The sequence below is a fragment of the Miniopterus natalensis genome, chromosome 4 (assembly GCF_054644295.1).
Source record: "Miniopterus natalensis isolate mMinNat1 chromosome 4, mMinNat1.hap1, whole genome shotgun sequence".
Lineage (NCBI taxonomy): Eukaryota > Metazoa > Chordata > Mammalia > Chiroptera > Miniopteridae > Miniopterus > Miniopterus natalensis.
Genome location: NC_142084.1, coordinates 5,658,052 through 5,780,792, shown reverse-complemented (window position 1 = coordinate 5,780,792; position 122,741 = coordinate 5,658,052). Strand labels below are relative to the sequence as shown.

The following is a 122,741-nucleotide window of genomic DNA, read 5'->3' as shown; positions in this document are numbered from 1 at the left end:
CGGCCCCGGGCCTCCCCCGGCCCGGCGCCCAGGGTGGCACGTGGCGGCCGCGCGGCCTACGGAGCCCCGAGAGCGCTCAGGCCCCCACCCCCCGGCGCCGCGGGGCGCCCGCGCTCCGCCCCCGCACGACCCTCGAGGCCGCCGCACTCCGACGAGGCCCCAGGGCTCCGTCCCAATCATGTCAGCGCGCGAACCCCGGCCGCCCACAGACCTCACACGCGACGCTGCTCCGACGCGAAAGGCCGCGCGCGCCTGCGCCCGCGCTCTTATAGGGCCGATGACGCCATTCCGGGGGCGGGGCCTGCGTGCCGCTCCCTCCGCCCCGCCCCCTCCCTCCTTCCGGCGGCTGCCGGCTTTTCCCCGCCTCCCGGGGCCGCCCCGCCGCTGGGAGGCTCTGGTGGCTCCCGAGTGGGGCGCGGGGCGTGTGGGGAGCCCGAGAGCTCCCGCGAGATCCGGAAGCCCCACGCTCCGGTGTGGGCCGGCGGCTCCCCGTGCTCCGGGGGGTTTCGTAGGAACGCGGGTGGGGCGGTTCGCGAGCTCGCCTTCGGGCGGTGAGGCCACGCGGGACGGGCAGCCGCGTCCCTGTGGGCCCGGCGTGGGGGGCTCCCCCCGCAGTGCGGGCGCCGCACGGGCACGGGCTCGGTCCACGGGCAGCCGCGTCCCTGTGGGCCGGGCGTGGGGGGCTCCCCCCGCAGTGCGGGCGCCGCACGGGCTCGGTCCACGGGCTGGCGCGGCCCTGAGCGCGGCGTCGGCGCCGGTTGGGGCGCAGAGGCCGGGCCCCGGGGACGGGCTGCGGACGCGGGGACGCGCGGGCGGTGTTTGCCCTTGACGAGGGTTCCTGCCCACCTCCGCCCAGCCTGTGGGTCGGCTCCCGCCCCTGAGAGAGCCCCTCTGCGGAGCAGCGCCCCCTTCTCTGGGCCTCCGCGCCTGGCGGGGACCGGGGGTCTCCCGTTGCTGCTGCCGCGCCCGCGCCCGCCTGGGGCTCGCTGCCGCTCCAGCCCCGGGGCTCCCCGTTTGCTCCCTCCCGCCTCCCTGGCCCATCACCCTGGGTTCCGTGTGACCCCGTCTCCCCCTTTGTACCGTGTAGAGCGCGGTGCCACCGGCCCCCTCCGGCGCTCTCAGCCCCCTGAGGCTCTGGCTTCCCGCAGCTGCCCCACGGTTTGGCTGAAATAAGCTCACAGGATTCACGGGTCTGAGCGAGCCCGGGCCTCGGTGCTCCCACCTGTCATTCCGCGGGCGCCGACCTCCAAACGCGGGGCTGGGCCTGCCTGCAGGAGTGCGGCTTCTCACCGGGGACACCCTGCGCCCAGCGCGCCCAGGGTCCCCAGGGTCCCCAGCGCGCCCAGCGCCCCCAGGGTCCCCAGCGCCCCCAGGGTCCCCAGCGCCCCCAGCGCCCCCAGGGTCCCCAGCGCCCCCAGGGTCCCCAGGGTCCCCAGGGTCCCCAGCGCCCCCAGGGTCCCCAGCGCCCCCAGCGCCCCCAGGGTCCCCAGTGCCCCCAGCGTCCCCAGTGCCCCCAGCGTCCCCAGTACCCCCAGGGTCCCCAGTGTCCCCAGTGCCCCCAGGGTCCCCAGCGCCCCCAGCGCCCCCAGGGTCCCCAGTGCCCCCAGCGTCCCCAGTGCCCCCAGCATCCCCAGCGTCCCCAGTACCCCCAGGGTCCCCAGTGTCCCCAGTGCCCCCAGGGTCCCCAGCGCCCCCAGCGCCCCCAGGGTCCCCAGTGCCCCCAGCGTCCCCAGTGCCCCCAGCATCCCCAGTGTCCCCAGTGCCCCCAGGGTCCCCAGCGCCCCCAGCGCCCCCAGGGTCCCCAGCATCCCCAGCGTCCCCAGCGCCCCCAGTACCCCCAGGGTCCCCAGCGCCCCCAGCGCCCCCAGCGTCCCTTCCTCTCTCTGGCCTGCAGAGGGTGCCCCTCCCCTGCGTCTCTGGGCCTTCTCCAGGGTTCAGCGCGCTCTCTAAGGACAGCAGCCACCTGGGGATAGGGCCGCCCCCAAACCTCATGCGACCTGATTCCTTAGAGGCCTCTCCAGAGCCAGCCTGGGTTCTGGGTCAGGAGGTCAGCAGGCGGATTGAGGTGGGTCGGACGCAGAGCCTGCCGGTGACACCAACGTACTGAGCAACCCGAGAGTTTAAGACGGATGCTTGCATTTGGGTTACCGGCCAAAACATCGCCCAGTGAGAGCGAGACAGCCCGAGGTCTGCGTGTCTCCTCGCATCCTGAATGACCTCCCACCTGTTTTCTTTTTTAAAATTGAGGTGTCCTTGACATACGATGTCATATTAGGTTCAGGTGTACAACATGATTGATATTTTACATATTGTGAAATGATCACCACACTAACTCTCGTTAAGCTCAGTTCCACACAGTTACAATTTTTTTTTCTTCTGTGGACAAAAAGTGGCCAAATGCTAACCTGACAAGTTCAGGGGAGGCCTGCGTGGGGGCCTTGAGGGACCTAAAGTAACCCCAAAGGATGGCCTGAAATGAAAACATTTTTAACTAAAATCAGTTTCTGGTGCATAGTCACGTCCTAGGGCATTTTTCCCCCTAATAAAGGACTGCCTTTGCATCTAGGAGAACATACCTGATTAACATGCCTTTGCAAAAACAAAGTAATTTCCCTTTTCCTGACCCCTCAAAGCACAGAGCTGAGGCCACAAATGCCGTCATTGTCATTGTCACCATGTTAATTGTTGGCTGTTAACTATCCTGCACCCACCTAAGTAAAAGAAGTGTGTGTCTATCATTTTACTTTTTATCCAACCCCAGAGGTTTCCCTGACTCCCTAATCTATCACCAGTGGATTTCAGGTAACACACTTACATCTCTTTATTTTTTTTAAATATATCTTTATTGATTTCAGAGAAAGGAAAGGAGAGGGAGAGAGAGACAGAAACATCAATGATGAGAGAGTCATTGATCGAGCCCACAGCCCGGGCATGTGCCCCGACCGGGAATCGAACCCCTATCGCCTGGATCCTAGGTCTACGCTCAACCGCTGAGCCACGCCCGGCCGGGCACATCTCCCCTTTTGACTGTAATGTATAAAACAAGGTGTAAAACTGCCATTCGCCGGAGCATTATGTCAGTCGCATTAGCTCACTCCTTTGAGATTCTGCTTCCCAGGAATTCTGCTTCCCAGTTTGACTCAAATAAACTCACAAAAATTCTTCACAGGTTTGAGTGTTTTTTGTATTGACACTTTTAAGAATATTTTAAAGATCTCAAATATACAATATACACTATTATTTACTATAGTTTCCATGCTGCACATCGCATACCCGTGACTGACTTATAACTGGAAGTTTGGACATTTTGACTCCTGTTCCCCCGCCCCCCCACCAATCTGTCTCCATCTGAGAGCTTACTTTGCAACTTTTCTGTAAACATAACACTATTTTAAAGCCTAATAAAAAGCATTCATAACTTTCCAATCTGTTATATTTTCATTATAAGCAATGCTTTAGTGACGGTTTCTGTCTACTCTTAATGTGAAATTTGTGGCTAAGATGGCCATAAATTTGTGGGGATTTGAGATCAAACCTAATGAATTTGTCCACTGTGAAGCTAAATCTTTGAGACTTAGAATACACAGGAGAGATAATGTGGAATAATAAATAGAAGAATTAAATATTGATTGTAAATAAACGTTGGCTTAAGGATTTTAAATGTAGCGTGCAAGGTAAAGCTGTTAGAACTGATCAAATGAAGGCTGGACAGCATTTCAATTCTGCATTTGATACATGAACTGAAGCAGATGAACCCGAATCCGAGAGAATGGCCTGGAACCTGCATTGATCTCCGGGCCCGGAGGAGGAGCTGGTCCCATCACCGAACCGGGGAGAGTGGCAGGAGCTGAAGAAGGCGCCGGCCCGGCTGGGGCCCCGCACCCACGGGGTGGCGCACAGGAGCCGCGTGCCAGGTCTGCAGCCTCGCCCCGCGCCCCGTCTGACCTCGGAGGTGAAGAGTCTGCCGCTCCGCACCCCTCACCCATCTCCTGAGCATGGCTCTGGCCCAAGCTAACCTGCCGCTGTTCAGGGAACAGGATGGAACCGTGGCCCTAGCTCAGGAAGTTGTCACAATACAGGTCAGCGCCGTAAATAAATTGCGTGGTGCGGTCATCAAGTGCTATGGAGAAAAAACGCGAGGAAGGGGACTGGAAGTATTTGGGGCTAGGAATTGAAATTTTAAGTGTTCAAGGAAGGGCTCGGTGAGAAGGTGCCATTAGGTCAAAGACTTGGAGAAGGTGAGAGGTGAGGGTGAAATATGCTGATACCTGGAAGGAGAATATTCTAAGCACCCTGCATCCCAAGGGGCCCCTCACCTGCTGCGCTAGACAGTTTTTTCCAGCTCCCCGTGGTCCCCATCCCCTGCCCCCTCCCTTGAGTGGCAGAATGACGTGCTGTCACTCTGAGATGACACTGCAAAGGGCTCTGCCTTGTGTCTGCGACCGTCTTGCCTTTTCGAATCGCTTGCTTTGGTGAAGCAAGTTGCTCTACAGGAGAGGCCTCTGGGGCTGCGGCCTTCAGCCCAGCAGCCCAGGAGGAACTGAGTCCTGCCAGCGGCGAGGCAGTGAGCTTGGAGCGGGGCCTGAGAGGACCAAGCCCCCCTGTTGATGGCAGCCTGTGGGAGGCCCTGCACCAGAGAGCCCAGCTCGGCCACACCTGGATGTGAGCTGCAGAGAGTGTGTGAGACAATATTGTTAAAATCAGTAAATTCCGGGATAATTTGTCACTTGGCATCTGTAACTCATGCACTGGCCACATTCAAGGAACAAGCATGGGACGAGTCTGGCTGGAGTGAGGTAAGCAAGTAGGAAGTGAAGCTAGAAAGGAAATAGGCTACTTAGGGCCTTTTGGTGGTTGTGCAGTTTTTAGGGGTTTTAGGAGTAAGCTCGGCAGCCACTGGAGAGTTTTGAGTAGAGGAGTGACAAGATCTGACTTTCAAAGCTCTGCAGAGAGGAGACCTGGAGAGTGGTGGGTTAGGGTTAGTGCAAGGACACAGGTAAGAGAATGGGGCTGGCTTATTGGGACCTGTGGAGGAAACAAATGATCAATTCTGGATATGTTTTTGTGTGGAGCAGACTGTATTTGATGGCGGATTGGCTATAGGATATAACAGAGGGACACAGGATATGGGGAAATGACCCCAAGGTCTTTGGTTATTTGCTGAGACAGGATGAGTGTAGGAGCAGCAGGTTGGGGGCCGGAGGTCAGGAGCACAGTGCTGTTCACAGTGTTTGAGACACTTGTTAGACGTCCAGATAGAATTGCTAAACTGTGAATTCAGTATGAGTGTGGGGTCCTAGGGACGGGTCTGGGCTGGAGAAACACGTGTGGCAGCTGTCAAACTGGCACTCAAGCCATAACGTTGCCTGCTCCTGCCAAGGGACCCATATAGACAGAAAACAGGGCCAAACCTGAGCACTCAGGCGCGCGACACTTATCTACCAGGAAAAACAGCGTGAGGTTAGGTGAGGCCGGAGGGAAGCAACGGACTGTGTCCCGGGAGTCAAGAGGGAGTGACCACTGTTCATAGTACAAGTGAGAGGCTGGGGTTGTGACCGTGAGTGACCGTGGGTTCAGCGATGGAGAACATCTGGGACCCTGTTAAGGACAGTTTCAGAGAGACTGCGAGGAGGAGAATTGGAAATCCTGGATTTGGATAACTCACTTGAGGAGTTATGCTCTGAAGAGGATGAGAAATGGGCGGTATCCGAAGGGGGGTGAGACCAAGAGTGGATTATTTCTGCGCGTGGGAGAATGTAAAGCATGTTGTATTCTGCTGAGAAAAATCCAGCGGAAATGGAGAAATTGATGATGCTCGAAGATTGGTGAGGTGCTTGGTTGTGAGGTGGGATCTTGTGTACAAAGTAGGAGCTGGCCTGAGAGGTTCAGCAGTTCACCTGTAGAAGTAGCAGGAGACGGGTCTAGAGGCTGGCAGGTGAGGACATCCTGAACTTTTCACTGTTTTCTTCTATTGATCCCCCCACCCCCAGCCCAGAGCAATAGAAAGTAAATTCATCAACCGAGAGTGAGGGTGAGGAAGGAGTGCTGGATATTTGAGAAGAGAGGAGAAGGTAGAGTTAGGAGATGGTGCGAGTGGACTGGGAGGGAGGGGAAGAGAGAGAAAAACATTGATGTGAGAGACACACTGACTGGTTGCCTCCTGCATGTGCCCTGACCAGGCGCAGGGAGCAAACCCAAAGCCCAGGTACATGCCCTTGACTGGGAATCAATCCCAAGACCCTTTCATGCTCAGGCCAATGCTCTAACAGCTGAGCCACACTGGCCAGGGCTAGACATTAAAATAATTTGAAAATTTAATGATCATTTGCTAAAATTCTCTTTACCTGTGTTTCTTTATTTTCCCCTATAATGTTTTATGATTTGCCATGTCCACTTTGGCTTAGTTGGTTGGAGCACCAAAAGGTCACAGGTTCAATTCCTGGCCAGGGCACATACCCAGATTGCAGGTTCCATCCCAGGTCGAGATGCATACAGGAGGCAATCGATCCATGTTTCTCTCCCATCGATGTTTCTCTCTCCCCCCGCCCTTCAGCTCTCTAAAATCAATTTTAAAAATGTTTTATGATTTACTCTAATACTCAGATCCAAAATTCCTCTGATCCACCATCTACAAAGATTTAAATATATTAGTGAACGATAAGCTTATGTTTATATAAAACAACGGAATAAAAATTAGAAGTACCTGATTTCAGGAGGCCACTAGGTGGCGGTGTTACCCTAGTACTTAGGTCTGTTTAAAGCCCTGAGGTTTAAAATTAAATACACTCCTTCATTATTGTGCATGAACGTTTTGTAAATGAGTGTGTGGATAGTAACATGAAAATGCATATATAATGGCTGTATCAACCTACCTCCTGGACTCCACTTTATATGATAAATATCTGTAGTCAACATTGAAAACCTGAGATTCATCTAGAAAGGAACAACCTTCCCCAGAGGCAGATTTGAAGAATAAAATCGGAATACCACAGACCTTTATATATGCCAACTTGATGGGTAGGTTTTTAAAATACTAAATTATTCAAGTAGACATTTAACTCATTTCCTGATATGAGAGGTGCTTAAGTTGATACTTTTAATGTGGGTGCATCAAGGCACATGGAGTCTGGGGAAATGCAGCATTTCTGCCCAGTCTACCCCAGGACAAGGGTGTCTTCCTGTTGTCCTGGGGCAGCGACTAGTGAGCTAGTGTCCAGCAGGGAGGCTGGTAGGATAAAGTAAAAAAAAAAAATTCTGGGAAATTACACACATTGTTCAAAAGGAAAAATGAACTGCAAGTTCATATATTTAAAGCAAAAAAGACAAATGGTTTTTCACCTTGGGCACATCTTACCTCTGTCTTTGCCAGAGTTTTAAATTGAGTTTTTGTTTTTCTCCTGTGAGAATATATTTCAAATTTTATAATGAAAATCATTTCACAGAGAAAATTTAATGGCAAACTTTGGAACTGACTCCTGTTAGTCAATAGTTATAATTGGAATAGATTTTCACTGCCTCGAATCTCAGACTGGGAGGCTTACATTCATGAGACAGTAAGGACTGTACCGATCAATTTCTATTTGATCCTCGAAGAACTGACAGGACTTATAACTCTCTCTGAAAAATTTAAGCTTGAGCTGAATCTAGAAGTAACATTATTTTAAAGCCAAAAATAAAAGACTTCAAATGGTATATAAGAATACTCCAATTTAATATGTGAGATATTTTAGTAATTATTTCTTAGTTTTATCCAAGTAAACATATAGAAAACCAATAGAATTAGAACGAGAGAAATGGCTTTTGCGTTTCTCTGATTTAAAACCCTTCCATTTGTATGCTAATTTATGTAAATGAGTATGTCCTAGAAATCTGGAGAGTCCTGAAAGAAATCCCTGAAATCCAGTCAGTTTGATTAAAGCACTGAGAACATTTGGACACTCGCCATCCTTTAGGGCACTGGACTAATGACCTAGCAGGTCTAAGGAGGGAAATTATTTGAAATGAGCAGACACAAAAGGGGTCTGAAAAGGACAGTTACTCGTTATGATCACCTCGAGGGTGTGATACCGACACTAGCTAACGTTTATAGGGCACTTTTCTGCTCGTTAGTGAGCACACTTTGCCCTCGCCACAGTTGGGTGAGGATTCCTGCTGTCTCCATTTCACAGATGAGCAAGTTGAAGCCCAGAGAAATAACGTGATTAACCTAAGGAGAGGCCTGGGACTGGCCCAGAGTCCGCGCTCAACTGGAAGGAAGACGGAGCACAGGAGGCGAAAGACAAATGCAGCTCTGGGCTCAGTTCTCAAGTCCTTGCCTGTGCTTCCTATGGACCCGGGGAGGTTCTCCCCTTTCCAAACCCGCTTCATCTGTAGGGGGGGCTGGCCGTGTCTCCCTCCAGGGGCTGCTGTTAGGAAATTTATAAGGCTACCCAGTACATGGAAAGTGGTCTATAAAGGTTAGGTGGGGTTTTTTGTTTGTTTTTTGGTGGAGTTTCTTATTTTTATTTTTGGTCTTACATTTATAAATTATTTTGCTAATTTTAATTCTTTTAGGAATTTGTTGTTATTTAAAGTTTGAATTTGTTTCTTATTATTTAGAAGAAAGACATAGAGTTGTAAGTCTTTGCATGATTGGGGAAATATATATCTTTATTAATTAAATTTATTGATTTGTAAAAATTTATACTTTTCCTAACACTTACATGTAGGAAATGTGCAATGTTAAAACTATTATTCTTTACCTTTTTTCTTCCCCAGTTATGTACTGCTCGATCAATTTATTCATTCAACAAGTATTTACTGAGCACCTATTCCGTGTCAGGGGCTAGGCGGAGGGCACATAATGAAAGAAAACAGACACGTGCTCCTGCGTTCAAGAGGCTTACCTGAGACTTGACTTGGGTGATAAACACGAGACAGTGTACAGATGATGTGCTGTGGGACTGTGCACATGAAACCTGTATCATTTTATTAACCTATGTCACCCAATAGATTCAATTAAACAGTTATTTCTCCTAAAACTTTCAAAATGATCTATTAAAATTAAAAGAAAAAAATCAAATTTTAGCCCAGCCAGCGTGGCTGGGGTGGTTGGGGCGTCGCCTTGTACATCAGAGGGCTGGGGCTTGGTCCCTGTCAGGAGCGTGTGGAGGCAGCCGATCGATGTTTCTCTCACATGGATGCTTCTCTCTCTCTCCCTTCCTCTGCCTAAGCATGTCCTTGGGTAAGGATTTTAAAAAATCAAATAAAAAAATTCCAAAGTTTATATTAAAAAGAGAAGCTTATTTGAGTAAGAGAAGACCACAGATATAATGAAATCAGTAAGTTATGTAGTTAGTTACAAGACCATAGGTGTTATGGTAAAAAAATAGATCGGGGTCAGGGGAAGCAGGGGTGCAGGGGAGGGGAGGGGGCTTTTCATACCGGGTTATTGGGGTTGGACTTTTTAAAGATGACATTTGAGCACAGAACCAAATATGCTGCAGGAGTTAGTGATGTGGACGTTTGAGGGAGGTCCCACTGGGGCTCTGAGGGTCAGCAAGGCCCGGTCCCCCTGTCGCCCCAGGAGGGGGAGGGGAACCGAGGTCCTGAAGTCCATGGACATCGAGCCCTGAGCTCTGGCTGAGGCCTTGTAAGAGAAGAATCCGCTAACCTGATGTGTGCAGAGGGTTCTTTGGGGGCGACTGACAGTAGATTATAGGGGACCGGATGGAAGCCCTGGTCTCCAGGGCAACCAGGATGCTCTCAGAACAGCTGGCAGCATGGAGGGGGGAGCGGGGCTGGCTTTGGATGGAAGGCAGGAGGGAGCCAGCAGCGTTTGTTGACGCGCTGAATGTGGGGTGTGCTGATGAAGGGAGTGACAGTCAATACAAACATATTTTTTTTTTAAAAAAGAGTGAGAGTGACACAGATTTGCAGGCTCCGCCCATACTCAGGGCAAGATCACACCGGGCGTAGCTCAGGGATGGACCCGGTGGCTCCGGAGGAAGGTCACAGTCTGCCCCGGGCCCCCTCCCGCTGCAGCCCCGAGCCCCTGGCTCACTCAGCCTCCACCCTGCTGGCGTCCCTACTGTTGCCGTGGGACCTGGGATATGTTTATATTCAGGACCCTTCACTCCCTCGCTTCCCAAGGTGGCCATGGCAATGAAGGTAAGCTGAGGGGTGGCACCTGCCTGCACTGGATGGACCGCATCCAGCTCGGCTTCGGCGGGCAGCCTCCAGCGCCCTCCCCGGCTGGACAGTCAGCAGCCCTGCAGGTCGGAGGCGGCCGCCTGGCCCCACGTCCCTTTGGATCCGGGGGCCTGTTCTCAGTGATTTCTGCTGGAAGTCACTTTTCTGTGCTCTGTGCTGCTGTTTATGGTATGCGTTGTGGCTTTTGGAACTTAAATTATTGCACCTCCTGTGCCAGTGGCTCTCACACTTTTGGGTCTCAGCATCTCTTTATAACAATTATTGAGGACCCCAAAGGGCTTTTGTTTATAAGGGTTATATCTGTCAATATTTACTGCATTAGAAATTTAAATTAAGGAATTAAAAATATTAAGTAATTTAAAATAAGAGCAAACTCATAATAATATTACAGTTTTAATGAAAAATAACTATGTTTTCCAAAACAAAACAAAATTAGTGAGAGGCATGGCATTGTGTTACATTTTTGCCACTCTCATTAATGTTTGGCTTAATAGAAGACGGCTGGATTCTGATATCTATTTTTGTATTCAAGCTTTTTTTATATGTTGTTTTTGTTTAAGTATATAAAGAAAATCTGACCTCACAGAGATATTTTGGGCAAAGGGAAGTGTATACTTATGGCCTTTTCAGATCGCTGTGGCTATTTTTCTTTGATACTATACTAAAACTTGGCAAGTGGTATTTTCTTAGAGGATATCTGAATGTGAATCTGAAATGTATCAGTGAACTCTTCTTATTCTGAGACATTAACAACTGTTAGTTCATCTTGCCCTGAGAACGGATCTGTTCACATCATAACAATTATACCATGTGTGACTGTTTTGCAGCCCCATGCCTTGGTCCTTGGGAAATATGGGCTCGCTGAGTTATGAAGATGTTCCTCGTGTTGACACATTTCATCATATAATACCTGAAAATCATATTTGTCAATGTCACCTTCAATCTCCTCAGAAAGAGAACTTAAGTGCCCATCGGCTGTGAAGCTCCTGGTAGCAGGTACAAGTTCTACAGAATTCTAATTTTACCCCAAAAGCTCAAATTTTATCTTTGGCAATAAATACTGTCAGTTGTTTGTTTCCAAGTGACACTCTCACTTTGTTCATTTTCCAAAAAATGCCTGGCAGTTACTCAAGTCTGAATGACCATTGTCCTCTGTCATTCTTTCAAGTAAAAATGACATTCCACAAATAAGGTAGCCAGTTTTTTTAGTTTAAATAAATTGCGTAAGAATTAAAAAAATATAAAGCAGCTCATTCAATTTGCAACTCAAACAATTGACCAAGTGCTTTTTCTTGAGGCACCTGCCCACATCAGTCGGTAGCAGAAGTGTTCTCGGCACACTTCACATTTGGTCACAGAGAATGCGATCAGGGCAGGCGCTCAGGGGGTTCTGATGGTACCAGTCTTACCGGTGGAGCTGACCTTTTTCATGAGTGTGTGAGGGTAAGGAATCACCAACTACCAGTGCCGGTCAGTGCTCCTGCGTGGCCCCCTATTGCTGTCACAAAATAAGAGAAACTATCACAACAGTGGTTGACCTTGCAGATCCCTGAAGGGGATATGGGTCGGCCCACAGACGATGCTTCGAGAACCAGTGCACTGCAGTGCTCACTACGGCTCCGATGGGGAGTCTTACCTATCAGTTATCTCCTGGGTAATATCCAATAGCTGATGCTAACGTCGCCTGTGGCTTAGGTCTCTTGCCTCTGTGATCTCCCCACCAGATTGGACACTGCTGGTCGTGAACATTTAGCCTTATTTTAAATAAGTCATTGGTGCTTTGTTATAAGGGGAGTACACGGCCCTGGTTGGTGTGGCTCAGTTGGTTGGACTGTCATCCTGTACACCAAAAGGGGCAGGTTTGAGTTCCGGTCAGGGCACGTACCAGGGGTTGCAGGTTTGGTCCCCAGTCAGGGTGCGTAAGGGAGGCAACCAATCGATGATTCTGTCTCACATTGATGTTTCTCCCTCTCTCTCCCTCCCTCCTTCTCTCTAAGATCAATAAAAAATAAATAAAATAAAATAATAAAAAAGTAGCCCATGCACTTGGAAATACAAATTCAACTGTTTCTTTCCGGTCCTGCACTCTAGTCCCGTTTATCCCAGGCAGAGCCACTTGCCATTTCCCTCCAGCTGTGTGGGTTCCCTCTGCACTTCCAGTTGGCCTTTACCTGGCTTTTGGGGTTTCTCCGCTGTAAGCAGCATCTCTCGGCCCCCACAGGGGGGATGAGGCGCTTACATGGTGGCTCCTCACGTAGGCTCTCGGGCATCTTCCTAACTTCTGAGCATGCGTTTATATTTTTATCTTTGTATCTAGCTCTGTTTGTTATACCTGTGGCTTTATACCTTGTATTTAAACATAGATTTCTGCTGAATTTACCACAGGCCAAAAGCAGCCAGAGTGTTTCCCAAAGAGAAGTGAGGGGGTGGGGGGAGCTGCTCAGGCCCAACCTGTGCCTGTGCCAAAGTTGCCACCAGTAGGTGGCCCCTGCCCCGGGGGCAGACTGTGGGGGACAGGAGGGTACAAGGTGGCAATAACTGATAAAAGGGGAAAGGCAGTTGGCAATGGTCACATTTGACCTTTTCTGTTGACAAATGGGGGATTAGAGCCCCAAAAGTAAAAGTGACCTACCCACGTTACTCCGTTAAGAACAGATACTGTTATTCCAGTTGTACCAAGGAGGCCCCTGCAATTAACTGGGGTAGAAACAACATGTTTTATCAAGCTGATCATAGGCAGGAGTGAGGATTTGTTAGCAGTATATTTTCATAGCTTTTTTTTTTTTTTAAATGATAATCTTTAGGTTCTTCTAAGTTTGTCAAGTTATTCATTTGAAAGTGAAGTGAACTTTATTTTTTGATAGTATATGTTTTGTGTGCCTTCACAAATTCTTTTTGCCTTGAGGGACATAAATTAAGTTCTGAAAAGATGCACAAAACCCTAAGAGTATACAGAATTTCAACCTTGCATTTCTGTTTAAAGTGGTTGAAACTGAAAAAATTCAGATTCAGAATATTATTTACCAAATAGAGAAAAGAAAGCCAGTCTTCTGTGGTCCAACTGCATAAATTATGCATACACTTAAGAGGAGGTCTGGTTTCCATCTCAGCCATCGATTGGAAACAGCACCTCTTGGCATCGGGATGTAGACAGAAGGCACTTCCCGCACGCAGCCGATTCCCGCACGCAGCCCATTCCCGCACCAGCCGATTCCCGCACGCAGCCGATTCCCGCACCGCCGATTCTCGCACCGCCGAGGAGCCACTGGCTGGAGACGGTTTACGGGACGCGCCAGGGTCCTGGGCGCTGGGGCGGCGCCCATCCCCTCCGGCCCCGTCGGGTTTCCGCCTGGTGCCCAGCGGGGTCGCAGGGTCCTGGAGGCGCTGCGCTGCGGGCGCTTACCGTCTGGCGCTGGCCGGGCGTCCTCCACCGGGTCGCCGAGCCAGTGAAGAGTCTGACGGACCCGGCGCGTGAACGTCCTTCTGCCCGCCTCCTGCGCGCTCGGAGTCCTCTGCTCCGAGGGGCTCTGCGGGCGGCGGCGAGGGCACGGCCGGCTCGGCCGCAGCGACGTGTCCATCTTCAGATTTGCAGCGGCGCAGCGACGTGTCCATCTTCCTACCCGCAGCGGCCGGGAATGGACTGAGCCGTGGTCAGCCGCGGAGATTACCGTGGCTGCAATGGGAAGGCGCCGGGGGCCGGTGAACTGCCACACACTGATGGGCACGCCTGCCAAGACTGCCGGCCCCACAGAGCGCGCCTTACACGCACGTAGGACAGCGACCGCAAGAGCCCTCGGGCGCTGCGCGGGCGGTGGCCCGACGGCTCTCAGCCCCCTGGGCCGCAGGGGGCGCTCACCGCAGAGCCCGCGCCACCCGGCAGCGCCCAGACGCCCGGCGGCTGCTCGCGCTCAGCTCCAGGGAGCCGGGAGGCACCCGCGTCCTGCCGACGCGCCGATGGCCTATCCCGCACCAGCACCCTCTGCCCTTCCAGGACTGCGGCTGTTTGCAGATGGGTGTGTGTGAGTGCGTGCGTGGGGTGTGTGCATGCGTGGGGTGTGGTGCGTAAGTGGGGTGTGTGCGTGGGGTGGGTGCGTGCATGGGGGGTGCATGGTGCATGCGTGGGTTGTGCGTGCGGGGGTGCGTGCAGAGGGGGTGGTGTGTCTGTGGGGTGTGCACGCGTGGGGTGTGGTGCATGCGTGGGGGTGCGTGGTGAGTGCATGCGTGGGGGTGGTGCGTGCGTGGGTGCTTGGGGTGTGGTGCGTGTGTGGGGTGTGCGTGCGTGGGGGGTGCGTGGGGATGCGCGCGTGGGGGCTGGGAGAAGGCAGCGGGAACGCTGCAGGTGGAGCCGGGCGCCGCACTCTGACAGGAGCGAGCTGAGCGCCCTCCGCAGTGAGACCCCCTGGGACGGAACGCGGAGCCCGCGCCTCCTCGTTAGGAGCTTTGGCCAGAACGTGTCTCCGGCGCAGGGCTGGTATCTGCGAAGTAGGAGATGCTGTCACTAGAAGCCGGGGCACTGACGGGCAGTCACCCGTTGAGCGGGATACTAGGTGGCGTATGTACATAGAAACGGGAGGGGGCACTGTTCCAGATGGGGGCGCTCTGTGCCAGGCACGCGTGCCCAGAGCCACGGCGCACGGGGGGGGGGGGGTGTGGACCTGAGAGCGTCCGACGCCGGACAGGGGAGGGGCTGGAATAGAGGAGAGACCGCTTGTGGGCAGCGCAGGAGAGTCCGTCCCCCCCCCTTCCCCCCCCCCCCCCCCCCGCAGGGCCGTTCGCTAGGTTTTTAATAAAAGACAAGTGAGCGCTCGGGGCTCTGGAGGAAGGAGCCCGGTGGGAGCAGGCGGCTCGGGCCGGGCGCCCCCTGTCCCCCGATCTGCGGGGAGACCCCGCGGGGCTCGCCTCTCTCATGGAGGGTCCCCAGAGGAACTGCTCACGTCTATTAGAACTGAAAAGCATCGAGTGGAAGGAATTGTGAAAGGTTATGTGATTAAAAGCAAACGTCCCTCTTCTTCCTTGAAGCTTCCCGCCCCCGTCCGTCCGTCCGTCCGCGCTGCATCAGCGGGCTCCGCGCTCCAGCCGCCTCCCGCCCGGTGCCCGCGGGCGCGGCCGGTGCCCACCTGGGCCCTGAAACCTCCAGGCCCGACTCCCCGTTTTCTCACCGCAGTTTATTGTCCATGTGCGGGTCCATGCTGCCACCAGAATTATATCCAGGCGTGTTTTTAATTTTAAACAACTCAGAGAGAAAAACGTTCCCAGGAGTTTTCATTCAATGTGAACGCCGGGACAGGGTGGCTGCAGGCGCCCAAATACCCCCCCCCCCCCCCCCCCCCCCCCCCCCCCGGCAGGGCCGCGCCGCAGCAGAGCCGGAGGAGCTCCGCGCAAAGCTGCTTTCATCACGCCGCTCAGCCGCTGCTCTGGGCTGTGTCGCACCCACGGCCAGCTGGGGGTAGGGCGCAGGGTCGTCTGTCCGCTGGAGCCCCGATGTCCCCGGGTATGCCGAGGGCCGGAGTCCCCGGGACGCCTCCCTGCTCTAGGCAGCATGGCCCCGTGCTGCCCATGAGCACATCTTGGTAGGGCCTGTTCTTTTCTCTTCTTTCATTAAACAGGAATGTGTTTAACGTTTACCTCAAAGGGTGAGCTGTTCAGTTGACTCAGTTTACCTGGACGAAATCATGCCATGAGCAGTTCAGAGTTTAAATGCCCATCTTGTCCTTGAGACATAAGTGTATCAGCTCTGTGATCTCCTTTTTCCTTTTATCGGTAGACATGTCAGCCTGAAAACACGGCACTGTCCGTAGCTGCCGGGCCGCCTCTGGCTGTGTCTGACCCTCGGCCAGTTTCTGAGCCGGGCTGTGTGCGTCCTCCCAGCGCGCCAGCCCCGTGGGTGCTGCTGGAGAAAGGCGGCAGGAGCCTGAAGGCCGAGTTTACCACGTTCCTCCAAATGACTTTGACTTTGCAGCCAGGGGTCTTAAAAACCAATTCTTGCACCAATTCTTTCTGCTAACAGCTTTTTTGTTTAAAAACATGTGTATCATTTGGGCACATACAACTTTAAGAAACATTTAACTAGTAATTACAATGTAAATTTAAAAATTGATAGCAAGTGGAAGGATCTTAAAATTTGCTATCTAATTAGTGAATAGTTGATACAGTTTCACACATAACAATGCAAATATTTGGTCCATAGGTTTTCCTTGAATATCTTTTTTTTCCTAATCATACTTTTGATAACATTTTATAAAGGCTTTTGCAACCATGGCAGGGAATTTATTTACTACTTACTTTTTTTTATGTGTAGCGTACATTTAAAAATTAAGTAAATCTAAACACAGGAAATACATATGGCATTCTTTCCTTTCTTGAATACTTTGCTATTTATACAGTCATTTGAAATTTAAGTGTAAATATATTTTAAGAACTGTGCCTGGTTCATCTTTGTACTTCATCTAATTTAGTAGATGACCCATAAATGTAGGGTGTTCTATTGTCTCCCATGGGAGTGATGTAGGAAATATTCTACAGAAATGGGACTCTGCCCTGCTCAACTTTTCTGCCTTGTATGAAAAGTATCATTGCAAATATCAGATAGCAATCCTATATTAATTTGCTTTTGTTATAAATCTCTACATTATACAATTTCATTTTGAACAATCTAAAAATGTAGTTTTTCTATAATTTTAAGTGTCAATAACTTAACATATCATCTAGTTTTCATTGAATAGGTTTTGTTTTGAGGAACATTTTAAAAAAAAGTTATTCCCCTTTAAATGTCAGTCTGTGTCTGGAGAGAACCCACCTCTCCCATTCTGTGCTGGTGTCTGCAGGACCCGGGAGGAGAGTGGAGAGCTGGTGATTGCAGCTCACAGCAGGGGACATGGCTGTCAGCGATCTGCCTCCAGACCCCGACAGCCCCTCGCTTTAGAGGACTCAGTGCACGCTCCATTATTCTCTGCTGCTTTGGAGCACTCGGTGTGTTTCTGGTCACCACCGATGGCTTTGCGGCAGCGTGAGCATTGCGTTAGGACAGAGGAGTAAGCAGTTTTTATATAAACGCACTAGACACTGTTTGGAAAACCACTTTTTTCCTCATAGCAGTTACTTTTTTGGATACAGATGAAGCTCATTCCTAATTTTTCCACTCTGATCACACACAAACTGTAACTTACAGCTCTTTCTAAATACTTTGGTGGGTTTGTGTTTCAGCAAGTGTTTTTCATGGGTGTCAGGCCTTTGGCATTTTATGCTGCATTGTGACATTTATTTTGCTTGTTGTTTCGTAGGACACTTTCTAGAATCAAAGAGTAAGAAAACATCGTACAGGCAAACCGTCTAAAAACCTACAGGGACAATCTTAGCTGATGTATAAAAGGGTAACTGTTTGTGGGGAATGGAGCAGTTCTGCGTTTGGGTTTATACGCCTGCTGGTTGCCGCTGACCTCCACGGAGCGCACAGCGGCCCCAGGGAGCCCGGCTCCGGAGGAAGGCCGCGGCCCCGCGGCCGGGGACAGGCTCTTTGTCTTTCTGACTGTCTGCACGCCGGCACATGGAGGCAGCTTGGCTCTACCTTCTTGCAGAGGTATATTTTTAAACAGCCTTTTGGTAGCTTCCGGAAGCTTTGGGAAGGTGCGTGGAGGCCAAGTGTCCGGGCCCTACCTCGCCTTCTGCAGCTCTTGCCGCAGCCAGGCCGGCAGGGGCTGCCCGAGTTTGTGCAGCAGCTTGGAGAGCTCCACGTTGTGGTCTCGGTAGTAGCTGGACAGGAAGGCTCTGCTCTGGGGGGCGGAGGGGGGAAAGCGCAGTCTGTTTACAGTTCATCACAGCAAACGCCACAAACCCTGACGGGTTCAAGCCTGCGCACACATCTCCATTCCTGGATTGGCACCTGCGCTGTTTATTTATCACAAAATAAACCCAGGGACTCTGTTCCTCAAAACACACACCCTACGCACACACGCTCTTTCACTGGGGGAGGAGCTTTTGGAGTAAATGCGTGGCTGATTTGCGTGTGCAGAATTAAATGTTAGAATAACTAGACCGAGTTCCTAGATATATAACTTAACAACGGACAATTTACTAGTCTGCTCTGTGAACACCATCCCGTCTTGGAGAAAGAGCCTGGCAGATCTGTACTGTTAAATACGCCTCGGTCATCATTGATTTCCATTTATATTTTGAGTCCTTTGGAGGACTCTTAAGGCACTTAAAAATCCTGACCTCAGAAACCGTGTGTGGGGAGCCTTACAAATGCTCCGGCCATCAGGTAACTGTGACCCGGCCTGTTGGTCCTACTTGAGCCAGGGAAGGAAGAGCATGCCTTGGAAGCTGTCCTGACTTCAGTGAAGAAGAACATTTTCCTAATGAAACTGTCAGAAACGGGAAAGGCCGTGGTGTGGCCTTCGGTGGGGTTTCCGTGGGGTGGTCGGGAATGTGAGGGGCGGCACTGCCTCTGTGCCTGTACCTCCCGCGTTATATCGCCCTGAGATTGTTAGTTGAGTTTGTCCTTCGTAAAGCTTTATTCATTCCCTGTGCTCTTACTTTTAAGTGGCATAGGGAAAGTCTCTTCCTGTGTAATAATTTCATGTGACATGGGGGTTCTGTGGGAATCGTGGTCTCTGGCACTAGACTGAGCATGGGAGCTGCCTTCCTGGGATGAGGGAGGACCTGCCCTTTGTATGGCTGTGTGTCTGTCTGTCTCGTCTGCCTGATCTGCTCTGTTCCAGCCTGTCAGCCTGGCTGGCACGCTCAGGCCAGACAAAGGCGGACACAAGTTATGTCACCCATCTGGGAGCCCGATCGTTTTGTGACCTCTGCTCCAGCCAGACCTGGAGTCCAGGGAGGAGCTGGCTCTTGGGGGACAGTCTGAATTTCCGACGGTCCCCTCCCATTCTCCCTGAGCAGCTCACGCAAATTATTCCCCTTGTGACTGAGCCCTGCTGCCAGCTGGCTGCTGATGGTCCCACATCCCAACACTGCAGCCTGGAGCGCGCTGGGCTCCGTTTCTTCTACCCATCCCCTGGAGTTTGGCACAAGCCTCCTGAGACTGAGGACCAGCTCAGCTGCCTCAGTTTACCGGCTTGTGGGCACCATTTTCAAACCTGGCAAAGGTTTCAGCGACCCCGTCACAGTGCAAAGCTTAGCACACTGGTGGTTACTGTCAGGCAGCCACACACTACTTCGGAGAGGCCCAGTGAGAAAGAGGGAAATCTTTTGGTCCTATTTTCAGTTTCCGCTTGATATGTTCCTTGGTTTTGTTAACATTTTCTCGTGCTAACATTTCCTTTTGGAATGAGATGCTGCCTTCTTTGTTCTGACTCAAAATGGAAAGTCCTGCAGCTTTTCTATATTCCTGCCCGACAGGTGAGACGTTACTGGAAATATCAAAACAGGCAGCCTGGCTGTGCTAAAATCCAAACGTCGCTTTTAATTTTTAGGAAGGCTGAATTTGGACTTTAACCACCTTTCTAAGAAACTAGATGTATTATCATTTAGGATTTTGCTAACTGAGTTTGCATTTTAAGTTCTCAACTTACATCAGGGTCCATTGGGGGGTATTTCCTTCCTTTGCTCTTTCCAAGGCATTTTGTTTTACCTTCTTCCAGTAACTGGCACCAGAATCCTTTATGAGAATCAAACCTAGAAAAGAACCCAAAAAAATGTATTTTTCAGGCAACGCATAAGACGTCATGACCCCACAGATGAATATTATTGCTCAGTGTTAATCTGCAACCAGGGAAACTGGCCTGGTTTTGACTCCATCGCTCTGCTGCAAGTCTCCTGGCAGAGTCTCAGTCCATCTGTCACATCTGCGGGTTGGCCAGATCCCTAGCAGAAAAGTTGTCAGCAGAAGGCCTCCTATTAATAGAAATTAATAAGCCTACCTCCTGCAACTGGAAGGAAAAGCTTTCATCAATTTCAAGCCCATTCTTTCCCTTTCCGGGGTTTAAAAGGACAAGCCAGGCTTCACCCACACCTCTGGACTGCCAGTCCTTGGGCCGTACAGTCGCGGGGTCATGGGAGAGAAGGGCTGTGGCGCGACACGGGGTAACTAATTTTAGGGTTCTCCAGCAAGAATCCACCGAACTCTCTTCCAGCTATTTTCTTACTTTGCTACCAGCTCTGTAGGAAAGCAACAGCGCCTATAAATTTAGATTTTCATGCAATAATTTTATAATCACAATAATAGCACACATTGAATTTACATTTTAGTTCACTAAAATATTTCCTTTACCTCTCTGTCATCTGCGCTTTCATTATAACCCCTTGGTGACCTGGAGTGAAGGCTTCTCCCCATTTTATGGCACTTAGCATAGTATGTGGCCCTGTGAGTGTTCGCCAAATGATGGTTGAATAGAAACAAAAGAGAAGCAACTGTTTGTCACATCTAATTTTTTACAGCTTTTTCAGGTATAGTTTTCCCATCATAACACTCACCCTTCTAAGTGTGCAATTCAGTGATTTGTAGGAAATTCAACCACCACACTGTGCAACCACCACAGTCCAGGTGTGGAGCATTCCCCACCCCCCATCCCTCGGGGCCCACGGCAGTCAGTGCTGATGTCCCCCATCCCTCGGGGCCCACGGCAGTCAGTCCTGATCCCCGCCCCCATCCCTCAGGGCCCACGGCAGTCAGTCCTGATCCCCCCTCCCCCCCATCCCTCAGGGCCCATGGCAGTCAGTCCTGATCCCCCCTCCCCCCCCATCCCTCAGGGCCCACGGCAGTCAGTCCTGATGCCCCCGTGCCTCAGGGCCCACGGCAGTCAGTCCTGATGCCCCCGTGCCTCAGGGCCCACAGCAGTCAGTGCTGATGTCCCCCGTGCCTCAGGGCCCACGGCAGTCAGTCCTGATGTCCCCCATCCCTCGGGGCCCACGGCAGTCAGTCCTGATCCCCCCCTGTCCCTCAGGGCCCACGGCAGTCATTGCTGATGTCCCCGTCCCTCAGGGCCCATGGAAGTCAGTCCTGATCGCCCCCCCCCGTCCCTCAGGGCCCACAGCAGTCAGTCCTGATGCCCCCGTCCCTCAGGGCCCACAGCAGTCAGTCCTGATCGCCCCCAGTCCCTCAGGGCCCACGGCAGTCAGTGCCACGGCCCCTCCGCAGGTGGCCGCCCCCTCTCCTCCCGACTCCGTCCTTCCCGGGCTCTCCCTTTCTTTTCTTTCTGCGCTGGGGAGGGTCCGCCAGATTCTGTTAGTCCCTCTACCAGGTGAAGGACACGTGGGTGGGTTCCAGTCTGGGGCTGTTGTGACGAATTCCGCTGTGGACACGTCCGTGGACGGTTCATATCTCTTGGGATGGGTTCCTAGGGGGCACTGGAGTGTCCACGAATGTCTGTTCAATTTTTAAAAATCGGTAAAACTGCTTCTCCAGAGCGGCCACGTGCCACGCCTCAGGTCAGCAAGAGGAGGGTCCAGCGTCTCCACTTTCTTGCCAACCTTCGGGACTGCCTATGAGTGACAGCCACTGTGTGTGTCAGTGAGTGTGGCTCCTCTGCAAAGCAGTGTGACTGCACGTCTACGACGCACAGCGACAGTGTGGAGAGGGCGTCTTTCTACAGCCGAGCTGAGGACAACTTAAGGAGCCCCCTTGAAGGCTCCAGTGTCTAAAGGAGGCGCTTCCTGCTGGCGTCCTGCTCACCAGCGAGATGCACAGTGCTGGCACCTCAGGCCTGAACACCTGGCGCCGCTGGAAGAGCTTAACGGGCCGGCGGTGCGGCTGTGCAGGGTCAGTCCTGCCTCCTGCGTTTGGCTTCTCTGTGCCGTTTCTTCCCTGAGAAATGGAGCGAGCGGGGCCCATCACACGGGGTTGTTATGAAGCAATAATGCAAAATGCTTATGACACGGGAGTGTTTTCCGATTCTGAAATGTCACAGCCACTTTTGAGGGAAAGGCACCGTCTGAAATGGGAGCAGATGACTTTCTTCTCTGTCACCTCTTGGCATTCGAGGCTCTTCCCCAGGTGGCCTGGCGAAGCGGAGGCCTCGGCTGCCTCGGTGCCACCCCTGCCAGGAAGGGTTAAGTCAGCGCCGTTCCACCCGCTCGTCTGGAGCGCTCGGGGAGAGCTCCTGGGCTGCCCCGACTTGGCCGCCGGGCAGCCGGTCAGGCAGGGCACAAGTCCTCTGATGCCAAAGCTGCTTCAGCTCCTTCTCAGCGAAGCCCCATCCTCGCAACAAAACAAGTGCAACCTCTATTTAACTCTGGCCTTCAATCCCTTATTGCCCACTTATTGATGGTTTCAGTCAGTTAGTATTAAAAATCCATGCAGTCCAGTCTGGTGCACTCATGCTAACAAACATGTTGGCTGGCAGAGAAATAAAGGCGAGAGGCTCAGGCATTTCTCTAACTGGTGTTTCTGCCCCTCCTGCCGAGCCACTGGGGGCTGGTAGAACCGTGAATGGATGTGTTCACGGGAAGATCTAAAGTTTATATTTTCATTTTAGCTAATATAAATTAGCATAATTCCATGCTAACCGTCATTTTCCCTGATTTCTCTCAAATATCAGTCAGCTTTAAACCACTCGGTCACACAAACTGTGAAGACCAAAATAACGCCGGTACATCCGTCCTGTTTATAATCTAGGGATGAAGGTTATTTGAACAAGAATTGTAAAGTGTTAACTTACTTAACTGAAAAAGTTGCCATTTATGCTGTTTAAAGCTTATCCTGCTTATTTCAAATCACAACCGCACTCATTAAGAAAATCGTATTTTTTTACACATTTGATGTGTCATCTGAGTCCATGACGATGGTGTAAGTTGTTTTAAGACATCACCCACTGCCCGGTGCCCCAGCAACCCCGCGAGTCTTCACCACCTTCCGTAGTGACTGCGGAAAGGGATCCAATCATATTCTTGACAATGGAAACTTAGTGCCACTTCTTGAAAACAGTTTGAAGTTGGAGGTTCCACGTTAAAGGCCGTCAGCTCATCGATCTCTGAGACTGGACCCCTCTTCCACACAGGCCGTGTGGTCAGCCTCTGGGCAGACGTGGCCTCGCTCACGTGTTCTCCTGTGTGCCCAGAGCTGGCGTCCTGTGGTTGGTGGAGGATTCCTACCTGTCTGCAGTTCACTGCATTCTTAGAGGGCTTTAGATGATTTTTTTTAAGTACCAAAGAGACAGGCTTCTCTATCAGTAGCAGGAAAAACATGAAGTGATAGGTGCCACTCCGGAGAGCATGCATTTGTACCCCCATCGCCCCCACATGCCCGAGGCACCGGAGAGCTGCTCAGTGCACCTGCTGCCACTAGTGACCCACAGCAGGGGGCACAGCGAAGGGGCACTCAGACCCGTTTAGGCCGACAGCAGTGACATGAAATTCCAAATATTCCACAGCAGGTGCCCTGCTGCTCTTTACAAGGTGCCTCAGGCCCGCCGATGACCGATGAGACAACGAACGAGAAGCTGCGTGGCGCGGCACATCACCTCTACGGCGGCGGGCGGCGAGCGGGCAGCCCCTGACCAGAGGCTGCGCCTCCGGAGGCCACACGTCCCTAATCTGCTGCTGGTCTCCCTGAGCTGCCAGGCTAGGGCGTCGTGTGGCGGGTAAGCCTCGCCAGACGCACCCCAGGCGCAGAGGGAGCCGGGTTCTGCGCCCCCGGCACACGGCGTGGGTATTACTCCCCTCCCCTCCCCACGCCTCTCTCCCCACGAGGAGGACAGGGCCAGGCTCACAGCCAAGCTGGGTGCCGAGGGACAAAGAAACACCGGGCGTGCAGGTGGGGGACCTTCCATAGAAAAGGGAGCGTGTCTGTCGGACACTCCACTGCTCTTGGAAACACAATGCACAAACCCAAGATAGGCCAACTTGGAAACAGAAAACTGTAGAGAAGAAAAGCTTTCTCTTCTGGGAGGTACTTAGGAAGATATGAAGCGGAGAGCGGGCTTGAGTTTCTAAATGCAAACTGAAGCCACTCGGCTCTCGTCACAGTCAAGCTGGGAGTCAGGTGCCTCTGGCTGGCGTCCGCGGGCGCACTTGACCCGAGGCCTCAGCTCCCGCAGTGCCGTGGGGTAGACCTCACGGGCCGGCAGGCTAATCGCGCCAGCACAGGAGCCGCCTCTCAGGAAGGAAGCTCGGGACTCGAGCTCCACCTGCTCCCCGGTCAGCGGAACCGAACGTCCCTCTCCCACGTGTCCCCGCACGTGATTCCTGCCAGACGTAAGCAGCTCTGGGTGTTTTCCTGCTGATGTTTCACTAGGGGCTGCAGAAAGGGGGATGGATCCTGCCTAAATGCTACAAAATAAGGGCACCACGGAGAGAGAGCATCAGCCAATCTGTAGACTGAGTTTTATATTGATAAACACAACGGAAGAATTCCACAATACAGCCCTTTCCAGTTTCTTTAAGGTGCAGTCCATGGCTCTACAATTAAATATATAGATATTGCTGTGAGAGTTGGGTCATGGCCCATCCAGCTCAGTATCTGCAAGTTGCTCCAGGCCAGTGACATAGGAACAAACACGGCCCTCATCAGTGTGACGGCCAACCGCTCGCTGTTCATGGACACAGTGAGACGCAGGACTTATCTGACACGCCCGGTGAGGCCCCGAGTCAGGGCTGCGGTCAGCAGGGGGCACACGTTTAAAAGGACACCCTCCCGCACCTGCACAGCCCCTCGGGGATGCATCTCCTTCAGTGCCGGTGCCTGGCTCACCGCACCCCGGCCCCTGCCTAGGTGGAGTCTTAAGGAAATCAGAGGGAACCAGGGAGAGAAAACCAAACAGGGCTGAGGCTTCTGAAGGAGAGGGGACAAGTCAGACCTCCAGGGGGAGGTCACACAGGGAGACACGTCTGCCTCCGGGTAGCAGCAGCGCGCCTCCCTCCGCCCGCGCCCCCCGCCTCCCTCTGCCCGGGCCCCCCTCCTCCCTCTGCCCGCGCCTCCCGCCTCCCTCTGCCCGCGCCTCCCGCCTCCCTCTGCCCGGGCCCCCCCTCCTCCCTCTGCCCGCGCCTCCCGCCTCCCTCTGCCCGGGCCCCCCTCCTCCCTCTGCCCGCGCCTCCCGCCTCCCTCTGCCCGCGCCTCCCGCCTCCCTCTGCCCGGGCCCCCCTCCTCCCTCTGCCCGCGCCTCCCGCCTCCCTCTGCCCGGGCCCCCCTCCTCCCTCTGCCCGCGTCTCCCTCCTCCCTCTGCCCGCGCCTCCCGCCTCCCTCTGCCCGCGTCTCCCTCCTCCCTCTGCCCGCGTCTCCCTCCTCCCTCTGCCCGCGCCTCCCGCCTCCCTCTGCCCGGGCCCCCCTCCTCCCTCTGCCCGCGCCTCCCGCCTCCCTCTGCCCGGGCCCCCCTCCTCCCTCTGCCCGCGTCTCCCTCCTCCCTCTGCCCGCGCCTCCCGCCTCCCTCTGCCCGCGTCTCCCTCCTCCCTCTGCCCGCGTCTCCCTCCTCCCTCTGCCCGCGTCTCCCGCCTCCCTCTGCCCGCGCCTCCTGCCTCCCTCTGCCCGCGCCTGGCCTTGGGGGCCACCCCTGCGGCCTGAACCTGCGGAAAGGAGAGAGGAGCCAGCGCACCAACGCTGGGGAGTCACCTGGGCAGACCTGCAGGAAGGCCCAGTGCTGTCTGCGAATAGGCTCGGCACCCCCAGCATAAGCAGCCCTTTCGAGGGTCGGGCACCCCCAGAGGGACCTCTCACAGGAATCAGCGGGGCATCTGGGCGCTGCCTTGCCCCCCGTTGAAATGTCGCTCCCCAAGGGGCTGGTGTCAGTCTGAATGAGGCTCGGTGTGTGCGGAGCAGCTGACGCGACATTTGCGTCACCAAACGACGGCTTCTTTAAACCCAGTTCTCTGCTGACACCTCAACGAACTCATCAGAACACAAACTTACGTTAACGCTTCGGAGTAGTTATAATGACGGGAGACGCCCAGAAACTTCTGCACGCCGTCCATCACGGTCGCAGGATCCACTCGCAGCTGCTGCCCGTCGATAATTAGCAACTAGATTACCAAGGGGGGAGAACGGCAGCAGGCACTGAGAAAAGACGCAACGTGCAACGAGGATCCCCGCACCCCGCTTTCCCCGGCGAGCGGCTCGAGCGGAGGGACCCGCACACGCTGTGTGAGACCCAACCGGGCCTCCCCACCGATGGCCTGGACTGGAACGTGCTCCTGCTTTGTAACCCGAGAGCCCTGCAAACACTGTGAGAACCGGGAGCCCTCGAGGGATGGAGACAGCCCGAGGATCATGCCTATAAACCACACGTGGGAGCCCGGACACTGGCCGCCCCTTCTGCGCTGGGCAGGACAGAGACAAGAAAGGTTCGAACAGGGCCTGGCGCGGTGACGCAGGGGACCCATCACTCTCGGGACTCCACCCGAGGGGAGCACCGCCAAGGGCTCGGAAATCTCTAATTCCGTTAGAGGAGAAGGTACAATTCCCAGAGTCCTGCCTGTGGGCAGTGCTTCCTCAGCCGACCAGAGGAAGAGTCTGTGGGGCTCTGGGGCTCTGGCGAGGGAGGGTGGGCCCGCGGTGGAGGGCGCCGGCCTGCCGTGCGGGGGGCTCTCCACCTCCTCGCCATTGTTTCCATTTGGTCTAGAGCCGCGCTGCTCAGCAGACCGTTCGGTGAAGATGGCCGTGCCCACGGGGGGTCCACCAGGTGGCCGCGGAGCCATTGAAATGTGGGCCATGTGGTTGAGGGGCTGAAGTTTTCATTTTCTGCAACTTCAGTATGCGTTCAAACGGCCCCGTGGGGTAGCGGCCGGACAGCGTGCCTGCAGACACACAGGCCCGGCGGGCGTGACTGGACTGCTGTGGGCCCGTCAGTGTCAGCCCTGACTGTGTCATCGAGGTGGATGCCCGGCCAAGGAGAGACGCAAGGAAGCCAGGAACAACGAAGGACTCGTGAAGAATTCAGCAAGGTGGTGCAAGGGAAATAATGGCGATTAATTAAGCAAAACGATATCTGCCTTGTTTGTTAAGAGGCGCCCAAGCTTCCTTCTCGGAATAAGAACCAGGGCTGCTAAAGCTCGTAGCCTCAGGGATGGCGTGAGCTGGAAACAGCAGGGCGATCGAGCCTGAAATACTTAAAAGAGAGAAGCAGCCCTGGCGGGTTTGCTCAGTGGTCAGAGCATTGGCCTGAGGACCCAGCGCCCCAGGTTCAGTTCCCAGTGAAGGGCACGTACTTCAGTTGCAGGCTCGATCCCCTGCCAGTCCGGGCAGGTGCGGGTGGCAACCAGTCGACACGTCTCTCTCACACCCATGTCTCTCTCTCCCTCTCTTCCATGCTCTCTGAAAAGCAATGGAAAAAATATCCTTGGATTAAAAAAGAAAAAGAAAAAGAAAAAGAATTAAACAGCTTTTCTACCTCTGCCTATTTTTTATTCATTGCCTGTCTCATTACATACAAGTAAAGGGTAGAAGCTGGTGCTGTTTTCATGGGTAGAACTTCCCTCTAATCCGGAGGCAGAGCCATCCGCGCAATGCGCCTGTGACAAGCCAGGTTCTTACCGCTCCTACCTGGACGGCGGGGAAGTGCAGGAGCCATCTCTCGATGTGGCTGGCGTACCACCCGGGCACCAAGCACCGTCTCTGCAAGGCCCGCAGCTCGGGGGGCGCATGGGGCCCCGCCGAGATCACCTCGAAGAAGCTGAACCTCAGTGCTGCGGGGTCCTCGTGGGATCGCTGGTGCTACGAGGAAAGGGGGTGATTAAACTTGAGCCACAGGCATTGGTAATCACAAGTCAACCTCTCACAAGTCTCGGGTGAGGGAAGGGCACCTCGCTGGCGTGTTTCACAGGTAAGAGAGGGTGGGGACTTTTCCTGGAGCATCAGGAATGAAAGCTAGGACCCCCAGGAGAGAGCACTTGTGGCAATTCTTGGTGGAGGCTGAATTCTTATTGATAGGATTCCTTAACCAACTTTACGGAGTCCTTTCTTTGGTATATATACTTCATTCTGAAAATAACTCTTGGACATTGTATGAGCTCCCCCTCTGAGCTCATAAGAAAACCATTTATCATGTGAGCAAATGTCACCAAGCCCAGGAACTCACTTCTGCCACAGTCTGCTCCCCTGGGGATGGGATGCACTGTCACAAAAGCCCTGTCCCTTACTGTAAGTGTAGAAACTGCTGGACACCGGACAGGTGCACCGTCTGAAACCCACAGCTTTACCACACACACCTCGCGTTTAGAAGCCGGGGTGATTTTATTGAGTGGTAGCCTTTGTGATGAACCAGGATAATTTACTGTACAGAAAATGCAGAGAGCAGCACCTCAAGCAGGAAAGTTTCCTACGGGCTCAAGAGGGGTCCAGGGGGTTGAGGAAATCGCCCCATAAATATTCAGGGTTCAGGGGCAGCAAACTGGTGCAACAGGCCGCGGGACTTGGCCAAGGCCTGCGTTCTGCCAGGCGGAGCAATTTATTTGTCATATTTAGGACATTTTGTTAGCTTGCAGCCTGGAAACTGCCTTTTTCAGCAAAGTCTCAATTTTTCAGGTGCTAAGTGGTTGCCAGGCTCCAATTTTCTTCTTTCTCTTTGAATCAATTAAGGCTCATTTCTCTCTTCTCCAGATACCTGATGGAAAAGGTAAGTGATGCAACGTCGAATCCGTCAATTTGCAATTTGCTGTTTGTTGTGATTACAAGGTGCCTCCAGGAGTTTGATGCGAGTGGCTGGTGTGCGGTTGTGGGTTTCAGCCTCCTAGACGTCTCCCACCCTGTTAGGCGGCCTGCCATCCATGTGCCAGTCCGAGACCCCGTCTGTCTGCCGGTGGGACCTCGCCTGCCTGGCCCAGCCACAGAGCCTGTCCGGTGTCGTGTTCTTCCTGTTGTGAGCCTGGGGAGCTGGCTTTCCTTCACCAGCAAGCGGGCCCTGTGTGAGAAACTCTGCTCTCTAATATCGTGGATGGTCGGGAATTTACCTGTTTGAAATCCTGCCAGTGAGAAGGAGCAGCCCTGTCTCACCTGGAGGCTGGGAGCCATGCGGGTCACCTTGTTGCCACTCAGGTGCCCAGTTTCAGGTAAGGGGCTTTTGGACACAACACTCCATGTTTATCTGAACCTGATAATTTCCAAGGAAACGGGAGCCTTAGTCTGTTTTTCCACCCTGATAACCCTCTTACACGCACACAGCCCTGCTTTGCGCCAACCAAACACTCCATTTTAATTTCACCTAAATTTCTCCCCTTACAAACCCTCCCGTTCTTTCGGGAGGCGCCCAGTGGTTCGTTGGGTGTTCGGGCTCCCCATCTGCAGTGCCCGGGGTCTTCGTCAGGTGGGCTTTCTCCCTCGGTGGGGTTCTGTCTGTCACTTTGTGTCCTGATTTGTACGCGGGTTATTTACATGTTTCTCCAGTTACACTGAAAGTGGCCTCGTGTGCAATGTCCGTGTTTATTAATTTATCTTCAGGTCGACTCAGAACAGTGCTTCGCACGTGGCAGCCACTAGGACAGCCGGACGCGCAGCATCTGGGAGGCGTTGCCAAGTCACCAAACAGGAAGACGAACGAGGGTCCGAGAGGCCACGGCACCGACTCCGTTAACTCTATGTTCTGACATTTCATTTGCCTGCTTTTTATTGAATCTTTTCCCCTTGGTAATTAAAATATCACTGGGCAGTTTTTTCTTATTGTTTTTAATGATTCATTAAAGCAAAAATGTACAGGACCGGTAAGTGTCGTTATCAGTGTCTGTTAAACTAGTTCAGTGATCATCTCCGCGTGCGGCCCTCCCTGGCGTCGGACCCGGCAGCGGGTCCGAGGAAGGCTCCACGGGCTTAGCTGGCGCGGCCTCCACCTGGAGGGATCCTGGCATTCGCCATGGCTGCTGCCTCTCCATACAAGCAGTGACCGCAGCTCTTTTCGAGTCAGGGTCACTGATGTACAACCCACGGGCTAAACTGGGTTGGCCGCTTGTTGTAAATAAAGTTTTATTGGAACACAGCTAAGCTCATTCAGAGGCCCAACTGCCGCAGAGAACAACCTGCCTCCCTGCCCTTTTCCCGGAAGACCCGTGACTCCTGCCTCTGGGAACAGATTATACTCGGCCACAAAACAGATGATAGCAGCATGACACGTGCTTTAGGTGAAAAGTAAGGATTTTGAATTATTATAACATTTTACTTTTAAAGTGCAGCTATACAGAAGCACAGAATACACCAGCAGGCATCATTTTGTTTGTTGTTTTAACTTCGTTGCATAAATGCATCTTATTCAACAAGTTAATTAAATGGGTACAAAATTAATAAAACCTTAAGGAGAAAGTTAGTTTCTCCACTGACAACAAAGAAAAATTTATTTGCTCTTCTGCCGGTATAAAAACTAGCAAATATTGCCCGGCCGGGTGTGGCTCGGCGGTCGGGCATCAACCTAGGATCCAGGCGATCGGGTTCGATTCCCGGTCAGGGCACATGCCCTGGTTGCAGGCTGCAGCCGATCAATGACTCTCTCATCATTGATGTTTCTGTCTCTCTCTCTCCCTCTCCCTTTCTCTCTGAAATCAATAAAGACATATTTGAAAAAAAACAACCACCTAGCAAATCTTTCTCATTAAAACCCGAGGGGTGACGGCTGCCGCGGACCATCTCCAGTCTGCATCCTTGCTCCCGCTGGGCTCTGTCTGGGTTTCCTTACCTGGTACCAGGAATAGGCCCGGTCCGAGGGGTCGATGAGGATGGTGATGATCTTGGCTTTAGGGACGAGAGCAGCTGCTCTCTTGGGGGCCTCCTCTGAGTGGAAGTAATTGGAACTCTTCTCGAACAGAAGGTCCGTGGTGACGTTGGGCGGGGCTGGGAAGAAATCCATGTACCTGGAAAAGGAACATTTCTCAGAAGACGACTCTGGCTTACACGCAGCCCCTGGTGATGAAGACTTTAAAGGAGTCCCACAGGTTCATTACAAGTTTCCCAAACAAAAGCCTTTTTCTACAAGGCGTTCATCCCACACGGTGACAAGTGAGGGGAGATACACAGAGCGCTAGTCGTGCGCTTGAAGATGCTTTTCTAAATAAATACATTTTCTCGTTTTGCTTCATATCAGGTAAAAAGGTATGGGGGGGCAACAAAGATGTGGACAGAGTGAGCAAACCGCCCTATAATCGTAGGGGGCTCTCACGTTTCCTAAGCCTCACCCTCCACCCCCCCTCCATTTCACAGGCCACCGTGAGGCTGACTGCGGAGACCAGGGAGCTCACAGTTACCGAACAGGGGCCGTCAGCACCGTGCTGTGACTTCTCTCAGTGCGGCGTTTTCTTTCAGGCCGCTCACACGGGAGAGCAGCTGGTGGGACTCGAGTCAGCATGTAGCAGTTTGTCTGGTACAACAAAGCCACGTCTAGAAACTCAGGGCCGCAGAGAAAGCCGCCCGTGTCTTCTGGAAATTGCCTGTGGTGACCTGTCATTGTGGCAGCCTTCCCGGGGAAGGAGATACTCACGAGGTTCTGGAAAATTGGTTCAGCTGATCTGTTCTGGTGTCTTTACTATTTCTGGTTGGTCCCAAATTTCAGGCGACAGGTTCGTTTAGCTGCTCACACTGTTCCGGTGGAGCTAAGGGTCTAGTGGTTTCTCACTCGGTCCAAACTTGTCTCAAACTCGCTTATTCCAAGGAGGCTCCACGGGTCACAGAGAAGGGCAGGTGCTGCCGGATCCAGACAACTTTCATTTTCCAGAACTGTCCACCTCCCTGGCGGCCCTTTACCCTCGGAACAGGGCTGGCCTTGAAAACCGCCTGGGCCAGCCGCTCCGGATCTCGGACCCCCGGTGCTGGTTCCGCAGGGCCCGCTTGCTGCCTCCTGTGGGGCCACGTGTTTCTCGTGGAGCGGCTGGCACTCGGTCCTTGAAAAATGTTCGATGGGCGAACAAGTAAATAGATCGAATTCATTCATATTTCCAGGGTAGAAACAGGTCCATATGTGGAGACTATGAATTCAGGTTATCCAAAGAATTCGTGAAAAACTAGCCGTAGCCAGTTTGGCTCAGAGATTAGAGCATCGGCCAGGGACCGAAGGGCGTCCGGGTTGATTCCCGGTCAAGGACACGCACCTCGGGTGCAGGCTCGATCCCTGGCCCCAGTAGGGGCGCGTAGGGGAAGCAACCAATTGATGTGTCTCTCTCACATCGATGTTTCTCCCCCCCTTCCCCTCCCACTCTCTGAAAAGCAATGGGAAAAATATCCTCTGGTGAGGACAGAAAAGAGAAAAACTGGAGTGGCTGAGCAATTTAAAGGGTAAAAGCGAATGTCTGCCTCAAGCCTTACTGTTGCCATAACACCTCAGCGCTTTTTTACTGAGAAAGTGTGATTTTCCTACACTCCACATTTGCCACTTGGGTTGACCCGAGTATTTCTCAGTGATTTTATTCAAAGCCATCTGAAGACATTTAGAGGCTCTAACGTGAACAGGACCCCAAGGCTGTCATGCACCCCTGCACCCCACCGCACCCCCTGGAATCACAGCAGCTAATCATCAAACCAGCAGACGTGACTTCATGCACAAATCATTTTCTGACATCTTCTGACTATGAATCTTGCTGTTGCATCGACGACGGAGTTTTCTAACTTCCATTGGCCCTGCTTTGCTTGTGCCCTAAGCCTGTGTCGGCTGCCTGTCCTTGAACGCAGCCCTGGTTCTACCTGGTTCTCCAAAAAAGCCGATCCATGTCCAGGAGAACTAACTGCTGGGTGGATTCCATCCCGTGACCTTGGCACCTTGAGGCACAGAACCTCCAACCTGTGGCTCTGGGGCCCTGAGGGGCAGCGGAGGTGCTGGTGGCTCCTGGAGGGAAGGCTGGTCTTAGGGCCAAACCCAGGCGACGTGGAGGGCATCCTGGTTGTCGTCGCTCACAGATTGACACCTGCAGTTACTATTATCTGTCATTTGCACTAATTGCCTTTTATGCGCGTATAATTTGTCAGTCAACAGTGTTTGCAATTGGGGTGTTTTTAGTGACTTATAATTAAAATTTTTAATTGCTCTTCAGCTTTCTGCTTCTCCCTGTCGTCTTTATAAATGGCTTAAGGGATTTTCTTCCCATCGTCGAGGCTCCACACATCCCTGGCGCCTGAACAGCTTTCCTTTTTAATTGGTTATTCTCACAGATACCTTGCGTCTCAGGGAGCCCGGACATCGAGTTCGTCTCCACCCCACAGCAGTCCCAGTGCCTCCTGTCGCCTGAGGCCGACATGCGTGGGCGCCTTCCGGACTGTCACCACCACCGTGGGACGGGACACGGAGGCAGCGTCAGGCAGGGTGCTGAAGAATCCGCAGGGAAGCACGTAACAGCCGGAATGGACGTAAGTGCTCGTAGGTGCTCAGGTGGTGCTCAGCCCATTTCTTTACCTTTCCACCCCCGCGACCCATAAGCGAGCCTGGAGGGTGTTGATACTTACACAGTTGAGGTCATTGAATTGACAGCAGAGGTTAATGTATAAGAGCTCTTTATGCTAAAATTCATGCAAAACACTTAGGCTCATGCTCTGCAGTTATTCTAAGAATCCCGCTCCTCTGTACCTCCTGCCCGGGATCCATACCGTAAACAGCAAGGCCTGGAGATTTACCTAACGATTAACATGCCTGCTACGTCCTTCCCACTACACTGCTGTATTTACATCACTGTATTTTGTGTGTACTTGACATTTTAACTTTTAATTTTAACTGTTTTTCTCAAATGGCTGATACAGTTCTAAGATGAATTCAAAAGCCAGTTCAATTTTGTATATTGTTGATATTTTTTACGGCTTTCATTACTCATGAGATTTGTACCCATTTCTAGTTCTGTCTATTTACCTTTTATACCAAAACAAAATAGAAAATCATGTATATGGACGGTAACATCACTTTAATGAAAAGTGCATGAGGAGAAAAAGCCACAAAAGTGTTTTCTTAACAGTGGAGAGGAACGAAACTCCTAGGTGCTACGGGAGTTTCTCTGACTTCACATCTGTAATTACCATCAAAGATAATTAATGCAAATGGAAATTACATGTGGGCCTCTTGAGGTGACAAGTCCCTGCAACAACTGAAAAAAGTTATGAATAATTTCTGTGATCTTTCATGTAGTCAATCAATTTCTAAGGCGCAGAGGGTAACATTTACTTGTGGCTACAAACTTAAACGTTTATACATGTGAGTGCTCATTTTATACTGTGCACAGTACATATACTTTTAGATTTATACTAATAACCCATCTTACCAATCAATCCCCCTGTGGTAGTTATTTCTATTAAAGAACTGTACCTCCTCAAAGGTTTTGGGGCTGGGGGAGTTACTAAGGATGGAGGGATGCATGACCAGGAACAGATACAAAGCAGTGGTTCCTGCAAAGACAGGAGAGGTTCAGAGATTAATTCAATGAAAACACAGTTTCCTACCATTAGCATTACAAAGTTTAATAAACTAACTACCACAACGCGCCAGACAGGTACACAGAAGTATTCTTCAAATTAAACTGGAGAGCCAGCCCACATTTAAACAGCAGTAGATGCTAAAACTCAGAGCTGGTGTGAGGTGAGCGGAGCATGTGTGAGGTCCTGAGAGCTGGCATTTGACTCCAGCCCAGTCACCGATTTGGGTTGTGACTTTGGCTTCTCTTGGTCTTGGCTTTGTCAGTAAGAAATCACCTGCCTCGCTTAGTTCACAGGCTTCCTCTGAGGATAAAAAGACATATTGTACCTAGAGACACCTTGATATGAGTAAAGCACTATTTGAATGAAAGGTGTCATTATTTAATAGAAGATATGACATTACCAAAGTCAATACTTGGGTTCCCCATAAAGTGCTTCCTGAGGCCTAAGAAAAGTTATTACACTTGAGGCAGAATTTAATCTCTCAACAAGTTTGTTCCAGTTCAAATGAACCTACAGTTATAAAGAGTAGTGGCAAAAACTGTTTAAATTGCTAAATTTGAAAAAATATTGCTGCCCTTTTTAGTGACATAACTTACAGAACTTTTTGAAAGAGAAAGGCATATCCCAGATATCCATATAGATTTGTAACTATGGGGATCAAGAGCGTGAGTTTTAAAAAAGGGAACAATGTCATAGACTGTAGTTAGTGTTCTAGAGCCTAAATTACGAGCTAAAGGGCGCCGCGCAGTTAGCCTGCTGCCGGAGGAAGTGGGGAGGCCGAGCTCAGCTTGCCGAGGAGCTCCTCAGGCGCCTGCAGCAGCGACTGTGCTTACAAGCTGCTGACGCAACTGTTCCTGGCCTACGTGTGCAGCACTCCTGAGAGAGCAGGGTACCCTCCAGGTCCCCCTCTCCGCTGTGATTACGTTATCACCCAGCCGGGATGGGGCTGGACCTGTTCATTGTATTCCAGGCCAATGGCTGGCTCCAGTAGTCAGAGTAGGCTGACCACTTGGGGACATTATTGTTCTGATTTTTCTTAGTAATACTGACATGTCGCCACCTGTTCCGCATTTTGAAGTTTCTTACCTCTCGGATAAGCTTATCTCACACTGTACTTGAATCTGCCATATCACTACAACAGAAGCATTTTATAATCGTCTACAGCAATACTGTCTGAAACAATGAATGAAAGAGGCAGTGTCCTGAGAGGGGAGCTCAGGCAGACGGGGAACTTCTATCTGCCATCGGAGGCGACCGTAGGGACTGAAACACAGTGATCTGGGATATACGAAGTAAAAATGTCTTCACCGTGGTTCCCAGGCCCCAGCCAGCGTCGCACTCACTGGGAGGGCTCGTCAACACACAGGGAGCTGCGCCCTGTCCCAGGGCTTCGGATTCGGCACATGGAAAATCACCGACTTAGCCGAAATGCGGAACAAAATCTAAAACTTATTGGGGGAAAAGTTCCCTTATTTGAAATCCGCAGTGCAGGCAGTCTTTCCAGAGCATGGTCCTTTAGAATCAGGTGTAAGTCTAGGATCGGGAGTTTTATTTCTCACACACCCCAGCTGGGCGAGCTTGGACACACACCATCTAACCTAAGCCTTCGCTGTCCTATCTTTTTAGTGGGGAGGAAAATGCTTGGCGATCAGGGTTTCACGGGGCAGGTGAGCTAACCTCTGCGCAAGCACCTGAAGAGAGCCACATCTGAGTAGTAGTAAGGCTTTCAAAAATAACAACTTATTGAGATACAATTCAGAAATGCATTTAAAAAATAAAGAGAATAAAATCTCCCGAGGATAGAAAGCAATGGCCATTAGAATGTGAGAAAGAGAAAGCAGATTAATTTCTTTCTTACATCAGCTGGAAGCATTCTTTTCTGAATTTATTTTTAAGAATTGTATTAAATCATGTTGTTTGCCCTTAATAGCAGGACCAGCATTAATAAGACAAGTAAAAAAAAATGGAAATGATCTAAATTCTTTGATCTACTTGTTGGTAAAAGGCATGATGTAATTTGTCAGTGGTCAGAAAATTAAGTTGTGTTTTCTGAATTCTATCTTTGCCTATAAGTATTTTTGGGTCTGAATAAACTGTCCTGTGCGTGTATGTGCATGTGTGTGTCATGCGTGTGTGCACGTGTGTATAGAGTCATGGATACACACGTTCAAATAATCATCCAAGAGGTTCAGTTTTTATATTTCTGTTAGTTTTAACATGCCACGTCTCCGCACACCCAGATGACCGAGACGCGTGTGAAACTGCTCAGAAACTCCCGGTTCTCTCTGTAGAGCGAGCGGAGAAGGGAGCTGCCCCTCAGGAGGCGGCGGGGCCTGAATGGCTGTTTTCTGTGAAGCCAGAATCCAAGGGCCCCAGAGAATTTCTCGTGCAGGATACATGAACGTCTGGAATTTTAAAACGTCCACTGCGCTTTATTTTAACACTGATTCTTATAGAAACCAGAAGTTTATGGAAAAAAATGGCACACCAGCCCAAGAAAAGGCGCGAGGGCTTTCTCCTGGGTCTGAGTAAACACCTTTCTCAGCACAGAGGTTTTTTCTGTCTAGGAATCTGCTTGTCAAATGCCTTTCGACTTTTAGACAATAGTGGTCCCTGAAGGAGAGAGTTTGGAAATAAACCGTGATGGCTCGATGGCAGGAAAAGGTGTGTTTCTGGAAGGGAGTTATAATAGTTCTAGACATTCATCGTGTCCATCTGGACTTGAGGACGTCCTGCCAGTCACTTTCTAAAAGCACAGTTTTCATTTGAGAAATATTAATAGCAACGTGTTTCAACTGAGATTCTGGATAGAGGTGACTTGGCCACCACACTGCCTGCTGGATGTTCAAACTGTGTGGCATCTTTTCTCATCTCACTATAAACAACCCCGACAGGCGCGCGAGCACGTTCTCCACCCGAGCAAAGGTGGTCAGAGGAGAAAACGTGTCACTCCCTCGGCAGGGTGGCCAGAGGCCTGAGAACCAGTGAGAACTGGCTGTCTGTCCACCCGCGCGTCACACTGGGGGTGACTGCTGCGCTGCGGGGTCACCATAATGTGAAAGCCTCACCGGTCTTCTGGGGTCCGATGACCAGGAACTTTGGTAGTCGGTCGCAGGTTTTCTCTTTAGACCAAATGTCTCTGTGGCGCTTGTCATCACAAGGATTCTGAGTGGGAGGGGAATGAAAGATGGTTCTTCTTATTGAGTGTCTGTTGTGTGCTAGAGTTTTCCACCCCTGGCCTTAAAAAACCACCCCCGGGAACCAAGCCCTGAAGTGGCATCGTGGGTGCTTTCAAACCGCTCCTTTCCGTCCTGAGGCTGAGTGTCCGCTGAGCAGGCAGGAGGGACACACTTCTGCTGAGAGGCCCCCATAGCTCTGAGCTGCAGCATTTCTTTTTCTGTGGGCAGTTTTGTGCTTGTGTGCATGTGTGCGTGTGCATGTGTGCATGAGAGTGTGCCTGTGTGCGTGTGTGGGCCTGTGTGCATGTGTGTGTGTGGGCATGTGTATGCATGTGAGTGTGCATGTGTGTGCATGTGCATGCATGCATGTGCGAGTGTGTTAAAATCATGAGTTTGTTGGGCAGAGACTGTGCTCCATGCCGACCTAAAAGGAGATCCAAGCTCAGCCTTCAGGGGTAGCTGAACTGTAGAAGGGGTCAGGGTTTATTCTAAGTGACTGCTGCACGTCAGAGGAACACAGATCTGGCCATAATAATACTGTTTGAAGGGACAGCAGATTTCTTTCAGTGGCCTCCAAAGGTCAGTAAATGTGTATCTAAACCTATAACTTTACAGACCATGATGCTAAAAAGCACTACATTTTGGCAAAATGGGAAAATGAGGGTGAACTACGACCTTAGGGACCCGTGCAAGATACATCTAGACCAGTGATTTTCAAACTTTTCCATCTCATGGCACATAAACTAATTACTAAAATTCTGTGGAACACACGAAAGTATTATATTCTGTTGATCTGACAAAAAATAGGTATAATTTTAATTCATTCACACCGGATGGCTATTGTGTTGGCCGTTGTCATTTTTTTATTTGACAGTCTAAGGGAAAAGAGGTCAGTGCCCGACTAAACAGTCAGGTCTTGCATGCTTTAAGGATTCTGCGGCACAGCAGCTGGAAATTGTGGCTGTAGAACATCCTTAATTTAAACTGTAAAGTGCATATTATGTGAAGACTTTGCAGTACCCTTTCCTCCTGGTTTAGAAATGGGTGGACAGGAACGTTCTATTTTACTGTCAGTGCTGGAGACATGTGTAGTTAAACACACCTTCTGCCTATTTACAATAAGCAGCAGGTGTTAAGAGTATCGTGAGGGTATTCTTGTTGGCTGCTGTTCTAGAAAAATAGTGGTTTCAAACCTGTCACCTGAAACCATAATGATTTCAGTTTAAAAATAAGGTTTAAATGGTAGGAAAGTTGCATGTCTTTCCAGTGGCTAACGTTTGGTGATGTTTTGTAGCGGTTAAGATGAAAAAGAGCCCTGCTGGGTGGCTCAGTTGGTTGGAGCGTCACCCCTGGCCCCATGCACCAAAAGGTGGCGGGTGCGATGCCCGGTCAGGGCACATACCCAGGTTACGGGTTAGATCCCCAGTCAGGGCGAATGTGGGAGGCAACTGATCCATGTTTCTCTCTCACATCAATGTTTCTCTCTCTCCCTCCCTCCCTGTTTCCTCCCTTCCTCTGGCTAAGATAAAAAAAGACTAAAAGATTAGAAGATGTGAAAGATGTGTGTTATATGCAGTGATAATTCCACAACCACCTACTTTAACCTACTAAACTGTGTACTTGTGTCTCATTTGGGGTTCTCTGTTCGTGCTCAGGAGTAATTAGCTCAGGTTCAGCACTGAGTGAATTAAACCTGGAGCTCAGAGCTTACTGAAACTCAGTCTGTGGGACTTACTGCGTCTGCCCCCGGCGAGTGTTACTGTCCTGCTCCAGGGGCACTTACGAGAGTGGTTGACAGCACAGCCTCTGAGAAGATGGCCCATAACGGACTCCCACCTGCCACTCACTAGCTGGGTGGCCTTGCTCAAGTGTCTCAGCCATTCTGTGCCTCAGTTTCTCCATCTGTAAAATGGGGATGATTGTACCTACCACATAGGGTAGTTGTGAGGATTAAATGGGTTACGCTGTACAGAACCTAGTCTGACACAGGAAGTACTATGTAGTTATTTCCTAAGATTGCTGCTTTCCCAGATCACGGAGGGGGGGGTTAAGTTCAAAGCGTGTTACTGCAACTCCAGGTGCAGAAGGGCATGTGCTTTGGGACCCTGGTTATCCCTAGAACAGTGTGAAGATCCCATATTTATGTGATATTAAGAGGCTCAAGTAACTTTGCCACGTCCACTCCCGAGTAATACTTTTGAAAGATGCCCGAATCCTGCAGCTGCCGGCTGCCCCGTGGCTCTGTAGGCTGACACCAGTTTGAACTCTCCTCACCTGCCCCTTGAGTGTGTTCAGTCCCTGGAGGTGGGCAGGTGCTCAAGGTGGACGGGCCGGCTGCCTGCCTGCCGCCCACCCTGCTGCCTGTCTTCTCACCCTTCAGTCTGCGCGCCCACCCCTCACCCTCCACCGAGACCGTTACATCCACTCGACCCTGCACGGAGCTTCGGAACTCCGGCATTCCCGCCGGGCGTGGGGACAGGGAACCGGCCACCAGGAAGCAGGAAGCGAAGCCTCAATTCAGGGAGAAGTGGCGTCTCAAACCCACTAACGTTTCCAAGAAGCATGAGCTCCCCGCCCCACACCCCGCGCCTCCACCTTTCAGGTCTGAACGACCCAGGGCTCCGAGGGATCCTCGTGGGGTAGTCACGCCAGTCCCTGAGCCGGTCTCACCTGCCAGAGAGGGTCTCTCTGCTCCGGGAAGATCTCAAAGTACTTGCGGGCCAGCTGCGCGGGGGGCAGAGTCTGCAGCCGCAGGTTGGTCCAGCTCTGCACGAAGTTGGCCAGGTTCACGAAGGTGTACAGCCCCAGCCGGTCATTGCCGTAGTTGGACAGGTGGGTCATGAAAATGCTGATCTGGAAAAGGGAAATGGACGTCAGTGTGCACGCGGTATTTCACCCCCGGGGGCAGAGCCACGGCCTCAATGCTGCTCCTTTTTCACACCCACTCATGACACACTTTTGAATTTCGGACAGACCAAACAGTCTCGTGTTCATACGTGCCAGGGGATGCGCTCTTAGCAAGACCAGATGAGCATTTTCCCTGAGATTTTAATATATTTCACAACAAAACGAATGAATCCAGCTGCCATGTACCCATGCGGGTGCGGGGAGAATGACGTGAATAATTTATCCTGATGGTCACATCCGATGGCCTCATGCATGTGGACTACTCACACTCAGAGACAGGGGATCCCAGGAAGCAGGGACTTTGTAATTTCAGGGTACTTAGTGGGTATGAGCAATCCGCGAACCGTCAGCACAGTGTTAGCTGAACAGAGCTGGTAACGCACAGCGGTGCCCTGCAGCCCCGCCTTGCTCCGACGGGGTGAGAATGGACAGATCTGCGTTCCCCTCGCTCTGGGGGAGGGAAGGGCGCTGTGCTGTCCCCGAGGGCGTGGAGGGAAGCATAGGCCAGCTAGCCAGCCTCTGGCCCCCGAGGGTTAGCCCCAGAGAGGAAGACAGACGGGACTCCAGCTGCCCACGGGCCGTCCGCGTGCGCGCGTCTCCCAAGCAGGGCTGGGCGAGCAAGCTCCTGCCCTGTCCGTGCCTCTCGGGGGCAAGGACACGCTGAGGTCGCTACAGCGGCCATAGGGATGTGTTCGCTGTCCCCGTAAGGAGCAGGCCCACAGCTCTTGTTCCCGGAGTGTGGTTTTTCTCTGCGAGGCCCACTGTAATCCGTTTGTGATAGGAGAGAGAAAGAGGGAGCCAAGGAGAAGTCAAACGTCAGAATGCTCCGTGCCAGACAGTTAGTGACACGGCTCCAAGTCTTCCTGCGAGGAACTCATGTGGGACCAGAGTGAAGCTCAAGGGGTAAGTACACTGACAGATGGGCTTGCGTGAGCAGCCTGACGCCACAGCCCATGTCCTCTCACTGGTCACTCTGGTGCTTCCTTCCGGTCATGCCAGGCAGCCCCGGCCAGGTCTGGGCACAAGGATACTTCGTGCACCATCCGGCCAGCCTGTCAGAATTTCCAATCCATATTTTTACATTTTGAACAAAATGATGCATTCGTTACTGCCTACGTAGTTCGTGAGATCTGATTTCTCTTGTAAATATAAGTGGGCATCATTTGCAAAATATCAGAGCAGAATTTCCTGTGCAGACAGATGCTTTTTATATTTTTAAAGGCTGGGCTCCATTTTTCCCTTTTGGATGCTCTAGGAAGCTGGAAACCAATACGACTTTTCATATCAAGTTTAGTCTGACATACGGACGAGAGCTCTGGGAGGCTGTCTCTAAACTCTGCCTTGACAGTTTCCAGCCTCCACAGGAAACAGCGGGCTCCTGACGCACCCGTTACAGGGAGGCGCCGAGAGCAGCCAGGGCGAGGCCACGCGCGTCCTGTGGGTACAGAGCAGGGGCCTCCGTGCACCACCGTCCCGGGAGCTGCACCACCAGCCTCGCTTCCGCCTGTGAGTGGTCCCAGCAAGTGCTCCAGGGCACCTCAGTAACCAGGAGCCGCTAGGTCTGCTCTTCAGCTTTTAGTTAGGCAGAGGGCCTCCATTTCCAAGGGCAGGATCAAGTTAGCAAAGATCACAAAACCGACAAATAAAACCAGAACGTCAGCTCTCAGTTTAAAATGGGGAATTGTAGTGGGACCAAAATATTAGAATCTGCACAATGAGAGGCTCCTTTCCTGGCAGTCAGGGTACATGGCAGCTGTTCACCCGTCAAGAGATTTATAAAAGTGCATCGCAAATTACTGTCCCAGCTCTTAGGATCAACGCATTCTTTCCTACAGTAGGACTGAGAGTAAAGTGTGATCAGGAAGTTGCTTGCTCAGTTTAGAATCAGAAAAAGACTTAGGTCTGAACTCTTCAGGGCCCCAGGTTCAGACAGCCTGAGGGCCCACCTCCTAAGGACACCTGAACCTCAGAGTCCATCAGTGAAAATCCCTGCGCCCATCAGAGGGTGCTGGCCTGTGACATGGAGCTCTGTGCGGAGAAGGCTTTCTCTCTCCTGGATGGGGCCGACGTCTGTCCTCGGAACCATGAGTATTGAATTCACTTGGTTGACACTTTCTTCTTGACCAATGAGAAGTGCTTGGGTTAACGGCAGAACGCGTCAGGCTGGAGGGCTGGTCTGTGTGAGGAGCCTGTGACCTTCGCTGTGACTGGCTTAACTGAAGCCTCAGAGGTGCTGGGTATGGCAGCCCCTTGATATTACGTGGCCCGTGGGAAGAAAAATTTTAAAATGCATTAACGAAGTCCTGCTTGTATTTTCCTTTTCAACTCAGATGTATTTGAATATATTTAGGAACCAAAGGTTTGTTTCCAGTACACATCCACCTTTTGACAGTAAACAACAAACTCATTCGGTTTCTCAGAAAATGGGCATCTGATCAAGGCCTGGGGGTTAGGGAAGCTTCTGGTGCTATCTTTCAAATCCGCGATCATGAAAATCCGTATGTTTCCTGTGGCTAATGTCTACTTTAATCCCATCACAGTTCCATTCTCATCCTGACCTGAAGAAGGTCACCTGCTAAGTCGCCAGCCTGCACCTGGATCGCTCTTTGTCTTCCACACAAACTGTATCCCAACGTTGAATTCGGGAATGGAGAGTTCACGGGAAGCCGGCCGTCACCCTCGCCTGTCCTGCCCGGCGGCCAGCGCTAAAGAAGGCAGCAGCCTCCCTCGGCGAGGCTGGGGCTGCGTCCAGAAGTGGCTTCCGACCCACATCGCCAGGGATTGCAGGTGGCCGCAAACTGGAGCTGGTGCGGATAAGTCAGCGCGGGTCCCTTGCCTGCCTCATAGTGTCTGACGGCCTGTCACTTATTTATAAATCCCAGCATTTATGGGAAGGTGCTGTCTCCTGAAAGCTCTCTGAATCAGAAAAAAACAGTTTTGTGGGAAGGTTTCTTCTCCCCTTCCCCCCTGTGGATCTCCTCATCAAGACAGACGGAATTGCCAGATTTATTGACAAAGGCCTGAAAAGCAGCAAAGTTGGCTCAACATTCAGGGAGTCTGGGCAGTTAGTTTGGTCCAAATTAGTATCTGAGATTAACACAAGCTTTACTACAAGATTTTTTTTTTTTCAATTAAGGAAATAATTTGGGTTTTAATTAGTGGAATGTATAATATTTCTTGTAAATCTATTGTACATGAATGATCCAATTTTGAATTTCTTCCACATTGTGTGGAACTAATTTGGCCTAGAAAGTTCTAGAATTACAATACCATGAAGAATTGCTTATGTGTCAAAGCAACCATGGGTTGAGTCAAATAGATGATTATCTGTTCGTAGTCCTATTGCTCTATGATGAAAGGAAGTTTAAAACATCGGAGTTTTATAGGTTATAGATTAAGGGGTCTTAAAACTGTTGGTGGAAATGTTAGAATAGCACACATGGGCCGAGTCTGCAGTTCAGAATCAGGCACTGGTTTCAGTCTTTGCCTGTGTGTTACTTGCAGAATTGAGAAAAAAGATCAGAAAGCCATATAAGGTGATCCTGAAGATCCTCTCATTTGTAAGTAATAGATAAGTTAGAAGAACTGGATGATTCCTGCTGCGAAAACCAGAATCACTCACGCGTTTGTGGTATGAGGGGGACTGGCAGCTGCCCCTTCACCTCTCATTAGTTACTTGGAGACCAGCCCGAGGTACTTACTGGGTTGAGGACCAGCGTGAAGAACAGTTCGCCCCCTTGGATGCTCTTGTCCAGCTCTTGGGGGCCTCCGGGGTACTCTTTGTAGAAAATCGTGTGAGTGAAAAGGCCACAGGTTTGTCTTGGGAGAACCTGAAGGGAGAATGAACAGTAAGCAGGGAGTTCCTTCCCACCCGCTGGCGTGTTGAAACCCAGCTTTGTTTTCTCACAGAAGAAGCGCACAAGCTGGCGTCACGATTCAATTATAGGAACATGGGGACGACATGGGTCCAGCAGGGACGCTGGATGGAGACCGCCGAGGAAATGTTCTAAAGCTAGGAGGGGCAGTGAGTTATTTTAGACACGTATCTACTTTAAATCCAGAGTCAGTGCTTTTGTTACAAAACCTGCTATGTTCCAGCATCTTAAGAAATAAAACAAAAAAGAAGAACATGAGACCTAAAAAAACCAGGAGGGGCCTGTGCTGCCTTGTGACTCCTGCAGGAGGAAGTTCCCAGGCTAATCCTTTCCGCCCAATCCCACGCGTGCCTTAGAAAATGACGTCAATCCTTAACTCCGTGCGGTTCTTGGGAAGTGGCCTTTTGAATTAGAGCAAACATTGGAGACTCAAGTCCTCGGCTCTGCTCTGGTGGGAAGGGCCCCTAAGGCTGTGGCCACTGCCCAGATCCCCTCAGGGTCCTGCTGGTCGGTGCCAGAGGTGGGAGAGATACACATTAGGTAACTTTATAAACTGTCAAAATCATAAAAGGCCCCTTAGTATACGTCTTCTTTCCTTCCTTTGTATGTGAAATTTATCATTTGCTTCAATTATGCACGTTTGTGACGAAGACATTTTCCAAGGTCTCACAGCTTCCCTGGTATCGGTGGGGGACAGTTGCCAGCGTGGAGGGAAGCTGGGCAGGGGGCACGGCCTTTGGTGGAATCTTACAGCTCGACTTCTTAACAACCTGTCATTATCCTCTTGAAGTAGCAGAAAGTTAGTGACCAGCCGGTGGCGGGACACACGTCCTACAGAAGCTCACAGGCGGCTGTCTGCTTACTGGCCTAAGCAGATGGGTCTGCATTTTCTGTCTTGATTCTTAAAGCACATTTGGTTCGGTAAGTGCTCTCAAAGTATGACCCATAGAGGACGTCCCACGCTCTGCAACCGTCTGCAGATCTACTGGTTCTTTGTGTTAATTTTAATGTGTATTAAAATAACTTTTAGTCCAGTCCCTGAGGAGTTTTCTTAGAAAATGTACTTCGCAGCTCAACCAACACGTCACACATTGCTGTATAAATTAAAACTGTATATAGTTTATTTAGGTTGGTAGATTTCTAGCCATAGAAGCTCCTTTATCTTGACGAAATCATTAAAAGAAGTTCAGTTTCATCACAGAGCAGTAGCTCTGAGAACGTCTATGTTTAGAAGCACTGCTCGTTCTCATAATGTTATGCACAAAGTCAGTGATAAAAAAACTAGGGGCAAAGGCAGGCAGAGGTAGGCCAGCGGGATTACAAATATTCCCCAGCAGTTCGTGGAAGTGTTGTTGTCTGGGAATTAAAGCGTTATTGAGAATTCATTCATCATCTAATACTTATTCTAAATTCTATGCAAGTCCAGGCTAGTGCTACTGGGTTTTTTGCTTTGTTTTGTTTGTTTTTAATTTATCTTTACTGTTGAAAGTATTACAGTTCCCTCCGCCCCACTGATCCCTCCACCCCTCATCCGCCCCACCCCCAGGCCTTCCTGATACTATTGTCTGTGTCCCCGGGTTATGCACATAAGCATGTAAGCTCTTTGATTACTCTCTCCCCACCCACTCCCCCACCCCTGCCTTCCCTCTGAGATTCCAGTCTGTTCCATGTTTCTACGTATCTGGATCTATTTTGTTCATCAGTTTATTTGTTCTTTAGATTCCACATATGAGTGAGGTCATGTGGTATTTGTCTTTCTCTGACTGGCTTACTTCTCTTAGCATAATACTCTCTAGGACCCACCATGCTGTCCCAGAGGGTACGAGATCCTTCTTTTTTACAGCTGCGTAGTATTCCATGGTGTGAATGTCCCACAGCTTTGTATCCACTCATCTACTGATGGGCACTTGGGCTGTTTCCAGGTATTAGCTATTGTGAATTGCACAGCTATGAACAAAGGGGTGCATATATTCTATCTGATGAGTGTTTCAGGATTCTTAGGATATATTCCTAGAAGTGGGATCACTGGGTCAAATGGTAGTTCCATTTTTAATTTTTTGAAGAAGCTCCATACTGCTTTCCATACTGGCTGCCCCAGTCTGCATTCCCACCAGCAGTGCACCAGGTTCCTGTTTCTCCACACCCTCGCCAGCACTTGTTGATTTGTTGATGGAGCCATTCTGACAGGTGTGAGGTGGTATCTTATTGTGGTTTTAATTTGCATCTCTGATGATTAGTGACATTGAGCATTTTCTCATATGTCTCTTGGCCATCTGTGTGTCCTCTTTGGAGAAGTGTCTATTCAGGTCCTTTGCCCATTTTTTGATTGGATTGTTGGTCTTCCTTTTGTTAAGTTGTATGAGTTCCTTATATATCTTGAATATTAACCCTTTATCAGATGGGTCATTGGCAAATATGTTCTCCCTTACAGTGGGCTCCCTTTTCATTTTTTTGATGGTTTCTTTTGTTGTACAGAAGCTTTTTAGTTTGATGCAGCCCCATTTGTTTATTTTATCCTTTGTCTCTCTTGCCCTAGGAGATGGGTCGGCAAACATATTGCTACGAGACATGTCTGAGATTTTGCTGCCTATATTTGCTTCTAAGATTTTTATGGTTTTGCCACTTATATTTAAGTCTTTAGTCCATTTTGAGTTTATTCTTGCGTATGGTGTAAATTGGTGGTCTAGTTTCATTTTTTTGCATGAACCTGTCCAATTTTCCCAGCACCATTTATTGAAGAGACTGTCTTTGCTCCACTGTATGCTCTTGCCTCCTTTGTCAAATATTAACTGACCACAATGACGTGGGTCGATTTCTGGGGTCTCTGTTCTGTTCCACTGGTCTATATGTCTGTTTCTGTGCCAGTACGAGGCTGTTTTGATTAGTGGCTTTGTAGTATAACTTGGTATCTGACATTGTGATCCCTCTGACTTTGTTCCTCTTTCTCAAGATTGGGGCAGCTATTTGGGGGTCTTCTTTTGGTCCCATATAAATTTTTGGAGTGTTTGTTCCAGACCTGTGAAATATGTCTTGGTATTTTAATAGGAATTGCATTGAATCTATAGATTGCTTTGGGCCGTATGGGCATTTTAATGATGTTAATTTTTCTAATCGATGAACATGGTATATTCTTCCACTTGTTTATATCTTCCTCTATTTTTTCTGTGTCCTGTAGTTTTCCAATTACAGGTCTTTTAGCTCCTGGGTTAAGTTTATTCCTAAGTATCTTAATTTTTTAGTTGCAATGGTAAATGGGATTGTTTTTTAGTTTCCCTTCTGAGAGTTCATTGCTGGTATATAAAAATGCCATGGATTCTAGGTGTTAATTTCGTATCCTGTTACCTTGCTGAATTCATTTATTAAATCTAGTAGTTTTTTGGTGGAGTTTTTAGGGTTTTCTATGTGCAATATCATGTCATCTGCAAATAACAGTTTTACTTTCTCATTTCCAATTTGGGTGCTTTTTATGTTTTCTTCTTGTCTGATCACTGTGGCTAGGACTTCAGTACTATCATCAATACGAGTGGTGAAAGTGGACATCCCTGTCTTGTTCCTGCTCTTAGAGGAAACAGTTTTAGTTTTTGTCCATTAAGTATGACATTGGCTATAGGTTTGTCATATATGGCCTTTATTATGTTGAGGTATGATCCCTCTATTCCCACTTTGCTGAGAGTTTTTATCAAAACGGGTGTTGGATTTTGTAGAATGCTTTTCCTGCATCTATTGATACGATATGTGATTTTTGCCTTTCAGTTTGTCTGTGTGATGTATCACTTTTATTGATTTGCGAATATAGTAGCAGCCTTGCATCCCTGGAATAAATATCACTTGGTCATGGTGTATCATCTTTTAATTATATTGCTGGATCCGATTTGCTAATACTTTGTTGAGGATTTTAGCATCTATGTTTATCAGGGATATTGGCCTGTAATTCTCTTTCTTTGTAGTGTCTTTATCTGGTTTTGGAATTAGGCTGATGCTGGCTCATAAAACCAGCTTGGAAGTATTCCTTTCTCTTGGATTTTTTGGAATAGTTTGAGGAGGATCAGTGTTAGTTCTTTGAATATTTGGTAAAACTTCCCTGTGAAGCCATCTGGGCCAGGGCTTTAGTGTGCTAACAGCCCTTTGATTACTGCTTCAACTTCATCAGTAGTTATTGGCCTATTCAGATTTTCTGACTCTTCCTGATGGAGTTTGGAAGGTTGTATTTTTCTAGGAATTTGTCCATTTCATCCAGGCTGTCCACCTTGGTGGCATATAGTTGTTCATAGTATTTTCTTACAATCCTTTGTATTTCTGTTGGGTCAGTTGTTATATAACCTCTTTCCTTTCTGATTTTATTTGGGTCCTCTCTCTTTGTTTCTTGATGAGTCTGGCTAAAGGTTCATCAATCTTGTTTATCTTTTCAAAGAACCAGCTCTTGGTTTCATTGATCTTTTTATTGTTTTTTACTCCCTATGTCATTTATTTCTGCTCTGATATTTATTATTTCCTTCCTTCTACTTATTCTGCGCTTTTCTTGTTGTTTCTTTCTAAGTCTTTAAGTTGTTACATGGTTTATTAAAAGTTTTCCTTGTTTTTTGAGGTAAGCCTGTAGCGCTATGAACTTCCTTCTCAGGATTGCTTTCATTGTGTCCCATAGATTTTGGGTGGTTGTTTGTTCATTTTCATTTGTTTCCAGGAAGTTTTTTATTTCTTCCTTGATCTCTTTGGTAACCCATTCATTGTTTAATAACATGCTATTTAGCCTCCATGTGTTTGAATGTTTTTGAGTGTTTTTATTGTAATTGATTTCTTATTTCATGCCACTTTGATCCGAGAAGATGGTTTATATGATTTCAATCTTCTTGAACTTGTAGAGATTTGTTTTGTGTCCTAACATGTGGTCTATCTTTGAGAATGTCCCATGTGCACTTGAGAAGAATGTATATTCTGCAGCTATGGGGTGAAATGTTCTGTGAATGTCAATTAAATCCATCTGATCTAGTGTGCCATTTAGTCACTGTTTATGTGTTGACTTTTTGTCTGGAAGATCTATCCACTGAAGTTGACTTTTTGTCTGGAAGATCTATCCATTGAAGTTAAAGTCCCCTAGTATGACTATATTGCTGTCAATCTCTCTCTTAAAGTCCTCCAGAAGTTTTTTAATAAATTTAGGTGCTCCTATATTGGGTGCATATGTTTATCAGGGTTATATATTCTTGTTGGAATGATCCCTTTAGTATTATGTAGTGACCTTTCTTGTCTCTCATTATGGTCTTCATTATGAAGTCCATTTTGAAAAATAAGAGTATTGCTACCCCAGCTTTTTTTTGCATGGAAAATTTTTTTCCAGTCCTTCACTCTCATCCTGTGTGTCTTTTGTTCTGAGGTGGTTCTCTTGTAGACAGTATATATTTGGGTCATGTTTTCTTATCCACTCAACTACCCTATGTCTTTTTATTGGAGTATTTAATCCATTTACACTTAAGGTTGCCATTTTAATTCCTTATGCCTATGTTTCTTTCTCTATTTCTTCTTATTGTTACAGAAGTCCCTTTTAACATTTCTTGCAATGTTTCTATTTCTACTTCTAATTAAAGCATTCCCTTTAACATTCCCTGCAATGCTGGTTTGGTGATAAACTCACTGGTTTGGCCTTTCTTTGTCTGGGAAGCTTTTATTTCACCATCTATTTTGAATGATAGCCTTGCTGGATAGAGTAGTCTTGGTTTCAGATCCTTATTTTGCATTACCCTGAATACTTCATGCCATTACCTTCTGGCCTGTAGAGTTTCTGATGAGAAGTCAGCTTACTGCCTTATGGGAGCTCCTTTGTAGGTAACAGTTTGCTTTTCTCTTGCTGCCTATAAGATTCTCTCTCTGTCTTGAATTCTTGGTATTTTAATTATGATGTGTCTGGGCGTGGGCCTCTTTGGATTCTTCTTGCTTGGGACTCTCTGTGCCTCCTGAACTTGTGTGACTTTTTCCTTCACCAGGTTTGGGAAGTTTTCTGCCATTATTTCTTCAAACAGGTTCTCTAACTTTTGCTTACTTTCTAGATCTTCTGGCACTCCTATGATGCAAATATTGTTAGGTTTCATGTTGTCCCTTAGCTCCCTTAAACTGTTCTGTTTTTTAATTATTGTTCTTTTTGGATCTCTGATTGAGTGATTTTGTTTACCCTATCTTCAAATTTGCTGATCCGATCTTCAGCTTCTGCTAACCTGCTGTTTATTCCGTCCAATGTATTCTTCATTTCTGCTGTGTCATTCTTCATTTCCTACAGTTTCCCTATCTTTTCTCATCATCCTTACAATCAGTATTCTGAACTCTATATCTGACAGTTTATCTCCATTTCATTTAGCCCTTTTTTTGGAGACTTCTCTTGTTCTTTCATTTGGGATTTGTTTTTTTTGTCTCCTCATTTTGGCTGCCTGTTTGGGTTTGTTTCTATATATTAGGTAAGCCTGCTAGGACTCTCAGTCTTTTTGGAAGGTCTCTGGTGCAGGCTAATGTCAGGTGCTGTTTGTGACTGGCCTTTAATACCTTGTTTGGAGCTATCAACAACCCACGGCTTGAGGTCCCCTCTTTTGGGGCTGGGTGTGTTTGGACAGGACCACGATGTACACCAAAGTCTGCTTTTCCAAGGCTAGGTCCAGAAGCAGATCAGGCAAAGACTCAAAGCACTCTGAGGTCTGCCTCTGCCTGCAGGGTGATTAATCTGATTCTCTTAATGAGTCTCAGGCTGTAGACCACAGCAAGGTGTAAACTCCACAGGGTGGGTTGAGAAGTTTTCCAATGGGTGAGGCAATTGCTTCCCCCTCAGGTAAAAGCTGTCTGGCCTGGGCAGCTTGAGAAAGATATCCTCTGCGGTATGGGGGAATGACTCAGCACAAGAATCCAAATAGCTGGCCTCCAAGCTCCCCCTCCAGAGCCCACAATCCTGGTCTCTCCCTTTACTGCTCCAGTCCACTCCGCCCTCCCTTGCTGGAGCCCAAAGTGAGTGGCTGCACACGAAACTTTGTGCATTGGCCCTTTAAGAAGGTGCCTGTATTTCCAGCCATCTCTCCTTGGCAGGCAGAAATCTCTTTGCTTTTCACAGCCAGATGTTATGTGGGCACCTTTCTCAGGTCTGGTGCTCTGGGATGGTGATCCCAGCTTGGGGTTTAGGCCCCAGAGTCCTCAGTGGAAGCCCCCACAGCTGAGATACCCCCCTGGACCTTCAGTTGCTGCCTATGGGAGCCCAGCCAGCCCTCTCGTGCCTCTGCTCTTCCTACCCGTCTCTATGTGGTCTCCACTTTAGGTCCTTGGTTATGACGGTGCTCTCCAGCTAGTCTTCAGTTGATTATTCAGGGTAGTTTTTCTATATTTTAGTTGCAATTCCAGTTTGGTCCTGGGAGAGTGTCAGTGTAGCTTCCACTCAGTCTCCCACCATCTTGGAATCTCCCTTAGTCCTACGTTTTAAAAGGGCATGACTGTGACTCACGTTTAGGATTCCATTTGAAACGTACAAAGAGATATCTTTGGGACTTGATTGCCTAGCTGATTCCATGCAAAATGGAGAAGAGTAAAGAAGTTTGAGTTATGTCTATTTCTAAAATCATTTGAGTCTGAACACAGGGGAGGAGAAGCTCTAGGCTCTACGCAGCACCTCTCAGGAGGGCCCCTGCTGGTGAGAGCATTAGAGTCCCCAGGAGCCCTGGGTGGTCATGGAGCAGGAGGCATTGGAGTGTGATAGGGTCATATTCCACTGCCTTGCTCTGCACATGATGCCACAGAACACTCCCCACGCTTCTTGGAGCAGCTCTGTGTGTTAGAGAGGAAGGAGTGTGGTTGTTAGGCATTCTTCTGTGGAGCGCCCTCTAGAGCTGGTGCGGGGAGTGTAACAGTATTAAACTCAAACTTCAAGACACAGATGAGCTTCTGGGAAGCTGACAGCTGCTCACAGTTACGAAAGCCACACTCAACATGAATCTTGGCAAATGGGATCTAGAGCCTGGATCTTTTACTTAAGGTCCAAACTTGGAGCAACTGCCCACAAATGCTTCTAGGAGCTTCCAGTAAAGACTACCTGGGAGGCTTCCAGCAGGATGAAAGGGCATCTCCACCCAGGGCATCTCCATTAGACAGAGTAGGTGGTATCGGGATCTGTAGTCTGGGCTTCGAGGTCTCTGGCCCTCCCCAGAGCCACCCTTAACCACCGGGTGAGGGTGGGCAGCCCTGACCTCCAGCAGTGCCTTCTTACAGGAAGATAAAAACCGCCCAGTGGACAATGTGATGGACAGAAGCCCAGGGACTCTGGTTAGGGCCCAAGCACCTTGATGTGCAGGAGGCTTTTCTGTTCCTGGTGGACCTGGAAGAGGTGTTACAGGAACTCAGAGGAGAGAAAAATCCATGTGCTGAGTTAGGTATCGCCACTCTGCACTGGGGGCTTTATGCTTAATTAAGTGTGATAAAGGACTGGACAGTGAGGAGGAAGAGATGGAGAGGGCCAGTGGCAGAGGCAGAACATCGGAGATGGGGAGAGGCTAAATCCCAATTGTTTCCAGGTCCCTGAGGAGCAAGTTAAGGGTGTGGAAGCAGTGGGAGGAACCCAGGGTGGGAAAGCCAAGAGAAATCAGCGTCATACACAGAGTAAAGGGTTGGCACTGTGCGTGGGCGTACTGGGTGGGGGAGACCAAGTAGGATTCGGCTCACAGTTTCCATGTGGACGTCAAGATAGGGAGTAGGCTGCAGGAAAGGAAGGGACATTAGAAATATTATGGAGGAATGGGTGATGGACTGTGGAACCTGAGTGGACATGGGGGTCAGCATGATGTCCACACTGCAGGACTGAGTTAGGGATCGCAGGATCAAGAGCTGGTGTGGAGGGGAGACAGTGAGTTTCATGTAAGGCCTCGGGAGTCTGCTTTGTGAATGAAATTATAAAAATCAACCTTTCCTCATCTCATGCAAAATGTGGGTGTGCTCTAAGCACGGCTGCTGCTCAGCTCCTGGTCCTTCCCTAGCGTCTCTCCCGGAGCTTGTGCTCTGGGTGCGAGAGTCCACCCCACTTCCCTCTGACTGCCTCTCCTCCTGGCTGCTGGACACCTCTCACTCTGAGCTCTCCCCCGAGGCCCATACAGAGACAGAGATGGCCTCCTTGCACTGCTGCAGACCTGGAGCCACAGAACGGGAGATGCTAGAGCCTCTATTCCCTTTATAGTGCAGGTGAGCCGTGTTTCAGGAGACATGGGAAATGAATCGCTCTCGTGGGGCTGTACCCCAGGCCTTGTAAACTATCCCCAGCCAAAGGCCGGCAGCTGGGGCAGAGTGGGAGGAGGGCAGACTGGGATAAAATGGGGCCTCATGTCGCCATCATTCACTACAGTTTTTATCGAGGGAAAAGTCCAGATGGGAGTTGACACAAGTCAAATGTCATTCATTATCCACTCTGTAGTTTTTGCAGACACTGGAAACTGTCTGAAAAGAAGTCAGTTTCAGCTGATTCTGGAGGGTAAACATCTGTTCAAATACTGTGACAGAGAGTGATGGAGCCTCACCGCTGGTGTCCTGCAGGTGGCCCGGCCTAGTCTGTGCGTCCAAACCAGGAGGCCACCCGAACTTTACCTGTATGCTGGATGTTTTGATTTGGGGGAAAAATAGGGTTTAATTACTTACTTTGGGAAGTTTCTCAAAGTATTAGATAATGACATGTCTTAACAAAATATGTTTGTCACCAGCGCAAAAAAAAAAAAAAAAAGCTAAACAAAATACAATAGAAAGAACTGGAGAGAACTGGACAGAGGCCCTGGATGGTGTCGCTCACGTGGCCTCTCATGTGCTCTGAGCTGTGATCTGTGAAGGGTGAGCAGGACCTCACACGCTATCTGCATGCTAGCTGCGTGTTAGCTGCACAATATCTGCACGTTAGCTGCACATTTTCTGTAGCATTTCCTTAGCATTTTAGCAGCAGTGGGGGCAGTGAAAGAGCAGTTTCAGCTGTCCTTGAAGAATGAAAAGGAAGTGGCTTTACTGAAACATCTTTTGCTTAGAAGTGACAGGTGCACTTCCTGCAGCCTGGAGTTTCTGCTGGGGTTGGGCTGCCAACAGTCTCCCCTCCGGGGGCTGGGCCGGGGGCTGGGGGGGGCTGGGCCGGGGGCTGGGGGGGGCTGGGCCGGCCCCACGCCCCCGAGCCACTCACCATGATGCTCCTGTGGATGAAGCCCCTCCGGCGCCGCGCGGGCTTCAGGTGCGGGTACTCCTCGGTGCTGGTCACCTGGATGCCCCAGACCTTCCGCCAGGCCGCGTACAGCTGCCCGTGCACCGGGTAGACGCCCGAGTGGTGCGGGGCCACCGCGTAGCCCGCGTCCGTGGGGATGCCGTGCTCCTGGGGCCAAGCAGATGCTGGTTAGGGCGCGGGAGCCTGAGTCACAACCCCCCTTCTACCCCAGGATGGCCACGGCCATTAGAATGCGTGCGTTTAAGGCCCGCCTTCCTTAACTGTTTGATGAGGTTAAAGTGACAAGTGTTAAGACGTCCAGGCATCGTGCAGCCTGGCTGTGGCCGCCCGCCTGCTGTCTGTGTTCGGGGGCAAGAGCTGCTGGGACAGGGCCCGTGGCTTTTGTGAACGACCTGTGAGAGCCTGCGTCCTGTGCACTTGTCACAGCCCCTGCTCTCCTGTTCTCACTGTTTCAATACGTTCAGTGACAGGTACTCGTTACAACAAAACTCAACATGCCCCACAAAATAGAACCAGCATTTATTAGACGGATGGAACACACCGAGACCCCTGCGCCTGTGACAGAGGATGGACACACCCGGACCCTGCGCCTGTGACAGAGGATGGACACACCCGGACCCTGCACCTGTCACAGAGGATGGAACACACTGAGACCCTGCACCTGTGACAGAGGATGGACACACCCAGACCCTGCACCTGTGACAGAGGATGGACACACCCAGGCCCTGCACCTGTCACAGAGGATGGAACACACTGAGACCCCTGCGCCTGTGACAGAGGATGGACACACCCAGACCCTGCGCCTGTGACAGAGGATGGACACACCCGGACCCTGCGCCTGTGACAGAGGATGGAACACACCAAGACCCTGCACTGTGACACAGGATGGACACACCCGGACCCTGCACCTGTGACAGCAGGTTATTTTGCCTGTTACCTGGTTCCTACCAAGTGGGCGGCCTTTCTGTTGACCCCTCCATATGTGGGCCAGTGACAGGCAATGTGGGACCTTTTATAGAGCGGTTGCCTGTGACATCGCCCCCGGAATGGTCAGCATTTGAACTCCCTGCAGTCAGCTGTGGGGAGGGTGCAGGGAAGGGGTGCGGCCGCGAGGCCCTGTGAGACAGACAGTTGCCTTACACATTTGGGGGCCATTCCTGGGTTTCTGAAGGATGAGCGCCAAAGTTTCCTGCCTTCGTTTTATTTGCACTTTGTAGAAATGACCACACTTACGCAATCATTATACCATTTATAGTTTCACTAGAAATTGTTGCATTTTTACTGGTTTTACCAAACTCGAATTAAAGTAATTATTTTCCAACTAAGAATCATTTGCCAACACATACTTTCTGTTTGCAAGGTCGGCGGTGTTTTCATCTAAATCGGCTTAAGAAGAGGAGGGGCGCGGTGATAATGGACCAGATGGAAGAAGATGAATTTCAGCGGCAGCAATTTAAAGGAAGAAATGAACTTTTTCAAGGGTGCAGGAAGCAGCACGGTGACCCCCGCAGTGAGGGGAGCTGCACCGTAAAACCCCAGGGTCTCCCCGCCCGTAAGCAGAGGCTGAGCGGCGCAGGTGGGCTGCATGCCCGCGGGCGTCGGCCCTGTGCAGGGTCGCAGGGGAGGAAAAGGGGCGACCCGCGCAGAGCTTGCCCTTATTTTGGAATATTTCCAAATATTTGGGAACCGGTGTAAACACATTTTCTTCCTAGCCCTTTGGCCTCCTGACGTGTGTCTGGTGCAGGTGTCAGGGTGGGTGAAACCCCACTTCGGGACAAACCAGGCAGCCAGGGTTGGCCGTAGGTTGGGAGTTAGGTTGGGTACTGGATGCTGACGTTGTGCATGTTAAGGCACGTTCCTGGCGCGGCTCGAAATGAATGTTCTCGTTAGTTTAGGACCCTGGCTTTTCTTTTTTTTCTTCTCAGCTGTGAAATAAAGGGATTGTGCAGGCAGTCACTAAAGTTGAGGTTTAAAATTCTGGGTTTCTTCAACATAATCTTCGTGGTTTTAGAAGTGTTGTTCTAAATATAACTGTACTATTTTAATCCATGATCTAATCTTAAGCTGACACATATAAATTTCCTCCTGTATATTTAAGGGCGTGATAACCTCCTAAAATGGGCCTGGCACATTTACCTAAGTTCGGTTAATATTTTTGTAGGTTTGGCCATGGAGTTTTGTCTGGTGTTCTGCATGGCGATCTTCATTCATCATGCACATTTGTTTGCCTGCTGGTGTGTGAAGGATGGACTACGTGTGTTTAATAGATTTGGTTTAAGATTTTAAAGTCATCTCCATGGGCAGCTGTCAAGTAATAAAGAATCGGCTGGTCTTCAGCATCCCTGTTCTGGGAGGTGAGCCCTCCCTCCCTGGAGTCTCCCGTGATGGGTGTTCCCTGGGACATGGGGCACACCTGAGTTTGCACCGACAGCCAGGCTCAGGATGGGGCTGGGCCATGCCGGGAAGACCAGCCAGTGACAGAGAACTGGGGCCTGAGCCAGTGTATCAGCCAGGGAGGGGACGGTGGCTGAGGACTGAGCTCAGTCGTGTGGCCAGTGATTCAGCAGCCAAGTCTAGGAAATGAAACCCCAACGACAGCCCTGCACACCACGTGCGGGGGGCTTCCCTGGTTAGCGACAGTCTTGTGGGCCCAGGAACCCCAGGAAAGTGATGCTCTTTGTCTCCTTGTTTAGATTTAAAAAACAAACAAACACGGCTACAGTGACAAAGCAACAAGTCTTTGGATAAAGGCATTAGTGAGCTCCTGTGACGCAGGACGGCGTTGCAGGAGCTCATGCACCAGAAGCGCTGCCGCATCGCTGGAGCTACACCTGGAGACGAGCGCAGGGCGCTAACCGGGCAGCAAGGCAAGAGCTTTGTTTTCCTCACGTCCAAAGGCCGTCAAGCCCATGACAATAAAGTGGTCAGCGCCAGCCGGGGACCCGCGGGGCAGGGAGCAGCACACAGTCCTGGGCTGGCTGGTCCTAGGACCGGGCAGGTTACGCGCGTCACCGAGACAATGCGCTCAGGCGCCAGGCGGGGGCATAAAGCCAACGCCCTCACCCAGGCCTGGAGGGTGACAGACACGGCGTGCGCGGGGGCGGCCAAGTGGCCGTTCACGCCCTTTCATTTCATTAACACTGCTCTCTTCCTTACTGAAACAGGTAAAGCAAGGAATCAGAGGTAAACAGGAGCCCTCCCACCATCACGTCCCCCCTCAGGAGACTCGGCGAGCTTATCTGAGGGCAGGCGTTTCTAGAACATGCCCCATCGTCCACCGTCTCTGAAAGAGCTTCACGGCGCAGCACCCGTGTCCCCGACAGGCAGCTGACAGTGCGCATGAAGCAGGAGGTACAGGCCCTTGGTGAACCATGAATTGGATAATGTAACAGTGACAGCAGCGAAAACCCTCCCGGACACCACGTGCCCCCTCCGCCCCCCAACCGCAGTCATCTGAGGAAGTTCAGGGGAATTTGATTTGTAAGCCAAATGCATCAGGAATTCCAGAAACGACAGGTGAGCTAACAGCTCAGCAGCAACACTGGAAAGCGTGACGAAAGCCGTGCAGCTTTCGCGGGCCGGCGCGGCTCAGCGGTTGAGCAACGACCTAGGACCCAGGAGATCGCGGTTCGAATCCCGCTCAGGGCACATGCCCGGGCTGCGGGCTCGATCCCCAGCAGGGGCCGTGCAGGAGGCAGCCGGTCAATGACTCTCACTGATGTTTCTCTCTCTCCCCCTCTCCCTCCCTCTCTCTGAAATCAAAAAAGACATATTTAAAAAAGAAAAAAAAGAAAAGCCACGCAGCTCTCACCTTCCTTTCACCCGTAACCTCCAAGGAAGACTTGTTTGGGGGACGTTGACAGAATTCCTTCCACTCGTCCCTTATATTATATAATTTAATTCAGGTAAATTTCCAGTTAGCAGAGCAGGCCGCTTCCCCTCTCAGAGTTCCCTTCAGAATATTGTGTCGTCCTGTCTTTGCTGAGTTTCTCGCAAGTAAACACACCACGAAAGGGTGCACTTTCTTAAGGACCCTCCAACGCACGATGCGAACACTCGTACTTCCCATGGGCCTGCTTGATGTTTTCAAACTGCTACAGTGTCTTCACGTAAACACATGAAGGACTTTGTAGAAACGAAGAAAAAAAAGAATTTGTGGAGCTTTGATTTTTTTATGCTGTAGCAAAATAATTTAAAATATAATGATCTGAAGACACAATGGAGAAATTGGAGGATTTAGTTTCAGAGTTGAAGTGATGAGTTTTGTATGGGCTTTGGGGTCCTTGAGAGGTTGTAATAAAGCTTGAAACAATTCGGGGACAGGCTCAGATTCCCCAAGTGCCTGCAGACACACTGAATCTTTCTGAAAATAGAGAAGGCTGAATGGAGACTGGCAATCTGGATGTGTGCCTCGTACCAGTTTCAACTGAGCTTTACTCTTCCTGAAAAAACAGGAAAGCTGATAATGATCTTTGTCGCTATGACTGTTGCATGCCCTCTGGTGTCTGTAACAGCCACCTGGGCAGGTAATGCCTGCGGCACTGGCTGCACAAACACAAGAGATTACGTAAGTCATATATACAGCCATCTAAAAGAAAACCTTGTAGAAAGCCAGGATTTAACACTCTGAATTTAAAATATAACTCTTTAGGGAAGGAGTAACATTCCGATTGTGAGATTTTCACAATAGCAACCAATAAAGTATGAATGGGATGCTAATTTTCAGTTACACAAAACATGCTGGTTCCATGAGCTTTGGGGTTTGAGCAGGGACAAAAATCAGTGAACAAAATGAAACAAACAAAATTATATAAAACAGATGCAAAGGAAGCTAAGTCTCAGGGTGGGTTTATTTTCCATAAATTGCTAACTGATGACTCCGATCAGTAAAAGGAAAACAAGGAATATTATCCCACGTTCACAATTTGGGGCCAGGGTCTAAAATACATTAATGATAGAGGAAAAAGCAGAAATACCCACTCTCTCTTCTGCTTCTACATTCTCTGTGAGAGAAAACAACTTTTCAAAATACTTATGATGGCATAAGCATAAGATCAGATGAAAAGACAATAAACTAAATTGTAAACTATAATAAACTAATTTATTTCAGTGTTTTCCAGGCTCAGAAGAGCACATCTTAAGGTAATTTAAAAAGCAAAACATGTGTGCCCCTAGCCAGTTTGGCTCGGTGGTTAGAGCATCGGCCCTGGGACTGAAGGGTCTGGGGTTTGATTCCTGGCCAAGGGCACATACATGGGTTGCAGGTTCGGTCCCCAGCCCCAGTTGGGGCTCACGTGGGAAGCAACCTAATTGATGTTTCTCTCTCACATCGATCTTTCTCCCCCCCTTCCACTCTCTCTGAAAAGCAATGGAAAAATCCTCTGGTGATAATAATAATAATAAAAGTAAAACATGTAGATTTTTAAGGGCACATCCTAAGGCAATTAAGGTAATTAAGATGTGATCCTCTGAGCCTGTTCAGCTTGTTCAGGGGCTTGGTGAGATGCAGAAGCCATATGTGCGCGCCTGCCCGAGAGCCTGCGCCCAGTCGGAGGGCCTCGCTCGCACGTCCCTCTCCTGGGCTCTCACAGGGCTACCTCCCCGCCCTGCTCAGCTCAGGGCAGGTGTCAGACAGCTGGCGCCACTGCCCACGGAAATGACCCAAACCAGCCAACCTCCGCCTGCAGAAACCACAGCAGAGGCTCTTGCCCACGCTTCCCCGTCGCGCTCTGTCCCCACCCACGCGGGTGCCGGCCACGGCCCCCGCCGGGTGTGGCGAGCTCTCTCCTCTGGGGAACGGCTAGCTTGTCAATGGCGCTTGTCTCCTCCTCTGTTGGCCTCACCGTGCCTGAACCATGATAAAACCTACATTTTAAAACATTAATGATAAAACCTTAACATCTGGAAGAAATATTTATTCACATTTTCACCTAACACACACTGAGATGGCAACTACCACTCTGGACACGCTTATCCGGAGAAGACCTCCCCGCGTGAAACTGGGTTGCAATGCCTCCGCTACGACTGACTTTCCGAGCACAATTCAAGTCCCTTCTAAATCCTGAGGTTGGTTGATTATGCCCAGGGAGACCCCACAATGTTGACCAGGCAGCCGCGGCACTGACCCCGCAGAGTCGCGCTGTGCAGCTGGAGCCAGCGCTGGCGCTGAGATGGGCCCGTAGCTGCGGAGCAGTTGGGAGGGAGGGTGGCCCGGGGGAGGGCAGAGGGAGGGCAGGAGTGAGGACCATTTCAGTATAGTAGCAACAGGATTTTTTTTTAGAGGGAATTTCTTTCTTTTTTTTTTTTTAAATATATCTTTATTGATTGCAGAGAGAGGAAAGGAGAGGGAGAGACAGAGACAGAAACATCAATGATAAGAGAGTCATTGATTGAGCCCGCAACCGGGCCTGTGCCCTGACCGGGAATCGAACCCCGATCGCCTGGATCCTAGGTCGACGCTCAACCGCTGAGCCACGGCCAGCCGGGCGCAACAGGATTTTTAAGTTGAATAGTAGCCCTGCTTATCCATCCCGGAGTCTTCTCGCCTCCCCAAGGCCCTCCAGCACTCTCTCTACGAAGCCAGGCCAGGCTTCACCCCCTGCTGCCCCGTGCCACCGGCACAGCCCGCCCCGCCCAGCACAATGCCTGGCGCAGTCCCTCCGACCTCCGCCAGGGCTGCTCCAGAAGACGCCGCCCTCCCTGCTCCCTGATTTCATCCGTTTGTGCCAGGGCCCCTGGAATCACGCCTTGTTCCCAATGTCAATACAATGAACATCGAGTGTGCCTTTTTGTAAAGTGCTTCAGTGAAGTGAGGATAATGGAACCAATTCATTCTCCGCCGCCAAGCAAACCAATTAAACGATTACCACGTGTTCCTTAAGCCAGCAAGTCCTTCGATATATTCCAAATTACATTTTGATACTGTAATCTTTATTTCCATATTAGAGATGTTAATGTGCTCACTAAACTAAAAAGTCACATAATTGGCAATAGGCATTTCAGCTAATGCAAATTAGCAGGTTCTGCTGAACTTGGAAAAGCGGGGAAAGGACACTATTTGGAAGACTGATGACAAGGCTATAAAAAAAGTACAGCCCTAGGCAAGATTTCCCATGCTTGGACCCGAACGCTGCCCCACTAGCACTAATTTTAATAGTATCGCCCTTAACAGTGTTAATATCACTGACACTGGCTATGAGTTCTATGATGAAAATTTCTATTAATTATCATTAAAAATTAAACTACCGTAATTTGCCAAAATTTAGATCCAATTCTTCAATTGAGAGCATATACACTGATGATTTTCTGAGGTTTAAATGCAAATGCTATTTCACTTTTCTAATAGGATTTTGTCCGATTTTTAAAACTGTACAGCAGATTCTCAAACTGTGTTGCAGAGCAAGTCTTAATGGTACACGTAGTCCTTGCCTCAGAAATGGTACCTTTCAAAACCGTCCCGTTGAAATTTCGATTTAATCCCTGAATTAGCCCATATTAGGGAACTAAAAATATTTTCTAAACCACCTCTGAAGCCGCGCTTCCTGTTGTAATCATCAGATGCAGCTTTGCTTAAAGGATTTGCATGGCCTTCCGTAATGAGCTCCTGGACGGAGCTTTCAGAGCTAAATGAGCAGGGACCCGAAATCCCCTGGCGAGGCGGGCACCCGCCTCCAGCAGGGCAGCAGACCCGCTGTTGCAAAGGGCAGCGTGCGCTCCGGGGGGTGATGGAGAGGCCCAAGCAAAGGGGCTCGACATGACGGCCCTCTCTTCTTAGTCGGACAGGTATTTAAATGTCCTCAAGCTAGGCCACCCAGCTGAATGTTGAGCTCTGCCCGTCACCTCCCGTCTTGTTTGACCCGACTCCCAGGGCAGCCCACCGCGTCCTTGTCTGTCCTTCCAGCTCCCTCCCTGGGAAACCCTCCTGCCGACAGCATTTTCTAATCCAGAGCCTCCAGGCTGGGGAGAGAAGGCGCTGTGCCCAGTGGCTATGAGGGTTTTCCTCCAAGTCCACTGCCTTCCCCGTGGAGGCCTCAGGCCTTGGGCCCATGAAGGTCTCCTCCCTGCTCTCCCCCCTCAGCCCCTCTCACGCCAGTTCTTCCTGACGCCTAACTCAGGTTCTTATTTCCTAAGGTCCGACGTCCACAGGACAGTTTCCTGGCCACTCCCGATGCCCACGTTTCTGAGCTGGGGCGTTACATCTGTACAGCTGGCACTAGGCCAGGCTCACCGCGTCTGGCTGGAGAATTGTTTATGTGAGCATCCGGCCTCCCAGGCAGCAGGAGGCTCCTGGACAGGGGCCACGTGTCGTGAGCTCTGACCCTAATGCCAGCAACACTCTGGTGAGTGTCTTGTGAAGTCCCCCTCAGATGTGAGCCCTGGTGCCTCAGCCATGGTGACGAGCACCCAGAGTGGACTCAGGATCGCAGATGACAGCTGCAGTACCGAGTCGCCCGACGGCCACACAAGGACACCTGCCAAGAGGTGTGACGTGCCCCAGCCTCCAGGAGGCCCTCGGCACAAACAGCGGCCGTTCCCGTCAAAAGTTCACTGTGGTGCAAAGGGAGGTACTTACTAAGGCGAACTTCTTGTTGAGAATCATCTGCTCCACCAGCGAGGACTCGTTGTGGAAGAGGTGGGGCTGCATGTGGCTCCACATGTGCGGGAACCACCAGAACTCGGCCACGGACCCCAGCAGGCGGTCGTCGCCTTTGTCTTCCTCCTCCGTCCCTGGGGGGCAATTAATTCCCGTTACACTGGTTCTCTGTCGTCTATTGATCTATATCTATCATCTATCTATCTAATCTATCATCTATATCTATCTATCTATCTATCTATCTATCTATCTATCTATCTATCTACCTATCTATCATCTATCTATCTATCTATCTATCTATCTATCTATCTATCTATCTATCATTTATCTATCATCTATCTATCTATCTATCTATCTATCTATCTATCTATCTATCTATCTATCTATCTATCTATCTATCTCTATCATCTATCATCAATTATCTTCATCATCTATCTATCACCTACGAGTCAGTTTATCATCGATCTAATTCTATACTCCTAGATACATATTTGGAAGACACCATTCCTATGGTCTTAGATATATAAGACTTTGAACATAAAATGTAGCACAACAAATCTATTACTTGGGAACAAGGGACAAGTTCTTTTTAAAAGTTTTTAAACAGGAGACCTGGACACCGCGTGCTGGGAATACAGAACCGTTCAAGGGCATGAGAACCCTTAGCTTGCAGCATCTTTGTGTGACTTGTGCTTTGCAAAGTGGGGGAGGAACAGGAGTAGGGGAGCGAGTGGCAGAGCCCCAGCAGAGCGTGTCACAACTGTCACAGCAAAGCAATGCCACCATTTATCCGGGATGCTCCCAATGTCTGAACAGAAGCTACTCAGAAACAGTGAAAACCAAGGGAGGTGAAGGAGACTGAAGAGGGAGCATGGGAATCATTACGGGGGAGAGATCTAGGCAGGGGCAGGATGGGAGTGAAGGGAGGTGCTGAGGACAGTCCCAGGGGGCCCTGGTGGCAGCCCTGTCCCCATGCCTGTCCTTCCTCTCTGGTCCTTGGAAGCTGGCTTCCCATCAGGAAAATCCTGGTTCCTTGAGAGTCCCCGACTTTATTCCTCTGGCTTCCACGCTTGGGGTGCTTGCCTGGCTTCCCCACGCAGGTCCGCTGAGGGTGGGGACTTGCCCAGAGGACTACCCTGCACCAGGGGCTGGGCTGAGAGTGGGAACTTGCCCAGAGGACTACCCTGCACCAGGGGCTGGGCTGAGAGTGGGAACTTGCCCAGAGGACTACCCCGCACCAGGGGCTGGGCTCAGGGTGGGAACTTGCCCAGAGGACTACCCTGCACCAGGGGCTGGGCTGAGAGTGGGAACTTGCCCAGAGGACTATCCTGCACCAGGGGCTGGGCTCAGGGTGGGAACTTGCCCAGAGGACTACCCCGCACCAGGGGCTGGGCTCAGGGTGGGAACTTGCCCAGAGCCCCGACCCCACGCTAGGGGTTGGGCTGAGGGTGGGGACTTGCCCAGAGGACTACCCTGCACCAGGGGCTGAGCTCAGGGTGCAGAGCCCCTACCCTGCACCAGGGGCTGGGGTGTCTTCTTGGACCTCCAGGCACCTTTCCTCACTCAGGCACGAGAGTGCAGGTGGGTCACCACCATCCTGGGGTGTCACAGGTGGTAACGATCGTCACAAACTCCTGCAGCCCCTCTTCAATCTCAGGCACACTGACTCTAGCAGGCACTGGAGCAGGAGATTCTCTAGGTCTCATGTCCTGTGTGGGGACATGTCCTCCTGCACCTTCAGTAGCCCAGCTGATGGCGCTGGTCTCAGGCGGAGGGGACCATGGCTGTGCCCCGCATGCTGGCTCCCTGGGCTCCTCTAATTTCCTGGGAGAGGGAGGGTGGAGCCCACCGGCAGGGGAGGAACTCGTCCTGTGACTACTGGGCAATGACCTTGACTCAGCAGGGCAGGGGCGGGACAGGGCCACAGGCAGTCTCCTTTATGCTGAGGAACAGGAGAGGGGCGCAGAGTGACTGCAGGACAGTCCTTCAGCCCGAAATGTCGCCTTTCCCTGCTCACGCGCTCTGCCTCCAGGAAGGAGCTTCTCTCTCGGTAAAGGGAGTCTCTAAACCTACTGTTTCCCCTTCATCACGCACTCACGTCACCACAGCGCAGGGACAGGCACAGCCGTGGAGTCTCGACATTCTTATTTATTTGATTTATTTACTTTGTTAACCCTCACCTGACCATATTTTCCCATTGATTTTAGAGAGAATGGAAGGGAGGGAGATTGAAACACAGATGTGGGTGACACATCGATTGGTTGCCTCCCACATGCCCCCCGACAGGGCCCGGGATCAAACCTACAACCAGATACGTGCCCTTGACTGGGAATCGAACCCTGGGCCCTTCTGTGCGCTGGCCAACGCTCTAACCGCGGAGCCACACAGGCCAGGGCGAGTCTTGATGTTTGTAGACAGTGTGTAGGTTCCCTCACTTGCGGGTAAGGCATGGATCCCGTAAGTGTTGGGACTGAGGTAGGAGGAAGGGTGTCGGTCACCCTGACACACGCGGGACTCTCACTGCCCGTTTCCCCCTCCCCGCCCACCTCCCCACGCCTGTGCTCCTGTCGCTCCCGTCGCCCGGAGTTCTGGGTTGTGTTTTCCCCGCTGTGATACTGTAGGGGGAGGGTCTCACCTGAGTGTTATGGGGCAGAGGGGACTGTAGTTAAGAACCGGCAAGCCATTATATTCACTGATAGGCCTGATTAATGGTCACCACGGACCGTTCCTGGGGCTTTGGGTGGTTACCTTACAGCTCAGGGAAGCCTTCTAGAGGGGATTCAAAGGACAGGAAAAGGGGTCAGCGCTCTAGACTCTGATGAGCCCGACCGATCATGGCAGGGTTTGGGTCCTGCTACTTCTCAGGTGCCAAATAAGGTGGCCAAGGAAGCATTTGCCACATGTGACTGGTGGTGCTTAACCCATGTTTTTTGGACATGAGGATGATGTCATTTGTTTTCCCTGCGATTAAACATCTCTACTCGTATCTAAGATAGTCCCCTCCTGCGCGTCCCCAGGACTCCATCTCCGTTAGGATCACAGCCAGTTCCTCGTTGCAGGTTTACTTCCCACACTGAGAATGGGCAGGAGTCGCCTGGGGGTTCCCAGTACCCAGTTCATTCCTGAGCGCCCCCAGGGGAGTGAACTGAGGCCTCCCAGGGACGGGGAGTCGCCCTCCTGCTGCTTGTCACTCCTGTGCCTGTGCCCGGAACTCCCGTCTCCCCGCCTCTCCTTGCTCGTCTCCGTGAAGTTTGGGGACCTGACAGTCCCACAGGGCTCCGGGAGACGGCTCAGGCGTCCGTCCTTCCTGAAAGCAGGTGAAATCGGCTACTGAAATATTCCTGCACTGGAGTCACACAGGACTTAGGCCGATGAGGGCCTCCCTCGGAGGGGCTGGCGTAGGTCCACAGTGGGCATAACCGCATTCTCCTTTCCTCTTTATAACTCTCCCTGTCGCATTGTCTTTCATCCAACTTTGGGGATGTTTCACATCAGAATTAATTATGCTGAGAAAAAGTGTGTATTGCTAATTACTTTAAACATTATGATAAAAAGGGTGTGCAGAAAAGGGACCCCGTGTGCACTGCTGGCGGGGACGCAGATGGGTGCAGCCACTGTTGTCTCAAAAATTAAAAATGGAGCTGCCTTATGACCCAGTGATTCCACATCTGGCAATATATCCTAAGAATCCTGAAACTAATCAGAAAGAATATGTGCACCCCTATGTTCATAGCAGCGCAATTTACAATAGCTAAGATCTGGACACAGCCCAAGTGCCCCTCAGTAGACGAGTGGATAAAAAAGCTGTGGGACATTCACACCATGGAATACTACGCAGCTGTAAAAAAGGAGGATCCCTTACCCTTTGCGACAGTATGGATGGAACTGGAGAAAATTACGCTAAGTGAAATAAGCCAGGCAGAGAGAGACAAACATCACATGATCTCACTCATTTGTGGAATCAAATCAACAAGATAAACTAACAAAACAGAAACAGACTCATCGATAGAGAGCCGGCGGACAGCTCTGGAGCGGGGGGACATAAGTGGGGGAGAGAGGGATTGAGCAAAAAAGAAAAGAAAGGAGAGAGAACTCATGGACATGGATGACAGTGTGGGATTGCGGGGGCAGAGAGGGGATAAATGGTGTTGGGAAACATAAAGCAAAATAATTTTTTTTTAAAAAGCAGTTGCACCATCACTGTGGTGGCTGGGGTGTCCTGGCCTTGGCCACCTCTGAGCCCCCACTTTGCCCACCTTCATGAGAACAGAGAGGAACCAGGGGTCAGACTCATCCATTTTAAGAGTCATTGCTAAGTTGTTACAAAACTACACCGAAATATCATAAAGTTATTGCGCATTATTTTTACTATCTAGTTAAATAAATGGTCCCTTCAGTATTTTATCTGCAGTTTTCCCCACTCTGCTATTTTACGAGAAGCCTCACTGCCTGAGATGTTACCTTCTGTCAAGCATTTTGTTCCATGTTTTGCAGTGTCATCGACTTAATTCTCGCTACAACCCTATGAGGTTAGGGACACGGCTAACTCCGTTTACAGACCAGGAAGCTGACGTGTGGGCGGGGGAAGTGATGTATCGAAGGTCACCGAGGATACCGGGCAGGACCCCAATTCCAACCCAGAGCAAGCAACTCCAAGTTCAGGGCCCCCTGCTCTCGTTCACTCACCAAGGTAGTTTGGAAATGGTATCAGCACTTACTAACAGGGCTGCTCTCACGCACTGCATTAACCTGAGATGTAACTGGGATTTACAAACACTGTTGGTTCTCCGCGACTTGGGGTAATATACGAACCTAGAGAACCTACCGACAAGGAGAGGGAAACTTTGCCAGTCGGCTCTAGCCTAGGATTTTAATTATACATCTTTTCTAAGCCGTGGGCTCAGATGGACCTGAAGCTGAGCCTCGTTTTGACATTTAACCAGCGGCAGGACCTTGGGCCCCTCTAAGGTTCTATGTTCTTATCTAGAAGTAAAGGTAACATATTCTTTAACTCCTAGGATTCAATGAAAATGCACATGAAAAAGTGCTTATCTAAATACTAAAAGGGCACTGTAGTTCTAATTTCCTCCCTCTCTATTATTTCTCACGAAACGCACAACCGCTTCAAAAACCAAAGTCAGACAAGACGAAACCCTCTCCTGAAATAAAGTCTCTCCTCAAACAGCAGTGGCTGTTCTCCTCCGTGCCAAGACCGAATAAAATAGAATTTTTACTAGAAGAAGGAATTACTCATTTAGAAAGGGCAACACCGTAATTCAAGCTTTACGGTATCTGCTTTTGGAAAGATTCAGAGCATTACATTTTATACCTGTTCCCACTGAGATGCGATTTGACTGGTTTGAGACAACCCCAGTCTCATGCCTGTGGCAGCCTCGTGTCACATACAGATGACAAGGCCCGTTCGCGCCGTGGCCTTGGCTTCCTCCGTGCTCTGTGCTGTGTGCTCCAGCTTGGGGAGGACACGGGCGCGGGGGGAGAGGGGGAGGCGCCCCAGTAAAAAAGGAGACGCCCCTTTCAGAGACAAGAAGGCAGGCGAGCCACTGGCCGGTCCCCTTCATCCAGCGTCGCTACTGGGCAAAAGCACTGAGTTACTAGGAAGTGTTTGCTTGTATTTCCATTATGTTTGGGAAAGAAACTTTTTAATTATTCTTAATATTTTGAATGATTTCCTTTCACAACACAACATAGTCAAATTTTATTCTCTGACCCTGTTCTCCACAAATACTGAAATGCAGGTGTTTGACTCTCACGCAGTCATTTGTCCGCCGATTCATTTTTTTCAGCGGGCGCTGCGCGGTGGCTGGGTCACGGAGGCAGGGCCTTCACGGGGCGCTCATTTTACGGAGGGAAGAGAAAAACACACATAATGTACAGACAAAGCTTACCGAACTTTGGGCTTATTATTCTTTATGACAAACTCTTAGCAATCTGGGAATAGAAGGAAGCTTCCTGAAGCTCATAGTCTCTACAGAACAGTCTATTAAAAAGGGTCTCCCAGAGAACAGGAACAAATCTACTGAGAGATCTTCCCCTGAGGTCGGGGACAAGACATGAGGGTAACCACTTTTATTTAATATTGCCCTGGGGATACAAGGGAGGGCAATAGGTGAGGGAAAGAAACAAAATTCATTAGGCTCAGAAAGGAAGAAATCAGATTTTCACTATTCAAAAATTACATGATTGTATCAGCAGAAAATCCAAAAGACTCCACAGAAAAACTGTAGAATCAATAAGTCGGTGTAGCAAGGTTGCTGGATACGAGATCAATACACAAAATCAGGTGTATTTTTATAGACCAACAACAAAGAAATGGAAAATATAGACACCAGTTACTACTGCAACAAAAAACCCACCAAGGAATAAATTTAAATCTTGACTTTGATCTTACACACACAAACATCAATTTCAGATGGAACACAGATTTATACATTTTAGGAACGTAGGAACGTATTTCCATAATCTTGTGGTATGTCACAAGATTTAAAAAGACACAAAGAGTTGACCATCAAGGGAAAAAAGATAAATTGGACCACATGAGAGTATTTTTGTTCATCAAAAAACACCATTAGGAGAGTGAAAAGACAATTCACACAGTAGGAGAAAGTATTTGCAACACATATAACTGACAAAGGACTCATTAAAAATATAAAGAATTTCTAAAAATCACTAGTAAAAGCAGACAACCCAATAGAAACACACCCATGTATTTCACAAAACAGGATATCAAATGGCCAAGAAACAGATGAGAGAAGCTCCATTTCACTACTCATCAGAGAAAAGCACATTAAAACCAGCATGTGACACCTCTGACTGTCCCCGTGAAGGCTGAGGCGAACAAGACAAACACTGATACTGGGAGCGTAACGTGGCACAGCCGCTTTGGAGAACTGTCTGCCTTTTCTACTCAGGCTGATCGCAAGTGTGCCCTCTAACCAGCAGCTCTGCTCCCGGTTGATAACCCACAGAGAAGCACACTGACGTCCTCTGAAGGACGGGTACAAAGACCTTAACACCACCGTTCAAAACAAGCCACAGACGGGAGACACCCGCCCGTCAGCAGTGGCACGGAGTGCAATAAGGACATTTCCATGCATTCAAACAGTGCAACACCACGAAGCAAAGACAAAGAGAGAATCTCAGCTGCACACAGTAATATCCGTGACGCCAGCTTCATGTTGAGCAGCGCTAGCTGCGGAGAGAAAAGTCCCTGTATGTTAACCTCTTCTACACAGGCCTCAGCACCGGGCAGGTGAATTTTTGAAATTAGAAGTCGGAATGCAGACGGGCGCAGCCACTGTGGAAAACAGCAAGGCGTTTCCTCAAAAAATTAAAAATGGAGCTGCCTTTTGACCCAGTGATCCTGCTTCTGGGAATATATCCTAAGAATCCTGAAACACTCATCAGAAAGAATACATGCACCCCCCTATGTTCACAGCAGCACAGTTTACAATAGCTGAGATCTGGTGCCCAGGTGCCCATCTGCAGATGAGTGGATAAAAAGCTGTGGGACATTCACACCATGGACACTACGCAGCTGTAAAAAAGATCCCTTACCCTCTGAGACGGCATGGAGGGACCCGGAGAGTATTATGCCAAGTGAAATAAGCCAGGCAGAGAAAGACAAGTATTACATGATCTCACTCATAGGTGGAATTTAATGAACAAAATAAACTGATGAAAATAGATCCAGAGACATAGAAGCATAGAGCAGACTGAGGGATCTCAGGGAAGGCGGGGTGGGTGGGTGGAGCGAGATTAACCTAAGACCTCCCGTGCATATATGCACAACCACGGACACAGGCCATAGTGCTATAGGCCTACGGGGGGCTGGGGTGGGTGGAGGGATCAATGGGAAAAGCGGACATCTGAAATACTTTCAACAATAAAGATAAATTAGAAAAGGAAGCCAGGCAGGGCTGTCTCTGCAGGAGGCTAGTGCCCCTGGGGGGGACCTGGTAGCTTTTGCTTCCGTGACCTGCATGCTGGTCACACGTTGTGTGCACTTGGTGAAAATTCACTGAACACTCACTATTTATGCAGTTTATAAAGGTAAATTGCAGCCAGTGGGAAGGAAAGCCGTTAGAGAATACCAAGGGGAATCGAGTTGCAAACCACGGACGTTTTGTAAAGGTTGAAAATCACCTGCTAGGTGGAACTGAATGACGGGAAAAGATACAGTTGGGGCGGGACCGAGGGGCGTGGGAAGGGGGGGAGACAGGGGGGCCAGTTTTAAGCAGAGTCCGAGAGCCCTTGAAAGGAACCGTTACTCCCCCCTTTCTTACCTGTGTGGTAAAATTTCCCTGAAAATCCCAGGTTGAATGTAAAATTTGTAATTTGTGCACGTAAAAGGCTCTGAGTTTCAAGCAGGGCCTGAAAGACATAATTTTTAGACATGTCTCAGGTGGGGAAGGGCATTGAGCTTTCAAAGATATCTTCCTTCTGCATTCGAAGGGTGAACCTCTTTATACAGCAGAGAACTCAGGATGGAAAGGAAAGGACTTTCCTTATCACTTAAAGGGGAGATGCTCTCGAGATTACATAAAACCCACGAACAGACTTACCCTTCAGCCCGCAATAAATCAGCAGAAAGTGTCGGCCAGGAGCAGGACGTAAAACGAAACGTTTATTCTGCATGTATCAAAGGAACTAGTAGCTAGGACATAAAACATATCTCCTTTCACCCCTCAGGACTTAGACCACCCACTGTCAAAAGAAGGGTGCCCTCCCTAAGGGACACACGCAGGGAACTGGGAGAAGCACACTGTAGCTCTCAGGTGAATCTCCCGGCTTCAAAATTCAAGGCCTTTAAAGCAGAGAAACAAACAAGTATAAAAGCACACCTCAGACGCATGAAGCTATTCGCAGTCAGTTTTAATGGCCATACCCTGTATTTATGATGCTATGAGCAGTATTTAATAGACCTGTTCTCGTCTCATTGTTATTTAAATTCCTATTCTTATATGCCTTCTCTCTCCCTCTCCCCTCCCTTTCTCCCCCCCTCTCTCTGTCTCTCACACAGCAACCCCCACCCTAGATGAGTGCCCACCTCACTGAAGCAGAAAGCTGCACTGAAAGGCAGGCATATCGAGATCTGAGCCTAAACTTCTTTTACACGTAAGGACACGGGAGAAATGACCCCCCACTTCACAGCGCAGTCCGAACAGGTCCCACGTCGCCTCCCTCCAGACCAGGGGCTCTTTGCTCTGCACGCCCGGCCTGCGCCTCCACAGCGCCGCTGGCCCACATCAAAGTCTGGTTTTCTTAGCAGAGCTGACCCCGGGGGCCCGGCCCTGTCATGGTCACGGGCTCCCTCTTTTTGGGGGGTAAACAGACACGCAGGTCTTTATTCGGAGATTGTCCCATGACTGCGCAACTTGTCTGTGAACGCAGCCACTATGCCTGTTGGACAAAAGCAGAGGACAGCTACTGAATCTGACATAAGTCCATCTGGCCAGTGGTAAGTTCTTGAGATTTAGGTGCCTAAGAATTTTTTTATCACCTCTCTGTTGGCACGGCCGCCCCCTCTGTGTCCATGACTGACCCATGTCACAGGTGGGTCCCAAGGGCACTCAGAGATGGAGCACGGGATGGCTGGTGTTTCCACACCCCTGAGGAGGCGAAAGGGTGACCTGGTGGCAGTCATTGGAGACAGGTACGGGGACGGTTAGGGTTAGGGTTTTCAAATCTGAGTCTATATGTTTTTTTTCACTCTACAAAGTGGAAAAAATTTGCATTAGAAGATCTAGTTGAAGGCAAAAAAGATCTAATTTGAAGAAACTGAGCTCTGAGAACTGAGCGAAATGGGAGCTTTTATATATTTTTGGATTTTCTCCAACTTTCTTTAACAGAGTGAGTGTATCAGTAAGTCGAAGAGACAGAAATGAAAACCATGTAAGTTTCACATGCAGACTCACGCTCGTCCGTGCCACATGCCACGTGCCGTGTCCTTTGGGGGCCGCTGGTGGTGGTTTTCATTCCCTCCCTGCGCCCCCTGGGTGCATTCCGACCCCAGTTATCTCTGGTAAGTCACCAGGAGGAGCTGCGAGCCCCACGAAAGCCGGGGAGACTTTTTAATGTTGAGTGTGGGTTTTTGAGAGGCTGGCAAAAATTCAGTGTTTCAGCCCAGACTTTAGAGTTAGCATTTCCTTCATCGGCCGCACACAACTTCAGACACAGCTGGGTGCTGGGAGGTAGCGCTGGTGGGTGTCACCCATGCCTGTGTCACTTGGTCCTTGCTTTATTTAGACTTTATGTCCCGCCATCCTGCTTCCTACCCCAGCTCAGGATGTGCTTGTCTTCCTGCCGGTCCCGAGGCCCCGGGGTGTCCTCGCTCCCGGCCTGCAGTCCTGGCTCTTGATGGGGGTCTCCCAGCCCTCGGGGCTTCCTCCTCACCTGCCTCAGCCTCTGCTTCAACACCATCTCCCTGGAGAGGCTCCTCTCACCACCCTCTTTTAAATAAATCTCTCCGTATTTGGTTTCCTTTTTTAATCACAGAGTTTATTAGCATTACTATGGGTGTATATTTATTTATAATCATCATTTAACTCCCCCATTAGAATCATTCATTTTACATTGTGACTTGGGACCATTCCCAGTAGCTTTGATAATCAATCCTAGGCTTGATTAAATTTTGAGTTATAGTTAGTAATTTGACTCTCAAACTTGGAAAATATGCCATTCTTTCTTTTCTCTCTTTTTTTTTTTTTTGAGGTCATTTGTTTTTGTAGATGGGAGCCCTCCCCCATAGGGCCCCATCTGCTCAGTCCCCTATTGGGGCCACACACACACACACAGCATTTAAAATGGAAGAAACTTGGGCCACTGATGAAAGTGTGGCATTTACACATCCCCTCATCTACACTATCAGGCGGAGACTGAGGCCGCACAGCCTGCGAGTTAGGCCTTAACGTTCTCTGCTGTGACGGACTCCACAAGCAGGACGGACTTTCACGTTCACACTGAATGTGACTTCTGTCCTGGGCCACGCTGGCTGGCAGATGGCTCTTATGTAATCCCCGCAGAGCTGGCAGGAGGTGACGCAGATACGTGAGCCCCTCCTTGCATCAGGAAGAGGGTGTCGGGGGCAGGTGGGCGGTGTCTGAATGACTAACCTCAAAATGTTAGGCGTGCTGGCAAAATCTGTGAAAGTGAGGGTTTCTAGGGAAACACGCCTGAAAGGATGGGGTCTCGTCAATGAATTGAGGAAAATCTTTGAAAAGATCTCACTACGTTGTTTGAATCTTAGTCTTTATTTCATAAGACAGTGCAGAGAAATTTCCTCAACTATTGATAAATTAAAAGCAGGTCACACAGCTAGAACAAATATTCCAAAAATTTATATGGAACCAAAAAAGACTCTGAATAGCCACAGCTATCTCGAGAAAGAAGAACAGAGTGGGAGGGATCACAGTACCAGATATCAAGTTATATTACAAAGCCACTGTAATCAAAAGAGTCTGGGACTGGCACAGAACAGACATATCGATCAGTGGAACAGAACAGAGACCCCAGAAATAGTCCCACACCATTATGGTCAGTTAATATTTGACAAAAGGAGGCAAGAACGTACAATGGAGTAAAGACAGTCTCTTCAATAAGTGGTGCTGGGAAAATTGGACAGATACATGCAAAAAAATGAGACTAGATCACTAACTTACTCTATACACAAGAATAAACTCAAAATGGATAAAAGACTTAAATGTAAGTCATGAAACCATCAGAATGCAGACTGGGGCAGCCACTGTGGAAAACAGTATGGAGTTTCCTCAAAAAATTAGAAATGGAGCTGCTGTTTGACCCAGTGATTCCACTTCTAGGAATATACCCTAAGAATCCTGAAACACTCATCAGAAAGAATATGTGCACCCCTATGTTTATAGCAGCACAGTTTACAATAGCTAAGGTCTGGGAACAGCCCCAGTGCCCATCAGTAGATGAGTGGATAAAAGCTGTGGGACATTCACACCATGGACACTACGCAGCTGTAAAGAAGAAGAATCTCGTACCCTTTGGGACAGTGTGGAGGGACCTGGAGAGTGCTATGCTGAGAAATAAGCCAGGCAGAGAAAGACAGGTATCACATGATCTCACTCATATGTGGAATCTAAAGAACTTAATAAACTGAATGAAACAGATTCAGTGTCAGAAGCATGGATCACACTGACGAATCTCAGAGGGAGGGTGGGGTGGGGGGGTGGGGAGAGAGTAACCAAAGAATCCACCTGCGTCTATGCACAACCCAAGGACACAGACAAGTGTGGTGAGGGACTGCGGAGGGGAGTGGGTGCGGGGGGGAAGGGGTTAATAGGGAAAAAGGGGACATCTGCAATATTTTGAACAATAAAAAAACAAAACAGGCCAAGCTTTAGGAATGAGACTTGATTTCAAGGTGCTGAAATGGAAACATGAGGTACCTTGTGTGAGGGACCGAGGACTTGTACGCAGGAAGAAGCTATGAGACTGTCACAGACTTTTTCAGAAATGGCCACAGTACAGAAGTGTGTTTCTAAGAAAATGAAATGCCCACGCGCCATCGCATTCCAGTTAAATGACAGGACTTTCCTACAAAGAGAGGGGTGTGGGACAGGCGAAATTCGCTACTGAAATACTGAAGCATGTCAGGTAATGTGAGTAGAACCACGGCCTGGTGTCTCCGTGGTGCTCCGTCGTCGATGTTCTTGGCAAATGCCCAGGGAACCAAGAAAAGCCGGCCCGTGGCTGGAGTCCAGGGGCGACTGGGAGGCGGACGGAGGAAACTCTTCATTTCCTGGCTTTGTGTTCGCGTTTTCTCGTGAGGCTACATTATATATCTGCGTCTTTACCACCAAAGTTTTTAAAGTGGGCAAAGCACAGAAACAGAACAATACAAAACACCACCTTTAGCAAAAACTAGGCGTGACCAGCACGGGCGAGGGAGGAAGCCTGGATCGGCAACACGACCAGCACCGAGTCGCAGGCTTCCCCACGTGGCTCTGTCCCTGGGTCACAGCGTCAACTTACCCTTTCAGGGCTGGTGACTGCACTGGGCTACACACCAGGGCTTTCCTCTGTGGATCTGTCTAGACTCTATGTGAATTCCGAATGTGTCTGGGCAGTTCTGAGGCTTGTCTGAGCTCTTCTACTAGACAGTTTTTTCTTTTTTTTTTAAAAAAAATTCTATTTGAAAATATATCTTTATTGATTTTAGAGAGAGGAAGGGAGAGGGGGAGAGAGAGAGAGAAACATCAACAATGAGAGAGTCATTGATCGGCGGGTGCCTCCTGCACGCCTCCTACTGGGGATGGAGCCCGCAACCCGGGCACGTACCCTGACTGGGAATCGAACCCCGATCTCCTGGATCCTAGGCTGATGTGCAACTGCTGAGCCATGCCGGCCAGGCCCCCCACCTCCTTTTTTTTTTGAGTTTTCTTGATGTGGCGCATTTCTGAGAGCTAGAAGCATTATTTTGGACTTTGATATAGTTAGCTACTGTCAACGAAGATTTCAGAAAATACGAAGTCTTAATTATGCAGCAGATCTAGAGCGAACTTCACTCTGTGTCAAGACGCAGTCATTAGTCCTTCCAGCCTGAAAGAATGTAAAATGGGCTTTCTACGAAGAGTTGGTAAGAGAGGAAATTCCTATGGAACCAAATGAAAAAGAGCATATTTTCACCCTCGCTGTAGTGAGCACTGAGTTTATCTTCTCAAGTTAAAAGTGAGCTTGTATGCTTTACCGGAATGAGGTTTTTTTTTATTATATCAGGATAATGATAATTTACTTTTATAACTTAATGTAATGGCTCTTGAAAAAGCTGACATACCACAGAAGTGGGTCTGCTCGCATTTCCCAAAGATTTTTGTCAGTGCTTAAGGTTCCCCAGAGATTCAGAAACCAGGAGCAAGGAGAGCATGCTGGTCGGCCTCTGGACCTACAGACTGTGGCACAAAAAGTGGTGTTTGGGCCACAAGTACAACTCAAAACTGGCATGTCGTCTACATCACTGTCTCCGGAGATGGACAGCAGTTGAGTGAAGCAGACTGAATGGTCAGAATGAAAAGAAGAGAGTAGGACCAGAGTCAGACGGGGTCGGACAGTGGCTTTGGGAGATGTCTGAGCTGGGTCCCAGCTCCCCTTTTATACAATGATGCCTTCTTCATGAGATGTTGCGCAGAACAGTGGAAGCGATCCATAGAGGCTTGAGATCAGTCAACTTAGAACAGGTGACAGTCCTCAGAATGTCCCTTCCTTCTACCCTTTCCTGATAAATGCTCTACGCAGCAGAGGCCAGCATGCCTGGGGGGCAGTGGTGCAAGGAAGGGGCGCAGCAAGTAGCTCTCAGCACAGGGCACTTGTAGTCCATTCTCATGAAGGTGAACATTCATTGAGCAATAGGACTTAATGTTTGCCAGCTCTGCTCAACATGGACGATCTTATTTAACCTATGCAACAGCTCACTGTTGTTGAATTATCTCAGTCTATTCAACAGTTTATTAAATTAGCTATGATTTAACTCACTTTTTTTGGAAGAAACTGAGGCACAGAGAGGTTAAATAAATTGAGAATTCAAAAACTGAATTTTAATTTATTTTTAAAAAGTCCTTTGCAAAAGGACTATGATTGTGGGATTATGTGTTCACAGTACTAAGTCCATGTTCACTTTGAGAGAATGCACTGCAAACATTAGTGGTCTGTAACAGGCACATGAAGAAAGGCTCTCGTGCCGCCGGACGACAGTTACGTGGTTCTCTTGCATCCCTATGCTTATCATGAGCAGATGCACTGCCTGCCTTTGCTTTGTACTGTTTTTTCAAGGTGTGCGTAGAGCAAACAGCCTTGTCAGGTGGAGATAGTGTCTTCCTTCAGAGCAAAGAGCAAACTTACTTTCCAGTATGAAAATGACCACATCTACCTCCGGGGCAAAGGTCATGCAGGCTTACTACCCATTATAAAAGATGCGAGTTCCCTAAGATTAGGGACCCACAATGTGTGCGGGTGGGTATCAGTCACTTGGAACTCCTCACGTCACCCTGTAGGAACTGGGACTTGGAGAACCAGCTCCAATGTGGATGCCCAGGCTATTGCTGTGAGTGATAAGGTACCTTCCGTCGGCATCCCTGAAACTGGGGCAAGCTGACTTGTTAGCTTGCAAGTGGGGTGAAATCTCAGATCCTTTATAGTTCTTGACAAGTAGCAGAGAAAAAGATCTCTGCCGACAGTCAAAGATCCAGTTTAGTACTATTATCCAAAGCAGCCGCAGAGAATAGAGGTGGCACAGGCAGTCATCCCACAAGCTGTGCTCTGATGGACCAGAGAGGCCCTGAGATGGGGACCTGAGTGTGCATGCTAAAAACAAGAGCGCAGAGCAAGCATATGGCTGGAAGCCTGGGAACTAGTCCACATACATGGCCGTAAACAGCTTTCTAAGACAAGAGCACTGTGCTGCACACCGCTTATAGGTTTGCTCCTGGCTCAAAAATGAGCATCAGTACTAGGTTCACAAAAGCTGGGAAACTCTTCTGGGATTCAACACTGTGGGGAGTTCTTTTGTGTCTGCATTTCCAGTAAGTCATTGGGCTGGTTTGCAACTTTATGAAACTATTACATCTGGCACATTGAGTGGAGAAAGGAGGATTAACTTACCGTGAGGTACAATTAACAGTTAATAAATTAAAACAGCATCAGTAAGTAAAGGTGTAGCTTAATGGGGATTCAGCAAAGAAGCATTTTCCTTTTTTAAATGTACTTAGTTCACACAGTTCATCCTCTGGGGGGCAGGAAGTAGTGAGGCCATGGCAGCCCTTACCTCTGGCTCTTGCTAAATCTGTCTGAAAACAAGAAATCAGTACACCTGTAACAAATCCCTCCTGTACATGTGAAAGACCTTGTCGTTCCTACATTTTAATTTAGAAATAAGCCAATTTATTTATGTAAAAATTAAGCAGCACACTTTACAACTCAATGTGCTTTACTATCTACAGATAACACACACACACAATCTACCACTTGCACTGAACACGTCACTTAAAGAACACACTGCGTTTTACACGAGCATGACGATGCCGTGACTGAGAGCAATGGACGCCTGAGAGCAAGACACCTTCTGTAAGATGCGTGATAGTGTGCAGATCAAAGGAAACCAACCCGTGGGTACCCAACTCATGCCAGCCACGCCCTCCTTTAGCTTTCGTGAGGCGGGCACTATGCTCACCCCTGGTTTAAAGATGAGAAGATGAGCGAAGACACTTATGTGAATATGAGATTTGAGCAAAGCCCCTTATGTTTTCACTTTACATCTGTTCTTTGAGCAGTACAAAAAGATACTTCCAGGAAGGCACACTTAGTGATGAGCCTGGGTTCATTTTTGGTCTTTCAAAGGGGTCACTTTTTTTTTGCAATAAAATAAACTCAATTAATCTTCCATAGAGCAAAATAATGCATGGCCTCAGTAACTATTCATATGACACCATGAAAACACAAATGACCCATTCTAATTTTTTTTCCATTTTAATTTCATTAAATAACTAATCCACCAGCCATTACTGAGAGAGCCCATGTTTGTTCCTCCAAGGCAGGGACAGTGAAGGACATTTAAAAAGTTGCCATGTAATCTAATCACAAAGAGCTTCTCCAATGGAGAAGCACATGTGAGATACCAGGCGGAGGGCAGCTCCTGATCCACAACTTCAGGTGAGATCTCTGAGTTAATTTAGGAATAGGAGGTTCCCTAAAGATAGGGAATGATACCCAACTGGTGTGGCTCTGCGGTTGAGCCTCGACCTAGGATCCAGGAGATTGAGGTTCAGTGTCGGGTCAGGGCACAGGCCCGGGTTGCGGGCTCGATCCCCAGCAGGGGGCTGCAGGAGGCAGCGGATCCATGACTCTCAGATTGAGGTTTTCATCTCTCTCTCCCCCTTCCTTCCTCTCTCTGAAATCAATAAAGACATATTAAAAAAAAGAAAAGAAAAAGGACAGAGAATGAGCTAAAGGATGCATTCGGCGCCCAGCCGCTCCCGTGACCTCTAAACAGAAGTGGGCGGCGCCCTGAGAGGTGAGCGCCGGGCCGGCCCCGCGCCCACTGCCTTTTCCCGGCTGATCTCGCCGGGCGCCAGGCTGCCAGCCCCGTCGCTGCACCGGGACTCCCCGTGTACTTTCTGCACTTGGCTGTTCCCTGAACGCTGGACTCGCAGGCCCCGCCGCCCGCGCACCTCCATGTGGGCATCTAAGACACATGCATCGTAAACTCGACAAGTCCAAAGAGAACTCTTGATTTTCCTCGTAATGGTAACTAACACCACGAGATGGGCATTTTGCCACTGAATCCTCAGGCACAGCCATGAGATAGGTGCTATGATGGTCCTGCTTTTACATAAATGGAAACTGAGACTCAGAGACTGGGAAGTATGGCCGAGGCAGGTCAGTGACGAAGATGGGATACACTTTGGTCTATGTCCACAGGGCCCATGCTCACAGCCCCATGTCCCCAACTCAGGGAGCACCCTCTGACGGGCCAGAGTCCTCGGAGCTGCCCCTCATTCCACTCCTTGAAGCCCCCACGCGCCATCCATCAGCAAGGTCCTTCAGCCCCATCTCCAGCATACATCTCAGACCTGCCCCCTTCTCTCCATCTTTCTTACCACCACTGTCCCTCTCCTGATCCACGATGGCCACTTGCCTGGGGTCTCACCTATTGTTTTTCTTTATGGTCCATTCTCCACACAATGGCCCGTATGATTTTTTTTAAAACCTGAGTCTGACCTTATCCCTGCCTTGCCAGAGATCTCCAGTGGCTGCTCCATAAAATTAGAACAGAATCCACAGCCAACCAGACACATGTAACGTGGCCCCTGCTCACCTTTCTGAACTAGGGCTCCTTCCCACCCACCATGCTCAGTCATACTGGCCTCCTGACCACACTGAGCGCGCTCCACGACATTCCTCTACTCGGGACTCTCCCCCAAGTCTGTGTCTCCATCGCAGGTTCATCTCTTCAGGTCCCAGCTCAAATGTTGCACACAAGGGGGTCTCCCTGTCCAGCTTCCTAATCACCACTCCTGGGCCCACCCCCAGCCTTGCCCACCACTGCTCACACCTCTCCTCCCCCTGCCTGAGGTTGTTATTATTTTTAATATGTCTTTATTGATTTCAGAGAGAGGAGGGAGAGGGAGAGAGATGGAAACATCAATGATGAGAGAGTCATTGATCGGCTGCCTCCTGCAAGCACCTACAGGGGATCGAGCCTGAAACCCAGGCATGTGCCCTGACTGGGAATTGAACCATAACCTCCTAGATCCTAGGTCTATGCTCAGCTGCTGACCCACGCCGGCCGGGCCTGAAGTTATTTTATTTGTTCATTTGTTTATTGTCTGTTTCTCTTACCAGAGAGGAAGATGTACAGGCAGGGTCTTGCCCATCTTGGCCACCAAGGTACCACCAGCCTCACAGAATGGCCGGCACATAGTCTAGACAGCAAGAAGCAGTCTTTGAGGGGGTGACTAAAAGTGGTCTCATTTTCTCCTAGCTGATGTCCCCCTAAGGTATTTAGAAGAACTGATTTTAATCATTTAGAGTTCCTTCCAGGGTGCTGCTCAAGTATCCTCACCCAGTGCATGGTACGTGCGCAGTAAAGCACAGCTTACATTTACTGGGCCCCACTGCAAGTAGGCATTTGACACACACTGTCATCCTCACAGGCGACACCATGCTGTGAGCTGGGTGTGGGGCTCACTGTGAAGGTATGGAAACCGACGGTGAGAAATGTGCTAGGGGTACTCAGCCAGAAAGGGGCAGAGCTCAGGTTTGGACCCAGGTGACCTGAGTTTACCTGCCAAGCACTTTTCAGCAGGAATATTGGGTTCCGTTTGGACTGGCAGGGAGAGCAATGGATCAGAGAGGGCATGATAAAGAGCTTCTCATCTATACACATGAGCGCCGAGAGGAAAATGGTTGTGGCTGCACCTGGCGGAGGGTGGAACAGGGGGATCACAGGTTTCTCAGGTGCTGGGGGCTCAGGAGTTTCTCTCCCATGATAAGTCAGCTGTGGGACTGAACACAGTGGCAGGTGGCAGAGAGGAATCCCATGGCCATCACCAAATGTCTATGACGAGCTATGTCACAGGCGGGTGATGCGGGATTCAGGGGCAGTGGAGTCTTGAGTGGTGTCCCTCACCCGAAGAAGCTGCAGTCCGGGGGGCTGCACCTCCCACCCACCCTTCCTTAGCTGTCAGGCAAAGCTATCAGATGTGATACTGTTGTAATTAACTAGTTATTAACAACAGGCAAAGAGTAAGGGGGCAGTCAGACATTGTAGGCCTGTCATTTAGGCAGCTTCACTAGGAAACTACAACTTTATACCCCCCTGAGGTCCAACAAAGGGGAGACAGACACATTCCCAGTAAAGCTGGGGGATTAGGGAAGGTGCTTGCTGTCAATCATACCCGGGGACACAGACGGTTGGCCAGGATGGGCATGGCCACTGCAAGTGCTTGAAGATTTGGGATATTTAATCCCTTGATCAAAGGAACTCACTCTTTTGTTGCTCTTGTGTTTTTACTGCTCTTGGGATCTTGGGACTTGGGTGACTGCACTTGGGGGGTTACCCTGCATTCACCCACAGGGCCCACGGCCATGCAGACCCCATCCATAATGGACTAATGGACTGAAGCTACCCTGATGCTAAACAGGACCCAGCTGCAACATGGAAAGGAAACTCTGGACACTGACTGTGCTTCTAGCTCCACTGAAACTCCAGCCACACTTCTATGACTGGACAAAAGGAAACCCAGGAATTTAACTCCACACAATTAAATCACTTGTTGTCCTGTGTGAGTCTCAGAAAATTCTTTTTCTTGAGAAATCATAAGGACCCCACAGCCAGCAGCACACAGTGGGGAAGAGGACCTCTATCCAATTTAGCTATTTATTTATTTATTTATTTTATTTTTATTTTTTTTAAATATATCTTTATTGATTTCAGAGAGAGGAGAAGAGAGGGAGAGAGAGAGAGATAGAAACATCAATGATGAGAGAGTCATTGACCGGCTGCAGCCTGCAACCCGGGCATGTGCCCTGACCGGGAATCGAACCCTGATCACCTGGATCCTAGGTCGATGCTTGACCACTGAGCCACGCCCGGCCGGGCCAATTTAGCTACTTATACTTTACCAAAAGGTCAAAGCTTTACAGGATAAAAATTACGTATCCAGAATCTCTCCTTTCACTGTGTGAGAAATCAGTATGTGGTGAAACAGATAGAATCTTGTGGCATTTTAAATGGGAAACAAAGATAAATGCAGATCAGTTTAATTTTAAATTTCATTAATAATAAACAACCAGTTGTTTGGGCAATAGAATCTATTCACAATAATAAACAACTATTTTCAAATGATTGTTTTCTGTTTAAAGTAGCAGTTTTACACAAGAAATCTAATACAATTTAGATGCAGCATGATGGCCTTCACATATAGGGTGTCCCAGAAGGTGTATACACACACTTTGAATAATTATAGAGGCAGTTTTTATTAAAATAAATTTCATATTCAAAATTGAACTATCAGCTATTAAAGTATGTATACAATTTTTGGGACATCTTGTACGTACCGAAAATGTCTGATGAATTCTGAAAAACTTAACACCTATGCTTAAAGCTCTCCATGTTTAGTAGCGCTAATTTTCAGTTTTAAAAAATTAAGAGAAAATGGGTTGCACATTTGACATCCAAAAATATCTGAACTTGTTACTTATGAGATCTTTAATTCTTAAAAACTTGTGGGAGTATTTATTTTGATTAAAACAAATTCCCACAACACCAAACAAACAAACACTCCAATAAAAAGTGAGCAAAGCACCTGGCACTTCTCCCAAGAAGACATACAAATGGCCAGAAGATATATGAAGAGATGTTCAACCTCACTAGCAATTAGGGAAATGCAAATCAAAACTACAATGAGATACCACCTCACACCTGTTAGAATGACTATTATCAACAAGACAAGTAATAGCAAGTGTTGGAGAGGCTGTGGAGAAAAGGGAACCCTCATTCACTACTGGTGAGAATGTAAACTCGGTACAGCCACTATGGAAAAGTCTGGCGGTTCCTCAAAAAATTAATAATAAAGCTACCATATGACCCAGCCATCCTTCTTCTGGAAATCTACCCAGAAAACTAAAAAACATTTATTTGCAAAGATATTTCAATAATATGTTCACTGCAACATTATTCATGGTGGCCAAGACATGAAAACAACCAAAGTGGCCCTCAACAGATGATTGGATAAAGAAGGTGTGGTACAGATATACAATGGAACACGACTCAGCCATTTGCCACAGCATGGATGGATCTTGAGAGTATCGTGCTAAGTGAAATAAGTCAAACAGAAAAACTCAAGAACCCTATGATTTCAATCATATGTGGGATATAAAACAAATGAACAAATAAAAGCAAACAAACAAACACTCAGACACAGACAACAGTAGGGTGGAGACCAGAGGCACGGGGGTGGGGGTAATAAAAGGTAAAGGGAGTCTAATATATGGTGTCGGAGGATGATTTTACTTTGGGCAGTGAACACACAATGCAATATATAGATGATGTATCAGAATTGTACGCTTGAAACCTATATAATCTCATTAACCAGTCTCCCCAATAAATTTAATAAATAAATAATAAAAATGTCTTTTGTTTTCATATTTAAATGGACTAAAGTCTTAGATCAGGAATAGTTTTTGAAGATAGATAGTTTCTGGAAAGTAATTAAACAAAATGGTTCCACTCTATTTTTTGGGGGGATCCTGCCATAATCAATCAATCCTTTAGAACAATCCTCATTTTTCTTGATTCAGAAAGAAATCTATTCTCTACGTTGTTGCTCTAGGGCTAAGAGATAGGGAGGCCCACTGATCCCAGTGTGCCCAAGGCTTTCCTGATGTAGCTGAACCTCCTGGGAAGGTGGAGCCGTTGGTTAGCCTCCTGAGAGAGGAGGCAACCTGGGAGCCTTCTGCCAACAGAGCCTTACCTGAACATCCTTGCGGTTCATCCGTGTTCCCTCCTTCCCCACGAAGATGTCGTCAATGTCCACGAGGATGTACCTATCTAAGGACAAGGTGAGCCTCTTCCCGGACAAGAAGGAAACGGCGTCTATGAAGATGAGCTTGTGTAGCCAGAAGTTCAAGTTGTTGCCAAAAAGAACTCGCTGGATGCCGTCGTGCAGGCCCAGGTCATGGACCACCGTGGCGTAGAAAGCACCTTTGGAGGTGGGAGGAGAGGCGTTCTCTGGGGTCTGTACTTTGGCAAATATTACTGGTTGGTATGCGGAGTGATTAATCTGAAACACTGTCCAGTCAGCTCCAGGCAGAGAACCCTTCTGCAGCCTGGAAGGTCTGGTCACGTGGAGCAAGGGGGAGTGGGGGTTAATGCAGCCGCCCCGCAGGGCCAGGCTCCCCAACGCCGAGAGAGGGAGGCCTTTGGGCTGGAAGCTCTGCGGTCCCTTGTCACCCGCCCTGTGGAAGCCAAGGACGCCCACGCTGTACTCTGCACAGTATTTATCTAAAAGGCCGCGCGTCCAGGAGTCCATATTCACATACTTCAAAATATTCTCGTAAATAATGAGACTATATTTGCCTTTTGTTTTTTCTGCAAGTGCCGGGAGATCCCCCTTCCCGGGAGCGAGTTCAGTGTGATACTGGAACCGACCCGACTCCAGGATCGTAACGATGTCCTGGCCCAGCGGCGAGTACTGGCTCTCCACGAACACCAGGACTGTGGGGTCTGCCCTCGGGGCACCCGGGAGCCTGCCCGCCTTCACGCCCGCCGGCCTGTAGGGTGGGAGCTGGAAGTCCCCGCAGTCCACCTCGGAGGCCGCCTCGGCGCGGTCGTGGTCCTGCCTGTAGCCCGCGTACAGGTAGTAGGCGGACACGGCGATGCTCAGCACGCACAGCGAGGCGAGCAGGGCCACCGTCCTCTGGAAGCGCCGCTGCAGCCGCATGGTCGGGCTGGGCACCTCCCTCGGACCCCTCGAACCGCAGGAAGGGGAGGAAGGAACGGTGCTCGGCTACCTCTCCAGACTCAGCCAGGAGCTTATGTCACCATGGCAGCTCATGGGCAGTGCTTGACTGGGACTCACAGAAAACAGTCTGAAAAGGAGAAAAGAGAACAGAAACCATTCATTCCGTGGCATTGAAACGAGCAGTTTTCACGCTGTCGACGGGCACGGGTGCGTGCTCGGTAAGAAGCCTTCCTGCCTCCCGGGCCTGGATGGGGGGGGCAGGGCGAGGGGAAGGGCTCAGGGACCCTGGTAGAGAGAAGACGCCGTGAGCCCGAAGTTTGCTTGAGCTCACTGAGCTTTGCCTCAAACTCTGTAGAAAACACACCCAAGACCACAGAGGCCACCTGAGCCACACACTGCCACATCATGTAATGCCATCTCGGGCTATTTGTATTTAATTATATATACTGAAAGATTATAAACGTTTGGACACAATTCATTAAATGCTACAATTAAGAAAGTAGTTTTTTTTTCTGAAAAGTTAATGATGCAATGAATTTTGACATTTCATTTACATTTCAAACCTATTAGAGAAGCAACCCTATCATAGTTGCTTTCATGAGAATAACCCTTTAAAAATGCAGCTAGGGTCTCCCAACCCAAATGATCATTTTAGAGATGTGTATTTACAGAGTTTGTATTTTCAAAAATCAGAACGGTATTTTGGTGAGATGAACGTGAGGGGTAAAGTGTCGCCTTGGGGCCTTCACAGTGTGAGGTCATGGGGGCCTCCTGTACTTCTATGGAGGAAACATGGACCTATGAACTCATTTTATGTACTGCTCTGTTTTTACTTTTTGGAAAAGAGCTTAGTAATTTTATGAAAAATACTTAGAAACTATGGCAGGTCCTTGAATAATGTCATTTTGCTTAATACTGTCTTGTTTTAATGCTATGGAGAAAAAAGTTTTGATTCCCCACTGGGTCCGCTGTCTGTGTGGAGTCTGCGAGTTCTCTCCACATCCACTTGGGATTTTTTCCGAGGACTCGTCTCCTGCCACACTCCAAAGCTGTGCACATGAGATGAATGGCTTTCTCTATGTCCCGTCTGAGTATAGCTGGGTGCCTGAGAGTGACCCTGCAAGGGCGATCAGTCCAGGATGGGTCCCACTTGGCACCCTGAGCTGCGGGACAGGAAGGGACAGGCTCCCGCCCAGGGACCCTGAACTGAAACCATCAGTTGGAAAATATTTAACTTGCTTTTATTCATCTTTCTGAAATGTCTGTATAGCTCACATTTGTTTTCATCTTTCAATTTAGAAGTGTTTTGGGTCTGTATGTAGAAGTTTGGTAATGTTTTGGGGCAAGAAATATGCTGTAGGAACTTAGCTCTAGTTGTTATCAATTAGCCTCTAGTAACACTGGTTTTGTCATAGTCATGCAGTGCTTAATGATGGGCTGTTGTTCTTAAAAATGTGTCATCAGATGATTTTATCATTGTGCAAACATCACAGAGTGCGCTTATACACACCTAGATGGCTCAGCCCACTGCTGTGGTCATCTGTGCTGGACATTTATACACTGGCAGTGCATTCAGATGATTTACCCCAGTGTCACCACAAACACACAAGTGATGTGCTATGACATTAGGATGGCTACAATGTCCCTAGGCCATAGGAATTTTTCAGCTCCGTTATAATCTTATGGAACCACCATCGCATATGTGGTCCATTGTTGATCAAATGTCATATGTGATGCATGACTGTATGCTGTTTCATTTAAAGTCACAGTTTCCAAGAACCTACAGATGATATCAAGAAAGGACTTATTGTAGTCTAAAAAAAAAATAATGAAAATAATGAAAACTTCATGAAACACTTTGGTATGCTGCAATTCACAGTAACCTTTGAAAAATTTAGTAACCTTTGAAAAATAAGAAAGAAACATGGGTGCTTGTTACAGCTTGAGATTATTAGAGTGTTATGGTACTGGTACTTTGCAAGAAAATACCATGGGGTATAAAAAAAAATGTTCTCCTTGTCGTCCGTAAGGCAGGCTGAAAGCTAGATGGGGAGATGGCTGTGGGGACAAGGTCTGGTGGAGAGTGTCAGATCTAACATTTCCAATAGATCAGGGTCTTATATCTCTGTCTGTGACCACAATGTCCCTTTAACCCCAGGACATTCCAAGTACAATCATGAGGTTAAAATAAATGATCACAAAGAACACTCCTGCTCTAAAATTCTGTGATACCACCAATGAAATAAGCAATAAAAAATATTTTGAATAATAGATGTTTGTCTCTATGAATAACATATTATGGGGTACAACTGCAAGATGTTTTTAGGGTAAATATGCTAGTAATCCTTTAAATTGTATACTTTAGTTTATCCATGTAAATATTTAGGGTATCTGTCATTCTTCAAATATTTATAGGGTAATTGTATTTCTGTTTAAAATATAAATGCTCAGCAGAGTAAGTTTCTTCAAATGACCCCAAACTGTATAGTGACTAGAATGAAACCATTAGTGTATGGGTTGTTGATTAGAGACAAATGACTATAATGGAATGAGAGAAAAAAGAGACTAAGGTGAGTTGGGGATGCCCTGGGGGGCGGAGGGGTTTGGGCAGGTCCTTGAAGGGTGAGGGAACCTGAATAGGCACCTACTCAGCAGACTTCACGGAGGCAGCAGTGAGCACAGTACTGCGTGAGGGAACCTGTGGAGGGCGGAGGGAAAGAGTGAGGAATCTTAAAGCAAGTTTTATAAGTGTGGGTCACGCAGGTTATGGGGGAACTGCATAGCACAGGAGTTCACGGTTGTGAAAGCTCACAAGGACCCCTGAGAGTTTCTCCATGGGGGGACATGACAGGGTGAGAGTTTTCAGGAGAAGGAATGAGTGAACGCCAGGGGGGACACAGTTCATCACATCCTCGGGGCCACCAGTGCCCAAAAGTCCAGTCTGGCAGCTGGTGCCTGCTCATTTCTCACAATGCAGTGCTGACCTGTCAGTGATTGCAGGTCAGGAGAGTGCCGGAAAGGGACAGCGAGGGACACAGGGAAGGGACAGCAAGGGACGCCACCTTGCAGGGGGAGGAGAACCAGGTATGACACGTGAGGCCGTCGGTACATCACCCTGCTGCCGAGTACAATGCCGCCAGGTGATCTGCTGTGCCCCAAGTAAATCTAATGGAAAGGATAGTATTCTGCTCTTTAAACATCCAGCGCAGATCTAGGTGTATTTAAGCAAATCAAAATTACCAGCACAACCAAGAGTTTTCACTGTCACTGTAGTTATTTCACTTGGAACACTGCACTTCTAACGTTCCAAGGAGTAATGACTAACGGTCTGGAGCGTGGCAGCCGGACACGGGCTCACGCCCGTTGGGTTTCAGCCCCAGAGTGCTTCCGTCGGGGCTCAGGTGGCCCGCCACGCTCTGCGTTTCAGGCAGCAGCGCTCCGTGGTCTGTTCTACTGTCAGGAGGGAAGCTGCGTGCGTCCCACGCGGGTCTTAGCTGCGTGAGGCTCAGTGAGGGGCCCCTGCTCTCCCTCGGCAGGAGGGTGGGAGGAACCCACCCCAGCTGCCCTCTCCATCGGCAGGTCTCAAACGCGCAAAGGCGTTTCTTTTCCATGAATCTCTTCGAGCTTCCTCCTGAAGCCAGAGTGAGTTCCCGTGCGCATCCCGAGGGTAGGCTTTCCCCTCACATATTCACATGGATACATTAAGCTGCTCTAAGTTCTCTACAAACCTTTTTTGACTGAACATCTCACTTTGCTGTGGCCAAATTTAGTCTGGTGTGACTTTGAGAATGTATGTGTCCTTCTGTAACCCTGTCCACCAGCATGACTTCCTATCCTGTGCGTCTGACCCCTCTGAGCACCTCAGGACGCGCGCACTGTGGCTGTCACTCTTACCGCGAGAAATGGCACTGTGGTGGCTTCTCCTGAGCCCTTGGCCGCTGAGGCGTCATCACGGGGTAGGTGCATGTGAACGTGAAGCTCCTGCCCACAGGTCCCATGAAACCCTCACAGTCTCAGCAGTTACCCACGGCCATGTGGAAATTGTCTCTCCTTGTTCTTGACGCCGTTCATTAAAATCTTGTTTAAAGCCTGCCTCCCTCGTCTGTGAGCTCCAGGAGGGTGCAGGTGAGGCCTCCTCTGCCTCATTGAGTGCCTCGGGCCAGGCACAGGAGGACCCCGTGACTGCTTGTGGACTTAGTTGAATATAATCGCATAGTAACCTTGTAGGTTAAGTTGGCCCTCCCACTTCAGGTTAATGCCGTAACATATTTAAGGTTACATATCACTGTAATATAATTATACATTTGCTGGATTTAATGTCCCTGTTTTATTTAATACTAAGAAAATATAATCTTCCTGCCCCAACATGAGATTAAAAAAGCCACTGTGGCAGAGGCCCTGGCTGGGCGGCTCAGTTGGTTGGATGTCCTCTCGTGCACCAAAAGGATGCAGGTTCCACTCCCGGTCAGGGCACATGCCTAGGAGCAGGTTCGATCCCCAATCAGGGAGCGTACGGGAGGCAACCAATCGATGTTTCTCTCACATCAGTGTTTCTTTCTCTCTCCCTTCCTCTCTCTCAAATCAATTAAAAACATTAAAAAATTCCACTATGGTAGATATTGAATCTTCACCCACCCAAAGATGCCTATCCATGAATCATTCCAAAATCGGTTGCTAGATCTTTACTGACACCTGCTTTAGCTCGGTGCTGTCCGAGGAGCTGGGGTCACGCAGAATAGTGGGGGTGGTTCTTATCTGCCGAGGCAGGGTCTCCATTGGGGGAAATAAGGCTCGTGAAATGCTAGCCAGCACCGTGTTGCATGTACCGAGCTGCGATCAGTGCTGTACAGACTGTATCTGCGGCAAGTTATAGGAGACAAGGGAGATTATGAAATTAGGAAAGCCAGAGGCAGTTTATAAGGGATGTGGCGTGATGGGCAGGATTTGGATATGAGGATGGGGGAACCTGTCAGGCAAAAAACCCGGCAAGGCTGAAGAAATGAAACGGTCACAAGGTTCCTGTAAGAGTGAAACCGAGCTACTTATAAGCCACCACGTCGGCAGAAAGTGGAGATACCATTTCACTGAAGAGAGTGCAGATTAACGAGTGTCCATGGAAGCAACTAGAGCGTCAGCTCAGAAGCAAGAGCGTTGGATGTGACTGAGCGGGAGAGAGACGTAAGAACCCTGTGTCAGATGACTGTGTAGTGGCAACAGCCAGAAATACACACAGCAGCAGCGTGAATGGAGCGCCCGTGCCCCACTGTGCAGAGGTGGCAGGTAGGGTCGGGACAATCCCTAGGTGGGGCTGTCGCAGGACTCGGGGGGAGGCTGGGCGGCCAGACTGTGCGTGATCAGGGAGTAGGACAAGGAAGACACATGTGGGAGGAAACAGAAAAGGCCACGATTCCCGTTGAGTATGGCTGGGGGAGTGGGCAGGCTTGGGGACCGGTGGCCAAGAGTGTCAGTAACAAGAACCCCAAAGTTGGGGTGGAAATGGGCTTGAGCCAGTGAGGTGCGCTCAAGGTTCGGACAAGTGACCCGTGATGCATGGGGAGATGGCGAGATCTGAGTTCTGTCCAAGAGTTGGGTGCTGGCAAATAAATCAGTCGAGGAAATACAGGAAAGTAACGGGTCACGGCCAAGTCTCCATGGGCTACGCAGACTCAGTTCCTCAGCAAAGCCATCTGACCTACCCCGCTCCTGCCCCCGTAGACTGGTCCCTGGACTATGGAAGCTAATTATAGCCACCTTCCCTTCAGGCTTTTATCACAACTTCTACTGAATATTATTAACAACATTAGTTTTTGAATGTCTCTTTCTTGTTAGACTGACATTTCCAAGGTGTAGGACTCGCATTACTCCCAGTAATCTTTCAAATTTCAAACGGAATAAAGCTTTATTTTTAAGGACCAACTAGATCGACAGGCAAACACTCCAGTTGGTGAGGCCTGTGTTCCTGAAGGGCTCCCACAAAACATGTGGAGATTACAGGCACCTGCGGGGTCCGAGGGCTCTCCAAGGGCCTGGCCAGCAGGTCGGAGGTTTCCATGGACACGCCATCTCTCAGCACAGAGTTCACCATGGGGTTACCTCTGGCTGCCTCGTCAATCTATGGTGAGCAGTGTGCTGGATGACCAAGAAACTGTATGTTACATTTGGAGACTCAACCAGGCCTTTTGGAGTGGTCACAGTGGACACAGGAGAGTGGCAAGCTGGGGCCACTTCATCAGGATTTCCTGTCTGGCACCCGAGGAAGCAGGAGCACCTGGGCGGGCGGAGGAACAGCAGCATCACTGACCTTGACGGCAGCCCCTTAAAGCCTAAGTAACTTGCCCGACAAGCCTGGGCTCCCAGTGGTTGGCCTGACATTTGAACTGATAGCCTGCAGCACAGACAAGGTTGGGCCGGGTACAAACATCTCCACCTCACCTGGCTTCATCCTCTGGATCCTACGGCTCTAAGCATTAGCGTCCCTCCTCCCCAAAGGCCCCTGGTCCCCAGATCTGCAGGTCTCCCTGTCACACACATCACATCCACTTTATCTCTTTGGCACATGCCACAGTTTTAGTCAGTTACCTGACCTTCTGTGTAATATTTTTCTGTAGATCGGAAGCATCTGTAAGTACGTGTCCTGTTCACCTCTACAGTCTTGATATGAACACAGTGCTTGAAGGAAGAGCAGCCCACCGAATGCTTGTTAAACGGGGGAAAACAGAGCCTCTACTGAATGTTACAAGGAGCAGCTGTGTTCACAAACCAGGGCAGTCGCAAAGAACACCCGTCTTCCCTGAGTGGACACCCCCATTGATCACACTGGCCTCAAACCGTCAGGGCGATCGCAGCCCGGCGAGTGGCAGGGCGCCTCGGCCGCGGCCATTCCTCAGGCACGTCCACAGCGTACCTGCCCCCGGATCTTGTTCCAAGACCTAGTTTCCCATCCTGATATTTTTCACAATTCATCGTGGCTAGAGTTGTTTTGCCATCCACCTGTTTTTAAGAAGGAAAACATCTGTTTTCCACTGAGGAAAGAGCCATTATTTAATGATCTACCATTAACAGGAGGCAGACGGAGCAGTTTATTTTTGGAATCACAGGCCGTTCCATATACACAGCGGAGACTGAATATATACAAACATACGTTTTGCGAAGTACTGCAATCCCACAGGCGAAGTGCCCACATGTCACTGCAACCCATCTTTTCTCTCCACGAACACCCACCATCTTCCCAAAGTAAAAATCAATTTTTAAATGAAACGGAATCATGTTGAAGTTGGCAGCACAAGAAATGTGAAAAAAAAATCGCCATCTGGAAAATGAGTATTAATAACTGAAGAGCGCCAGGTTCTAGCATAAGTGAAAGATATTTAAAAGATCTTGACAATATTCCTCTCTCAGAAAATTAACTGTATTTTATAGTGTTGAAAAATGCACTGGGAGGCGTCAAATACATTACATGAAGTTGCTAAAAGTAATTTTTAGTAATATTAAAAATGGACAAAGAACATGTTTTCTCTGGGAAAGGATGCGTGAGATGCGTCCCGTGAATTGCGCCCCCCCTGGTGGGCGGCGGACACAGCGCTGGTGGCAGGGAGGGCGCCCAGGACCACACCCCGCCTGGATCTGGGAGTGTTAGGAGATGGATGGGAGAGTGGCTGGGCCTTCTGCTTCTCTGATCCACTATATGGAAAATGAGTTTCTATTGCAACTTTCCCTCCTCCTCTGTATTTAGAAGTTTTGAGGAATATGTTTTGCCCCCCTTCCGCCCTCCCCCTGCCAGCAGGACCCAGGGGAACGTGGCTCCCTCTGTCCCCTGGGCTGGGCTGGAACGTACGCTCCATGCATCCCCGGGAGCAGGCGTCATGACTGCGGCCAGCGCAGCTCTCAGGGTGGAATCTAACCTCAGAGTCAGGGGACAAGAGAGGCCTAACGCAGTCCCTCCTTGTCTGCCGGCCCCGATGATGGGAAGCCACAGGTCAGCCTGGCCATGTTTTAGGGCAGGTTACAGGAACCGCGGAGCAGGGGCAGCCAGGCCACAGAGAGAGGATGCCGCAGGAAGGCAGAGCGGAGCACCAAAGAAACACGCAGGGAGTCCTGAGGAGGTCTGAGCACGGGGTCCGCACGCTCTGTCCTGTGGGAGCATCAGTGGAGACGCCAGACACTCTTCCTGTTACCTCGGCATCCTCTAGAACCAGGGGCAGCCAATGGGCTAGAAAAGACCAGAGGAAGGTACCTGAGCTACACTGTATGCACTTTGTAGGGAGGGCCCTGCGGGTCATACTCCCGGCTCTGCGGTGACCCTGGCACCGTGCAGGGTCCGAGAGGCAGCTCTCGAATGAATGGAGGGTCGTCTCACATGGAGGAGTGCCAGCGGTGGAAGGGACTGGAGTGGACAGGAGGTGTTTCTGTTACATCAGGAGGCCTATTAAGCACAAATATTTGAAAGCCTAAAGCGAGACAATGTAATATAGCCATGCAGCAAATGACGTTTTAGTCAACGACGGACCACATATACGAGGGTGGTCCCCTAAGATTGTAATGGGGCTGAAAATTCCTATTGCCTGGTGACACTGCAGCCATTGTCACATCAACACGATGCGTTACTCACCTGTCTGCGGTGGTGCTGGTGTAAACACACCTATTGCCCAGCCAGTCCTAAGGTACAGCACAGTTATGCACAGTACATAGAGCCTGCTGATGATAATGAACGGCTGTGTTGTTAGTTTATGTATTTACTGCAGGGTGTACTGTTTCTACTTATAAAAAGAAGGCTGCTGTAAGACAGTAGCTGCGTTACGTCAGCAGCAGCCTCATACAGCTCATGGTTCCTGCGTCTCTTGATGGCATCATTTGTTCTCGTGCTTGCACTAACCGTGTGCTGTTTTGCTCATCACGGCCCTAAGTGTACAAAATCCACTGCTAATGTCGCCAGTAAGAGGCCACATTGAGCAGCTGACCTGAAAATGAAATTAAAAGTGCTAGTTATTGCTCACCAGTCAGGTGCGTCCCACTCCACCAGCTACGATCTCGAAGACCGAGAACAGAGTGATGGAAGCTGTTGAAGGATCTGCTCCACTGAAGCAGCGGGACTAACAGAGATTCTAGAAGGGCCGGTATCGGACATGGAGAACCTCTAATGACCTGGACACTGAAGGGTGCCCCTCTCAGCGCCAGGACGACCACGGCCAAAGCAAAGAGCTCGTTTAGTATGTTGAAAGAAAAGGCTGAATGTAGCCACTGTGTTGACTTGACTGCCATCTCTGGGCAGTTTAAGGGATTCGAGAACCATCATTCACTCCATGTGGAAGTGAGTGGCGAGGCCATGCGTGCTATGTGGAGGCAGCTGAAGAAATCTTGGAAATTCTAGATAAGCCGACCACGGAGGAAAATTAGTTGCCAGAGCAACTATTCAATATGGACGGAACCTCGCTGTTCTGGAAATGGAGGCCTGAAAGGACCTTCCTCCACAAGGAGAGGAGGCCAAGTCAGTGCCAGGGTTCAAGACTTTTAAGGAGAGGACAATAGTCCTGTGCGGGGCAGCGCTGCAGGATACACACTGACGCTCTGGGGCCTGGCACAGTGAGGACCCCAGGGCCTTCTAGCATGTCGGGCAGCGCAAACTGCCAGTGTCCCACAGGAGCCGTGAGAAGTCCTGGGTCACCCGGCCGCTCGGCCAAGATGCCTCGAATTGCTCCGCCGGCAGAACGGGGGAGCACGACCGGGGATTAGCACACCTGCAAGACTTGGCCGGTGGTTGGGAATGCTCCGGGAATCTTCCTTTAATGGGGGTCTTCATCCCAATATAAAACTAGCATTTCTCCCTCCAAATAAACCTCTTTGATCCAACCAATGGGTCAAGGAATTGGAGCAGCTCTTAAGGTCTCCTGCGGCTGCAGCTGAGGAAGACACTGAGGAGGGTGACACAATTCTGGAGGGATCACAGCATCTGTGACCGCACCGTGAGCCCTGACTGAGCATAGGATGACCACCAAGGGGTGTAGGACTGACAGCTGGAAGAAGACACTCAAGAAGTCTGTCCATGACTTCCAAGGATTTGTGAAGGTTGAGGAAGATGCAAAACCCAGCAAGGCTGTGGTTGGATGGCAACAACCCTCATCTGGGTGCAAAAGAGGGTGACACAGAGGAGATCTTGCACGTGGTGTCTAAGAAACTGACAGTGAAGAGCTGGCACCGGGGCAGGAATGCATAGCTGATGAAGAAAAGGAAACCATGGGAGAAAAAAAAAGAATCTCCAAGGAAATTCACAGTGAAGGGTTTAGCAGAAGCTTTCACAGGACTCAGCCAGCTCCTTAAGAAGTCTGAAAACATGGCCCCCAACACCAAAAGGTTTTTGTTAATAGAGGAATGTTCACGGCGCACTATCTGCTTACAAGTTATCTGTGATGGAAAAAAGGAAACAGATCACACACACACCATGGACGCATTTCTGAAAAGAGCGACACCCCCTCAGGAAGAGCCTCCGGCGGGTCCCTCAGGGAGTGTTACAGAAGGAGGCCTTGGTATCGGGGAGATGGCCCTCCATGCCCGCTACTGCCCCTGAGGACCTTCCAGGGGGACAAGGTGTGGAGGCGGGAGACAGTGATATGGACGATTCTGGCCCTTGCAGGCCTAGGCTAGTGTGTGTGTTTGCATCTCACCTTTTAACAAAAATGTTCAGAAAGTTAAAAAAAAAATTAAATACAAAAAAGCTTACAGAATGAGGGCATAAAGAAATACTTTTGTACATCCGTACGTGTTTGTGTATAAGCTAAGTGTTATTAACAAGAGAGTGAAAAAGTTAAAAATTATGAAGTTTATAAAGTAAAAAAGTTACAGTAAGCTAACATTAATTTGTTATTGAAAAAACATTAAAAAAAAAAATTTGTGTAGCCGAAGAGTACAGTGTTTGTCAAGTCCACAGTCATGTACAGTAACGTCCTGGCCTCACATCACGCACCCTCGCTCCCTGACTCCCCAAGGGCAACATCAGTCCTGCAGGCTCCGCTCATAAGAGCGCCCTGGGCAGGTCACCATTTTAATCTTTTATGCAGTACTTTCACTGTACTTTGCCCATGTTTAGATACACAAATAGTCACTATTGTGTTGTGGTCAACCGCAGTGTTCTGTACAGTAACATGCTGCGCAGGTGAGAGCCTGGAGCAGTGGCTTCAGCACACAGCCCCGGGGTGCAGTGGTGGACCCCCAGGCCTGTGTACGTGCCTCTATGTTGATCACACAACAAAACCGTCTAATGATGCACATTTCTCAGAATGTGTCCCCAGAGCTAAGCTACATGTGTCTGCATAGTGAGTTGTTAAGACCAAGTGCAGTGGAGCCAGACCCAGACTGAATCCGGGCTTTACCGCTTGGCAGGCAAGAGACTTTAGACAGGCAGGGAGCCTCTCGGGGCTTCAAGTTTCTCTTTTGTGAAATGGAAATGATCACATATCTGCATCAAGCAATCTTTGTGAAGACTACATGAGCTCAAAGTTAACAGGTAAAGTCTTAGAACAGTGCCTGGGACCATGCTATGCTGTCTGTTGCTACTTTCATAGCTGCCGTATCTACTAGTGAAAATCTGGACACCAGCGCTTATCGACAGTTCAGTTGTGTATTGGTCTCTAGTACTTTTCTTGTCCATGTGTCCTATCCTCCAGGACAATCTCTACAGTGAGGACAGGGAAGGGCTGCTGAGATCCTCCGTGTCCAGGGGAGGGCCTGGGGTCCAGCGCAGGCAGCTACCCGAGACCACATCTAGAACAGGCCTGGAGTCCAGATCAAGCTTCATGTTATCCTCAAACACCGTGACCAAAGGAAAGGATTAAAAGCGAGGTGGGTGTAAATGGCTTCCCGCCACTCAGTGCCAAGAGATTTCAGTATAGGACTTCAGTACTTGATTTTTAAGCTCTTGTTTGGTAATGGGTAATCAAGAGTTGTCGCTCTCAGCAACTGTAGGAGACTTTGTGATATAATTTATGACACACATACGTTGTAGGAGAGACGCACTTTCTCCTAGTTATGCAGCTTCCATGAAACTGATGGGAAATGTCTGGAGCAACCTGAAGGGATCATCACTCACTGCGACGTCCCAGAGCCTCAGGGTATAGTTTTCACTAAAAACACACAAGCAAACTAACAAACCAGTTGGTTCTCTAAAACCAATTCTTCAAAAGAGAAGTCATAAGGCGATTTTGAGCATTGTGCAGACTACTTGTCACTACAATGCCAGCTGATGGTGACTGGCAGGCAGCATCCTCTAACCTGCACAGGCGTTGGGAGCTCATGCGTTTCAGTGAACACGCATCTCCAGCAACCACGGCTCAGGAAGTGCCCACACCCTCTCTTTCTTCCCTGTGTCCCAGCTGTTAAGCAATTAGAAACCCAAGGCATTCATTTAGCTGAGAATAGTGTTTTTATCACTAATTTTATTTCTCCGTTTTTATAGGACATACAAACCACAAAGTATTTAAATATAGTTTTCTTGGAATATATTTTATACCTTAACAAATGCATATTTAAGTCTGAAAGTTGGCACTAACCACCAAAGAGCAGCTGAGACTCAATCAGGTTTCAAGGGAGTCATATAATAAGGTTTCCCAAATTAAAAGGAAAATCAGTTATCTCTTTACAGTTTTAAACTTCTGAAATGACAAGTCAATCACTAATATTTGGATTCTAGTTCTTAATAACTTCTTCAGTAGAATGTATAAAAAGAACCTCAAATTCCTGGTTATTTCTTCTACTATCTGTTTTTCAACAAATCTTTCAGTTACACCAAAAATTACTCTAATATTTGCCATAATCTTCAGAAGCAATACTCCCCCCCCCCAAAAAAAAGATATACTGCCTTGGTTGGGTAGCTCAGTCAGAGCGCCGTCCCCATATGCCAAGGTTGCAGGTTCAATCCTGGATCAGTGCATATACAAGAATCAACCAATGATGCCTGAATAAGTGGAGCAGCAAATCGATCTTTCTGTCTCTATCTCTCTAATCAATAAATAAAAATTTAAAAAAGATATACTATAACTCAATCAAACTAAACTATAGAAAGAGATGAAAAAGTTTTATCTAAAACATTTTAGTAACCTGAGAATCCTCCGTTCTATATGAACTCATGGGACCAGTTTAATAGGAATATTTGCTTGTACAAAGAAAGAAGCCCCATGTTCTACCCTCAGGACAACAGAGAAGAGCAATAAAAATATCACAGAGATGGTAGGAACCATGTTAGCTGGAGACAGCAACCCAGGGCATGGCTCCTGCTACGACAAGCCTCTTTATATGGTCAGGACTAATTTTCAAGACCCTCTTTCAAATTGATTTTTGAAAGCTCCTTGACAAATGCAATATTAATAAGGAGCTATGGTTGAAGAAGAAGGGGAAAAATGCCCTTCAGCTGAATATCAGATGCCGGAGAGGTTCTCCCCATGCCATTCTGCTCTCGTGGTGAACAGCATTCTCAGTAGCTGATAACAGACATGCTGAGGTCAAAGAAACAGGGGATTTGAGATCAGTTTCACACGTATCTCAATATTTTATTGTAATCTAATATTAAGATTTTCTGTTTACACTCCAATGTTTATGAAGAATATGGGTAAAATGTCCACTTTAAGTAAGTTTAAGGTTCTTCTAGATAGTAGAAGAGCTAGTTGGAAGATGATCTGAGTGAAGCCCTTAAATAATGTCACTTGGTTCTTCCCCCCCAAAGTGGATGCATTAAAGGGAAGATACATATATTTTCTTTTAATTTAAAGCATCTACATTCAATACTTAGGCTGGCTATTTCTTCCCAGTTGCATTTAATTTTACTAACTGTATAACTTTTACCAACGTTTCTAAAATGAATTGCATCACACGGAACGATCTGTGGAGAGGCACTAAGCATAGACAGGCAGCTATAGGTCAGTCTGACGCTGCCTACGGATTTCTAGTCCGAGAGCAACACCGTGTGTTGTGTGGCGAGCCGACTGCAGAATCGGAGTCAAGGTTGGAGACCTTGAACAATTACAAGGGATCATTTCCTTAATACTCTAATTTTATGAAAGAGCAGCTTTAAAATCACCCCAGAAGCATAGGCTATTCCTTTTGCCGCCTGGCTTAATTAAAACGCTCTATTTCTTCTGCAAGAATAACACCAGGCACGAGTGCAATCCCGAAATCCTTACATTAATTGGACACAAGTTGCTCTGATTTACCAAACGCCCCTCCATCCCGGAGCGGTCACTGCTGCGCAAGGAGAGGGACGGACGCGCTTACCTGGGCTCCAGGCTGGGGGCGCCGCGGCGGCGGGGAGGTGTCCGCACCCCGCGGACGCGAGGCAGCCCCACGCCCGCCGGCCCGTCCGGGGAGGCAGCCTCGCGCCGGCGCCCGGTTATGCAACATCCTCCGGGCCCGCGCCCGCCGCCGACGCCGCCCGCGGGGCGCTAGAGGGCAAGAGTGTCACGCGCGGCGCGGGCGGCCGCTCCGCGGGGCGCCGCTGACCCGGCTGCGAGCTCGGCCGAGCCCCGGCGAACTTGTCCCGCTCCTCGGCGTCCTAAACGCGGTTCCCCGGCGCCGGGGGGCGGGTCAGCGGCGCCCCGGCCCGAGCCGCCCGCCGAGCGCGGGGCCGACGCCGCGAAGCCGCGGTCGCCGGGAGGCGGCGTCGCATCGTCCGAGTCACCCAGCTGGGCAGGAGCGGAGGCGGGCACCGCGGTCCCAGCCCCGCCACCGGCGCGTCTCCCGGGCCGCGGGACCCACCCCGCCGGGTCCCCGCGTCCCCGCGCACTGACCTGCCGCGGCGGCGCCGGTGGGGAGGTCCTGCGCCCGCCCCGCGCCCGACCTGCGCCCGCCCCGCGCCGCCTCCGGGAGGGAGGGGGAGGGGGAGGGGGAGGGGAGGGGGAAGGAGGGGGAGGGGAAAGGGGAGAGGACATGGGGGGGACAGGGAAAGGGGGACGGACCTTCGCACCCAGGCCCGTGCGCGGGACCCCAAGGCCGGTCCCCACGCCCTCGGGGTGGCGCCGCCCCGGGTGCCTCGGGAAGTGCGCGCGTCCCGGGGAGGCGCCGGCACCGTCCCTGAGCCCGCGGTGGCGGGACCGGGACCTCTCTCCAACAGGCCATGAGTTCCCGCTCCCCACGCGGGGCCAGGCCAGCCACGGAGGCGGCACCTGGGGCGCAAGGGCTGCGGCCACACTCGTCCAGGCTGTCGTCAGAGCGGGAGCCCCAGGGAATGATTTCTTATCTTCGTTTGACCCTGTGAGTCTTAGGAAGTGGGGAGCGGGCTCCCCGAGGGTCCCTGGTGGAGAGGGGCGGTTGGCTGCCCAGGGCTCCCTCCTCTCCAGGGAAACAGGACGCGCGCCTCCAGCCCTTTGCTGCGGGGACCCAGGCTGGCCGCGGGGACCTGCATGTCCTGCTGTCGCTGGCACTGCCTTAGAGAAAAGTGTGTGGCCCAACCCAAGTCTGTCTGGCTAAGCAGCGACACACCAGCACCGTTTGGGGACTTTTTGGCCGCACCCCACCCCTCCCTAACCCCCCTTAGGGACCTGGACTCTGCTGGGTGAGCCTGGAGCTCCTGGTGTCACCGCGTGAGGTCCCGGTGCCGCTGGTCCTGGTGTCCCAGCGAGGCGGGACTGGGAGGAGAGTGGACCCGGAGGGGCTGGCGCCCAGTGCAGCTGCGGCTGGAGCGCGGCCTCGGGGTGGACACTCTCGAACACGAATCTGTAAACCCAGCTTTTCACTTAAGGCAGCTCGAGTTGAAATTTCCGGGCATTGCAATGGTGAGAGACCCCATGATACAGAAGTTAAGCACTGTGGTCGTTTATTAACTTTATGAGGCCACTTGGACACTGTGTAGTGAGACCTTCCATTAGATCCCAGTGTCCTCAAAGCGTTAGTTTAGAATTTTAAAAACCCTGGAAGTTATATGTCTTTGCTCTACATCAGCGGTTTTCAACCTTTTTATCTCATAGCACATAAACTAATTATTACAATTCTACGGCACACCAAAAAATGTATTATACTTTTTGCCCATCTGAAAAACACACACACAGGTTAAATTTTTATTCATTCACACCAGGCCGCGACTGTTGTGTTACTGTTGTCATATTTGTATTTGACAATCTAGGGGAAAAGAGGCCAGCGCCCTGACTGAACAGTCGGGTGTTGCATGTGTTAAACATTCTTGCAGCTCCCCGGTTTGCGAGGGAAGCGCAGCTCTGCGTGCTGGAGGCGTTACAGGAGTGACTCTACCGGTCACCCTTCAGAAGTGTCCAGATGGCAGGCTTCGTTGGCCAGATGACACGCATCGGGTGGCTTCCTTTGCTCTTGTGTTCCAGGGGGCCACCCTGGGAAGTCTCCTGCCTTGCAGGGGTCGTCTCACCCGCCTTCCCAGAGGCCCGCTGTCCTCCCCGCACCTGCACATGCAGCCTTTCAGTTATCAAAGCCAGTTACGTGGGCCACAGGCTCGGGAGAACAGTAATCCCCAAAGGAGGGGCGGCTCCGTCCCTGCCCTCCGTCACTGACCACGCGGGGACACTGGCGGCTGGGCTCAGGCGGCGGGCTCCTGGCGGGCTCCTGGCAGGAGCGCAGGAGCTGGACACGGTGAAGCCCCGCATTCCCGCCTCTCCGGGTGTGTGAGCAGGTGAAGGGAGGACATCCACGGTTTCTTCTGTCTTTTTCTGTCTTCCCAGCACACACACACACAAAAAAAAAAAAAAAAAAAGAAAAAAAAGAAAAGAAAAGCTCTTCTACAAAGGAGGTATTTAGTATTTTAGGACTATTTGGGGTTTTCTTCAGTCAGGTTTGACCGGAGGCACACATTCCCTGCAGTTTTGGGGGAATTGCTACCTTCGCCAGGGGTGGCTGCTCCCACCCACCCATCTGGAAGTACAGAACCCCAGGGTCATCGTCCTTTCTGATGACAGAGTCAAGACCCCTCTCTCTGTTCCACAAATTCCTTCTGTGCATGTGGGAGACTGAAGCCAGTGTGATAGCAGGTCGACCAGTTGCCTGTATTTCCTTCCTCTGTATTTAGCCAGCAGACAGGTAAGGATGGAGCTGGCAGCCTGTCCTCCTTAGCTTCCTTCCCCAACCCAGGAACATCAAGGCCAGGAACAATATGTCCTCTTGAGAGATAATCCAAGTTAGTGTAATATTAGTTATCAACAATAAAGGACCAGTCACCATGGCCGTGGTCGTGGCCATGGCCATGGAGAGACAAGTAGGCCATCTGTCCAGGGCACCACATATGTGCCACCCCTCGGACTTTGTCATCTCCAAATGAGCCTGATAATAATTTTTAATGCCACATGTGTGTTAGGTTCAGTTTAGACTTTTGGGATATACACAGATTTTGTAACTACCTTTGGCATATCTGTTATTACCATTTACATAAATCCTGGCACCTCAAGAAATGGAAGTTCAGGCTTCTGTCTGCCTTTGAGAAGCCCTGATACACTGCAAAATATTTGTATCAGAGACCCAGCTTCAGACATAAAAGAGAGAGTCTGTAAGTTAAATACCTATAGAAACCATTAAAAAAGAAGATAAAAACCAAGAGCACTGCGTTCAGCTTCGAATATTCAGTGCTGTGCTCAGTCACTGAAATAAGGTGGGTCTCCCGATTCGGAGATTAACCAGCAGTGCTTCCTGTAGTTACAAGTCATTCATGTCTCCTGATAGGTGTCTGATGCTTCTACAAGGAGGGGTGAGTACTGGAGAGCTCTGGGAAATTCATTTCAATCTGCAGAGCCCTCTTCTATTTTCAATGTCTAATTAAAGCAAAATGTTATTCTAACACGTTTTAAAAATGCAAGTGTTTATAAGGAACAAATCACTGTTTCTGACCTGAAATCGCTGGTAAGTGAAAGTACGCGTCTCCTTGAAAAATAGTGAGCTTGGGTTGATAGTTACAGTAACTAATGACACTGTTAAGCTGCTAAAAGTAATGGGGGGAGATTTAAAAGACAATATATTCCAGCTGGGAACTGCTTACTCAGCTCCAGAAGATGTACCCCGCTTGTTCCAGGAGATGTTAAAGTGAAAAATAGGCCAAAGCCAAAAATGTCGGCAGAATGACTGGCCGGGAGGCAGGGAAATGGCAGGGGTGCTGGGCATCTCCGAAGCCTCAGGAATGTGGATTTCGTCTGCCTTGACATGTGCTTGCAAACAGTGCCGTGGAAAGTAGGCGAGGTTGAATTCCTCCTGTGAAAATCCTCTCTTATCCCATAAAACAATTTAAAGTGTGATGGGCTAGACAGAGAGGCGGTTCTCAGACATTAGAGCCCCCCGGGGTCCCTGGGAGGGCTTGTTACATCACAGGCTCCCAGGCCCACCCCCGGGGTGTGGGATTCCCAGGGGAGGTGTGGGTCTGAGGATTGGCATTTTTAACAAGTTTCCAGGACACAGATTGTGTCTTCATGTGGGTCTATAAGAATCAATATTTATTACTACATAAATTATTTGATTTTCAAATTAATTCTCTTTTGATGTTAATCATATTACATATACAACAAAGTCAGTGTTTTAATTGGCTTTGAGATACGATCAGTGAGATAAACTATGAACAGAAGGAAATGTTTGTTAACAAGTATAAGGTCTTTGGCGTAGTGAAAGTAGCAAGATTTGGAAGCAGGAGCAGCTTTGCTGCAGCCTCAGCCCCAGGGCTCCCCCCTCCCTGCGGCACTTGGTCCTTCTGCTGCCCAGGCCCAGGGCCTGGCACCACAGCCCTCCTGTGAACCCACGGAAGAAGGGAAGGACATGGTTTCTCAGTATGCTAGGTGATGTCCTACCCTGTCCCTGATAAAAGATCACCTTATCCTGTCATCAAATTCTTTTAATCCGTAGCCAAAAATAAAAAAATACTTCTACACATTATTTTCTATAATTCTTGGTTAATTTTCAAATGCATTGTCCTCAAAAACAGCTTTTTCCTCCGGGCAGCTAGTGGAGTCCTCCTGTGCTGATGGAGCGTGTGTGGTTCATTGCAGCCTGGGGTGAGGGCTGTGTGGCGGTGTGAGCGCGTCGTGTCTGTAGGTTCAGCATAAACTATCGCAGTAACTGTTGTTTTGTTCCGTCTTAATGGGGAAAACACAGGGAGGCATCAGATTCTAGAACTCACTGTTGCTTAATATTCAGGCAGGACTGAACATCATTAGGGTGCCTCTCTGATCCGGCCTGGAACATTAAAGCATCATTTGAGAGCCCACCTCACACCACGTGGTACATGGGAGACTCACTGTAGGAGTGAAAGGACGATTCCTCTCGATTCCTGAGAGCACTGGCTTCATAAAGACCCAGGAAGCCTTGGCCCAGCTTCCTCAGATGATGTTTCTTCATTATATCTGATCCTTCCATTTCAAGAGGTGGAAAAAATAGCCAATATTCCAGAAGTAGGAGTTGCTTTGCTCCTCTGAAAGCAAGTCTTTGAACCCGTGTGTTGCTGTTAGAGGAGGAATGTCGGGGAGACCCAGGTGCCCCGAGTATCACATGTTGACAAATTCAGGATTTGCAGCCTGAGGCTTTGTGACAGGTCACCACCAACCCCTGGATTAGAGCACTGGGTATAAAAATGAAAATTTAACTGGGAACGGGAAGATGGATGCCTAGCGTCTCTCCCCTAAACACGAAAAGTGCCCTCGTAGCTACAGAAAGAAGGAAACCAAGACCTGGTCCACTTGGCATTAATTACACTTAGGTGGAGCTCAGCACCTTGGCATCCAAGAGAAAAGTATGTGCCCTCATTCATTTTTCTTAAAATTCGCCTTGAAATCCATCACAGATACTTGAACCAAATGAAATTGAGAAAACAAATGGTTAACCTCAACGCATCCTTCTGCGGTCTCATTTTGACCCCTGGGATCCAGGATCATTTTATTTTCCCTCCACAGAATACTGCTCGCCCGGCTGGAAAAGGTGCTTTTCCTTAAGCCCTTTATGTAAAATATATGTAAGAATTAATCTTTGGAAGACGCCATTAGTAGTTTGTGCCTATGGTTTTGTGTATAAATTATACATTGAGAGCATAATTCTCTTGTTGCTCAGGGCAAGGAATAATGTTAGCAGGACCCTGTTGAGGTCTAAAACTTGTAATAGCTTCACATTTACAACCAAAGAAATAATTTTAAACTGGGCTAAAGGCCTTGAGGTGGTAACCGAAGTATTTCTTATTCAGTCTTGACTACTCTGGGGCCAACAGTTGTCTGGCTCCTTGGAAAAATATGAACTGTAACTCAATGTAGAAAATGATTACTTTTCAGTATAGGATAGAATTTAAAGCAGACGAAGCCAGGAGAACCATATCAAGTTTACTTACATGACTTTATAAATAACCAACCATTATTAGCATTCCTTTCAGTCAGTCTTGGTCATTGTATAGACGTGTCCACCCGTGTCTGTTTCATATCACTCCTTTACCTAAGAACCATTTCGACAAAGAGTAATAACAGAACTTCTATATGATAACAGCAGCAGAGATGGCAATGAGACAGGAAACATCAGTGCTTGTCACCTGTCGGAGCTCTGTACATGCTGAGCTATGTAATCTGTACGAGAGCAAATAGAGCATTATTAGAATTGTGTACAAGTAGGAACCCGGGCTTAGCCAGAGTAACTCCAACGCCCCAGCACCCGATGGTGACATTTGAAGCAGGACGGCTGTGGGGTGCTGAGGAGAGAGAGGAGGAACCAAGATGACCGGCAGAAATTGAATTCCCAAACTCAGGCTCTTTTCATTCTATTGTGATGCTTCCCCATGCGTGAGTTATTTGTAGGCCATCAACAAGTGGGGTGAATCCATGGATACAGTGCCATATGCCTGCATATAACAGGCTGTGGAAATGTAACGGTGAGCTAGAGTGAGATGGGGTGGACCCCGGCTTCCTGATTTTCACTGTTATTACACAGCCAGTGCTTCTCAGTTAGTTACGACATTACCCACCGTCACCACTCACTGTTGTCATAGGAACGCGCTGCGTAGAGAGACTATCAGGCACCTGCCCTAGTCTGGGGACTGGTGGCGGAGTTAGGGGTCAGAGGAGGTTGCCTCTGGGACTGAATCCAGTGAATCACGATGCCCGGCCTAATTTATTTTGTTTTGCAGGAAAAACCCACAGCCTCAGAGGGGCCAAGGTAATAGAGAGTGAAGGGCGGAGAATACGTGGAAGAGTGCGGTTGAGGCATAATATGCTTTGGGAAAGCCTGTGTTTGCATCTACGTGACCCCACTTAATTGTGTCCAGAGGACTGAGTTGACCATGTTGACTGTGTAACATATGATTGTCTCTACTTAGGAATTTCTCTCCAGTCACCTGTGCAGGCCTTAGAACCCTCAGTGGTGTAGTGGCTCTGGGACCTGTCTGCCCCTGGGGCCTGCCCTCCCGCTTTCTGGTCCTTCGTTCATCAGCTCCTAAGGTGGACACTCTGTCAATCACAGCAAACAGACCCAGTGAAAAATCTGTCAATTAGCCACTGTTTCCACCTTCTGGAGCTTAACTAACATCTAGCTCTGTTCACATTCTTAATATACGCATGGTTTTGTTCTTCAAAGAAATCGACTTCTTGCCATTGGAGTGTGGTCGATCTGTGTGGAGGTGTCTGGCCCACACCCTGGCTCGGCTGGGCCTTCCTGTGGGCTACTCACAAGTTCAGCCACTGAATGAGAGCAGGGGACTATCGTTCAGAGAATCGAGAGTGAAATATGTGGGAAAGGGTGATGGCATTTCAAAGGGCTCTGCATGCACATTTGTTTCAGTGGGGTTATCAGGTTGGTCATGTTTGAAAAATAAAAATTTACCTATGAGCCGAGATGGAACTGACTTACCTGAGACTTCATTCTCAGTATGCGAACTGAACGGCTTTCTATTTAAAGACTTTTCTTCTTTTAAAGGAATTTAACTTCTATTCTTGTACTAATTAAACTACAACTCGTAACAAACTTGGTATTGGGACCAGAGGCCACCATCTAGCCACCTCCTATCCTACGCCAGGATCTATGGCTCAGCATCTTGCCAGAAGGCCATCTCAATACTCAGTCTCTCTCTACATTGATAGACTTGTTTTACCTTATTGTTTACAACAGTGGGAATCATGTTTATTAGGGGAGACTTGGACAGTACAAAGTATACAGAAGAACTGCCCCTCATTACTTTCCCTTCAGACACTCACCACTAATCCTCAGCGGATTTCTCTTTAGGATTTTGATGCAACTTTGAAAAAGAAGGCTTCTGTGGCAAACACTTGTGACATGCAAATGCCTTGACTTCTCTGTCATTAAGATAAAGTTTGTTGACATTACTTTAAAACATCTGTGTGCCATGTGAAAAATTCAATCAAACAAGTGTTTGGCAAGAAAAAGACAAAATAACCCTGCCAGCTCTGCTCAGTGGTTAAGCATCAATCCATGAACCAATAGCTCCCTGGTTTAATTCCAGATCATGCCTGGGCTGCAGGGTCGATCCCCAGCAGGAGAGTGCAGGAGGCAGCCGATCGGATCAGTGTCTCTGTCATCGATGTTTCTCTCTCTCTCTCCCCCTCCATTCTTCTCTCTCTAAAATCAATAAAAACATATTTTAAAAGTGTATGTGGACTCAAACTTATCTTATTGTTAATTATAGCTTTTTAAGAGTTGAAGATTTATTAGTCATAGTTGGAGAGTTTTCTTCTATAAATTCTAATCAAATCTAAGGTTCCCAGTCCTGATCTAGTAAATCAAGGCATCCCTCTGTCAATACAGATGTATCTACTCAATCAGCTCTTGGATGTAGGCAATCTAGTCTACCAGAATTTTAACCAATGGCCTTAAGTAATTTTTAAAAAATAATTTATCGTTATTGTTGAAATTATTATAGCTGTCCCATTTTTTCCCCCATTGGTCCCTGACACCTTGAACCCACCTCCTCCCCAGGCCTTCACCCCATTATTGTCTGCGTCCCTGAGTTATGCATATATGCATATAACTTTTCTCTGGTTAATCTCTTCCCACCTCCCACCTCCTTCCCTCTTCCCTCTGATATATGACCCTCTGTTACATGCTTCAATGTCTCTGGGTCTATTTTGTTTGTCAGATTCTTTTGTTCATTACTTCTTATTAGAGAAGACCCTTCAACATTTCATGTAATACAGGTTTGGTGGTGATGAACTCCTTTAGCTTTTCCTTGTCTGAGAAGCTCTTTATCTGACCTTCAGTTCTAAATGATAGCTTTGCTGGGTAGAGTCATCTTGGTTGTAGGTTCTTGTTTTTCATCACTTCGAATATTCCTGACCACTCCCTTCTGGCCTGCAAGGTTTCTGTTGAGAAATCAGCTGACAGTTGTATGGGTGCTCCCTTGTAAGTAACTAACTACTTTTCTCTTGCTGCTTTTAAGGTTCTCTCTTTATCTTTAACCTTTGGCATTTTAATTATGATGTGTCTGGGTGTGGGCTTCTTTGGGTTCCTGTTGTTTGGGACTCTGTGTGCTTTCTGGACTTGTAAATCTATTTCTTTCCCCAGGTAGAGGAAGTTTTCTGTCATTATTTTTCAAATAGGTTTTCAATTTCTTGCTCTCTTTCTTCTCCTCTGGCATCCCAATAATACGAATATTGGGCCGCTTGAAGTTGTCCCAAAGACTCCTTACACTATTTTTATATTTCTGGATTCTGTTTTCTTTTTGTTCTTCTGGTTGGGTGTTTTTTATTTCCTCATGTTCCAAATTGTTGATTTGATTCTCAGCGTCCTCTACTCTACTGTTGATCTCCTGTAAATTATTCATTTCAGTTTGTGTAACCTTCATTTCTGATTGGTTCTTTATTATGTCATTGGTGATCTCACTAGTTTCCTTAATAGTCTTACTAAGATCCTTGAGCATCATTATAACCATAAATCTGAACTCTGTATCTGTTAGCTTGCTTGACTCCATTTCATTTAGTTCCTCTTCTGGAGATTTCTTCTGTTCTTGCCTTTGTGACATGTTTCTTTGCATCCACATTTTGGCTGCTTCCTGGTGTTTGTTTCTATGTATTAGGTAGAGCTGTTATGTCTCCTGGAATCTGTAGAGTGGCTTTGTGTAGTAGGTGTCCTGTAGGGTCCAGTGGCTCAGCCTCCCCAGTCACGTGAGCTGTGCCTCCTAAGTGCTCCTGTGTGGGCTGTGTGCACTGTCCTGTTGTAGTTGAGCCTTGGTTGCTGTTGGCATCAGTGGGAGGAATTGATCCCCAGGCTAATCGGCTGCCAGGCCTGGGACAACTTATGGAGAGGTATGGGGCATGCTGAGGCCCACTGCTGCTTGTAGGACCAGTTGCAACTACAGCTGAAGAGCTGCTGTGCTGGAGACACCCCCATGGAGCAGGATTTACTTCAGTGGAGCTTTGGTGTTCACCGAGTATGGCCCTCCAGTGCGTCACTTGTGGAAGTGGTAGGGATGTAATCCACCATGGTCAAAGCTGACCACCTGGTACACTGTCTCTGGGGCCTCCCATGAGGTACAAAGTCAGCCTCTACCTTTGCCTTGCCAGGGCCACCCATGAGCTACACATCAATCTATAGATGGCTGCTACTTATGCTGGGTTTGGGGGTGTCCAGGAGAGGCTATGAACCAATGCAGGCTGTTGATAGTGCCAGGCCTGGGACAACTTATGGAGAGGTATGGGGCATGCTGAGGCCCACTGCTGCTTGTTTGAGAGATTTTAGGAAAGTCTTAAACCTGAGGCAAGAGAGGCCACTTGCATAGAAAAGCCACTGGAAATGGCTCAGATGAGCTTTCAAGTAGGGAAGGGCAAGGTCTCCAGGAATCACCAGGGTGGTATGGAAAGTGTGAGTCAGACTCAGAGAAGGTGCCTGCCTGCTGGCTCTGTGGGGGTAGGGCTTGCCCAAGGAGCAATGGCCTCTGCCAACTCTTCTGTCTGGGAGAAAGCTGCCCCTCTGCCTCCTGCCCCGATTTCAGGCAGGTTAGTTCCTCCTCAAGTGTCCCAGTTCCCTTTCAAGCTGCTGCCTGGTGCTGGGGCTCAGAAGGAACGCCTCCGAGTGAGTCCGTGCACAGGCCATTTAAGAGGAAAGCCTGTGGCTTCTGCAGCTTCCCTGTCCCTCTCAGCCACAGTCCCCTCTGGTTTTTACAGCCTGAAGCTGTGGGAACTTCTCTTCCTGGCCCTAGGACCCTGGGCTGGGGGCCTGCTGTGGGGTTGGGACCACTCACTCCTCCAGGAAACCCCCACCGCAGAGATGTTCCTTCTGAGTTTACTCCCCAGCACTGGGTGTGGGCCTGGGGCTGCTTCTCCCGATCCTGCCCCAATCCACCTGCGTCTCTGCCCCTCTTACGGGCCTCAGTGCTTCCTCCGTTCCCTGGTTGTAGGGCTTCTGTTTAGCTATGTTTCAGGAGGCTCTGAGTGATGGTGGTTCTGTATTTTAGTTGTAATTTTGATGTGGTTGTGGGAGGCAGTGGCTACTGTGGTGACCTGCCCTGCAGTCTTGTTGCCTCTCCGTCTTCAGTAATTCTTACGCAAGCTAAAGATCCTCTATTGCTTTTTCATTCCCTAAATGCTCTTTATCTATAGTGTGAAACCATAAAATATTTCAAAATTTTAAGTTGCTTTTATTTTCTAGCTCTGTTGATTCCATTAGTCTTTACTATATTTTTGGGCATAGTAGTTATTTTGCTTTAAAGCATCACCTCTATAAATAAAAAATTGCAATATGTAAGCATAGCTAATGATTAATCTTAAAACATTGTAGCCATCTTATATTTACTTAGTGCTATTTTCCATTAAAAATTTCTGAAGAAGTTAGTGCTATGTGATTTTCCTGGCCCCTGCTTTTAGAACATATAGAAAAAGGTTTCTTCCCATAAAAAGTATACTATCAGTGTTACTTTAGGAAGATACTTAACAGAGACGAAGGCAATGCTCACAGAATCTCAGTGGTCCCACATCCGGTTTCATTTCTGTAAGATTCTGGTCCTGAAGAAAAACACTGAAAGTAAAACAGGAATGAGCGAAGGGCTTTGAAGAGGGATGAAAGAATAATAAAATGAAATTACTGAGTGAAGTACTAAATCAGAGGGGATGAGCGATCTTCACTAGGGCAGCAGATTCTTATAAAATTCCTCTGAGTAACTGTTTTTTGTGCGTGACTTAAAAAAAAAAATACACACACACACACACATGCACACGACTGCTGCCCTGGCCAGTGTGGCTCAGCTGGTAGAACATTGGCCCGAGCACCGAAGAGTCACGGTTTCCATTCCCGGTCAAGGGCACGTACCTGGGTTGCAGGTTAGATCCCCGGCCTGGTCAGGGAACACGAAGGAGGCAACCAATTGATGTGTCTCAATGTTTTTATCTCTCTCCCCTTCTTCTTTTCCACTCTCTCTGAAAAGCAATGGAAAAAATATCCTTGGGTGAAGATTAACAATAAATAAATAAATAAATAAATTATACACACACACATACACACATACATATATATGTATATATATGGCTGTTTCTTATTAACTTTATTTTCCCTTCCTCTCCTGGTATCCTCACTGAGTTCAGAGGAAAAACACACAATTTCTTTGTAAAGATAAGACAACTATAGGATGAAAGCATTTATTTTTTATTTTTTTATTCAGAGGAAGGAAGGAGGGTATTTACTGGAGGTCATGGTTATCTGACCTAAGATAATATTTGAGGCCTGAGGCAATCACACTGAGCTCTTCTGTCCCCATGTCCCAAATATCGTCATATCTCATATGCCAAGAGTTTTAATGTGAGAGGTTAGGTTAAAATTTTTCACCAAAGATAATATTAATGGGGAAAGTATGCAAAAAGGACTTGCAGCATGAGGACTGTATGCAGGAGCTGGAGGGGAGGCTGCAGTGACGTTCGTCTTGAGGCCCACGTGACGCGGACCAGCCTCTGTAAAAGGCGCCGGCTGAGCACGAACCTTCCTCTCCTCCGTCATGAAGATGCTCTCTCAACCCGGAATCCGGAGTTTGGGCCAGATATGAGATTTTCGCTTTAGTTGTTGGCTTCCAATTCAGGAGGAAATGATTTTTCCCATCTACTAAAATGGATGGTTAATAAAGAACTTAAACCTGAATACTAAAAATATGTAAGAACTTTCCAGGATGTGTGACCACTACTTAAATATTGCCTTGTAACTACCATTTTTAAAAAAAATCACAGGTCTAGAGTTTTCATGGCATCAGATGGCAGATGCACATTTTAAAAAGTAGATAAACAAATCATCATCAAATATCTGTAGGAATACACAGCATGGCGAGAGTCAGGAGAGTTGATGTAATCATCCCAAGTGCCCTTGCTGAGGTCCCCATCGATCTCTTTGACCTTTTTATCAGACACATGATACTGGTCGACGCGCGCCTTCTACAGTGTATTTCCTCCCCCTCTTCTCATAATAGCTGTGAGACAGACCTCCAAGGATCGACCTGGCATAGACAGGAAGAAAAGAACAGCAAGGGGACAAATACTTAAGCTACAGTTTCAAATAAATTTTTAATTATTAGAAAGTAATTAATGCATCATCTGCTGACTGCATGTTATCTACAGGATGAGATTTCCAGTCTTTCTCCCCCCAACAATGATTGATTGAATCTGTCTCTACTGTTACATGACTTAATAAAAGATATTACTTATGGTAAATTTGGAACAGCTAGAATTTGAAGCACTCAGGTTTCATAATGTTTACTGGACCTTATTTTTTGCTAGCACAAGGTATTTTTTTTAAGCATGATATTTCTAGTTACGTCATGTCTAATTTTTCTAATTCCAACAGCTGTTTGGAACTTATTCCTGATGATAGATGAGTGGAGGTGAATCCCATGCCTTCATATAGGCATCTAACCTTCCTTTGTGTAACTGCTATAATATTTCTTCTCCTTGACACCAGCAGTGTGCACAGTGCTCTTAGGAAGCCACACATGATACAAATGGACAAACACAGAATAATGTATGCACACTCGAGTGTGTCCTGCACCTTGTTAAATGAAGATGAATTACTAGACTATTCAGGAATGCCATCTCCTGACCCCACCCCCCACCAAATGCATTCTTCACAGATTTCAAGGGCCTGGTCTTAGGTCTCCTGAAAGTGTGTTTTTAACATATCATCCCTGTTTCCCCTCTTTCTGATGTCTGCCATGCCATCCATCATCACAGTTTCCTGTAGGAAATCGGGGTTGCGCTCCATTTTGAACAAAACCCAGCATATAAAACTCTCGACTTCTCTTTATGTTATTTGTGCTTATGTGATTTCTGTTGAAAGATTCCGAACACTGTGTGTCATATTCAAGTTATGATATATATGACTTAACTTTCTAATTATTTCCTTTTGCATGTGTGTCATTTTATGAGGTCACTGATGAGCTTTCTACTAAGGCACTTCAGCACAAAGAGTGGCTTTTAGGGATCAATAACTGGAGCATAAAGTAATGCATCAATATAGAAAAGGGGCATTTGTCATTCACTTCATAAGTGCTCGCTGTCTGGTGGTGTGAGGCTCAAGCTGCTCCAGTTGGTCGCTCTGTGGAGCAGGACCATTCACAGTCCGCTTGCTGCTTTATCAGAAAGTGCCACAGAAAAAATGAGTTTTTAAGAAGCCAAAGAAAGGCTGTGTGATTTCACCCTTAAGCCTTGGAAATATTTTGCATAAAATCAGTTCCCTGGTGCTTTTAAGTTTAGGAGTGTGAAGGTCCTTTGATTTTCCTCTTTTGATTCTGCCAAGGAGCTGAAAGGTCAAATGGGAAAGACAGTTAAGTAATTTGGGTTCTGAAAGGCTTATTGTCCAGAACTTCAGTATACATTCCATTGCTGCAAGAGAGCATAGTGCTCGTCCATGTGTAGTGAGAAAACCTTCAGATAAACTACTCAGATACGTTGGGATATAATTGCCCATCTCTTTAGGACCCTAGATTCAGTCTTAGAGTACTTTAAAAAACACACACCTTTAATATGGTCCTATAATTGAAAGGGCCAAAGTAGGTCTGATGTAAACAAGGGAAGGAGACCTCTAAAATTTCCGCAGGTCGGTGAACTGGATTTTCTTTCTTCCTCCCTCCTTCCCTCCCCCCTTCTTTCTTTCCTTCTTTCCTTCTTTCCTTCTTTCCTTCTTTCCTTCTTTCCTTCTTTCCTTCTTTCCTTCTTTCCTTCTTTCCTTCCTTCCTTCCTTCCTTCCTTCCTTCCTTCCTTCCTTCCTTCCTTCCTTCCTTCCTTCCTTCCTCCCTCCCTCCCTCCCTCCCTCCCTCCTTCCCTCCCTCCCTCCCTCCTTTCCTCCTCCCCTGGCATTCCTATGATGTATTGTCTAATTTTGATGGGCAGTCACTTATGCAAGCAGAGTGTTTCCCACCAAAAGGATTAACCACATTAAAGACTGTTGGTAGATGCCTCAGAATTATTTTTCTGTGTATTTTTATTCAGACACTTTGTTGCATTTTCTCATTAAATCTAATTATTTTATAGTTAATTCTCTTAGGTTTCCTAGGCAAGCAATCACATAAAAATATTTAAAAATTAAAATTTTGATCTTTCTTTTCCAATTGAAACATATATTCATTGTTTTCTCTTTTGGTCTACTTTTGGCACCATATAGAAATATTCTAATACTATTTTGGTGTTGACAGGTTCCACCCTGACTTGTTTCCAGGGTGAGAGGGGATGCCTTTGGCATTGGGTAAATGTTTTATAGGGTGTACTTACCACATAGAGGAGGGTTCGTCTTATTCCAAGCTTAACTTTTCTTTTTACCAAAAGCCTTTTCAGCATCTGAGATAGTCCTCTATTTTCAAATTGACCTACTAATTTAATTATTACATAGATAATTCTTATTTATTGGAATACTCTCTCCTCCTATTTCTCTCCCTTCCTTCTTCAGTAAATACACTGTCATGAATTATTCTTTTACCGTAAAATGTTTACTCCTTAACTATAAATAGTGTTATTTGCTGAAATGGAGCTCCCATTGGGTAATATTGTCTTTGGAATAAACTTCAAATCAGTATGTGAAATACTTGCTGAGTTAACATGTTTTTTGTGTTTTTTTTAAAAATTTATCCTTATTGTTGAAAGTATTACAGATATCCCCCTTTTTTCCCCTCACTGATCGCCTCCACCCCACATCCCACCCCCCGGGCCTTCCCCACACTATTGTCTGTGGCATGTGTTATGCATATAAGCATATAAGTTCTATGATTAATCTCTCCCCACCCATTCCCCGACCCCCGCCTTCCCACTGAGACTCATCAGTCTGCTCCATGCTTCTTTGTCTCTGGATATACTTTGTTCCTCAGTCTATGTTGTTTATTAGATTCCACATATGAGTGAGATCATGTAAAAGTGAATCAGGAAGAATCAAGAAACCTGAATAGGCCAATAACAAAACTCCCAGCAAACAAAAGCGCTGGTCCAGACAGCTTCATAGGGGAGCTTTCTAATTCCTTAAGTTGAAGGGTTAGATAGTTTACTAAATATTTTTCTTGCTTTTTGAGGTACACCCGCAGTGCTATGAACTTCCCTCTCAAGACTGCTTTCACTGTGTCCCATAGATTTTGAGTTGTTGTCTGTTTATTTTCATTTGTTTCCAGGAAGTTTTTGATTTCTTTCTTGATAACCCATTCATTGTTTAATAACATGCTATTTAGCCTCCATGTGTTTTAATGTTTTTGAGTGTTTCTACTGTAGTTGATTTCTAATTTCATGCCTTTGTGATCGGAGATGCTTGATATGATTTCAGTCTTCTTGAACTTTCAGAGACTTGTTTTGTGTCCTAACATGTGGTCTATCTTTGAGCATGACCCATGTGCCCTTGAGAAGAATGTATATTCTGAAGCTTTGGGGTGAAATGTTCTATAAATATCAATTAAATCCATCTGATCTAGTGTGCCATTTAGTCACTGTTTCTGTGTTGACTTTTTATCTGGAAGATCTATCCAGTGAAGTCAGTGGGGGTGTTAAAGTCCATGACTATGACTGTATTGCTGTTGATCTCTCCCTTAAGTCCTTAAGGTTATTATTGATAGATACTTATATATTGCCATTTTAATTCTTTATGTCTATGTTTCTCTCTCTATTTCTTCTTATTATTACAGCAGTCCCTTTAACACTTCTTGCAATGTTTCTATTTCTACTTCTTATTACAGCAGTCCCTTTAACATTTCCTGCCATGTTGCTTTGGGGGTAATAAACTCCTTTAGACTTTTTTTTTTTTTTTTGTCTGGGAAGTTCTTTATTTCTATTTTGACTACTATATTCTTGCTGGATAGAGTAGTATTGGTTTCAGATCCTTGTTTTGCATTACCTTGAATACTTCATGCCATTCCCTTCAGGACTGTAGAGTTTCTGATAAAAAGTCAGATGACAGTCTTATGGGAGCTCCTTTGTAGGTAACAGATTGCTTTGCTCTTGCCGCCTTTAAGATTCCCTCTTTGTCTTGAATTTTTGGCATTTTAATTATGATGTGTCTGGGCATGGGCTTCTTTGGGTTCTTCTTGCTTGGGACTCTCTGTGCCTCCTGAACTTGTGTGACTTTTTCCTTCACCAGGTTAGGGAAGTTTTCTGCCATTATTTCTTCAAACATATTCTCTAACCTTTGCTTACTTTCAACCTCCTCTGGCATTCCTATGATACGAATATTTTTACATTTCATGTTGTCCCACAGCTCCCTTAGACTGTCCTCTTGTTTTTTAATTGTTTTTCCGTTTTGGATCTCTGATTGAGTGATTTTGTCTACCTTGTCTTCTAATTCACTGATCTGATCCTCAGCTTCCTCTAATCTGCTATTTATTCCTTCCCATGTATTCTTCATTTCTGCTATTTCATGTTGGTGAGCTTCCTTACAATCAGTATTCTGAATGCTATCTCTGATAGATTGCTTGTCTCCATTTCATTTAGCTCTTTTTCTGGAGACTTCTATTGTTCTTTCATTTGGGGCTTGTTTTTTTGTCTCTCCATTTTGGCTGCCTATTTGGGTTTGTTTCTATGTATTAGGTAGTCCTGCTAGGACTCTCAGTCTTTTTGGAAGGTCTCTGGTGCAGACCAATGTCAGATGATGTTTGTGACTTGCCTTGAGTACCCTGTTTGGATCAACACCCTATAGCTTGAGGTCCTCTCTCCTGGGGCTGGGTGCAGTTGCACAGGACTAAGATGCATACCAAAGTCTGCTTTCCCAAGGCCAAGGTCCAGAAGCTGATCAGGCAAGGACTCAAAGCATTCTGAGGTCTGCCTCTGCATGCAGGCTGATTAATCCGATTCTCTTAGTGAACCTCAGGCTGTAGAAACCCTACGGTGTAGGGTGAGAGGTTTTTCAGCAGGGTGGGGCAGTTGCTTCACCCCCAGGCAAAGCTGCTTGGAAGGTAAATGTCTGCCTCTGCAGTATGGGGGAATGACTTGGCACAGGAATCCAGAGGGGTGCCCTTTGAGCTCTATCTCCAGAGCCCACAACCCTAGATTCTCCTCACACAGCTCCAGTCCACTCTGCCCTGCCTCTGCTGGAGCCCAAGGTGAGTGGCTGCACATGATACTTTGTGCATTGGCTCTTTAAGAGGGTGCCTGCATTGCCAGCTGTCTCTCCCTGGCAGACAGAAACCCAGTTGCTTTTTAGATGTTACGTGGGCACCTTTCTCAGTTCTGGTGCTCTGGGCTGGGAAGCACAGTCTGAGATTTAGGCCCCAGAGTCCTCAATGGGAACCCCCCGCAGCTGAGATATCCTTGCAGACCTTCAGCTGCTGCCTTCAGCTGCTACCAGTCTCTATGTGGTCTCCTCTTTTCCTCCTTGGCTATGATGGTGCTCTCCAGCTCATCTTTAATTGATTTTTCAGGATGATTTTTCTCTGTTTTAGTTTTAATTCCATTTTGGTCCCAGGAGAGTGTCAGTGTAGCTTCCACTCAGTCCACAGCCATCTTTAATCTCCTCGTTGAGGTAACATTTTCAAAGACTCTATTCTGTAGCACAAACCACAGGAACTGGTTGGTTGTACCCGACAATAATCCCACACACAGCTCCACTTTATTTGACAAGAATGGAAGTCCAGTCAAACAAAATAAAAATGGTTTTTGTCAATCACATCCTTAGTACAGAAACTTACTTCATTTTTGGTATTAAGTGTAAGACATTTAATATCAGTCCACTCTAACACTATCTTAAAGCAAAAGAATGGGAATTAAATTTAGATAACTAATATTAACACTTGGATAGGTTTTCGCCAATTCTGGATCTCAATTTCATGACAATTACCCTAAGAATGTATTTATTTATTATTATCTATTATTTTGGTTAAAGAAAACCATACTGAAAATTAACTCTTGGACTTCTAAACAGTCTTCAGTGTGACTAATCCAGGTGGGAAACACTCCTCTCATAAATTATTGCCAGCCAAAATTAGACAGATAGCATTTGTTAAAACCCAGATGCAGCAAGCCAAATAAACAGATTGAGATCTATCTCACAGCAGTAGCTCATGAAGAAAAAGCAGAAAGAATGGATGTTGCTTGTGGCAAGTAAACATATCTTGTCTTTAGCCTCCCCCACCCTGGAAATATTTTGTGCTTAGTTGCAGTCATGAAGTTGGAGTTGCATGAACAGTTCCTGAGTTTTCTCCAGTTATTATGAACCTAACCAATAAAAACCCACTCTGTCTATTCAAGGCTTCAAGGCAGCCATAAGAAGGAGCTTTAAATGTGTCCTACTTCTGTGATTAAATTACAGAACCATTTCAGAACTAAATGAAAGTACCATGAGCAATAAGTTATTTGGCAGTTGAGTATATTTGGAATATGAGACTGGCCTGTTCCTGGTGTCAATGTTAGGGAAATAATCCCATGTGGTTGGACGATTTCCTGATAAACTATGATGGTGATGACAGTGCATGCTGGGATACACCAAGTCACATCCTCTCATATTTCTTCATGTTCTACAGCATTCCTGTGGTGTTAGGACTTATTTCAAGGACAAGGGACAGACTTACTTCCACTTTTTATTTAGGAAAGGAAAAATTGATCCTATATGCAGTGTCCACAGTTAAAAATGTTGGCATTACTAGTATTCAATGAAATGCAACTTTAAACAATAATTAGGCCTTTTTAAACAAGTTTTAAATTAGCATAAACATTAAGTCTGATAATAACCTAATGCTGGCAAGTTCCTAATAAAGCCAGAAAACAATCGGGCTGTGTGTATGTAAACCATAGAAAAGTTTATGCTCTTTGACTCTGTAATTCTACACTTGACAACTGACCCTGACGGAAGTCTTCAAGAGAAGAAAGAAAAAAAAAAAGCTATGAGCTTAAAGAAGCTCTTAGATAACTAATTAGATAACTAATATTAACACTTGGATAACAATAGGATGTGACTTGGTGTATCCCAGCATGCACTGTCATGTTATGTTTTCAGGATAACAATAGTTATCGTGAAAAGTAGAGAACAAATTTAATTATCAAAACATGGGAATAATTAAGTCAGTCAAGGTGCAGGTAGCTGAAGTCATATTACAGTGTCATTAAACAAAAATTATGAAAATAGTTTAACATGGAAAAGTGTAACATCAGGCTAAATGGCAGAAAGTGAAAAGCAAAATTTTGCATCTTTTCCACTCTAACCCAAGTGCACATGGACATGTCCTGGGAGAAAAGCTAGAGTGGAAATAGTGGTTTTAGACACGTGGATTATAGAGATTTTTCCAAAAAATCTACTTTAAAGTCTTGAATGTGTGTACTGCATTTAGTGGCTGATTAGCTAATGGCTTATTGATGATTAGTTGGAACATTCATGAAAAAAGCATTCCTTCCTGTGGTTTCTAGCTTAAACCTTGCCCATTTCATACTGAACATCATAGACTCATGGTTCTGTCTAAATAAAACGCACGCTGCCCTGGGGACTAGCTGATGACCCAGCACACCACTTACATTTAGCTGGTAAAATACGTTCTGCAGATTCCATCTACTTACATACATATAACATTATCTTCCCCAAAACACATCTATATTTGCTTGCCAAGAAGCCATCCATATAATCTCAAAGATGGTTAGATTTTAGAGAGATAAAGTTGTAGAGTAAGGGAATATTATTCGATAAAGAAAAAGATATACAATGAAAATAGCAAAATTATCTCTAGAATTAGAGAAATAGACACATCCACGTACGTGCCTGTCCAATTACATTCCATCGTTTTGTCCGTGTCTGTTCAGGGCACTTCAGGATTTTGGTAGCTTAGCAATCAGGGATTGGAATCTCACGTTCTCCAAGGGCCAGACTAGGAGCAGAAATAAGCACCGCTGCTTGGGTTTCATTTACAGAGTGTGGTGGGTCCACAGAGGGCAGCAGTGACCGAGGCCATCCGACTGCCATGGGGAAGATGGGTGGAGTGTTCAGAAGAAGCCAGCAGGTACCTGGGGTTTTATGTGAAACCCTTTTTAGCACTGAAATTAACTCACAATAAGGAACTGAAACCAGTGGGCCAAGCAAAACGCATTTATTTACCCCCATGTCCAGCTCCGACTGGCCACTTTCTGACCTCTGGCTCTAATACTGGTTTTTCTATCTACTTCATTATTTTGTTCTATTCTAGAAATAAAACATGACCCTCAAAGTGGTGACTCGACTTGTGTAAGATCACAGCAAGTTAGTCACGAGTTAGCTGCCTTTAGAACCAAGTCTCCTGAACCTTGGTTCCTTGTTTGTTTTCTGGAAAAACTGATTTATTTTTGTCTACTAAGGAAGAATTCTTTAAAATAGCTTATGTCTTATTTGTATAGAGAATTTCCTTTTAGTCTTACGCTTCTAAAACTGCTGTTGCACAAATGTCCTAATGAAGAAATTTCCCCTGAAAATCAAACAGCAAGCAGTTCTGCTTCTCGCACATGCTCAGTAGACCCCTAGTTTGCCGCACGCGCCAACGTTAGAGCCAAGGGTGCCTCTTAGAAGGGGGCGCCCTAAAGAACAGGAGGAACCCGGCCATCCTCCTACTCCCCTGGGACACTGGCTGCTGAGACACCGTGGTAACCACGTCTCTGTCACACACCTGCTCCAAGAGGGGCCCAGGGCGTGAGCACTGCGTCTTCCTGCCAGGCGGGGAGGAGGGATTTGCAGTGTCACTGACCTTCCAACGTTTCTCACGTGTAACGGGGCCCATTCCCTTGCTCAGGGCAGTGCTTGCACTGTGATGTTTGCTCTCATGAACACAGCAGCCCTGTTTCTGCCAAGCAACTGGAAGGCACTCCCACGTACAAGGGGTTTTTCACATACTAAACAATGGTTCTCAGAGAAAACATGTGAGCAGAATTGAATGCCTTGTTCCAGGTCTCCCTTCAGTAGACATCTTTTTGTAAAATCTTCAATAAATCTACCTAAAACATGGCTTTGATGAGGCCATTCCTCTGCTCAAGAACTTTCAGTGTTTGTGACTAGAGATTAATATGTAAACTCCTTAGGCTGTAAGTACTTATTAAGTGGTTTGAGCCTCATTACTGAACACGTGGAGGTATTAGGTATTTCTTTTGGCCTAGAGGTGCCACGAAAAAAATTAGATACAAAGGGTGCCATGTGCTGAGAAGACTTGGGAATCTCTGGCCAACCCTTTTCCTCTTGCATTCCAGGTTCTTTAAGTGGTGCTCCGATTA

General features: G+C 48.6%; 1 protein-coding gene across 1 annotated transcript; it reads right to left on the bottom strand.

Annotated features, from left to right (window-relative positions):
* Window positions 1-17,372: 17,372 nt before the first annotated feature.
* Window positions 17,373-86,175, bottom strand: LOC107527842 (N-deacetylase and N-sulfotransferase 3). Its single transcript, XM_016200706.2, has 13 exons — window positions 85,207-86,175; window positions 71,497-71,584; window positions 63,173-63,327; window positions 54,562-54,747; window positions 44,223-44,351; window positions 40,285-40,467; window positions 37,504-37,600; window positions 34,282-34,405; window positions 30,729-30,903; window positions 27,614-27,784; window positions 25,985-26,094; window positions 19,719-19,821; window positions 17,373-17,960 (listed from the first exon to the last, which is right to left on the bottom strand). The coding sequence occupies exons 1-13, from the start codon at window positions 86,173-86,175 to the stop codon at window positions 17,841-17,843; spliced, it is 2,610 nt and encodes an 869-aa protein (XP_016056192.2). The 3' UTR covers window positions 17,373-17,840.
* Between the last annotated feature and the right edge of the window lie 36,566 nt (window positions 86,176-122,741).

Excerpts from the sequence above, each read along its gene's own strand:
- LOC107527842 (XM_016200706.2), bottom strand. The coding sequence starts at position 86,175 with ATGCGGCTGCAGCGGCGCTTCCAGAGGACGGTGGCCCTGCTCGCCTCG. Across the intron at positions 44,352-54,561 it reads TCATCCACAGGAGCATCATG|GTTCTCCCAAGACAAACCTG; the intron begins GTGAGTGGCTCG and ends TTCTCCCTTCAG. Across the intron at positions 19,822-25,984 it reads AACTACTCCGAAGCGTTAAC|GTTTGATTCTCATAAAGGAT; the intron begins GTAAGTTTGTGT and ends GTTCTTTTCTAG.